Below are 144,179 nucleotides of genomic sequence, written 5' to 3'. Positions count from 1 at the left end.
GATGTGTGTGGTGTCCTTAGGTTAGTTAGGTTTAAGTAGTTCTAAATCTCGGGGCCAGATGACCTCAGATGTTAAGTCCCATAGTGCTTAGAGCCATTTGAATAATTTCAATCCAAACGTTCCCCGTTCTTAACGGTGTACGGCAGATCACCATCAATCTCCATTGCCACGTGCCATTTAACCTAAGAATCAGTGGGTGCCGCACGGTCGTCATAGACGACGGCCAACCCAAGACCTGTTACGGTTGCGGCAAGGAAGGCCACATCAGGTCTGAGTGTCTTCAGCTAAGAATCACTCAACTGTCAGCCGCTACCGTGGCGCTTCCGACTTCGCCGACGGTTTTACCCATAACTTACTCATCGGCGCTCTCTTCTTCTACCACCGGCCGCCGTCCATCGGACCATATACCGGTGACCCTTCCTGCTGCTACGGATACCGCCGGGGTCGACGCGTCGCGCTCACAGCCTGACGCTACTCCAGCGCCTCTACTAACAGCGACGACTTCTGATCCCTACCCGACCGATGATGCGGATGCCCCTTCACTTGTAGTTCCCGCGGCGGCCTTCCTCCCAAACCGCCATGACACCCTGCCGTCTTCCGACACAGAGGGACGAAAAGGCAAACAAGGTTAACCTAAAAGGCGCAAGAAAGAGACAGATCACCTCCCCCTGAGGATCTAGAGGCCGTCCGGCCCGACGAGGCTTCGGAGAACCCGCACGATGACACGAATGACGACAACATGACGCCGGCTGCGGCTGTGCCGTTGCCTAATCTGCTGGCTCGCCCAGTTGCTCCTGAAACAGTGGACTACACCGATGCGACTGCCGCCGAGACGTACTCCACACCTACGAACGAAGTGCAACGTAAGAACAACACAACGACAGGGCCTTCAATGATGTGGATTGACGACGACAACGACGACGGAGGCCCGAAGGACACGCTGCGGACGGCGTTACCCCAGACGGAAGGCTAGTTACGCCGCCGATAACGCCGTCAGATGGCGTACGGCATGCCTCGCCGTTGCCTTACGCCTCTTCACCCTCCGCTGACTGAGTTCTCCTCCACGGCGGGGCTAGACTCCAAACCTACTAAATAGCGAGGTTCAATACTAAAACCGTTAGTGAGAGATGACATGGACATCGGGGGTCGACACAGCACTGGTACAGGAAGTACACTTGGCCACACTTCCAGACGTCGCCGGATGTGGTGACCACTTGAGACGTGGCGTAGCCATCTACGCCCCAAAAGGCATTCCGGTGGCTGATATCACATACCTTCCTTCCGTCAGAGGCATGGCCGTCACTGTCATGGGGACGAGTATTGTCAACATATACGCTCCGTCAGGCTCCACCCGCAAACGCTTCAGGTCACAGTTCTATTCAGAAGAAGTCGTCCCTTTGTTTCTTGGAGCCTGTGACCGTTATTTGGTTGGGGGTGACTTTAACTGTGTCCTGCACCATAAGGATCAAATGCTCCACTACAACACCTGTCAAGAACTGCTCCTCGTCGTCCGTGATGTTGGTCCGCGACACTTCGGAAGTTCAGCACTGCCACACACTTGGACATACACTTCACGAGCAGCCTTGATAGAATTACGTCTGCACTCCAAGTTACAGAACTTTGGCCTTTGGTCTTTTCGGACCACTGTGCCTACATCTGCAACATTCTCCTCCAGCAACAAGTGGTCTGGCGCAGTCGTGCGCCATGGAAGCCTAAACATCTCCCATCTTCATGATCCTGAATGTCTTCAACGTGTTACCGAGACATGGGCCACCTGTGAATGTCGCTTACCAAAGTCCTGCACAACCTTGACTCTCTGGCTGGAATGTGCCAAACCTGCCATTCGACGTACTTTGATACAGTATGACAAGGAAGTAACCGTGTGGCACCGGCACACTACTGACTATTTCTACGCCATTCTGCGGCCTGGACGCCCAGCCACCCACTCCTGAAACCCAAAGGGAACGCATCAAGCCAAAAATTGTAACGCTGGTGCGCCGTAGACTGCAGGGAGCGATGGTGAGGACCCAACGTCAAGGTTCGGCGGAACAAGAACATCCCACCACGCATCACATCACCTCCGATAGGAAACACCGACGACAACGATTCATCGCCGAGATCTACACCTTTTGCACCCAGCAAGTCACTTGCCAGGCCGAAATTTTCAATGCCTTTGTAGACCACAACCGCACATTGTACCAGGAGGAGACTACCAACAACCGCGCTGAGGAGTTTGTGTGTTACCACATGTAACTCGCCCACCCCCCCCCCCCCCCTCCAGCGACGAAGTGGACCAGCTGATGGAGCCAGTAAAGCAACAAAGGTGCTCTGAATAAGTCACCTAGGATCGACGGATTGCCGATAGAATTTTATCGCATTCTCCTCGCGCTAATGGCGTCACGGTTTACGACGATGTTTCATGAACTAATGACGACGGGGAACGCCGTACCACCGTCCTTTGTCACCTGAATTATTATACCCATGCGTAAACCGACGCCGGGAGTGACGACAGCACATTACTGTCCCCTGACTCAGCTTGACGCAGACTACAAAATTTTTACACGACTCCTGGCGACGCGATGCCGCGAGATCCTGCCTAGCATTCTATCCCCGGAACAGACAACTCCGGGTGGCTCAGTTAATATACAAACGGCGACAGTAGAATGTTGTGATTTAATTGCACTGACAGCTGCGTGCAGACTCCGCGTCGCGGTGGTTGCTATTTATTGTGACAGCGCATTCGACAAGGTGCGGCATCGTTTTCTGTTCTCAGTTCATGAGCCGAATGGGTTTTCCACTTGACTTTATCGATGTCATCCGGCACCGCAAAGCACCGCCGAATCCCCGATTCAGGTCAATGACCTTGTGGCGGGACCAGTGCCAATCCGGCGTTCCATAAGGCAAGGTTACCCACTTTGGACCCTACTCTATGCCATAAATCTGGAACCACTCATCGGGAGTCTGATGAGCCACCCTTCTGGTCTCAGTTTGCGGCAGCACAGTTTTGATGTCGTGCGTATGCGGACGACATCCCCCTCCTAGTCCGCTCACGGAATGAAATAGAAACGGTACTTGATTTTATATCAACGTACGGAACTGCAGCGGCCAGTAACACGAATGTGGCTAAATCCACGGCGTTGTCCTGTGGACACGGCCTCTCGCACGACGACTTAGCACCTCTCCCGTGTGTACAGAAACTACGATACCTTGGTATCATTTTCACCTCTACCGTGTTCCGCTCCGCTGCCATCAATTTTCGTTGTGCACTCCACATTATCTGCAAGACGATGCGATAGAATCTCCTCTGCTGACTCGATTCTCTACAACGTGTCTACTATCTCAATCAACATGTGGCGTTCAAAGTGGTCCACAGGTTCTCGCGCTGCTATCATCTATTGGACGCAGCCTCCGAGCTGCTATAAGATACATTCTTACGGCCGTTATTCTCTTTAAGGTCCGTTAGGCAACGTTCAGCCTCCCCCCGCAAGCGGGAGGCCTCCGCCTTGTCAATATGCGACTCTGAGCAGCGCCCTTGTACATATCTACCATGTACAAGCAGTGGAACGGGGGCCCATCCATTACGCGCAACTTGCTGGAAATTCTTATGCCCGCGACCAGTACCCGTCGCACACATCAGTCACCATCTGACGTACATTTCTGATTTCATCGTCGACTTCTGTTATGCCCACTTGCCAAACACGCGTTTTCCTCAACCTATTGACTTTTACACCCCACTGCTTTGTTACATACCCAGCAACAGCATCGAACTTAGACATCCATCGACGCGGTGGCCCACGGTTTGGCGTCATATCCACCAGCTTTTCCTTCCCTCCAACGTCCGGGCAACATGGTACCACGTTGTATGTGGAAAATTCGTCACAAATAAATGTCTTCACGCCATCGGACTATTGGACCCTCCACTCTGTTCAGTTTTCCACCTCGTGGATGACGACGTACAAAATCTGACTTGTGCTGCGACCAGTGACGTATGGAAACTTGGTCGACGGTTCGTTACCTGTTACCTCCGCGCTACCCGGATTCGATTGACCTATGGACTTCTATCCATTCTGGGGATACTTATTTTCCCGCCACCAAAAATTATGCGATTGTATGGGTCTAGGGATGGACCATCAACTACATGTATAACAATAGCGACGAATCACGCCCTGACTTCAGGCAGTACTTACAAACCACCCACAGTGAAGTCAAGCACCGACCGCGCTACCGCGCCTTCTTCGCCAATTATTATCTAAACGCGATATATACGTCATCCCCGCTCAGCTTGATGGTGTCACATGCGGGCGACCCTGCCTCCACGCTTCATCTGCTGGGCTGTTGCCTGCAAATCTTATCATACCTCCGCACTTACCCTGTTCCCGATAAGCAAAAAAAAAAAAAAAAAAAAAAAAAAATAGAGTGGAGTGATTGAGGGATGGGAAGGGGGAGGCATCATCGTCAGGCCTTGGATCTCGACTCCTGCCCACCCTGTCTCCACCAGCTCAGAACTGACTACTCTATGCCTTTTGAAAAAAAATGAAAAGGACACCGCAAATTGAGGGTAAGGTCTTTGATTTGTAATCAAAACGTCCTGGGTTCGAAACCCACCACTGCTCAAATTTTGATTAATAATCAGCATTGGTGGACTAAGACTTACGAAATAAGAAGTCACACACATTCTTCCAACGGCCTTATTAAACAGGGTGGACGAGTGGCCTGAGGTTCAGGACACTCAGTTGTCCTAGGCGTGGGAAACTGTCCCTAACTGTGGAAGAATCAGCAATGATCAACGGCATGAAGATGCAGAAGGCAATGGAAACCACTGCATTAACGACATGTAACTTGTATCCATAGGACATGCGGCCTGTAATAGAAAAAGTGTCACGATGATCTCTCAATTGGCAAAAGATTTCGGAATAGTCCTCCATTCGGATCTCCGGGAGGGGATTGCAAAGGGCAAGGTGACCATGAGAAAAAGATTGAATAATCACCGAAAGGATAATGTTCTACGAGTGGGGCATGGAATATCAGAAACTTGAATATGGTAGTGAAGCTAGAAAATCTGAAAAGGGAAATGCAAAGGCCCAATCTAGATATAGTAGGTGTCAGTGAAATGGAATGGAAAGAAGACAAGGATTTCTGGCCAGATTATAGGATAATATCATCAGCTGCAGAAAGGAGGTGTAACGGGAGTGGGAGTCGTTATGACTAGGAAGGTGGGGCAGAGAGTGTGTTACAGAGAACAGTTCAGAGATAGGCTTGTTCTTATCAGAATCGACAGCAAACCAGCACTGACAGCAATAGTTCAGGTAAACCCGCCTACATCGGAAGCTGAAGATGAAGAGATAGAGAAAGTGTATGAGGATAATGAAAGGGTAATTCAGTAAGTGAACGTAGATGAAAATCTCAAAATCAAGGGAGATGGAATGCAGTAGTAGGGGAAGGAGTAGAAGAAAAGGTTACAGGAGAATATGGGCTTGGGACAAAGAAAGAGAGAGGAGGAAGACAAATTGATTTCTCTAATAAATTACAGCTAGAAATAACGAATACTCTGTTCAATAATCACAAGACAAAGAGATGGAAAATGCCGGGTGATATGCGAAAATTTCCGTTAGCTGATATCATTGTCAGACAGAGATTCCGAAATCAGATACTGGACTGTAAGGCGTACCCAGCAGCAGATATAGACTCAGATCACAATATAGTAGTGATGACGAGTAGGCTGAAATTCAAGAATTCAAGAAAGAATCAATACGCAAAGAAGTGGGATACGAAAGCCCTGAGGAATGACGAGACGTGCTGGAAGTTCGCTATGGCTATAGATACAGAAATAAGGAATAACTCAGTAGGCAGTTCAGTGGAAGAGAAAGGGACATCTCTAAAAAGGTCCATCACAGAAGTTGGATACAAAAACATAAGTACAAAGAAGGTAACTGGGACGTAACCCTGGGTAACAGGAGAAATAATTCAGTTCATTGATGAAAGAAGGAACCACAAAAATGTTCAGGGAAACTCAGGAATACAGAAATACAAGTCGCTGAGGAATGAAATAAAGAGGAAGCGCAGGGAAGCAAAGACGAAAGGGATGCATTGAAAAATGTAAAGCAATCGAAAGAAATATGATTCTCGGAAGAACAGCACCAAAGAAACTCAAAAAAACCTTCGGTGATATTAAAAGCAAGGGTGAGATCTGTCTGATGTGATAGACGAAGAAACAGGAGTCGATTTAGAAGAGACAGGGGATCCAGTATTAGAATCAGAATTTAAAAGAACTTGGGAATAATTAAGATTAAATAAGGTAGAAAGAATGGATAACATTCCATCAGAATTTCTAAAATCATTTCGGAAATGGCAACAAAACGACTACTCACGTTGGTGTGTAGAATGTATGAATCTGGCGACTTACCATCTAACTTTCGGAAAAATATCATCCACACAATTTCGAAGACTGCAAGTGCTGACTGGCACGAGATTCATCGCACAGTCAGATTAGCAGCTCATGCATCCAAGTTGCTTACAAGAATAATAGACAAAAGAATGTAAAAGATAATGGATGATGTGCTAGATAAAGATCAGTTTGGCTGTAGAAAAGATATAGGCTCAAGAGAGGCAATTCTGACGTTGCGATTGATAATGGAAGAAAGGCTAAAGAAAAATCAAGACACATTCATTGAATTTGTCGAGGAGGAGGAGGAGGAGATTAGTGTTTAACGTCCCGTCGACAACGAGGTCATTAGAGACGGAGCGCAAGCTCGGGTGTGGGAAGGATGGGGAAGGAAATCGGCCGTGCCCTTTCAAAGGAACCATCCCGGCATTAGCCTGAAGCGATTTAGGGAAATCACGGAAAACCTAAATCAGGATGGCCGGAGACGGGAGAATTTGTCGACCTGGAAAAAGAGCTCGTTAATGTAAAATCGTGTAAGGCGTTCGAAATTATGAGAAAAATAAGGATAAGCTATAGGGAGAGGATCCAAGAGGAAATAATAAGAGTGGACAACCAAGAACGATGTGCTCGGATTAAAAATGGTGTAAGACAGGGATGTAGTCTTCCGCCCCTACTGTTCAATCTGTACATTGAAGAAACAGTGATGGAAATAAAAGAAAAGTTCAGGAGTGGAATTGAAATTTAGGGTAAAAGGATATCAAAGATACGATTCGCTGAAGATATTGCTGTCCTGAGTGAAAGTGAAGAAGAATTACATGGTCTGCTGAATGGAATAACAGTCTAATGAGTATATAATATAAACTGGGAGTAAATCGAAGGAAGAAGAAAGTAATGAGAAAAAGCAGAAATGAGAACAGCGAGAAACTTATCATCAGGACTGATGGTCACGAAACAAATGAAGTTAAAGAATTCTTCTACCTAGGCAGTTAAACAACCAATGACGGACGGATCAAGATGGACATCAAAAGCGGACTAGCAATGGCAAAAGGGCATTCCTGGCTAAGAGAGGTCCACTAGTATCAAACATGGGCCTTAATTTGAGGATGAAATTTCTGAGAATGCACCTCTGGTAATGAAACATGGGTCGTGAGAAAACTGCAACAGAAGAGAATCGAAGCATTTGAGATGTGGTGCTACAGAGGAATGTTGAAAATTAGGTGGTCTGATAAGGTAAGGGATGAGGAGGTTGTGTGCAGAACTGGAGAAGAAATGGATATGTGGAAAATACTGATAAGGAGAAGGGACAGAGACTGGAATACACACAAATAATTGAGGACATAGGTTGCAAATGCAACTCTGAAATGAAGAGGTTGTTGTTAGGGATTGCCGTTATCGACAGCAATCTGTATTAGTATCACTGGATCCGCGAGTCGCGACCATGGCCGCTAGCGCCGCACAGCGGCTTGCATCGTTTCTAGCGAGCTCTCGTCCACTATTGCTCGGGACGTCAAGTAGTAAAGTAGCATTGCCTTCAGCTGATAGGAAACAACCTGTAACAAGGCGCTTGGTAACGTATGGCCTAAGTGAGGCCTCAATAGCTATCTGTTCATAATTATATGTATGCAGCCAAGAAGAATCCTGTACAACCAGTTAAGTACAATATATATTATTTTTTACCAACGAGTTCTTATTATTTTAGTCGTTCCAGATCCAGACCATGCAGGCATCGCCTTATCGACTTTACTTGCAAACCTGATATGATTTATATGTTTCTATTTAGAATTGACCATCAGTCAACATAGGCGACGACTTGTTCGTCGTCATCATAACAGCTGGCACAGGAGAACAGGAAAGGAATTCGTGGCGCTCCGCATCAAATCAGTCAGAGGACTAATGATTCAAAACAAAAAAAAAACACTGCCCTCAAATTCAAGTAACTCCCAATCATTTGGCTTCTCTGACATAAATACAATGTCATCGGCAAATTCTGTTTTCTTTTTTTTATTTTAAAACAACTCTGATTTATTATTCAGCCTCAGTTGCACATAACAAAACACATGTCACGTTTCGATCTTTCTGAACCATCTTCAGATCTGAGTAGTTACATCAGGGACCGATTGTGTCCGCGTAAGATCCTTACATCAGAGTATTGTCAGTGTGGCACCTACTGCCTGTATGGTGACAGTACTCTAATATGAGATTCTCACACAGAAACGACCGCTTGCTGACGCTACTACACGGATCTGAATATGCTCCAGAGATATCTAAACACGTCATGTATTTACAAAGTATATCAGAGGCTGAAGAATAAGTGAGAGTTGTTTTAAATATCAATGCAATAATACGTCGCCTGCAAGGATTTTTATCTCTTCTGCTTGAACTCTAATTCGCTTTCCAAATTCCTCCTTACTGCTTGCTTAATGTACACACTGAGTGCGATGGTGGATGGGCCATAATTTTTCCTTGCTCCATGGTCAAATGGTTCAAATGGCTCTGACCACTACGGGACGTAACATCTTAGGTCATCAGTTCTCTACAACTTAGAACTACTTAAACCTAACCAACCTAAGGACATCACACACATCCATGCCCGAAGCAGGACTCGAGCCTGCGACCGTAGCGGACGCGCGGCTCCAGATTGAAGCGCCTAGAACCGCTCGGCCACTCTGGCCGGCGCTCCATAGTCAAAGACTCCTTCTATTTCATGTCTTTCGTCTCTTAGACCTACAGTCTCTTTTATGTACAATTTGTTGCCGACCATTGTATTTTAGGTCGGATAACTTATAGATTTGAAAGACTTTATCCCAGTCAGCATTGTTAAATGTTTATACTGGGTGAATTCACTGCGCGCCCGCACTTTGAGCTCGTAAACCAGCGGCCGTGACGGCGCGGCTTTATTGATATAGATCGCATTTCCTGAGTCGGCGCTAACGCAGCCGGTAGCCGAGCGGCGGGTTCATTTTCTGGAGTAGCGAGTGCGGTGTTGCGCCCCCTCTGTGCGTTGGCCGCAGTCTATCGGCAGCGCCTGCGCCTCCCCAGCTCCATCAATCTCGTCGTCGTCGGCCAAGTCGACTGCCGGCCCGTGGCGGTTATTAATACTTCAATTACGGCCGCCCGGCATTTTATTAAAACTGTCACGCCGTGATAAATAAGTTGCTGCGGATATTTATCTTTCTTAATGTGCTGCGCGACAATGCTTTCTGATTCAGAAATGATTCGGTTCTTTGTGCCGTCTGCTGCGAGGAGGCGGGTGCAGCGTTTCTGACGCAAAGAACCACCGGAGAGGAATTGTCGTAGGTCGCGATACAAGCCACTCCGTGAGAGAGCTTCTGGCTGTCTTACGAGATACCAGCGACTGCCGTGAATATTGGTTGTTACGGTGACTACTCTCACGCACTGAGTCCGCCTGTTTTGCTGAGTGGAAGGATCAACAAACGAACTTTAACGGCTGTCATGTGATGTCCGCAAGGATCAGTGGTCAGCGCGGCAGACTGCAGACTGTCAATGCTCAGGTCCCGGGTTCGATTCCCGGCTGACTCGGAGATTTTCTCCACTCAGGCGCTGGGTGTTGTGTTGTCATATAATCATCATTTCTTCCCCATCAACACGCAAGTCGCCGAAGTGCGTCAACTCGAAAGTCTAGCACCCGGCGAACGGCCTATCCGACGGGAATCCCTAGTCACATGACATTTTTTACTTGAAGTAAGAACTGTAACCCGGCAGCCGAACTTCCCTGGAAGGGGCCTTCCGACATTCCATGCCACACGATCATTTCATTTTATTCCATGCACTGAGAGCGATGCAAAAGATACAAAATTGGTACCAGGGACTTATATACAGTTCCCCATGTGACGTAAATCATGCCAGTGAGGGTGATGTTTGTGTATCAGTCAGCTGTACGGAATCGCTGCAGTGCAGTGGATCTATGTGGAGACGTGACAGCTGTCGTGTTAAGACGTGCCCACTACCAAACCCTGAATGAAACTACCTGATTTGTTGGCAACTCGAAGCCACAAAGGCTGATTCACGTTAACATCTAAAAAAAAAACCCGAAGTGTCGTAGATCACACTGAGACAAATGATTTAATATCCCAAAAATAAGAAATGTTGAATAGGTGACGTCACCACATGACGTACCTTGCCACACGTGGGAGTGAAGGGATGATTGAGAGACACAATACTTGCAAAAGGAGCAAATTTCGAACACCTTTTGTAAGTATGATGTGTTGTAAACGTAAAAATTACAAAATTATTGTCCTCGCTGTATCCAAATAAAAGCTGTTCTTGTTTTGTGTTTCTTTCCTTTCGTCCCTTCTTCTTTTTGCTTACAGGCGTTGTTCAGTAAAGAAACCAGTTAAAAAAATCGGTTAAACTTCGATGACACGATAAATCAGTCAACTCTGAAGGCCGTAAATTCAGCTACATGTCTAGGAATTACAGTTACCAACAACTTAAAGTAGAAAGAACACAAAAAATGTTGTGTTGAAGGCGAACCAAAGACTGTATTTTATTGGCAAAACACTTAGAAGATGCAACAGATCTACTAAGGAGACTGCCTACATTACGCTTGTTCGTCCACTTATAGAGTACTGCTGCGCGGTGTGTGACCTTACCAGATACGACTAACCGAGTACATCTAGAAAGTGCAAAGTAAAGCAGCCCGTTTTGTATTATTGAGAAATAGAGGAGAGAGTGTCACTGAAATGATTTGGGGTGGACATCATGAAAACAAAGTCGTTTTTCGTTGCGGCGGAATCTTCTCACGAAATTTCAGTCTCCAATTTTCTCCTCCGAAAACGAAAATATTTAGTTGACGCCGACCTACATAAAGAGAAAAGATCAGCATAATTAAATAAGGGAAATCAGAGCTCTCACGGAAAGATGTACCTGTTCGTTTCCTCCGCTTGCTGTTAGAGATTAGAATAATAGAGAATCATTCTGATGGAGGTTCGATGAACCTTCTGCCAACCACTTACGTGTGATTAGCAGAGTATCCATGTGGATGTTGATGTAGATAATTTACTGCTAAAGACACAATTCGAAAGGTTATACTCATATGCTTGCTTTGCAGTGAACACATATTGCGTAGTGGGACGATCCCTCTGTTGTGGAAATAATTCAAAAGCCAAGATGGCTTAAAAACTGTTTTTCAACACACTAAAGGTGCCATCATCCGATCTGAATGTAGATTAACATTTATAAATATATATCCACGTGGTTTATAAATGTTAGTCTAATTTCAGATCCGATGACGGCACCTTTAGAGTGTTGAAACCGGTTATCCAGTAAACAGTATTTAAGCGATCTTGGCTTTTACGATACTCTGGTACAAAGTAACGGGGACCGTAAGACCGGTAAATACTATAATAAATTGTACCTCAATGTAAAGACCTAATTTTTTATCGCAATGACAAAAATACTGCCTGCCAAATGCAAGACTCACACACTTAGCACTATGTGCTAAAATGGCACATGTGGTCCGAGAGGCACAACGATAGAAGTACTTGGGATGGTCAAGTGCGACACACCGATAGGCTCAACAACTGCACATAGGGTACATTATCCAGGGAGTTCACGTGCTCAGCCTTTGCCATCCACTTTTGGGGTATTTCCTGACATTTGCGACCCCATGTGTCTCATACGAAATTAATTGCTTCTGCGTCATCTGCATCGCTTTGGAGCTTTTAAACGTTAGCAAGGATCACCCTGTGTAACACGGTGCGAGAGCGTTGTACGTAAAAGGACCCTAAGGAGTAGTGACCGGGGGAAACGTGCGTCGCGCCTTGGCGGTATTATCCGTTTCAAATTCGACACGAATTGCTAGCGTCAGTGAAAGCAGGGCCACCTGAACCATTTACCGAGCGACATTGCTAAGGAAACTTTGGAATCACTTCATACAGTTAATGAAATAGCAGGTTTGCATCTGACGCCGACAGTGGTCTTGCGGAACCTGGCGGATCCAATGCTGAGCGTCTGCTAAGCCATGCCTCCAGCGACTAACACCTTCTGCCGCAGCGATGTAGGATAGCTGGAGGCAGTCAAACAGCCATATTCGACTTACAGCCCTTTGCTGACACGCCGTCGTTCGTACTTAGTTCAGAGAGCCACTTCCGTGTTGAAATACTGATAGCTGCACCCTGTTTCTTACAGAGTTATTTATAATAAATGTTCGTACACATGAAAAATGCATGTTAAGCTAATCTTTTGTTTACCGTGTTAACTCATTTGTTAATCATCTCTGCTCCTATGCATCTTTCCTCCTCACCGTTGTGTACGATGGAACTACACACATCAAAAAAAGTTTTGCATCACCCCGGTTCCCAGAACTCCTGAAGATAGTCGTTGACTGTTGATATTGTAACAAAGACAGAGTTCCTTTGGCTTTTCAGAGATGTCACAAAACCCGCCCAAAGATGTAAATAACCGTGCATGAGCAGCGCCTATTAGACGGAGGGGGTCCGACAGCCTATCAGTTCCGGTCGCACCACCAGGAAGTACGAACACGGCCCCTATTTGCTGTAGTTAAACCATGTCTACACGGTAAATACCGTGGTTCCATTGCGTCCGCATTGTTACTTTGTGCCGGCTGCGGTGGCCGAGCGGTTCTAGGCGCTCAGTCCGGAACCGCGCGACTGCTACGGTCGCAGGTTCGAATCCTGCCTCGGGCATGGATGTGTGTGATGTCCTTAGGTTAGTTAGGTTTAAGTAGTTCTAAGTTCTAGGGGACTGATGACCACAGATGTTAAGCCCCATAGTGCTCAGAGCCATTTGAACCATTTTGTTACTTTGTGCCAGGAAGGGCTCTCAACAACGGAAATGTCCAGGAGTCTCGGAATGAACCAAAGCGCCGTTGTTCTGACATGGAGGAGTTGCAGAGAAACAGAAACTGTCAATGACATATGACATACATCGCTCAGACCGTCCAAGGGCTACTACTGCAGTGGATTACGGCTGCCTACGGATTATGGTTCGGAGGAACCCTGACAGCAACGCAACCATGTTGAATAATGCTTTTCGAGCTTCCACAGGACGTCGTGTGACTCAAAGTGTGCGCAGTAGGCTGCATTACGTCCATGTCGAGGCCCATCTTTGCAACCACGACACCGTGCAGCGCGGTACAGATGGGCCCAACAACATGCCGAATTGACCGCTCAGGATTGACATCACGTTCTCTTTACCGATGAGTGTAACATATTCCTTCAACCAGACAATCGTCGAAGACGTGTTTGGAGGCAACCCAGTCAAGCTGAATGCTTTAGACACACTGTCCATCTATGCAGCAAGGTGGAGGTTCCCTGCTATTTTGGGGTGGCATTATGTGGGGCCGACGGATGCCGCTGGTGGTCATGGAAGGCGTCGTAACGGCTGTATGACACGTGAATGCCATCCTCCGACCGACAGTGCAACATATCGGCAGCATATTGGCTAGGCATTCGCCTTCGTCATAATTCACAGCTCCATCGTGTCCATCTTGTCAATCACTTTCTTCAGGAAAACTACATCGCTCGACTAGAGTGACCAGCATGTTCTCCAGACATGAACCCTATCGAACATGCCTAGTATTGATTGAAAAGGGCTGTCAATGGACGACGTGACCCACCGACCACTAGGAGGGATCTACGCCGAATCGCCGTTGAGGAGTGTGACAATCTGGACCAACATGCCTTGATGAACTAGTGGATAGTATGCCAAGACGAATACAGGCATGCATCAATCCAAGAGCACGTGCTACTGAATATGAGAGGTACTGGTGTGTACAACAGACTATCACCTCTGAAGGTCTCGCTGTATGGTGGTACAACATGCAATGTGTTCATGAACAATGAAAAGGGCCGAAATTATGTTTATGTTGATTTCTATTCCGTTTTTCTGTACAGATTCCGGAATTCTCCGAACCGAGGTGATGAAAAACTTTTTTTAATGTGTGTACATGCAATAGTCATTTGTGGTCGTGGACCTCGCCAGTACATACCGCTGTACATCTCGAATGTGTTCAACCAGGGGGTGAGGGTGGTGGTGGGGAAGGGAGGGGGGGTGTTCCGGATTCCTACGCGAAACTCTATCAAGCATGGCAGTCTCCTCTGACGTCATCAGAGAGGCACGGGGGCAAACCGGTCATGGTCCTCAGCTGTATTCGCCAAGCATTATTGGTCTCGTGCTTGGATAGTGCTCTAATTAGCGTTAGATTTTTATCGAGTACTCAATTGCCGCTCAAATAAATAAGAGCAGTTTTAGTTGCCCCACAGCTAACGGGAACAACGTTACCTTTGAATATCTAGTTGTAATGTATCGTTGTTTCCCAGTAATCGTTTTTGTTGATCACACTTGGGTCTGCGACGCAAACAAGTGTGTAAATTAAAATTTCGTTCTGTAAGGATATCCTCAGAACATTTGTCCCTGAAGATTACACTTGGGATTAGAAAAGTTCGGTGTTAGGCCTGCCTCTAAGTAAGATACAGAATTTGATCGCTGTACATCCAAAGAAAACAGAGGTAACAGGGGTAACATTCAGCATGCTCAAATAAACTATGGCAATGTAAGAGGTAAGTGAGGATATAACTTCTTACTTATTTTAAAGTGGCATTAACAAAAACTCTCCTGAGTCAAATCTGTTTTGTCGTTATGTGCGTTTGCTTCGTGAACGTTAAATACGTCACCTTGGCACATGTTGTCATTATGAGAACGGATCAAAAAGTTTCCGTTTGTGGGCGTTGTTTCTGCGTAAATGCAAGGTTGTGCGACTCCGATTCGAGACTAGTGTAGCATTCGTTTCTCTCGTACGTGCGTGAGGTAATCGTTGAAACGTGAACTATGACGACATTATCACTAAATGATTAACACAGGACCAACATATTGTTTTTCTTTCCCTCGCTTCGGAAGGATAAACACCACTAGGCATCCATCGGATAATAAAGTATATGTGGCACCACGTCTGTAGAACACCACCTTTGCGGAACGTGCGTCAAGCTCCACGCTGGTCACAATTCGTCACAAGACGCCAGTCGATCTGGAAGGCCAGCCTCATTCAATACGCGATTATCAGTTCTCGGTCCCTTAAAGAAGGCATTGATGGGCCAAAGTTTTCTGTCGGATGAAAATGTGCAGTAGGCAGTTACGGAGTTGGTCACGCAGTAGGACGCAGTGCTTCACCAAACACGTGTCTTCAACCTGGTGCTTCGGTGGGATGAGTCCCATAGTGTTCACGGCAATTTTTCTCGATTGGCATACCGATTCTGGACTGTACAGCCTTCGTACGGAAATTGTTTGCTTGCCCCTTATACAGCGTGATTAAGAAACAGTCAGAAAAGCTTGTAATTGTGTTGCGCTGAGAAATGTAAGAAAAAAATTCTATATGTTACGCCATTTGCGAGTTAATCAGCCCTGGAGTTAGCCAGTAGGTCGTTTCAAGCGGCCCGCCATTGACGGTGTCGCCAAACGAATTCTTCGTTTTGTTTTCTAAAACCGAACAGGAGAGCAATACAAAAACCGGACATGGGACGCTAGCGAAGATCGCACCCGAGTCAAAGGCTGAGCTGTCTCGTTCACTATGATCTACGCTATGACAACAACTGACACTAACTGTATCTGGCGGGCCGCTTGAATTGGCGTCACAACTGGCTGATTTGCTAACTTCAATGCTAATGAACTTGGAAACGGTGTAACGTATAGAATTCTTTTCTTAACAGCCATTTCTCATCACAACGTACTCTGCAACATCGTCACTAGCTTTTCAGATTGTTTCTGGCCATTCTGTATATTACAGAGATTCAACATGTACGTCCTCACGATTTCGCTTTACTCGTAGACCGTCACGGGAAGAGATCGTCACTTGATGAAAAGAGTTGTGCCAATAAATGTCGTAACGACTTTATATTCCTTAAACTTGACAATAACCGCTTATGGTTGTCTGAAATATATATTCGTAGCAACCGAAATGCCAAGCATTCCTCATTTTAAAGCAAATGTCATAAACGCAAATGATATGTACTCTAAACTGGATTCGGACATCAAATAACCTTTCTGAAATGCTAGAATAGTTTCTCCTATCGCTAAAATCATAGGAAACCAAACTTCGAAAAATATTTTTATAGTACTCTCCCGGTTGCACGGTGCGACGTTAGAGTAGCTGTGTAGCTATTTTCACAATCTGATGTACGCTTCTAGTAATATTCAGACACTTCTCTGGAAAAAGACAAACAGTTCAAAGATCGTTCTTATGGTGATCCCTTAGCTGTTGTAATGTCTTCTTTGTGACCGTCATGGTATTTGGCCAAACAAGTCCTACGACTAGTAAATGGTTTCTTAGCAATTTCAGCAGTCGATATGCTACTGGTTACTCGTACTGTCCTGTTTCCTAGTTCAGTATTTGGGATATGCGTTTTGTTCGTGGATATCCAAACCTATTTCCGTAATGTCTTTCTGTGACAAGCCAAAACTAGAAAGTGTTCCCAGCTCCTTTCGGTTCCATGTGTTACTGTTCCTAAAGCTATCTAGGCCTTGTGAAGTCGATGTCATAATACTGGGTGTTTCAAAATGAAAATCCGAGTTTTGTAGCTTTGTAACGCTTATTAGACTCAGCCTATAATTAGAAATAAAACATCAGCTCATACTGAGTTGCTTACACGTGTGTAGTGTGAATACCGTTCGTCATGCGGCACTCATCGAGTCGATAGGCGCGTTCTTCCCAAATTTTGATCAGTGTGTCTGGGGTAATTGTGGCAACAACTGCTTCAGTCATGTTTCTTAAGTCGGACAACTCATCTGGTGCGGAGTCACATACACGTGATCGTTTATGAACACTCAAACGTAAAAATCCCATGGCATCAGAGCCGGTAAATGTGGAGACCATGCGAAAGATGCTCTGTGATCTGGCCTCTTGTCCCAATCCTGCATGCAGGTACAACGTCATTGAACATATAGCGTATTGAGCTATGCCAGTTACGCAGTGCACCATATTTCTAGTAAGTCATGTTCTGTGGTTCATCTTTTTTCAGTTGAGGATGGAGCCACACTTCCAGCGCATCAATACAAGAACTACCAGTTACAGTTGGTTCATCGAAAAATAAAGGTCCATAAACTTTCACTGGGATAGGCCACAAAAACAAGTTTAATTTAGGAGAGCCTCATTACAACTGTACCATTTCATGACTATATTCGGACCGCCAGATATGCAAATTATGTGTGACTACATTTCCTCTTATATGAAATATCGATTCATCAATGAAGACGACACGAACCAAGGAATCTTCATCGTTATGTTGCAACATATTGTTTACAAACGATAATCGTCCCCCTAAATGTCTCCACGCAGACATCACTGGAACTGATCACTCACATCTAGCTTTCCTAATTAATTTCTTCGGTCATCCGAGAAGACTCTCTTACTAGTTCAACACGCTCTTCTGTCACCCTTGGTAGTTTCATAGTTTCCTTTGCAAACACGGGTATACAGACAAAACTGTTTGAGTTTCTCTTGCATTTCATGTAGTATTTACGAGTGTGAGTTCAGTGTAATAAATGCTACAAAGCCTTAAAACCCCGATATTATTTTCAAACCCCCTATATACCATCTACTTCCATGTGTCAAATAAGCTGACGGCCATCATCACCTGAAATATTACGCCGGCACTCGTAAGTTATTCGACTAACGATATTCATTTTGTGGAGGGTAAGAATAGATTTCTCATCGAAGGGTTGAAACAGCCCCACTACAGCTCCAATTAAGATTTTTACATCTCATACTACTCACATATTGCTTTGTTCTTCGTTGAAGTGTTGAACAAGAGGACGAAGGATAACAGTACGCTTTGGGAGAAACTGCTCTTAACGCAAATAATTGAGCCCCTTCACAGAACTTCGAACGCAGCTTGTGAAAATTTTCTTTCGCATTAGTTATATGTCATATTTGGAGGCACTTTAATAGGTAATAACTGAGAAAATGGAAGAGAGGAGAATTATGCCCTAAATATTTACCTCAACATTCGGCATGTTTCACTCAAGATTACGTACACAGCACGTCGCGTTGTCTGCAAATGCAAGAATATTCTCAAGATAATAGCAAAATAGATCCGTGGTGTAGTGGTTATGATACTACACTGCTGCATGGAGGGTCGTGAGTTAAAAACTCCCTTCCAATGTAGAATTTTAATTTCTACATTCGGTTCGAGTACATTTCAGAAGTATCCACAAATGTCAAGAATCATTGCACTGGAGTGTTCTGTAGCTGTATATATACTGCATGTGTTCTGGCCGGAGACTATACGGTCCGCCCTCTTGTATGTGCAAGTGCTGAATAAACCCTCGTTAAGTGAAGTTAGTTTTCGTCATTCAAGTACTTACACCTTATTCTACGTGACATTATTCCGGTGGAGGCGCCGAGTATTGGAACTTGTGATAGCGCACTTATAGACGACACAGTGGCTCCCATCAGGCCACGACAGAGCCGCCGTTTAGGTGGCGAGAAACCCTAGTTCGAGCTATAGTCAATAGACCACAATCTACCGAAGGCAGAAGAAGAACAGGACGTTACGATGACAGCAACTGTGTGCCACCACATGAGACATCCTTCCGGGTTCTCTGGTGACGATGGGCAAGATCCAAACAAGTGGCTGAAGGTATATGAGCGTATAGCCAAATTTAACAAATGGAAGAATCCGTGTGTTTGGCTAACGTATTTTTCTACTTGGAGGGCACTGGCAAGCAATAGTATGAGAACAACGAGGAGAAGTTCACAAGCTGGGAAGTATTCCACGCGGAACAACGCAAGTATTTCGGCGACACGCAACGACAGAAGTGGAAGGATGAAGATAAAGTGCGGGTCACAGCGTCCAGGAGAAACTACAGCATCCTACATTCAAGACGTCTTGGAGCTGTGTAAAATAGTTAGTCCTAGATGGATCCTAGAATGAAGGAGTAAGATAAGGTTGCACATCTCATGAAGCGTGTTGCTGAGGACATGTATCAAGCCCTACTCCTGAAGGAGGTTTCGACAGCAGACGACTTCATAAAATGTTGCCAGTATATAGAGACAAAGTATCAAAAAATAATTACACGCAAGATGTTTGAACGGCTTCCAAACGTCGTATCGATGGTAGTGATGGAGGAAGCAACTGATTTCACAAGTGTTCTTCGTTAGGTAGTAAGAGAGGAAGTTCAGAAGCACTTGGATTACACAGCGAGCAAAAAACCGAGACGCTTCAAGTGGTCATAAGGTAGGAAGTGGAACAGACATTGAACCCAATCTCTCGTCCTTCATTTCCCTTTAAAACGGTGAAAAGGTCGAGACGCTAGCCGAGCTACGTTCCTTCAATGCCGCATGAGGAACCTTTTGGGACGTCAAGGAAGACTGACATCTGGAGGACCCGGGTTAACCAACCAGTATGTTTCCACTGCAGACGACCGTGACCAATGGTGCGCTATTGTCGAGAAAGGAGGCGGATATTTGATGATGCCAGCGCCAGAAGACACCAGACCGATCTTAGCCGTCGCCAACTCCAGATCGACGTAGATGAACAAGAAAATGTGGGTGCAGGACGACGTAGGTCACCATCGCCGCGATGTAGACGCTGGAGAGGACGCTCCCCAGCTCGCCGATCAAGGTATCCCTCGCCGAAGCTCCAGCCGCTCACCTAGCAGCAGCAACCTGGAAAACTAAAGGGTGCGACCCTCCTTGAAGGTGAAGCTGCCGATGAGATAACTACAAAAATGCTAGGAAACTGCGTCGATATCCTCATGAATGGCCGGCGAAGCCTAGCTTTTGTGGATCCTGGAGCATCATATGCAGTCATTTTGGAGAAGTACCGTCGCCAGTTGAAGGAAACCGTATTCGTCGACAGCAAAATATCTCTGCTGAAGGTCGTTAATGGGAAATATGTAAAAACTACAGGAAGATGTACCATTCGTGTGGGTATAAGTGGCCATACACAGAATTCATCGTCTTACAAGAGTGTAATCATGAAGTCACTCTTGGATGAGACTTTTTGTAAGCTTCTCAGGCAATTACAGATTGTGGTCGCTCAAAGATTATGCTAGACGAGATGGGATACTCTGGACAGGAAGACGCGCATCCGAGTGTGTGGAGACTATGTGTGCTGTATGGAGTGATCATTCCTGCTCTAACGCTAGAAAGGTAACTGTCATGTGTCATGCATCAACTATGGATCTTGTAGTGGGACGTAAGAGAAGCATCCGACTGAAGAATAAATTGGTCATCCCAGCCTCTGTCGTCTCGCTTAAGAACGGATTCGGTGTATTGTGGATAGTTAACTGTCGCCGAGAACCACAGACCCTTCCAAGACGCATGTGTGTAGAAAACGCTCAGCCGTTAATTGCAGAACAGCTGAGTGTCATAGAAACCTCCCATGCCGAGTCTGTGGGCGAAATTAGCGCTACCACTACGAGGCAAGATCTTCTAGCTCTACTATCACCAAATTTCACTAAGGAACAACAGAAGAACCTACTAGCCATTCTTGAAGAGTTCTCTGAGTGCTTCAATCCGACAAATCGATGGTAAAACACCGGATTACCACTGGAGACCATCAACCAATAGGCCAGAGACCATACCGTATGTCAGCAACGGAACGTCGTATAATTCGCGACGAGGTAGAGAAAATGATGAAGAATGACATCATTCAGCCTTCGCAGAGCCGATGGTCGTCACCAGGAATCCTCGTCAGGAAGAAGGATGGCAGTTGGCGCTTTTGTGTTGATTACAGGAAGCTTACTAAGGTAACGAAAAAGGACGTCTACCCTCTTCCACGAATTGACGATACACTAGATTGTCTGAAGGGGGCTAAGTTTTTCTCGACCATAGAGATGCACTCGGGATACTGGCAAATCAAAGTAGATGAAGCTGATCGTGAGAAAACTGCATTAATCACCCCTGAGGGCCTGTATTAGCTTAACGTAAAGCCGTTTGATTTGTGTAATGCACCAGCAACTTTTGAATGGAAGATGGGTAACCTTCTACGTCACCTGAAGTGGGCGATGTGTCTTTGTTATTTAGATGCCATTATAGTGTTCTCAGAGACATTTGATGAACACATAAAAATAAACTGAGGGCCGTTCTTAAGTGTCTTTCCAAAACCCAGGCGATCATTGTAGGCAAAACCACCCCTTCCTTCCGCCTCCCTGATTTCTATCTCACCATCTATGGCCATCCTATCGCCCTCACTCCCACCCTTAAGTATCTTGGCGTCACCCTCGACCGTCGCCTCTCCTGAACCCCCAATCTCCGGACAATCCAAGCCAAGGCACGCTCCCGAATCCGTCTGCTCAAGCTCCTTTTGCGGCTGTACATGGGGTCTGGATCCCTCCACCATCCTCCACACCTATAAATCCCTCATCCGCCCTATCCTTTGTTACGCCCATCTGGCCTGGATCTCCGCCCCCCCTACCTTTTATAAATCTCTACAAATCCTTCAACGCCATGCTCTCCGCCTCGCCTATCGCATCCGTCTCCCCTCCCCCACGCGGATCCTGTATGATCTCATCCCCTTCCCCCACCTCCTCCTTTTCCTTGAAAGGATACGGATCCCGTACACCTCCCGCAAACTCGATCCTCCTCATCTGCTTGTCTCACCCGTCCTCTCCCACCCCCGCCCGCTGCCGCGCCTGTATTCCCACGTCCCACCCTGTCTCCATCTCTCCACCCTCCTTACTCTCTCCCAAGGTGGCTTCCGCCACCTCGCCCTCCCTGATGATGTCCTCCTCCCCTCCATCTACCCCTCCTACCAACTTTGATCCTCCCTCCCACTTCCTTTGGGCACCCTCCGTCCCTCCTCCCCACTCCTCCCCCGGGCCTCACCTCCCCTGTCCCTCTACTCCTCCTCCCATCTCCTCAGCCATTGGCATCTTTGTTCTCCCCTCTCCACCCTCTCCACCCCCACTCACCCTTCTTCCCCTCTTGGCAGGTCCCCGGACTCGCACACGCTACGTTGACTTTCGCGTGCCGGAGATCATCGCCATCAGTGTCTCGTGTGTGTGACGTCATTTTGTGTTTTTAGTGTCCGCCGTCACGCTTCTACGAGGGCCGTTCAGATAGTAACCTCCGGTTGATTTAAAAAAATACACCAAGTTAAATAAAAATATTTTAATATATACATCTTACAACTACATCTTTGCACTATTTTTCTACATAGTCTCCATAGCGATTGAGGCACTTATCGTATCTCTTTACAAGCTTTGAAATTCCTTCTGCATAAAAATCACCCGCTTGCACCTGGAGCCAGCCTGTGACCGCATCTTTGAGTTCTTCGTCGTCATCAAACCGCTGTGACCCGAGCCATTTCTTCAAATGCATGAAGAGGTGATAATCACTTGGCGCCAGGTCTGGGCTGTAAGGTGGATGGTTGATAACGTGCCACTTGAAGGACTCAAGAAGGGCCGCTGTTCTGCGAGCAGAGTGAGGACGGGCGTTATCGTGCAAAAAGCGATACCGGAAGTCAGCATACCACGGCGTTTGTTCTGTATAGCCCGTCGTAACTTTTTTATTGTTTCACAGTACACGTCTTGATTAATGGTCGTACCACGTTCCATAATTCAACCAACAACACCCCTTTGGCATCCCAAAACACCGTTGCCATCAGTTTTCTGGCAGAAAAATCTTGCGAGGCTTTTCTTGGTTTGGTAGGCGAATTTGAATGTGCCCACATCTTTGATTGTTCTTTTGTCTCAGGGTTCACGTACTTAATCCAGGTTTCATCACCGGTCATGATTCTGTTTAACAATGGTTCTCCTTCGTCCTCATAACGTGACAGAAAGTCTAATGCAGAGGCCATTCTTTGAGTTTTGTGGTGGTCGGTAAGAATTTTGGGCACCCATCGTGCACAGAACTTACGGTAACCCAATCTTGCTGTCACTATCTCGTACAAGAGAGTCTTAGAAATCTGTGAAAAACCAGTAGACAACTCCGACATTGAGAAACGTCGATTTTCACGAACTTTTGCATCAACTGTCTGAACGAGTTCGTCAGTCACCAATGATGGTCTACCACTCCTCTCTTCATCATGAACGTTTTCTCGTCCACTTTTAAATAAACGTACCCATTCACGGACAACTCCTTCACTCATAACTCTTGGTCCGTACACGGCACCAAGCTCACGATGAATAGCTGCTGCAGAATATCCTTTGGCTGTAAAAAACCTTATGACAGCACGCACTTCACATTTGGCGGGGTTTTCTATTGCAGCACACATTTCAAACTGCCACAAAAACTAAACTAGCGCAGATACGACGTTCACTCGACCACGGCTTGATGCCGACTGACCTGTTGAGTGCGTGAACGCACAGATGGCGTCGCTACTCCCCCCACAACCCGCACTGTGACCAATCGGAGGTTACTTTCTGAACCGCCCTCGTACGTTCACTTGTGCCGTCGGATTCATCAGTGTTAAGTGCGCCGTGTCGACGTGTTTTCAGTGTCGTTATCGTCGAGTGTGAACGGCTCCGTGTGTTTTGTGTCTCTGTGAACACTATTTTTTGCCTGTCACTATGTTCATTTTAATTCTCCATTATTGTACTGTTATTGTCAACACTATGGCTGAAGAGCGGCGTAGCATGCCGCTGCCAGCCTACCTGATTGTTCCGGTGTTAAAATAACAATAAAGAAAAAAAATAAGTGTCCTTAACAAGGCGGGCTGAAACTTAATCCAACAAAATGTATCTTTGGGGCAAAAGAAATCACAATACTTGGACATCTTGTGTCAAACGTAAGTGTGCTCCCAGACCCAGAAAAGATGAGACCTATAACGAAATTTTCTATTCGTAAAAGTATTAGAGATATGAGAAGTTTCTTCGGATTATGTTCTTATTACCGTCATTTTATCAAAGACTTTTGTATCAATGCCAGTCTACTTCAAGAGGTGTTAAATGCTGATGCTAAATTTATCTGGGGTGGTGCTCAACAAGATTCTTTCGATGTGCTGCGAAAAGCTCTGACGACTGACCCTGTACTTGTCTGTTTGATCAGAAATCACCTACAGAACTACACACAGATGCCAGTGGGTATGGGATCTGTGCTGTTGTGGTGCAAATTTCGGATGGAAAAGAGAAGATTATAGCGTATGTTTCTAGGACACTTACAAAAGCCACTACTCAACTACAGAAAGAGAATGTGTTGCTGTGATCTGGGCCATGCGCAGATTTCGACGGTATCTCTGTGGAAGGCCATTCACAATTGTTACAAACCATCATTCACTTTGTTGGTTGACAGCTCGTAAAGATCTAACAGGACGACTCGACAGGTGGGCACTAAGTCTTCAAAAGTATGACATTAACACAGTGTACAAAAGTGGAAGAAAACACCAAGATGCCGACTGTCTCTCAAGAAACCCTGTGCAAGACCAACAAGACTGTCTTGCTGCACTCCAGGATCTCTCTGGTGAGCAGAAGGACGCCAAAATATCTCAGATTATTCTTGCCTTAAATCCGTCAGAGGATGTGAAAGGACAATTTAAAGTAGTTAATGGATTACTTTGCAGGAAAGAGGTGGCTACAGGTGATTCCTAAATACATGAACTTAGATGTTTTACAGAAATTCCATGACACATATGAGGCCGGACATTTAGAATTTATTAAAACATGCGATAGAATCCGCAAGATAGTTTTATGGCCAGGTTTATTTAGGATTGTCCATCACTATGTGTCGCATGTCGAGAGTGGCAGAGGAGAAAGGCAGGTCGTCGGAAACCACCTGGCCGGCATACCAATTCCACCAGCCGAAACCCCTTTCCAGCGTGTTGGGACTGATCTCCTCGGACGATTTCCAACGTCTGCTAGTGGCAATATATGGATTATTGTTTGCACTGATTATCTGACACGCTACGCCATTACAAAAGCCGTGAAAACAGCAGAAGCATTCGGGTAGCCAAATTCATCGTGGAAGACATTGTATTAAGACACGGTGCCCCGCGGTCGTTAGTTACAGATCGAGGGAAAGTTTTTCAATCGAATCTTGTGACAGAGATAAACCGTCGGTGCAACATTACTCTTCACATGACGACTGCCTACCATTCGCAAACTAACGAGCTTACTGAACGCCTTAATAAGACCTTGGCCAACATGCTATCAATGTTCGTCAATGTTGAGCAGAGCAACTGGATGAAGTGCTACATTTCGTGACGTTTGCCTGCAACACTGCCAAAGAAGACATCACAGGATTTACGCCGTTTTCCCTGTTAGATGGGCGTGAGGCGACTACGACTATAGACACTGTATTTCCGTTACGCCCTGATGACGTGGATGACGACTACATCAGCCAGGTGTTAACCAGAGCTGAGGAGCTCGGCGGTTAGCTCGACTCCGCACGCTGGAGGCTCAAGAAAACGATCGCCGAAGGTATCACTCGAACCACCGCCCTGTTGTCTGCCAGCCTGGTGAACTCGTCTGAATCTTTAATCCTGTTCGGAAGGTTGGTCTCCGTTAGAAGCTTCTCAGGTGCTACTTTGGACCTCATGAGGTTGTAAGACAGTTGTCTTTGTTACTTATGAAGTTGAAGATTTCGACCCCGACACAAGACGACGAAAGATCTGAGATACGGTCCAAGTCCTTCGAATGAATCCCAATAAGGATCCTGCAGCCCAGGGTAAATTCGAAGCTCCAGCGGTAGACAACAAGTGGAAAGGTGACGAAGAGCGTAGCGGCAAAAGAAGTTCTAAGAAAATCACTGCCAGGGAGAGCATCAGTCATCGGGAGTCGGAGTATGCAGGACCGATGACTCGTTCCCGAACTAGGACGACTTAACACCGAGACGTTGTTCCCTTAAGGAGGGAGAAACGTTACCGAATAAGCTGAGTAGAGCCGTGGTGTAGTGGTTATGACACAGAACTGTTACATGGAGTTCCGTGAGTTCAAAACTCAAGTGGGTTGTAGAATTTTAATTCTTATACTCGGTTCGAGTTTATTCTAGAAGTATCCACAAATGTCAAGAATCAATGTACTGGAATTTTCTGTAACGGTCTATATACTTTGTGTGTTCTGCCCGGAGGCAGTTCGCTCCGAGCTCTTGTATGTGCAAGTGCAAAATAAACCTTCGTTAAGCGAAGTTGGTGTTCGTCATATAGCTACTTACACCTTCTTCTACGTGACGTTATTGGCTGTTCACTTAAATTGTCAGCTTACCACTAAAGGAGCAGTGAATCACAACTCGATTATTGCTATTCCTAAAGATATCTCACACATCCATCATCTGAATGTCTATCAACATTTCTGTAGTCAGAGCATGTTTTCTGTAGCCTCTAGAGCTTCGTAACGTGGTGGGGAAGGGGGGGGGGGTGGGGTGAGAAAAAGGATTTCTCCAGTCAGTTTCGCCAAGGAATAAGTGCTATTAGTGGCTGTTTTTCTTTTTACGTAAACATTTGACAGAAATAACAGGAAAAATTTATCTCGATTTTTGTACAACTAAGATACTACATTAAGTGATATCATTATTCACTTGTAGACATAAATTCACTTTAATACCGCCGATAATATAGGATTAAGGGTTTTGTCTTATATTTCTCTGAAGGTATCGCTATAGGCTCTTTAACGACCCAACGGGCGTCCCTTAGAAATGCCAAATAAATTCGTATTATTATTATTGGTATCTCCACACAATTATTATTATTATTATTATTATTATTGGTATCTCCATACACTGGAAGGGCGATGACAAGAATGTAGGAAAGAATGTGACAATGTGACAGTCGTGAAGAGCTTAAAACGCTGTGGGAAAATAGAACTGCAGATCAGTTACTAACTCGATTTATGAGCTCCACCTCACGTGTTAAAGCAAACCTCCTGTCACGAAGAATGTTGTTATTATAAGTTTTGACGTTCGTAGACGACTATTTTCTTTCCACGTTTTATGGTAGAACATACTTGCCCTTTTTTGTTAAAGCATTTTTGCTCAAAATTCCTCTTTTGTTTACTCTTAACTTCGATCCAGTTGGTATCGCACTTCTTGTTTCCTGTAAGTTATAGTAGGAACGCCGGTGGGTTGACAGTATCTTGGTCTCACAGTGTTCCTTGCCTGTAATGTTATGTAACAGCCAGCAAGGCTTTGCATTTCAGTATAACGGGAAGGCGAGTGGTCTCGCGAATTCTGTATCGGCTGGCATCGGTTGTCCCCGAAAAATGCAAAGTAGGTCGTCGAACTATCTCTGCTAAAGGACTGGCTGATGGTTAATGAAAATAAGAAGGCCTGAATCGGCCATTGGCAGTGCTCTTGTATCACAGCTGAAACTATAATGAAGTGGCTTGATTTAATTTTCTGGTGCGTCCGATTACTTAAATCATGTGAAAAAAATAGATCTTGAATCATCTCAAGCTCTTTCAGAACAAACATTGTTCTCGTGAAGCCTCGACATCTTTTTCTGTTTATGTACGTACTTTCGCTTCATAATTACCCCTTTCAACTTTGCTAGCATAATTTTACTCCGTAAGATTATGACATTCTTTCTTAATTTAATCTAGCTCCCAGTTGTTAAATATTCCACTAGTTTACTTTTCATACCTGCCTGATGTATGACTTTGATCATTTCTGGCTATTTATCAGATTTACCCTTGCATCTTACAATCATATACTGAGTTGACATTCTTAAATAATTTTTTACATAATATGAGCGTACGCTTATACGGCCATCGTCATATTTTCTGCGGATGCTATTGCGTCATTACGCTATCTTATAGACAACACTGAATGGCACCTGCATAATTGGCGTAAAAGTTGATGTATTCAACATCATGACGATCTGGCAAAAAACGTAGCACAATATTGCTGCAAATATGTGTAGTCGAAATAGTTCCTACAAACTAATAACCCCGTGTTCTTTTTCTTTTTTAAAAAATCTGTGAATATGCATGAGCTCAATATCAATGCTGCTAGCGTACAACATAATGTATCAGCTCCACACAGAATAATACCCTAGGGGTCAGCGTCCATGTCAAATGGTTGGCGATGCCTCAATAAATTTGTAAGCCTACTCTCGTAATACGTTGCATTGCATTATTGACTCTTAAATTATCTCTATAAAGCCACGGCATCAAGTAACTTATTAAATGAACGGAATTTTCCAGTTTTAACACAGCGGCTATTGATTATCGCATTGTGCGAGTATTCCTGGTGCGCATCGGACAATTTTAATTCACCGCCCAGGGAGCTATAAGCGAAAGCCTGTGATGCACACTGAAACGCCGAAATAGCATAACGTCACAAATGTATCACGCTAAAAAAAAGTGTGGTACGAGTAACAACCTTAAACAAGAGTGGAAGTGAAACAGCTGTTAGCGTGCAATATTTGTAGAGATCCGCAAAAAACATAACGTAAGTGAACATGCGTATCGAAATTTACTCTATAACCCCCGAACAGTCAAAAGTCACGCCGCTAGTAATATACACGTATTTATGAATTATTCTATTCGAGTATGGTGTGAGGGAAAGATACCTGTCTGCATCTCTCGGTACGTGTGGTCTTATCGCCCTTAATTTATTCTTCTGGTTCCTGTGTGCCGTATTCGACGTTAGCAGTGGAATTGTTCTCCTCGAATACCTTCTTTTGCTTGTCCTTGGTCTTCTTCTTCTTCTTCTTCTTCTTCTTCCCCAGCATATAGCGGAGTCCTCTTTTTTGGCTGACTGTCACCACTCTGTACGATCACGTGCTTGGTGAGGTTGGAGACCTGCTATCTTGAGGTATTCATGTAGGGTGTCAAGTCAACGTTTCCACGGTCCCCCATTACGTATCATACCATCGATCTGCGACAGAAACCGCGTTTTGCTGTCGTTTATTGATCTTCTAGAATTACATGTTCATACCACCTTAGAAAGCTTCCCCTATTATTATCAACGATACATGCCACTCCGTTTGCGAACCAACACACTACACCGAATAGGGCAACAGGGCCTATCGACGGGCGGTATATTTTTGACTTGTGTCGGTCCGGGATCTTCTGAAAACAAGGATACACTGAAGCGTAGCTCGCACTGTTAAAGATAGTTTTTACACGCTTGGACTAGTCTTCAATAGCCAGCATAACATTATCCTCATACAGATGTGTCCAGGGCACAGCTTTCTGAAAATCTCTGACAGCGTGTCCCATATTAAGATGACAAGAGAAGAAAGAATAAGGTGGACATCAACAGAAACAGGGAAGTAACCTGATACTCCAGCAGGAGATAGTGTTCGATTGTTGCGACTGTGGCAGAGCACACGGAACCACGCAGGAATTTCATGCTCTTGGAGTGCAAACCATACCATGTGTTACTCCACGAACACTGATTCTCTAAACTCACACAAGACGGTTTCTAAGCATTTGCGCTGCTCTTTCGTAGGATAGTGTCCCTTAAATTTTAGATTTCTGCTGTCATGCTTACTTGATCATCCAAAAGCTGGAGCAGAACTCCAGAGTAGGATTCCTTTTATGCGAGTGTCTGCACTTTCGCAAGTCGCTTTAGCTCTAGCTCTTTCTATTGATTTCCCGTGATGGGCATTTTAAATAGCACTTCATGGAGTAACGTGAACATACTATACGGTGGGATCCACTCAAGAGCCTATCACATATCTTGTAAACGGATAGTGTAGAGTTATCTTTCTGTCTCTTTATTCTAGTGAAGAACTTATAGTATTCAGATCCTAAGAGAGTAGCCTTTCAGTATATCTCGAGGTAACACTGTATAGGTAGTTCTGCATTCCCTCAAGAGGTAGATCCACCATACTTGTCTCTGTACAACAACATCGTCAGCGAAACGAGTACATTTGGTCCTGCATAAAAACTGTGGGGAGCACAAATACTGCTTTCGCATATGTTTAACACTCACTCACCATCTTAATATACTTGACCCCGTTCCACAAAACATATATCGATACAGGATACATCTCTCAGGATAGACCCTATCGTTCTATCTTCGTTATCAATCGAAAATGTGCTACATCGTAGTGTGCCATTCAGAATTGTAAGAGGAACACAATCAACCTGTTAAGCTTCAGATGATGTTGGCGAGGTTTTGTGTCGCATTTGGAAAAACAGAATCGTAGTCATGATCTAGATATTATGGCACAAAAGCCTTCAAAGATGGTTCCCAGTAAACTAGCTTTAAAGTGAACGTTACATGTAGAGACGTCTCTTAGCGTAAGATGTTCTTCTCTTGGATTGTCCTTATCTTTGACTGGACGTCGCATGTCGTCTGGGTAAATTGTGCAAGCGACGTGCTTCCGAGAATTTCCTTGAAACTGAGCTCTCACTTCATGACGGCACTATGCCTCTATAGATGATTAAATGTCGAACAAATTGGTTACAGAGTAAGCCAGTTAGTTGTTCGACGGGTTATGTGCACGATTTACCGCAACGATTTCATTGGCTATTAAATTAATTCATGTTTAAATACACTTATCTAAAGCCCGTATACAGACTAATGATTTAACATTGTTGTTATTGTGGTTGTGGCGACCGAAGTGGTGCACATGGGCCTGTAAGCAACAGTCAACATGACGCAGCAGTGAGTGATGCACACATTCACTTGTCTAATCCTGCAACCGAATGGCATCACAAGCAGCTTGAACCTAAATTATCCTAAGGACAAACACACACACCCATGCCCGAGGGAGGACTCGAACCTCCGCCGGGATCTGCCGCACAGTCCATAACTGCAGCGGCCTATAGCGCTCGGCTAAGCTATATTTCAACACGACTTTCTTTACTGCTTATCCTCTACCGACAGTTCCCTGCAGTTTGCTCCACTTAGCAACGTCACAGGCAATAACACGTAAATATCCGGTTAAAAAAGGTCGTAGCAATGCTTTTTATTATGTACCGAAAAGTATTCGCGTAAAATGTGTGATTTAAATGTTCTTTGCAAAAAGAGTGGAAGGCCGATACCACTTAACTAAAAATTTATTTAAACTCTTGAGTTTAACTAGCCGCTTTTTATAGCAAACATACTTGGATACCACTGTCACCAAAGATTCGTAGAGCTGAAAGCAAAAAATTGTGAAAATTTAAGATTCTCCTCCACTCGTTGCTATTAAACTCCGTATATATCTATTACTTAACCTTTTCTTATTCAAGATTCACGCTAGGCAAGCATGATACCACGTAGGTAGTGCGATGTAGTTCCAGTGAAAACTGAATGTTGACATCCGACTGAGAAAAAGCTTTACTATACGGAGGTGGCCCGCCCGGTCAGTCGAGCGCTCTAACGCACGACTTTCCGGAGCGGCAAGGAGCGCCTTGTCCCCGGCACGAATCCGCCTGGCGGACTTGTGTCGAGGTAAGGTAAGCCGGCCAGTCTGTGGATGGTTTTTAGGCGGTTTTCCATCTGCCTCGACGAATGCGGGCTGGTTCCCCTTATTCCGCCTCGGCTACTCTACCACGCAAACATGGGGGCTACACTGGTCTGGTGTGAGACGTTCCCAGGAGGCTCCACCGGGAGCCGAACCGCACAATAACCCTGGGTTCGGTGTGGGGCGGCGGAGGGGTGAAATGGACTGCGGTAGACGTCGTGGGTTTGTGGACCACTGCGGCTGCGGCGGGGACTTATCTTTTTTGAAGAGTTCTGGAGTGTGTAAGAATCTATAGGTAGATTCTATCCACATAGACATCGGCTCCAATGAAGAGTAATTGCCGGTTCTACGCTGAACACGGTCCACTTTCAAGGGATTAGATCCCTTTTCGACGAAAAAATGGTTCAAATGGCTCTGAGCACTATGGGACTTAACATCTTAGGTCATCAGTCCCCTAGAACTTAGAACTACTTAAACCTAACTAACCTAAGGACATCACAAAACACCCAGCCATCACGAGGCAGAGAAAATCCCTGACCCCGCCGGGAATCGAACCCGGGAACCCGGGCGTGGGAAGCGAGAACGCTACCGCACGACCACGAGATGCGGGCCCTTTTCGACGAAACTGTCTTTAAATACACAGAAATGAAATAAGTCATGGAGTACGTCCTAATATCGTATTTGACTCCTTTTGCCTCAACGTGGCATGGACTCATCAAGTCGTTGGAAGTTCTTTGCAGAAGTAATGAGCCATGCAGTATCCGTTGTCGTCCATAGTTGCCAAAGTGCTGGCACTTCAGGATTTTGTGTGCGAACTGAAATCTCGATTATGCACTAAGCATTTTGTGTTAGTAAAAGTCGCCTTCAAACAGCAAACCTCATGAGCCCCCACACTTCTGCATCCAATGCTTCTACCGTTAAAACGTTCTATCATTTCGTTTCCCGTGTAGTTGCGCTCAAGCTCAATCGTTTTTGCGTTTCAAAGGAGTGCAAATTTATGTCTGTAGTAAAACTGTTCGCCCTTTCCTTTGAAATGATACACTTTGAAGAACTTTTCCGCGACATAAAAATAATAGTTAGACGCAATTTTACTGTACAAGAAATCGACAGGAAAGCGAGCAGTTTAGATTATTTCATATAAATAACAAATAATGAGATTTTCTGCATTTCTGAGGACATATATATGACAGTATTCAACCACCGAGCGAAGCGGTGCAGTGGTTAGCACACTGGACTCGCATTCCGAAGGACGAAAGTTCAAATCCGCGTCCGGTCATCCAGATTTACGTTTCCCGAGAATTTTCCAAGTCACTCCACAAAAATGCAGCGTTGGTTTCTCTGAAAAGGAAACACGGTCAGTTTCATTACTCATTCTTCACTAATCTGAACACATGCGCTGTCTCTAATGACCCCGTTGCCTATTGGTTGTTAAACTCCAATCTTCTTTCCTGCTTTTTCCACCCTCATCACAACGATGAGACAACTGAAAATGATTTATAATTACCAATCATTCATTCAACAAGCTCAAAATACGCTATAACTCAGTCCGAATAGGCCTTGGAAGGTCCAACGGTACCTACCGGCCGCCGTGTCATCCTCAGACCACAGGCGTCACTGGATGCGTATATGGAGGGGCATGTGCTCAGCACATCGCTCTCCCGGCCGTATGTCAGTTTACGAGACCGGAGCCGCTACTTCTCAATCAAGTAACTCTTCAGTTTGCCTCACAAGGGCTAAGTGCACCCCGCTTGCCAACAGCGCTCGGCAGACCGGATGGTCACCCATCCAAGTACTAGTCCAGCCCGACAGCGCTTAAATTCGGTCATCTGACGGGAACCGGTTTTACCACTGCGGCAAGGCCGTTGGCTAAATAAGCTATAGCTTCGAAATAGTAGAGGTAGAAACCTATATACCGCCGTACTACGGATAAACAATTATATGATACCAAAAAAAAGAAATCTGTGTAACGGTAGGACAGTACAAGTTTTTTAAAACTCTGTACATTTGGCGAGTTATGCCAGTGAAACAAATAACGGCAGGAATATGGTGAAGAATAAGATATTAGAATTATTGTAAGCTTATACAACGATTACCAGAGCTACGACTTTCATGTCGAAATGTAGATAAGTAAATTCGGGTGAATGAATGAAATATCTATGAAAATTAAATGTTGTCGGACATATACTGCATCCGAAAAGAAGAACGAAGAAAAAACGATTTACGCTCAATAACGACACCAACATAGATATTTAATGGATTGCCTTCAATTCTTCGTTTGTGTGGTCATATTGTCCGTAGTCGGTTTCATTCCTCAGGGTACTTTCGTTCTGTCGTTGCAACTACAAAAATGTATGTCTTTTTCATCAGACGCATTTCGCTTTATAGAGATAAAGCATCATCAGTGGTCTGTAATTAAGTTGTTTACACTTTGATTTGATTTTAAGACAGAAAAAATGTAAACAAATTAATTACAGCCTAGACCAGATGATGCTTTACCTCAATAAAGTGAACCGTGCCTGGTGGAAAAAACACATTGTTTGTAGTTGCAACGACAGAACGAAAATACCCTCAAGGATTGCCACAATTTCATAATCTGCTAACGCTACACGTCACGGATCATCAGTAAGGAGGAACAGGTAACTGGCGAAAGAAACAAGTACGCTAATGGATCGAAAGATGCAAGTGCATCTGACCAGTGGTGGCAACGGTGATGATAATAAAACTTTTTGGCTTATCTTCCACAATATGATCATGCCATCTAAGTAAGATCGTTCCAGAGACTAATCCCGAAATCAACAACTGTGCCATTTCATTTACTGGGACAATATCGGTTACGGAAATAAGCTACTGCCCATTAAATAGGCTACACCAAGAAGAAATGCAGATGATAAACGGGTATTCAGTGGACAAATATATTTTACTAGAACTGACATGTGATTACATTTTCACGCAATTTGGGTGCATAGATCCTGATAAATCAGTACCCAGAGCAACCACCTCTGGCCGTAATAACGGCCTCGATACGCCTGGGCATTGAGCCAAACACAGTCTGGATGGCTAGTACAGGTACAACTGCCCATGCAGCTTCAACACGATACCACAGTTCATCAAGAGTAGTGATTGGCGTATTGTGACGAGCCAGTTGCTCGGCCAGCATTGACCAGACGTTTTCAATTGGTGAGAGATCTGGAGAATGTGCTGGCCAGGACAGCAGTCGAACATTTTCTGTATCCAGAAAGGCCCGTATAGGACCTGCAACATGCTGTCGTGCATTGTCCTGCTGAAATGTAGGGTTTCGCAGGGATCGAATGAAGGGTAGAGCCACAGGTCGTAACACATCTGAAATGTAACGTCCACTGTTCAAAGTGCTGTCAATGCGAACAATAGGTGACCGAGACGTGTAACCAATAGCACACCATACCATCACGCCGGGTGATCCGCCAGTATGGCGATGACGAATACACGCTTCCAATGTACGTTCACCGCGATGTCGCCAAACACGGATGTGACCGTCATGATGCTGTAAACAGAACCTGGATTCATCGAAAAAATGACGTTTTGCCATTCGTGCCCCCAGATTCGTCGCTGAGTACACCAACGCAGGCGCTCCTGCCTGTGATGCAGCGTCAAGGGTAACCGCAGCCTTGGTCTCCGAGCTGATAGTCCATGTTGCTGCCAACATTGTCCAACTGTTCGTGCAGATGGTTGTTGTCTTGCAAACGTCCCCATCTGTTGACTCAGGGATCGAGACGTGGCTGCACGATCCGTTACAGCCATGCGGATAAGATGCCTGTCGTCTCGACTGCTAGTGAAACGAGGCCTCTGGGATCCAGCACGGCATTCTGTATTACCCTCCTGAACCCACCGATTGTGCTAACAGTCATTGGATATCGACCAACAGGAGCAGCAAGTCGCGATACGATAAACCGCAGTCGCGATAGGCGACCTATATCACAACAACGTTTCACCAGGCAACGCTGTTAGTGTATGAGAAATCGGTTGTAAAGTTTCCTCATGTCAGCATCGGCGCCAGCCTTGTGTGAATGCTCTGAAAAGCTGATAATTTGCATATCACAGCATCTTCTTCCCGTTGGTTAAATTTCGCGTTGTAGTATGTCATCTTCGTGGTAGAAATTTTAATGGCCCGTAGTGTAGAAAATTTTATTCTTATACTGAGACGAAATGAAACACTTAAAAACCGTTCACTGTTGCTGCAGTGATATGATAGCAAGTTATGCCATAGGAGCGTTGAAAAATGCAGGTAGTGAAACATCTCTTTAGGATCGTTGGAAATAACCGTGACTGCTAGTGGCAAGGGTATCTCCGTTAGAAACCTAACTCTCTCATTAACTTTTCAAACACAATTTTGCGCTCCTGAATTCCAAATTGCTCACTCAATTTCCTCCTATAATTACATTATTCCGGTACGGAAGCGCTGGAGGTAAAAAAAGAAAAAAAAGAACAGCATAAAGGCCCGGAAGTGGGTTAAACTTTGCCATTAACTTGGCAGTAGGGTGCAGACGCCGGCGGAAAGTTGTCGGAGGTACTCGAGCCGGCGCCCGCCCTGCGGCGCGACACATATTTCGTGCACTGGTGCATGCACGCGTCCTTCACCTGCCCCCTGGAGTCGGGCGCCGTGCGGCGTGCACCCCCGGGTGGGGGAGGCAGCCGGCTCGCTCTTACAATGCGTCGACCTGCATTGTGTTCGGGAAAATTGTGTTTCACTGTTAGCGGCAGCCGGGCTACGGAGAAGAGGTCGGGGAGCAGAAAAGGCGGCTGGCATGGCGAACACTCTGACGTTTCCTCTTTAGCGTCGCGACTTGATGATTTCCTCACGGGCATGGCGAAGAAATGTGGGAAAAGTTTAAAATCGAGTAATCTAGTAAATCGCTTAAGACATTCATGACTGCTAGTGCAGCGCAGTTAATTGTTCCATCGTTTGGATATCGTGTCAAGTAGTCACGACAATAGATATCGATCTAATTCAGAAATGTGCTGCTGGAGTTGTGTAAGATCGGTTTAGCCTATGCGAAAGTGTAACAGAAATTACGAGGAAACCTAAATGGGAATCGTTTGACGAAAGGCGTCGTAGTTCTCGCGAAATTCGGTTGGTAAAATTAGACAACACGTATTCGAAGAAGAGTGTGAGGTAATTCTGTTGCCACGCATTGTATATATTGAGTAGGGAAATATGAAAGATTAGGGCGTACAAGAAGCACATCGACGCCGGCCGGTGTGGCCGAGGGGTTCTAGGCGCTTCAGTCTGGAACCTAGCGACCACTATGGTCGCAGGCTCGAATCCTGCCTCGGGCATGGATGCGTGTGATGTCCTTAGGTTAATTAGGTTTAAGTAGTTCCAAGTTCTAGGGGACTGATGACCTCAGATGTTAAGTCCCATAGTGCTCAGAGCCATTTGAACCATTTGAAGCATACTGATAACCATTTTTGCCTCGCTAGACGCGCGAATGGACATAAAATCGATCATTGTGGTGCAAAGTAGTCTCCGCTATTGCTCTGTCTTCTATTTCGAGTCTAACCAAGAGTTCACAGCATCAGTCACTGCATCATTATTGTCACTGCAAAAAAAGTTTGGGAAAAAAGTCTGACGGAGCCAAATGTGGAGAATATGGCGGATGACGTAACAATTCGAACCGGCAGTCACGCAGTTTCCAGTGTCCCGAGGGCTTTGTGCGTCGGTGTGTTGTCCTGATGCAAAAGAACTCCGCGTGCCAGTTTTCCGGGCCTCTTTTTGTTGTCTCTTCTCTCAAACGGCGCAGGATGATGCAGTAGTTTGACGCACTGCTTGTTACGCCCTTTTGCAAGTAATTCACCATAGTTGCCCCTTCTGCATCCCAGAAGACCGATACCATCACCTTACCGGCAAATTTTTGCACCCGGAATTTTTTTGGGGCAGGGGACGAAGGATGTTTCCATTGTTGTGACCGCTGTTCCATCTCAGGATCAATGTGGTGAACCCACGTTTCGTCCAGTGTCACATACCTTGCAAGAAAGCAGTCTTCATCTGCTTCAAATTGGCGGGCGATATCCTTACAGCACTGCAGACGCTCCCGTCTATGTTCTGCAATCAAGTCTTCCGGGATCCACCGAGATGAAACTTTCCCCATTCCCAAAATATCTACAAGAGTCATGAGCACGCCCATTGTTGTTTCCAAATGTGGTTTCAATGCGCTGCAACGTTGTTCGACGATCCTGCAAAATCGTGCCGTGAATTGCAGTCACAGTTTCATCAGTCGCAACGGTGACAGGCCTTCCGCTCCTTGGCGCACACGCAGCTTTTCACTGTTGAGTAAGACGGAGCACTGTCCTTAAGTGTATTCCGCATGTTCTCTGCAATTTTCTTGCGCGTCATTCCCTTGAAATGAAGATATCCAATCACAGCACAGTTCTTGATTCTCTCGGTATTCGCCATTTTGCTTACACTACAGTATACAACTCATCCTAGCGGAAAAACTAACAAAGCTGGACATGTGACATTAGATTTGTATACCCACAAAGAATATTGTTTGAGTAAGACATTACGGTAACTATCTCTGGCTAGATACTTTGCGACCGCCGTAGAGAGGACTCAGAAGAGGAGATACAGAAGATGTTGAAGAGAACTGCGAGAATGGGTGACGACTAAGGAATGAAGATCAGTACAGGAAAGCAAAAGCGATGAGCATAAGCAAGAAATAAGCTCCAGCTAATGTATTCTTCTATGAAAAAAAACAGAGAAAAAGTAAAATCTCTGTAGATCTTAAGTTTTGATGACACTGAAGGGAAGCTATACAGAAGAAATAAGAAATATCTCGTATATCTATGCCAAAGAGATCATTTGAAAAGGTGAAGCAGCTGCTAAAATCTAAAAGAATTTCAGTGGAGTCGAGGAAAAGATTTCCTACAAGCAGTAGGGAGTACAGCAATCATTCGCAAATAATGTTCGCGGCAAATCCCGCTTTCGGTCACAGTGTGACCAACTTCAGCGAAGTAAATGTTAGGAGATTGCCACATAGTGACCGAAATCTGGATTTACAATAAACACAATTTGTGCCTGATTGCTCTATCTTTGATTACTTGTAATAAGTACAATCGCTGGCACATCTGTTTCCTCATGGAATCAAACTCCATAAAAGATATACCAAATGTTTTGTCTGAGGTGAAGTGTTGTACAACTGTGAATCATGGACAGTTAACAAAAGAAGAAGAAGGATATTTACAGAGTTCTTAAATGCGGGTGTGGATAGGAGTGCATACGGTAAAGTGGACTTAGATTTAAGAATGAAGGAGTACTGAAGAAAATAGGGGAAGGAATAATAAAGAGGGAAAAATCTTGACTAGGGCAGAAACTGCCTAGAAATTGTCTGCAACTAAGAATTATAGAGTGAAAAATGAAAAATTGGAAGAACTGAGGGGAAGAGGTAGGAAGAGAATTGGTGTGAATAACGGCACTACAGTACTGGCCATTAAAATTGCTACACCAAGAAGAAATGCAGATGATAAACGGGTATTCATTGGACAAATATATTCTACTAGAACTGACATGTGATTAAATTTTCACGCAATTTGGGTGCATAGATCCTGAGAAATCGGTACCCAGAACAACCACCACTGGTCGTAATAACGGTCTTGATACGCCTGGGCATTCAGTCAAACAGAGCTTGGAAAACATGTACAGGTACAGCTGCCCATGCAGCTTCAACACGATATCACACTTCATCAAGAGTAGTGACTGGCTTATTGTGACGAGCCAGTTGCTCGTCCACTATTGGCCAGACGTTTTCAATTGGTGAGAGATCTGGAGAATGCGCTGCCCATGGCAGCAGTCGATCTTTTTCTGTATTCACAAGGGCCCGTACAGGACCTGCAACATACGGTCGTGCATTGTCCTGCAGAAATATAGGGTTTCCCAGGGATCGAATGAAGCTTAGAGCACGGGTCGTAACACATCTGAAATATAACGTCTACAGTTCAAAGTGCTGTCAATGCGATAAAGAGGTGACCGAGACGTGTAACCAATGGCACCCCATACCATCACGCCGGGTGATACGTCAGTTTGGCGATGACGAATACACGCTTCCAATTTGCGTTCACCGCGATGTCGCCAAACGCGGATGCGACCATCATGATGCAGTGAACAGAACCTGGATTTATCCGAAAAAAATGACGTTTTGCAATTCGTGCACCCAGGTTCGTCGTTGAGTACACCATCGCAGGGGCTCCTGTCTGTGATGCAGTGTCAAGGGTAACCGCAGCCATGGTCTCAGAGCTGATAGTCCATGCTGCTGCAAACGTCGTCAGTCATGCGGATAAAATGGCTCTCATCTCGACTGCTAACGATACGAGGCCGTTGGGATCCAGCACGGCGTTCCGTATTACCCTCCTGAACCCACCGATTCCACATTCTGCTAACAGTCATTGGATCTCGACCAACGCGAGCAACAATGTCGCGATACTATAAATCGCAATCGCGATAGGCTACAATCCGACCTTTATCATATTCGAAAACGTAATGGTGCCCATTTCTCCTTCTTACATGAGGCATCACAACAACGTCTCACCAGGCAACGCCGGTCAACTGCTGTTTATGTATCAGAAATCGGTTGGAAACTTTCCTCACATCAGCACGTTGTAGGTGTCGCCACCGGCGCCAAACTTGTGTGAATGCTCTGAAAAGCTAATCATTTGCATATCACAGCATCTCCTTCCTTTCGATTAAATTTCGCGTCTGTAGCACGTCATCTTCGTTGTGTGGCAATTTTAATGGCCAGTAGTGTAGAAGTGGATGAAGTTACAAGTAGATGGAGCTAGACGCTCAAAACAGGACACAATGGATTATCTCCAGTTGAAAGCGGTCATAAGATACATACATTAAAGAAGAAGAAGAAGAACTAGAAGAGTTTGAGATTATAAACATGAATCCACTAAATCAATGCAGCAGTCTGCCCTCTTTCTTCTGCTCTCATGTCAACTTATAAAACACTCCTGTTGCACCACAAGCTGTAAACACCTTGCTAAAGTGCTGTAGAGTAGCAAGAAAATTTATTTTACTTCACCTCGTAGATATTAAGTTTATTCTTTCACAAGTAGCGATATAGACAAAGTAAGGCATGCGAGTGATCCAGGAAGCATTTATTTTAATACAAATCCAGTCGTGAAGCACATATTTTGATGGATGAACATTTGCGATCCTGACTGCATTTGTAATAAAATATATTCCCATCCCTTCATTTCTGTGCGTTCATACGCTTTACTGAATTCACTTTTAATCTACATCATCGTTTTTCAGTTAAGCACGCGTGTGCGGACGACAACATTGCACTGGTTAAGGCCGCGGAAAAAAAGCAGTCTCGGTCAAAGAAGTTCGCGCTCTAATGGTTCTTGTACATAATGTCTTCAGATAAGACTACTAGGCAGCCAGTGTCTACCCACGTGGTTTCACTTTATCTTGGGCAAATGGCACACAAAAGAATCTGAAGGATATTGTGTAGGATGTAGAATAGCTGTCATATATTGACGACTTATTGAGCTATCCATTTTAAACTGGAGACTGTTGGAAGCTAGCGAACTCCAAGAACGGAAACCAGAGACATAACGCAGGCCGAAAGCGTACACGGTGGCGTTTAGGATACATGATGTACACGGTAACAGGAGTAGTTTTAGAATTACCGGCCCTCAGGACAGTTGTACTAGGGTAGCAGTTTCAGTTCATAGAATTAACTTGTAACTTCATACACCGACTAGTCCCTGTTGTTGGGTGTCAGAGTGGACATTAGTCGCAAACAGGCACGTCTTAGCATATGCAACAACCATGACCCTTGCTTCTGAGAACAGCAACGTCGGTGGATTTAAACAGCTAAAAACTTTCTAAAGCCAAGATAGCATCAACATTTCTTTATTTGATGAGACCGGTTTCGACGGACTTTTCTGTCATATCCAGGTCTTTTAATTATGAAAGGTGTTCATTTTTAATTGGACTCACGGCAAGTTGTCGTGTGGATAGGAAACAGCACACTATAAAGTGTTTGACATAACTAAAATATTTAAAAAGATAAAGCACCTTCTACAAATGGCCCTGTCCTTATATATACCGCTAACAGATGATTATTACGCCACTAAAACACAATACACAGTAGAACATCTGTTTACATAAGCTGGACATAAGATGATAGCAAAGTCTGTCGAAACCGGTTGTTTTAAACAAGTAAATATTGATTATTGATGTGGTATTGGCTTTTAGAAAGTTTTTAGCAAGTAAAACAGATCGCTCCTTCTGTCTTCACAGAATGAGAAAATTCCGTCGGATTTACACAGGTTAGAGTGAGATGAGAAATGAGTATCAGTGCTCGAACAACGTCCTCCACTCCTGAGGAAGAAGTCTGCACCCATAATGGGAGGGGGGGGGAGTAGCAAAGTGACTTAGCACATAGAACTGCGCTAGGAAGGGCGGCGACGTTTAGTTTTCAGCTGATAACTGTTGATACCAAAAAAGGGCAGGAACGTTCCTACTTACAGAGTAGGAGAAGGGAAAGGACTTAAACGTGGTTGTACAGAGTTTCGAGGGAGGTGCAGAGCCACACGTCAGATTGGCTGATGCCTGTGATGTGCCGGTGGATTGGCGGGCCCATTAAAGGTACGGAGAAATACTGCGCAGCGACAATCCACAGAAATCTTACGATTTCTTTTAAAAGTGTTCTCAGTCAGAGTGTTTAGATGCCGACTCCGTTCAAAAATGGTTCAAATGGCTCTGAGCACTATGGGACTCAGTCCCCTAGAACTTAGAACTACCTAAACCTAACTAACATCACACACATCCATGCCCGAGGCAGGATTCGAACCTGCGACCGTAGCGGTCGCTCGGCTCCAGACTGTAGCGCCTAGAACCGCACGGCCACTTCGGCCGGCGCCGACTCCTTGTCGCTCGACGCTATCCCCTGGTAAGTTCCGATTTAATTCTGTTTTCTCACCTGGAGGCTTGCTCAAATGTTTGTACCTCTTTGACACAATCAGTGATTGCTGCGTCTGTTGGCTCCCATATCTTGGAATCAAAAACTGACTTCCGTTTGTGCCAATAATCAAATGCTTTGCTTTTGCTAGTTCCTAGAAGTAGCCTTCAGCATTGTAGTTTAGTACGAATTTAACAAGTGTTATTCATACCCCTGAATTGCTTGAGTCTTCTACAAGTAAATTTATCGAGTCACAAAATCCGCACCTCACGCAGGTGTCCTGTGGCAGTGTTTGGCGCTAATTGGAGCCGTCACCTGCCATCAGTGGAAGTTTCTCTTTCTGCAGTTTCTCCTAACAGCACGAATATTGCAGTTTGTCCTGAACCCCCCACAAGTTCTCATAAACTTCCTCTGTCAGGCCACGACTCAGTGCAGCGGTTATGAAGATGGGCTGTTGCATACAGTATGTATTCGTTACTGAGTAACGAATATTCCGAGAGATTCTAAGCACTTTTCCGTCACTGCCGGAGAAGCTTCGTTACTGACATGTTTCTTTCCCCGTGTGCAGTTCATGGACATGTTATCTGCCGTATTCTTCCAACTCGTTATCCTCAGCGGGATAATGCAAAGGCAACGTTTCGTTACTCGCACCTTTTTTCTTGCCAACATACTTCGTGCCCCATCCGTCCCGGTGGCTGCACGGTCAGCGCGGAGGATTGCTAACCGAAGTGACGCGAATTCGACTTCCGGCCGGGTCGGAGATTTTCTCAGCCCGGGGGTGGGTTTTGCGTTCGTCATAATTGACATTCCACTGTTGAGATGACTGTATGCGCGAATCACGATAGTTAATTGTAAATATATATATATATATATATATATATATATATATATATATATATATATAAAAACTGCTTCGTGCCATCTCGGTAGTTTCTTATTTCTTCATTTTCTATCAGCGGAGCAAGTAGTTACTGATATGGAGTTCAGAGTACATTGTCAGGTGCCATGCTTTCTTTCACACGTGCAGTAGGAGTCGCAGTCAGGGAGAGACAGTAGGATTTGTCAATCTTAGACGTGTTTGGCGCATGTGAGACAGTAAATGACGTGAGTGGCGCTTGAGAGAACTGTATGTCTCTAACACTATTTTGTTCGACCTACCTACGTGTATTAAGTTTTCAGTTCGGTTATAAATTAAACTGTGAATTGACATGAGTGAAGAAGTTAGTACTGTTTCAGAAATACTAGATGTACAGTTTGTATGAGTTCAGATTTTCTCCTCGTACGCTTGAAACGTAATGTACAAAGGGTGTTCAAAAATTTTGCACAGTCGTCACCACTTTTTTTTTTTTTTTTGCAGAAGGAGAATGAAATTTTTTGTGAACATACTTAAAACATTTAGCTATAAGTTGATATATAAAATTATTTTCTTATATTTACAAGTGATCCATAATGGACCGTGAAGCAGATGTCAAGCTGCAACAACGGTTAGTGTGGAGTTCCTCTTCAAGACCGGCAACGTCTCTGCCGCACCGATTCACAGGAAGTTGCTCCCTGTTTATGGGGAGGACACAGTGGATCGCAGCAGTATCCAGCGGTGGTTGTAGAGGTTTGGGTAGGAAAATTGTTCCTCATCCTCCCTACAGTGTGGACTTGGCTCCCGCTGATTTTTACCTCTGATCTTCTGAAGGCCCACCTGCGCGGTAAAACATTTGATAGTGAGAAAGAACTTATTTCCTGTCAAGCGATGGTGTAAAAGTCAATCCCCAGAATTTTAACAAAGCTCATTCACATTATGGAAAGAGCGTAGGGCCAGATGCGTCACAGCTGATGGAGGCTACATTGAATAGTCTCAATGTATAGCTAAATGTTCCGAGTGCGTTCACAAAAAATTTCATTCTCCTCCTGAAAAGAATTTAAAAAATTAGAGACGACTGTGCAAAACTTTCTGAAAGCCTTTTGCAACAGAAAAGAAGAAAACAGTGAGGTTTTATCGGAGAAGAGCCCGGAAACAAAGCAGGGTGCTATTTATGCTAACAATCATACTCGGTCTTAGCAAGGCCCATAACACATTAAAACATTTGTAATCGATCTACGTATAATAAGTTACGTCCATGAAAGCTGCAAAAACTACCACAGGTTCCTACAATTCTCGTGTCTTCAAGTCAACGATGTAAAGGTGTTCAGAAAAGTAATATCATTTCGTGTGACATCTGGCAACCATTCTGTGGAAAATTTGAGGTAGTCAACTCTCTCTTTGCAGAAGTACACAAGAGTATGGTACGAAAAACTACTTTGTCCTAACTGACTGTCAAAAATCTCCACTTTTTTCTGTTGTAGAAGACTCAAGGTAATACTGAACTTCTACATTACCGGGAATCCAATTACGCATTTCCACTGACATATTTGCTTTGTGCAAGTATCTCGACATACCACTCTTCACCACCTTATTTGAATAAATCGTAACAAAACGACGAAATTTTTATGGAAATTCACTACTCCTGCAGCTATAAACACAATTTTTTTCTTTATAACTAAGCTATCTTTAAAGAATCACCCCATACGGCACTTTACCTTCAGAATTATGAAATCAAATCTCATGTCGAAAAACAGCTCTAAAACGAACTCTAATACCATAAAATAACGATGCAATAAGGGGTACATATGATACTAATCATTACTTTTCTAGCTTTAACAGTGAACGAAGCGAACACGTCGTTTTATGCTAACGGACGCGAATTTTCTAAAGTTCCGCAAAAGTTATGCATTCATAACGAGTAGGTGAAGTAGACAGATTTGATAAGAATGATTTACAAGGCGCTATAACAGGTAATCATTCTAATCAAGAATACCGGATTGCAAAAAATTTAGTTTTGCACATTGGAGAAGCTGTGATTTAAGGATATATGGTAAATGGGCGAAATAGCCAATATTGAATCACAAGGGTTTCAGGCATGACCAAAGACCGCATGTTCATCAAACAGCATTACTTGCGAATAAAGTACTTGAAAGTTATTGCCTTGAGGAACATGCAGATTGTGGTTTTCCTTTATCATCATGATATCATGATGATCATGGGTGATCACTGCTTTAAGATCTTTCTGCACCTCTGTGAACCAGGCCCATTTATTTTCTTCTCCTGTAAATAGGTGATCATACGATTGGTGAGTTTCCTAGGGTTCAATATTGTCATATGTCCATTATTAGTATTTTATGGCCTTCGTTGGACCACTTTAGTCAATTGTACAAACATTTATACAGGTTGTCGTTATTCAGTAGTACAATAATGTTCGACAATCATTCAACAGGACAGTTCAATTGGTTATACAACGATGATTATAATTTACTATTATATGAAGAGTTTTTGCTCTTCTCTCTACCCAATGCTTCCTCATTCCTTCAGATATTTTCTTCCTTCCTTTGTGTGAGATCACATTTCCTGTAGCCACTGATCTTCGTTTGTAGCCTGGTCTGTGGGTTATGTAGTATTCTGCTCTTCTCTGTTTTGTTTTTTAGGTCGTCTACTTTCCTGAACCATGGACCTTGCCGTCGGTAGGGAGGCTTGCGTGTCTCAGCGATACAGATGGCCGTACCATAGGTGCAACCACAACGGAGGGGTACCTGTTGAGAGGCCAGACAAACGTGTGGTTCCTGAAGAGGGGCAGCAGCCTTTTCAGTAGTTGCAGGGGCAACAGTCTGGGTGATTGACTGATCTGGCATTGCAACACTAACCAAAATGGCCTTGCTGTGCAGCTGCTGCGAACGGCTGAAAGCAAGGGGAAACTACAGCCGTAATTTTTACCGAGGGCATGCAGCTTTACTGTATGGTTAAATGATGATGGCGTCCTCTTGGGTAAAATATTCCGGAGGTAAAATAGTCGTCCATTCGGATCTCCGGGCGGGGAATACTCAGGAGGACGTCGTTATCTGGAGAAAGAAAACTGGCGTTCTACGGGTCGGACGGTAGAATGTCAGATCCCTTAATTGGGCAGGTAGGTTAGAAAATATAAAAATGGAAATGGATAGGTTGAAGTTAGATATAGTGGGAATTAGTGAAGTTCGGTGGCAGGAGGAACAAGACTTTTGGTCAGGTGAATACAGGGTTATAAATACACAATGAAACAGGGGTAGTGCAGGAGTAGGTTTAATAATGAATAAAAAATTGGAGTGCGGGTGAGCTTCTACCAACAGCATAGTGAACGCATTATTGTGGCCAAGATAGACACGAAGCCCATGCCTACTACAGTAGTACAAGTCTATATGCCAACTAGCTCTGCAGATGATGAAGAAATTGATGAATTGTATGATGAGATAAAAGAAATTATTTAGGTAGTCAAGGGAGGCGAAAATTTAATAGTCATGGGTGACTGGAATTCGAGAGTAGGAAAAGGGAGAGAAGGAAACATAGTGGGTGAATATGGATTGGGGGAGAGAAATGAAAGAGGAAGCACCTGGTAGAATTTTGCACAGAGCATAACTTAATCATAGCTAACACTTGGTTCAAGAATCATAAAAGAAGGTTGTATACGTGGAAGAGTCATGGAGATACTAGAAGGTATCAGATAGATTATATAACGGTAAGACAGAGATTTAGGAACCAGATTTTAAATTGTAAGACATTTCCAAGGGCAGATGTGGACTCTGACCACTATCTATTGGTTATGAACTGTAGATCAAAACTGAAGAAACTGCAAAAAGGTGGGAATTTAAGGAGATGGGACCTGGATAAACTGACTAAACCAGAGGTTGTAGAGAGTTTCAGGGAGAGCATAAGGGAACAATTGACAGGAATGGGGGAAAGAAATACAGTAGAAGAAGAACGGGTAGCTCTGAGGGATGAAGTAGTGAAGGCAGCAGAGGATCAAGTGGGTAAAAAGACGAGGGCTAGTAGACATCCTTGGGCAACAGAAGAAATATTGAATTTAACTGATGAAAGGAGAAAACATAAAAACGCAGTAAATGAAGCAGGCAAAAGGGAATACAAACGTCTCAAAAATGAGATCGAGAGGAAGTGCAAAATGGCTAAGCAGGCATGGCTAGAGGACAAATGTAAGGATGTAGAGGCTTGTCTCACTAGGGGTAAGATAGATACTGCCTACAGGAAAATAAAAGAGACCTTTGCAGAAAAGAGAACCACTTGTATGAATATCAAGATCTCAGATGGAAACCCAGTTCTAAGCAAAGAAGGGAAAGCAGAACGGTGGAAGGAGTATATAGAGGGTCTATACAAGTGCGATGTACTTGAGGACCATATTATGTAAATGGAAGAGGATGTAGAAGAAGATGAAATGGGAGATACGATACTGCGTGAAGAGTTTGACAGAGCACTGAAAGGCCTGAGTCGAAACAAGGCCCCGGGAGTAAACGTTCCATTGGAACTACTGACGGCCTTGGGAGAACCAGTCCTGACAAAACTCTACCATCTGATGAGCGAGATGTATGAGACAGGCGAAATACCCTCAGACTTCAAGAAGAATATAATAATTCCAATCCCAAAGAAAGCAGGTGCTGACAGATGTGAAAATTACCGAACTATCAGTTTAATAAGTCACAGCTGCAAAATACTAACGCATATTCTCTACAGACGAATGGAAAAAGTGGTAGAAGCCGACCTCGGCGAAGATCAGCTTGGATTCCGCAGAAATGTTGGAACACGTGAGGTAATACTGACCCTACGACTTATCTTAGAAAATAGATTAAGGAAAGGCAAACCTACATTTCTAGCATTTGTAGACTTAGAGGAAGCTTTTGACAATGTTGACTGGAATACTCTCTTTCAAATTCTGAAGGTGGCAGGGGTAAAATACAGAGAGCGAAAGGCTATTTACAATTTGTACAGAAACCAGATGGCAGTTATAAGAGTCGAGGGGCATGAAAGGGAAGCAGCGGTTGGGAAGGGAGTGAGACAGGGTTGTAACCTGTCCCCGATGTTATTCAATCTGTATATTGAACAAGCAGTAAAGGAAACAAAAGAAAAATTCGGAGTGGATATTAAAGTCCATGGAGAATAAATAAAAACTTGGAGGTTCGCCGATGACATTATAATTCTGTCAGAGACAGCAAAGGACTTGGAAGAGCAGTTGAACGGAATGGACAGTGTCTTGAATGGAGGATATAAGATGAACATGAACAAAAGCAAAACGAGGATAATGGAATGTAGTCGAATTAAGTCGGGTGATGCTGAGGGAATTAGATTAGGAAATGAGACACTTAAAGTAGTAAAGGAGTTTTGCTATTTGGGAAGCAAAATATCTGATGATGGTCGAAGTAGAGAGGATATAAAATGTAGACTGGCAATGGTAAGGAAAGCATTTCTGAAGAAGAGAAATTTGTTAAAATCGAGTATAGATTTAAGTGTCAGCAAGGCGTTTCCGAAAGTATTTGTATGGAGTGTAGCCATGTATGGAAGTGAAACATGGACGATAAATAGTTTGGGCAAGAAGAGAATAGAAGATTTCGAAATGTAGTGCTACAGGAGAATGCTGAAGATTAGATGGGTAGATCACATAACTAATGAGGAGGTATTGAATAGAATTGGGGAGAAGAATAGTTTGTGGCACAACTTGACAATAAGAAGGGACCGGTTGGTAGGACATGTTCTGAGGCATCAAGGGATCACAAATTTAGCATTGGAGAGCAGCGTGGAGGGTAAAAATCGTAGAGGAAGACCAAGAGATGAATACACTAAGCAGATTCAGAAGGATGTCGGCTGCAGTAGGTACTGGGAGATGAAGAAGCTTGCACAGGATAGAGTAGCATGGAGAGCTGCATCAAACCAGTCTCAGGACTGAAGACAACAACAACAACAACAACTGTAATTTGGAGTCCTCTTATATCTTCATTAAAGTCTTAGATCCATTTAATGTTACTCTTAATATTTCACACTTTTTTATAATGTCTGTGACAGTTTGTCTTCTTTGGTGCAGTGCAGCGCCTCAAGAACATGAATGTGGGGCTGGTTGTAACAACCTAACAGTTCATGTGTTACTTAGAAATAGACGTGTACACGTCAGTAACGCATTACGAATGATCTGTCTGATCATCCCGCGTCTTCTAAAGTTGTCCCCCTCTCGCACAAGATCTCTCATGGTCGTGGTTCCACTGGCGATACGTTTCTATGTATCTGTTATAGGAATGTGCAGCTCTACTTTACAGTAATGAGAACGTAATTTTTGAAGGTGTACTGCCAGGAATTTATCCCACACTGCAGTGTTTCACGCAATATTTATCGCAGTAGAATATACAATCACAATTATAAGTTGCTCCACAGTTCGGAATTAATGATAGCTAACATTTTTACGATTTCATATGCACTACTGCCCAACGTTATACGTTCACAAATATTACTACATCGTTCGACTTCACTGAAATGGAATTAAACTCGAATAAAACTCTACGGAGAGTGTCGTACCTTGTAACACTGTTCATACTTCTGGCTCTAGTCAACCACATCGCTGAAAATTATTTTCTTATCGATTTTGAAACTTTAGCCTTCGCTTTAAATGTGCTGCAGTCATTTTATGAAATTACAAAAATTTCTTCAGAAAAGTAAGTTTTTTTAAAGTGAATAACTGTTCCGTTGTACAAAATGATCATGTTCCTGGAAACAAACATTGTATTCAAATTGAAAAGTGTTTCAGTCTCTTGAATGCTTTATTTAATAGTCAAAGTGCTACATTATTACTTTACTACAAAAGAATAAATAGTATGTGGAACCCAATTAAGAAGAAATATTATGAAAAGCCAATTACAACTTGAAACCATTCTGAAATGAAATCTATTAGCAACTAAAGCAAATTTCCGTTTTCGAGACAGGAAAAATGTTAAGGCATTAAAGGAATTCAATTTATTTGCAAGTAAGAAGCATTCCGTGATAAAAAATCTTCTGAAGAATTAACAGTGCCGGCCTGAGTGGCCGAGCGGTTCTAGACGCTACAGTCTGGAACCGCGCGACCGCTGCGGTCGCAGGTTCGAATCCTGCCTCGGGCATGGATGTGTGTGATGTCCTTAGGTTTAAGTAGTTCTAAGTTCTAGGGGACTGATGACCGCAGCAGTTAAGTCCCATAGTGCTCAGAGCCATTTGAACCATTTGAATTAACAGTGTCTTCAAAATAGGTTTAATATGTTATACGGCAGTTAAGCAGGTAAATTCGTAACATTTACAAACGTTGGATAAAACACAACCCTACGTCTCATAACAACAAAAAAAGAAAAATGCGGGAAATTGCGTACAGTGTACTATAGTGTGTGGTTCTTTAGGCGATTCAAGTATCTACCACTAAATTGATCACCTACCAATAAACGTCATGTCTTCCTAGGTTCACTATTCTCCAGTTACAACACACTACCCTACTAAACATAAAAATCCTGGGCAGTGATGACACTTCTGCTCAGGACACGAACTTACACTCAAAGAATCCCCTCTGTGAATCCTCTCTAAAACTGCTTTCGGCGCCTCCAGTGAACTGTTGTTAAGATGACGTGGAATCCCTGTCTCTTAGCTCTGGTCCACCAGAAGTGAAGAAAGTCAGTGCAACATTCTTTGTAAAATTGACTCGATCGCTGAAATTACATCGCATACCCTCACAACACGTGAATTCCAGTTAAAATTCCTGCTCCCTTTCTGGTTACTAAAGTTTTGTCAGGCGCTTTATAAATCCTACAATAAACGGAAGGGACCAAAAAGCGATCATAAACTCGAAAGTCATAGATTTATCGTATGCAGCCGTTCATCGTCAGTTTCAAGCTCCGTGAACTACTCGCAGAGAGACCTTGCAGGATGACATCGCTATAATTGTCCATTCTACTTTAGGCCTGAGTGGATCCCGTATCTAGACCTTTTCCTTTCGCGTGCAAAGTTATTTAGTTCAATGTTTCATGGATCATTTTTAACGATTCTTTTATCGAAATTATCTGGAACGTGTCAGCCAAACCGACCGAGTAGATAGTGAACTGCTCGTACTAGGAACTGTGTCCTTTGCTGTAGGTAGGCCATGTCAGTGAAAAATCCTTTCTTCGAGGAATTCAAGTCACGCAAGGAATGTAGGAGAACATCTGTCAAATTTGTAAGATAGAAGATAGATATACAGCGGGCCGAGCGGAGACACCTCTGCATAAATTCAGGATAGCTACTGCGACGCCGTGAAGTGTCAACCACGCTAGTGAAACACTCTTGGAGTTTAGTCTTTTATTCCTGATGTTTGGAAGTCGTCGTTGTTCCATACCAGCCTCGGATGTAGCTCATTCAGCTGTGTGTTGGATTCTAGCTGACGTCCGTCGAGTCAGCTCATCGTTTGCACGCCAAGGAGATGATGTCAACAACCCTGGCACTGCGGCGAGCAGGGGCGGCTGCTCCCCAGCGAAAAATGGTTCCACGCTGGCTCCTGGACTGTACTCGTTTCCACTCTGAATTCTGCCGTGACCCTTGATGACGCATCCGCGGTGTACCTCATATCGGTAGTCGTGTGGTCGTCTGGGGTCGTGCAGAGCTTCGATTGGTCACTGAACACAAAGCAATACCATTCAGCAGCAGTCCCCGCTTCCTGATCACACCACCAGTCCAACCGCAGCCGTTTGTTTCAGCTGAGGGAAAGCAGGACAGCTGTGTCACAATCATTACTAATGGCGACTGTTTTCATGACATTATACTCACATCTTCAGATGAAAAACTGTTGGACTTTTAGTACATAACGTTCTTAAAATCTCCGTAATGGAAAATAATGAAAGTACTCTATCCTGCACGAAATGGGTGTCGGCGGAATGATAAGGACCTCTAATATTCACTATTACGGAGATTTTGTGGAAAGTCAACAGTTTGTCAACTGAAGATGTGATTATAAGGTCATGAAGCTAGTCGAGATTAATAATCCATTTCTACGCAGCTGTTGCGGTTTTCGTCAGCTGAAATGTATTATCACAGCTGTGATTGCACCTTTCACCTAGTGATTTGTAGCAGCCGTTTGCGTTGCGGTGTCAGCGGCAGCCCACGCTTGGAACCGTATTTCGCTACTGCTAGTCTCCAATTAATTGTTCGTGATGGCAGAAAATATTTCAGGGAATTCGTCATCAGTCCTCGTATGGCAGTCGCAGATGTTAAAGGGTTACGATACGGTTTGGTGCACAATAGTAAGATAATAGTTTCAGCGATGTATAGACTGAAGAGTAAAGGCGAAAGACAACATAACCTGTCTTACTCCCATCAGTCCGAGCAATTCGTTCTTGGTCTTCCATTCTTATTGTTTAGTCTTATTTCTTGTATAGAGGGTGTCACAAAAAGGTACGGCCAAACTTTCAGGAAACATTCCTCACACACAAATAAAAAAAAGATGTTATGTGGACATGTGTCCGGAAACGCTTGATTTCCATGTTAGAGCCCATTTCAGTTTAGTCAGTATGTACTGCACTTCCTCGATTCACCGCCAGTTGGCCCACTTGAAGGAAGGTAATGTTGACTTCTGTGCTTGTTTTGACATGCGACTCATTGCTCTACATTACTAGCATCAAGCACATCAGTACTTAGCATCAACAGGTTAGTGTTCATCACGAACGTGTTTTGCAGTCAGTGCAATGTTTACAAATGCGGAGTTGGCAGATGCCCATTTGATGTATGGATTAGCACGGGGCAATAGCCGTGGCGCGGTACGTTTGTATCGAGACAGATTTCCAGAACGAAGGTGTCCCGACAGGAAGACGTTCGAAGCAATTGATCGGCGTCTTAGGCAGCACAGAACATTCCACCCTATGACTCGCGACTGGGGAAGACCTAGAACGACGATGACACCTGCAATGGACGAGGCAATTCTTCGTGCAGTTGACGATAACCCTAATGTCAGCGTCAGAGAAGCTGCTGCTGTACAAGGTAACGTTGACCACGTGACTGTGTGGAGAGTGCTACGGGAGAACAAGTTGTTTCCGTACCATGTACAGCGTGTGCAGGCACTATTAGCAGCTGATTGGCCTCCACGGGTACACTTCTGCGAATGGTTCATCCAACAAAGTGTCAATCCTCATTTCAGTGCAAATGATCTCTTTACGGATGAGGCTTCAATCCAACGTGTCAAATTGTAAATTTTCACAATCAACATGTGTGGGCTGACGAGAATCCGCACGCAATTGTGCAAGCACATCATCAACACAGATTTTCTGTGAACGTTTTGGCAGGCATTGTTGGCGATGTCTTGATTGGGCCCCATGTTCTTACACCTACGCTCAATGGAGCACGTTATCATGATTTCATACGGGATACTCTACCTGTGCTGCTAGAACATGTGCCTTTAAAAGTACGACACAACATGTGGTTCATGCGCGATGGAGCTCCTGCACATTTCAGTCGAAGTGTTCGGTGACCGATGGATTGGTAGAGGCGGACCAATTCCATGGCCTCCACGCTCTCCTGACCTGAACCCTCTTGACATTCATTTATGGGGGCATTTGAAAGCTCTTGTCTACACAACCCCGGTACCAAATGTAGAGACTCATCGTGCTCGTGGACGGCTGTGACACAATACGCCATTCTCCATGGCTGCATAAGCGCATCAGGGATTCCATGCGACGGAGGGTGGATGCATGTATCCTCGCTAACGAAGGACATTTTGAACATTTCCTGTAACAAAGTGTTTGAAGTCACGCTGGTACGTTCTGTTGCTGTGTGTTTCCATTCCATGATTAATGTGATCTGAAGAGAAGTAATAAAATGAGCTCTAACATGGAAAGTAAGCGTTTCGGGACACATGTCTGCATAACATATTTTCTTTCTTTGTGTCTTAGGAATGATTCCTGAATGTTGGGCCGTACCTTTTCGTAACACCCTGTATATTGAATATTACACGTCGTACCTTATAGCTTACCTATATTTCACTCAGAGTTTCGAACATCTTACAATATTTGACACTGTCGAACACTTTTCCAGGTCGACAAATCCTATGAATGTGTCTTAATTCTTTTTCAGTCGTGCTTCCATTATCAACCGCATTGTCAGAACTGCCACTCTGGTGCCTCTACCTATCCTAAAGCCAAACATCATCTAACAGATTCTCAAATTTCTTTTCCATTCTTCTGTATATCATTTTTGCCAACAACTTTAATGCAAGAGCTATTAATCTGTTTGTGCGATTACTCTCTCACTTGTAGGCTCTTGCAAACCTCAGAATTTTGCGGATGATGTATCTCCGAAAGACTGTTGGTACATCGCCACTCTAATACGTTCTCCACACCAATGCGAACAGACGTTTTCTTTCCAGTTGAAGTTTTTCGTCACTACTGTAATGTCTATACATTGAAGAAGTAATGAGAAATATAAAAGAAAGGCTTAAGAGTGGAATTGTAACTCAGGGCGAAATGATATCTGTGACAAGAATCACTGATGAAATTGCTACCCTAAGTGAAAATGAAAGAGAACTCAAGGATATGTTGTTGGAACGAGAAGTCCAATGAGTACGGAATGTGGACTGAGAGTAAATCGAAGAATGACGAAAGTAATAGAAGTAGTAGAATAAGAATAGAGAGAAACTCAAAATCAGAATTCATGATCACAAAGTAGATGAAGTTAAGAAATTATGCTACCTAGGCGGCAAAATAAGCAATGACAGATGAAGCAAGGAGGAAATGAAAGGCAGATTAGCACTGGGGAAAAGGGCATTTCTGGCCAAGAGAGATCTACTAGTATCAACAAATGCCTTAAAATGAGGAAAAAATTTTTGACATTGTACGTTTGGAACACAGTATTGTATGCTTGTGAAACATGGACTGTGAGATAAATTTTACATACCATGAAACACTGTAGCTGAAGAATTAACAATGTCTTCAAAATAGCTTTAATATATTATACAGCAGTTAAGCAGGTAAAGTTGTAACATTTACAAACGCTGCACAAAACACAACCCCGCGTCTCATAACAACAAAAATAGTAAAAATGGGGGATTGCTTATAACGAACTACAGTGTGTGGTTCTTTAGGCGACTCCAATATCTACCACTAAACTGTAACACATACCAAGAAACTGCATAACTTCCTAGATTCACTATTCTCCAGTTACAACACACTACCCTACTAAACATAAAAATCCTGAGCAGTGATGACACCTCTGCTCAGGACACGAACTTACACTCAGAGAATCTCCGCAGTGAATCCTCTCTAAAACTGCTATCGCCGCCTCCAGTGTACCGTTGTCAAGATGAAGTGTAATCCCTGTCTCTTAGCTCCGATCCGGGCAACGGCCTTGCCGCAGTGGATACACCGGTTCCCGTAAGATCACCGAAGTTAAGCGCTGTCGGGCGTGGTCGGCACTTGGATGGGTGACCATCCAGCCGCCATGCGCTGTTGCCATTTTTCGGGGTGCACTCAGTCTCGTGATGCCAATTTAGGAGCTACTCGACGGAATAGTAGCGGCTCCGGTCAAAGAAAACCATCATAACGACCGGGAGAGCGGTGTGCTGACCACACGCCCCTCCTATCCGCATCCTCAACTGAGGATGATACGGCGGTCGGACGGTCCCGATGGGCCACTTGTGGCCTGAAGACGGAGTGCTTAGCTCTGGTCCACCAGAAGTGAAGAAAGTCAGCTACCATGTAAGGCCATATTACGACCAACCAGTGAGAGGTGAGAAAACGGTCTTCACGTGAGCTTCTAACCATTAGCTCGTTATAACGACGCTGCAGTTCATAAAATAATAGGAATTAAGCTACACTGGACAAAGTTAAAGTTAGCACAAGGTCAATTAGGAAGTAGGAGACGATATGTCACGTACATTAGATGTTTCCTACCTGATCAAAACTGTGGAGGAGGAGGAGGAGATTAGTGTTTAACGTCCCGTCGACAACGAGGTCATTAGAGACGGAGCGCAAGCTCGGGTGAGGGAAGGATGGGGAAGGAAATCGGCCGTGCCCTTTCAAAGAAACCATCCCGGCATTTGCCTGAAGCGATTTAGGGAAATCACGGAAAACCTAAATCAGGATGGCCGGAGACGGGATTGAACCGTCGTCTTCCCGAATGCGAGTCCAGTGTGTATCCACTGCGCCACCTCGCTCGGTTGATCAAAACTGTGATGCTGCATCTCGGACATCTTGCGTCTTCATGTATTACCTCTAATGCGACAGTATTTTGGTGCCATTTTTCAACAGAACAATGCTATGTGAAATGTCAGCGTATGTTGAGGTAATTCCACGGTCAGAAATGTTTACAGATCTGTCCACGATGGAACGTGCGGGACCAGCTTGCGCGTCAACTCAATCTCTGTGCCAAAATCGTGGTTATCCAGGACCAGCTACTGCAGCTTTGGGCCATCTTGCCTGAGGAGAGGATACAACGATTTTTTGATACCATCTCCAACTGCGTGATTGCACATACACATGCCAGAAGGGATACAATGTCATAATGAAAAGTAGGGTCATATGCAACACTCTTTGTACATTTGACTCGATCGCTGAAATTACATCACATACCCTCACTACACGTGAATTCCTGTTAAAATTCCTGCTCCCTTTCGGGTTACTACAGTTTTGTCAGGCGCTTTGTAAACTCTATAATAAACGGAAGGGACCAAAAAGCGATCAGAAACTCGAAAGTCACAGGTTTATCGTACGCAGCCGTTCATCGTCAGTTTCAAGCGCCGTGAGCTACCCGCAGAGAGACGTTGCAGGATAACATCGATATAATTGACAGTGCTAAGTACTTTAAACCTGATTGGATCCCGTATTTGGACCTTTTTCTTTCGTGGTCAAAGTTATTTAGTTAAATGTTTCATAGATCATTTTAACGATTCTTTTATCTAAATTATTTCTAAGTTATATCGACCGAGTAACAAGTGAACTATTCGCACGAGGAACTGCGTCCTATGCTGTAGGTAGGCCATGGCAGTGAAAAATCCTTTCTTCGGGGAATTCAAGTCCCATAAGGAAAGTAGGAGAACGTCTGTCAAATTTGTAAGATAGGAGATAGATATACAGCGGGCCGAGCGGTGTTCGAAGTCAGGATAGCTACTGTGAAGCCGTGAAGAGTCAGCCACGCTAGTAAAACACTACTGCAGTTCAGTCTTTTGCCGGCCGCGGTGGCCGTGCGGTTCTAGGCGCTGCAGTCCGGAACCGCATGACTGCTACAGTCGCAGGTTCGAATCCTGTCTCGGGCATGGATGTGTGTGATGTCCTTAGGTTAGTTAGGTTTAAGTAGTTCTAAGTTCTAGGGGACTGATGACCTAAGATGTTAAGTCCCATAGTGCTCAGAGCCTTTTGAACCATTCAGTCTTTTATTCTTGATGTTTGGAAGTCGTCGTTGTTCCACACCAGCCTCGGATGTAGCTCATTCAGCTATGTTGGATTCTAGCTGACGTACGTCGATTCAGCTCATCGTTTGCACACCCAGGAGATGATGTCAACAACCCTGGCACTGCGGCGAGCAGGGGCGGCTGCTCCCCAGCGAAAAATGGTTCCACGCTGGCTCCTGGAGTGCACTCGCTTCCATTCCGAATTCCACGGTGACCCTTGAAGACGCATCTGCGGTGTACCTCGTGTCGGTAGCCGTGTGGTCGTCTGAGGTCGTGCAGAGCTTTGATTGGTCACTGAACACAAAGCAGTACCATTCAGCAGTGGTCCCCGCTTCCTGGTCACACCACCAGTCCAAAGGCAGCCGTTTGTTTCAGCTGAAGGAAAGCAGGACAGCTGTGTCACAATCATTACTAATCGCGACTGTATTCATGACATTGTACTCACATCTTCAGATGAAAAACTGTTGGACTTTCAGTACATAACGTTCTTAAAATCTCTGTTAGAAAAAATAATGAAAGTATTCTATCCTGCACGAAATGGGTGTGTTTGGAATGATAAGGACTTCTAATATTTACTCTTATGGAGATTCTATGGACATTATGTACTGGAAAGTCAACAGTTTGTCAACTGAAGATATGATTGTAAGCTCATGAAGCTAGTCGAGATTAATAACCCTTTTCTACGCAGCTGTTGCGGTTTTCATCAGCTGAAATGTATTATCACAGTTGCGGTTGCCCATTACGCCTAGTAATTTGTAGCAGCCGTTTGAGTTGCTGCGTTAACGGCAGCCCACACTTGGAACGGTATTTCGCTAGTTCGTTTGCTACTAGTCTCAAACTAATTGTTCGTGATGACACAAAATATTTCAGCGAATTCGTTATCTGTTCTCGTATGGCAGTCGCAGGTGTTAAAGGGTTACGATATGGTTTGGTGCACGGTACTAGGATAAGAGTTTCTCCGATGAATAGACTGAAGAGTAGGGGCGAAAGACATAACCTGTCTTACTCCCATTCAGTTCGAGCAAGTCGTTTTTGATCCACCATTCTTATTGTTCAGTCTTCGTTCTTGTATACAGTACATATTACACGTCGTACCTTGTAGCTTATCCTTATTTCACTCAAAGTTTCGAACATCTTGCAACATTTGACACTGTCGAACGCTTTTCCAGGCCGACAAATCCTACGAATGTGTCTTAATTCTTCTTCAGTCTTGCTTCCATTATCAACCGCATTGTCAGAACTGCCACTCTGGTGCCTCTATCCTTCCTAAAGCCAAACGTCATGTAACAGATTCTCAATTTTCTTTTCCATTCTTCTATCATTTTTGCCAGCAACTTTGATACAAGAGCTATTAATCTGTTTGTGCGATTATTCTCTCATTTGTCGGCTCTTGCAAACTTCAGAATTTTGTGGATGATGTTTTTTCCGAAAGTCTGATGGTACATCGGCACTCTCATACGTTCTCCACACCAATGGGAACAGTCGTTTTGTTTCCAGTTGAAGTTTTCGTCACTACTGTAATGTCTATACATCGCAGAAATAATGAAAATTATAAAATATAGGTTTAAGAGTGGAATTAAAATCAGGGCGATCTGTGATAAGATTTTCTGATGAAATTGCTACCCTCAGTGAAAATGAAGGACAACTACTGGATATGTTGTTGGAATGAGAAATCTAATGAGTACAGAATGTGGACTGAGAGTAAATCGAAGAAAGACGAAAGTAATGGAAGTATTAGAGTGAGAACAGAGACGAAATAAACATCAGAATTGATGATTACAAAACAGATGAAGTTAAGGAATTCTGCTACCTAGGCAGCAAAATAACAAATGACGGACGGAGCAAGCAGGAAATGAAATGCAGATTAGCACTGGGGGAAAAGGGCATTTCTGGCCAAGAGATGTCTACTAGTGTCAACAATTGCCTTAATTTGAGGAAACAATCTTTGACAATGTACGTTTGGATCACAGTATTGTATGCTAGTGAAACATGGACTGTGAGAAAACCGTGAAAGAAAAGAATCGAATTAATGGAGATGTGCTGCTACAGAAAAGTGTTGAAAATTAGGCTGACCGTTAAGATGATGAGGTTCTCCGAAGACTCGGCGAGGAAGGTTATATATAGAAAACACTGACAAGAAAGAGGGACAGTATGATAGGACATGTGTTAAGACACCAGGGAACAATTTCCATGGTAGCAGAGGGAGCAGCAGAAGGCAAAACTGTAGACAGAGATTTGAATACATCCAGGAAACAGGTGAAGACGTAGGTTACAAGTGCTACTAAAAAAACGGTAGGGATCATACCTTGTGAATCCATGGGGATGGTCAGATGTTGTCGGCCGCTATCACATGCGATTGACACACAAATCTGGATATCGGACGATTCGATCGGCCGGCCAGCCAGATGCCGATAATTGATAACACTCTCCCACAGAAGTTCAAAACGTTTCCAATGGCTCTGAGAACTATAGGACTTAACATCTGAGGTCGTCAGTCCACTAGAACTTAGAACTACTTAAACCTAACTAAATAAGGACATCACACACATCCATGCGCCAGGCAGGATTCGAACCTGAGACCGTAGCAGTCGCGCGTTTCGGGACTGAAGCACCTGGCACAGGAAATTGCAACCATAATCATTAACACGCCCACCGACGGTGTGTGCATCAACGAAGTTACACTGACGTCGGACGTCCGCCCACGTCTTCTGGGTGTTTTACCATTCTTGCCAGTGTAGAATTCGATGTACGTCAACGAACTGCTGGGAGAATATTTTACACTTACACCAAAATCCCAAGGACGAGCACGCTCAAACTAATTTCAGAACTTGCGTACATTAATTTAATATTAGTTCGATAATGTTATATGAATGTGAAGCTTTAAATCTTGCCTCGGGCATGGATGTGTGTGATGTCCTTAGGTTAGTTAGGTTTAAGTAGTTTTAAGTTCTAGGGGACTGATGACCATAGATGTTAAGTCCCATAGTGCTCAGAGCCATTTTTTTGACTTGTAATCGATGAGTTTATCAGATTGTGGCGGTTGAGAGAAACTATTTATCTGTACAAATACAGTAACGTCGTCTCAGTGCTGGAAAAGCAATTGTGAAACTGACCCTGATGACACAGTAAGATTGGAAGAGTATAGATAAAAAGGTTTAGGATTCCTTACAACACTATATCCCATCAGCACACAACGGACATCATGTCGGGTGTCATGCCTACGATGTCAGCGCCAAATGGACAAACAACACATTAGATGCGAATAATGGATGATGCTTGTGGAGCAAGTGAGTGTTTGTAAATGCTGTAGACATTAAATGAAAGAAATAACTACGTTCTTTGCAGGCATTCCTGACGTCTCTGCTAAGTTCAAATGGCTCTGGGCACTATGGAACTTAACTTCTGTGGTCATCAGTCCCCTAGAACTCAGAACTACTTAAACCTAACTAACCTAAGGACATCACACACATCCATGCCCGAGGCAGGATTCGAACCTGCGACCGTAGTAACCCCGCGGTTCCGGACTGCGCGTCTAGAACCACTAGACCACCGCGGTCGGCCACTGCTAAGTGTCTTTGATACTGAATAAGTGCATTTTGTTTCAGAGCATCCCATAGACCTTGTATCGTTATATAATGTAACCTCACATTCTTGTGACGTAATTAATTCTGCAATGAGAATCGAGCACTATACGCTGAGGTGACAGACGTCATGGGACAGCGATATGCACACATACAGATGGCGGTAGTATCGAGTACACAAGGTATAAAATGTTAGTGCACTGGTGGAGCTGTCATTTGTACTCAGGTGATTCGTGTGAAGAGGTTTCGGACGTGAGTATCACCGCACGACGAGAATTAACTGACTCTGAACACGGAATGGTAACTGGAGTTAGACGCATGGGACATTCCATTTCGGAAAACGTCACGGAGGTCAGTATGCCGAGATCGACAATGTCAAGTGTGCGCTGAGAATACCGAATTTCGGGCATTACCTCTCACGACGGACAACACACTGCCGAAAGGCCTCCACACTACAATCGCCGGAGCAAGATGTTGCAGTGGTTAGCACACTGGACACGTATTCGGGAGGTTCAAATGGTTCAAATGGCTCTGAGCAAAATGGGACTTAACATCCGAGGTCATCAGTCCCCCAAAACTTAGAACTACTTAAACCTAACTAACCTAAGGACATGCCCGAGGCAGGATTCGAATCTGCGACCTTAGCGGTCACGCCGTTCTGGACTGAAGCGCCTAGAACCAGATTTAGGTTTTCCTTGATTTCCCTAAATCGTTCCAGGCATTCAAATGCCGGTATGGTTCCTTTCAAATGACACGGCCATTTTATTTCCCCACTGTCAACACAATCCGAGCTTGTGCTATGTCTCTAATAACCTCGATGCCGACGGGACGTTAAATCCAATTTTCCTTTCTTTGTCAACAATCGAGAGGAGCAGTGTATGTGTAGAGTTGTCAGTGCTATCAGATAAGCAACACTATATGAAAGAACCACAGAAATCTATGTGGGACGCATGACTAACTTATCCGTTAGGACAATGCGGTGTAATTTGACATTGCTGGGCTGTGGCAGCAGACGACCGACGCGAGTGTCTTTGCTAACAGCACGACATCGCCGTCAGCCCCTCTCCTGGGCTCGTGACCATATGTTTTGGACCATAGACGATTGAAAAACCGTCACCTTGTCGGATGAGGCCTGATTTGAGGTGGTAATAGCTGATGATGCGATTGGTGTGTCGCACACCCCACGAACCCATTGACCCAAGTTGATAACAAGGCACTGTACTAGCTGCTGGTGGCTCCATAATGCTGTGGGCCGTATTTGCACGGATTGGACTGCGTCCTCTGCTCCAACTGAAGCGATCATTGACTGTAAATGGTTGTGCTCGGCTACTTGGAGACCATCTTCAGCCATTGATGGACTTCCTGTTCCCAAACAACGTTGTAATTTTTATGATGATAATGCACCATGTCACCGGGCTGCAGTTGTTCGCGAATGGTTTGAATAACATACTGGAGAATTCGAGATTACGATTTGGCCACCCAGATCGGGCGAAATGATTCCCATCGAATCGGCAACATTTCACAATTATGGACGGCCATAGAGGCAGCATGGCTGAGTATTTATGCAGAGGACTTCCAAAGACATTGTACAGCTGCCGCCCAGGTGCGGACACTGTCTCAAGTATACTTACGTGTACACACACAATGAATGTGACGAATACAGTGTAAGATCTTACCGCTTAACTTTATCGACATTTACGCCCGGCAAGAGCGTGAATAGAGCACTTATTTGGCGGAGCGGACAGAAGAAAGAATCGTAATAATATGTAGCACCTGAATCTATACTTTCGTAAAATAGTTTTCTGAGCTCCGATTATTTAACAGCGCGCGACTCACCGCCTTTTTAATATGGGTTTGCGTGAGGCGCTTTCCGAATTTGTTGAAGCTGATGTTTATGTGGAGCGTTCATACTGACAAAAAAAAAGACATAAACATAATCCCAGGGATTGTATTTGGTGTTATCACATTAAAATATTGCTGCAGGACATCTTCACTGTAGTGAAATTTAATTAAAAGAAACCTTGTAATGAAAGAAAGTATTTCCCTTTTTTAAAAGTAATACTCTTCGTCTTGTCGAGAAGCGGCCTATATCTGAGCTTAACTGAATGTTCTTAGTTTTTACCTTAATCCCACATAAATTAGAAATTCACTTCATTTTCCTTTATAATTATGTGCTAGACTTATGAAGCGCCGTTGATGACGGAACGTAATGAAATTATAATGAAATTATTCCTACGCAATATATCCGCCAAGAATGGTCGATAGTTCGCCCGTTCTTGTTAAATACCCAGCGTTCTTAAAACCTTACAATTAATATTTTTACTTCTGTATGAAGGTCATTAGGTACATGAAAGAAAAATTACCATATATTATTTAAAAATTTACAACTTACAATGCGAAAGTTCACCGTAGCTTCGAGACTAGAACAGAGAGTGAGCAATAACACTGGATTTTTAGTTTCTTTCGCCAGCGAGTAAAAGAACAATTAATTACCACAAAGATCCTAGACAGTTGTTTTATAGAGTCTGTTTGTACCATCATTTCATTTAATTATAAATTACCGTTATGACAGCTAACTGCACTCGCATTTTCAGAGGTTTTTTTTTACTGTTTTCATTTTACTTTGTTTTGTGTCTGACTTGTCGTCGCACGATTTAATTTTTTGTACCGTGTGTCGGTACACCATGCCACGTCGAGTTGCTGTATTTCTCTGGGCAAAAGGAGGTCCGACATGACATTAGGAGATATCCCGCGACTTTTGTCAGCTTAGTGCAGTCGGCAGCGATGCCGCCTTTCCCCATTGCACTTCAGCAAACACTGAGACTGCATTAAACGAATGATACGAAACGTATGTTGAAGGAATAATTGACATGGAGAAAGTATATTGCAGATGATATAGCTGTGTTACCCAAAGACAATAGGAGGTCAAACAACGTACTTTCAGCAGCTCAAAAATGGTTCAAATACCTCTGAGCAATATGAGACTTAACGTCTGAGGTTATCAGTCCCCTATAACTTAGAACTACTTAAACCTAACTAACTTAAGGACATCACACACATCCACGCCAGAGGCAGGATTCGAACGTGCGACCGTAGCGGTCACGCGGGTCCGGACTGAAGCGCCTAGAACCGCTCGGCCACTCCGGCCGGCCTTTCAGCAGCATTTAGTATAAATAAGAACAGAACCTAAATCCTAGTACAAGTAAAGTTCCGGCAGCAGCACACCTACCTCTGATTGAGATAATCTGCAGCAGCGGCATGTACCTGCGTAGCAGAACAACGGAGGGTGGTAGATGATGTGTTGGCTCAAGAGCCAACACCGTGTAGCTAGAGGAGGCCGAAATGCACGCGTTTAAGCTCACGCAAACTGGCGTGAGGTCTGGAACAGGACAATGTAATTAATATAGCCAATAAGGTACGTTGCTGCTTTGAATATTTAACTTTAATCCATAATTAGCGTACATCGCTCTTGACGGTACATGTTTTACAATCTCAATATTAACTGGTAATGGCGCCTTGCTAGGTCGTAGCAAATGAAGTAGCTGAAGGCTATGCTAACTATCGTCTCGGCAAATGAGAGCGTATTTGTCAGTGTAGCATCGCTAGCAAAGTCGTCCGTACAACTGGGGCGAGTGCTAGGACGTCTCTCTAGACCTGCCGTGTGGCGGCGCTCGGTCTGCAATCACTGACAGTGGCGACACGCGGGTCCGACGTATACTAACGGACCGCGGCCGATTTAAAGGCTACCACCTAGCAAGTGTGGTGTCTGGCGGTGACACCACAGTAGATCATGCTAGTAGATTAATTGTGAAACTGAACAAGCTAAAATAACGTTCAACGAGACCAGAACTAAAATGTAATAACCTTAGTTTAAACAGCAGGAAACTGTATGTAAAAGCTTCTGTTTGGAGCGTTGCCATACATCACTAGGCGGCATGGATGATATAGAAACCAGAAGAGGTTACCGGCTTTTGAGACGTTGTTGGAGAACAACAAGAGATTTGTTCGACAGGGAGAATGACCAATAAAGAAGCGTTCAACATCATATAAGAGAAAAGATCGTTGGGGAGGATTATCATGGTACTGAGGGACCGATACGTTAGACACATATTCAAGTTGAACATGAATAAAACCGATGAACTGCAGGGACGGATTATGTCTGGAAATGGAGGAAAAAATGTCCTATGAACATGTGTCCGGAAATGCATCGTTGCCACGGTAGACGACGCTGACGAATGACAGTTCCTCTGACCACATGCCGCGTGTTCCTTCTGTATTGCAAGCTATGTGATTGACAAAGCGTACTATACGCAACGGAATGGTCCGGTACTCATGTTGCGAGCAAGCCGAAATGGCGTTCGTGTACGGCCAAGTAGATGGAAACGGTCGACAGGCGGCACGGCTGTACTAAAATAGGCACCTTCAAAAATACCAACCACATCGCACAACATTTCAAGTCCTTTATTCGTTTTTGTGTGATCGTGGGTCCTTTCAAACAGACGAACTCGCAGAGAGGCAGCGGATTTGGAGGACCGGGTTCAGCAAAATATTGAGACGGACCCTAGCGCAAGCTCCAGGTAAGCGGCCCTTCAACATGGTGTACACAAAAATACTATTGTGTCTATCCTACATGACCACCACTACTCTCCCTATCACCTGCGATCCCATGGAGGCCTCTTTGAACACCTGTTGTGACGTGGACGCGCTGCAGCTCTGTACTGTGTTTCGGGACGATTTGTTGTCAAAAAAATGGCTCTGAGCACTATGGGACTTAACATCTATGGTCATCAGTCCCCTAGAACTTAGAACTACTTAAACCTAACTAACCTAAGGACATCACACAACACCCAGTCATCACGAGGCAGAGAAAATCCCTGACCCCGCCGGGAATCGAACCCGGGAACCCGGGCGTGGGAAGCGAGAACGCTACCGCACGATCACGAGATGCGGGCACGATTTGATATCGTTGAACGCACATGCAGTTCCGGACAAATGTTCATAGGACCTTTTTTCCTTGAAATCAGGAATCTGTCCCTGCCGTTTGTCGGTTTTATTATGTTCACCCTGTATAGGTACTGCTCATCCACTGTGAGATAAATACAAGGAAAGACACGTGGGAAGAACGCGCAAGAAAGATCCATGACTAAATCATGCAAATAAAACAAGATACGAAACTTATAACATGCTCTGAACTGAAGAGACTTACAAAAGACAAAAAAATGAAGGACAAGAATAGCTGCCGACCAGTCTCCTAACTGAGAACAAAAGAAAATCAAAGAAGGTTCATCAAATGAGGCAAATCTGTAGGCTACTAAACTTTCGAGATTTGTAAGTGAAACCTGTGAACCGGCAATTTCTACGTATTTTTAAGAACTATGCCTGTGGTTTCAAAGTTGACAGTAATATTAGTAATGAGTAACCAAAATAGAAATAAATTTTGAGGTACACAATTCTTGGGGGCATACACTTTAATCATGAAATGCTTATTACTCACACGGGTTTATTACAGGCTTTCTGTTGATATCATGTGACCTACAATTAATGAAGATTTATTACAAAACATTGGTCTGCTTTCTCTGTGAGTGGATCATTTTCTACGTATTTAAATTTTGTGCGACTAATCGTTCATTTCAATCTTAAACATTTAATTGTTGCAGGTAAAGGGCATGCCAAACTTAGTTTTCGTGACTTTTGTAAGTGATTGTTTTCTTCTTGTAATCCTGTAAGACAAATTTTTGCTCTTACGGCCTCCTGCGCTTCGGTTTTGCTGATCCGCATCTTACAGTCTAGCAATACATGGCTCAGATGCAACGGTCTGCAATATCGGCGCTTTTTTCCTTCTAATACAAAATTCAATAGATACCGTATAGATATACTTTCATTAATGTGGGTACCAATACAAAATGCTTCAAACCTTTGATTCTGCTGCATAATTATACTAAACACACGTATCCCACTGACACTGCTAGGTTCAGAAAGCATCCAACTACGACGTGTTATAAACAGAAATTAACCTAAACTGTATTTTCACCTAAGTAAATCCGTATTTACTAAAACTGACGTAAAACAATGTATCTACGATAATAATTCTACTAAGTGCCGAGACGTATTTATTTCGTCCTTGAAAAAAAATCAAGTGCAATGCTTAATACCGCCAACAATGTTCGTTCGTTGCCTAGATACGTCTCCATTCAAATTCCTGTGACCTTTTCGGAAAGCTCCTAAATTACTCATTAAAATGACCGAGTTGGTGGCCACAGCCGAGCCGCACCATTTACCTGGGTGAGTAAACGATTACTAATTATTCATTTTCCTTTGTGTCGAGGTTCGTGTTACTTTAGATTTTAAGTAATACAGCAAAATGTTTTCTTGCCCAGGATACGACATAAACTTGAAGTAAATCTACGGTAAACTCTTATTTATAACGCTTTTTAAAGTATTTTCCTTTAGCACCAGAACTAAACAGTACGGAATAATAATATGATTCTGGGATTTCGGTACTACTCATGTCTTCATTGTACACCCGAGAAAACTACCAAACTGTAAAAGTGAGCACAACATAGTAGTAAGTTCCCCGTCGGCATAGTGTTTCGTCGTAATGGAGAAGTGTGACAGAAGAGCGTAGTGTCCTACTAGTACGAAACACGATATAAATAAAAATATCTATATATCTATACTATTTCAAATGTCTATAAATCGTGATTTACCGTAATGTTTATGATTTATTATAGACTGTAGTTGGCATCATAGTACCTCCGTGACAGTGAGCTGCATTCGGTACCCTTAGTTGGAAAGTAGAAGCACATTTGGTGTGATTTAAGCTGTGATTACACGGAGTGTGAAATTTGACGAATTTAGAAACAGTAAGCATAATTTTCATGTCATTCAAGCTAGTAAACGACGGACGGCACGTGCAAATGGAGCTAGTAGCGTAAACATTGCATTGTGCATTGTCGGGACTCACAAAAACATAGACACCCGTTTGGAATCAGTTCGGACAGTCGATTGGCCACCTCTCATAATTGTCCACCATTCATTACAATAAATTTCCACACTGTTATATAGGAAGGGAAGCGAAGCACACTGTGGAGCATATTACTGTGGCCGTCGGAACTTACGAGGAGATGAAAAAGATTATTACGGCTTGTTTCGTAAGAACGGACCATCTTGGGAATATTTGGTCTACACAGCTTGTGTTTCCAGACGTACTTAACTGCACCGTCATCGACTGTAATTGCTCCATTAAATCTCTGGATGTACTTAACGTGGATGTAAAAGATGACGTCCAAAAGAACTAGTATTGGAAATTGTTAAAACATACCTAGACGGCGTGTGTCATGAATTGGTCAATAATATGAAGGGCGATGACCTTTCAACATTCTTAACCTGTTTTAATTTGTGTGGTGGACCTCGTATCTCACACAATGTCCGCAAAACATCCAGCTCACCAAGTTATTTATACAGGACGTCAATTATTAAACTTCCAGTTTCAAAACGCTGGTAGATGGCGCTGTAAGCGGCAGAACATGAATGCTAAGAAACGTGCGGCACACGGCTGTTCCTTAGTTAGCGCCTCTGACGCCCAACATGTATGTCTTCATGAAGGATCATGTGGCGCATATGAAGCTTTTTACAAGAACGGTGACTATGCGTCAGTAGCTCTGCAGAAGTTTCGAACACTCAGGAGTATGAAAAAGGGCACTGGTCCGATGTCTACGAAGGGTCTGGAGAAAATGATTACTGAATTCGAAAAGACAAGTTCTTTAGAAGTGCAATGTGGCAGAGGGAGGAGAACAGTCCGACGTCTATCGAAGATGTTGCCACAGCACTGCAAGAAGGGTCGAACGGTGGTGTGCAAACATGACGCGAACTGACCGAAAGTTTGACATTCCTGCGAGCACGGTGCAAAAAAGCGTATGAAACACCCTTCACTGCTATCCATAAGAAATCACCCGTGTTCAGGAGTTGCTTCCTGCTGAGATGTAATTTCTTGCTTCCGTGTTAGTGGACAATGAAAGGCCATGGAACAATCTGCGGACAGACGAAGCCCATTTCCGTCTCCAAGGATATGTCAGTACGCCGAATTGCAGATGATGGGCAACGGAAAATCCGCTCGCTTGTCATCTGGTACCACCCCATTCCCTAAAGGTGACTGTGTGGTGCGAGTCGACGGCATCTTTTATAGTAGGACCATATTTTTACGGGGAGGTGAGCATTTTTAAGCAAGAGTGAGCTTCTCTGCACATTGCACAGCCAGTGAAGCAGCTGCTTCAGAGCTATTTCGGGAATTCCAGAATTATCAGCCGCCATTTCCTTTCAGCCTGATCATGCAGACCACCTGATCTTAATCTGTGTGACTTCTGGCCGCAGGGTTATCTGAAAGATGTGTTCAGTGCTCCATTTACGACCGTAGCTGAATTAAAGGTACACATTATGCAACGAGTTCTGAACGTGACCCGCGAGACACTATGATCTGTTGTGGAAAACTCTATTTCTTGATTTCAGCTGGTGACATAGAACGGTGGACAGAGTATAGAACATGTCTTGTGCTAGTCTTAACAACAACAAAACACCGATGTCATTTTGTTTTTTCGGTTCTTGGCCACAGATACAATTAATAACCAATGTCATTTTGGTTTTTATGCAATTTTTGGCCAAGGGGCAATTAAAAACCGACGTCATTTTGCTTCCTATGTGGTTTGTGGCCTCAGAACAATTAAAAACTGCCCTTTTACCACCCGCTGTGGTAAGATATTGCCGAAATGAATGGGCTTACGAACGTTACAGTGCCACAACCGTAGACAGCTAATCTTGTGCAGCCGAGCACAATGAACATTACTAATGGTGTAATGTGCAACTCAAACCATTGCCATCGTATTGCGATTCATCTGTCATATGTAGCTGCCTCCCTGACCCGTTTATGCTAAGATGGTTACATCGCCGTTTTTTGGTAAAATTTTCGTTTAATTCTTTCTTTTACTGTTTTCCTTTTTTTTCCTTTTCATGACGTCTACCCCTACGGCAATAATACGCTGCTCCACTTTTACATCATTCTGAGCAGTGGTACACTTTTACAGGGTTTTGGAACTGGAATTTTAATTATGGACACCCATTATATCCACATCGAAACTACGACAGACAGTGTGAGGTGCTGTTAGAGTGATCTCTCCATAGTGCCAGTATTAGGGTTTCTTCTATTTCCAGTCGCTTCATGTGTTTTACGAGAGAAGCATTTACTAATTTGAATACTGAATAATTACAGCCTATAGCCGGCCGAGTGGCCGAGCGGTTAAAGGCGCTGGCATCTGGAATCGCAAGACCGCTACGGTCGCAGGTTCGAATCCTGCCTCGGGCATGGATGTTTGTGATGTCCTTAGGTTAGTTAGGTTTAAGTAGTTCTAAATTCTAGGGGACTAATGACCTCAGAAGTTGAGTCCCATAGTGCTCAGAGCCATTTCAACCATTTGAACCAATTACAGCGTATAAGGGCTAATATGAACACAGTTCTCACATTCCATCCTCTTGTAAGACTCTTGTTTTCTACACAACTAGATCCACTCGACAGTGCTTGGTTGTAACCAAGTCTTGTTATCTTTCTGCTATTTTTTCCACTTACACTTCCCTCTACTGCCAGTTTAGCTACTCCTTGATACCTAAAAATGTTTCCAGATTTATTTGTCTCAAAAGTCTTTCTTCATAAGTTATCTGGTCTACCTATATTTTCATCAGCGTTTTTCAGAGGCACCACTTTCCCCTATCATACGGACTCTTCGTGTACAAGTCATCTCTTAACAGAAGGGGCTATGCAAGTAATACCGTTTAGCGTCTGTTCTTGGTTATATTAGCTGGGCTCATGACTGAAAAAGAGTTACAGACAACACTGATCGGAAAAGACAGGCTGTAGACGGTTAATCGTTCTTTAAGCGCAAACAGCGGACACAGTGCAGCCAGAAATGAGAAGAACGGAAATACACTGTGCACAATGGATATAAAGTCACAACGTATGACGGGAATACTCAAGAGGCCTTGAAGAATCGCATGAACGCTGCTTCTCCTAGTCGAAGAGAAGTACCTGTGCCTAGATTATAGCCCCTACAGCCTGCAAATACGTCCCTCCTTGGACCTAATGGCTGAGCCACGTGTCACAGTAGGTACTGGATAGCGGAAGCCTTGAAACATTTCCATCAAGGTTATCAACAGAGGACTTCAGATTGCTAACTACTGATTGACTTGAAACGGCTCTTTGTACGCTAGGGTTGTAAACTAGTCTTTCATGCCGGCAGAGTTAGGATTAACTTAAAGCTCTCTGACAAAGCGTACAAAAATGTTCATTTCTTTTCATTTTACACTCATGCTAATAAATTAAGGATAATTGCAGAATGTGGTGCCGCACAGCGTGGCACTACACAAAACTGGCCCTAATAGCATAAGCACATAGGGAACACACACGACACAGATCCGTAAGTCCACGGTATTGGTGATAAGTTGAGAAAACCGTCCCGAAACACATGTGCTACAAAACGCCACTGTTTCCTGCGCATATACCCCGACATCAATATGGGATATGATCACCATGCACACGTACACAGGCTGTAACGTTCCCTGGCAAACTCACGTTATTAAAAAAAAAAAAAAAAAAAAAGGAGTTTATTTGTACCATATACGCCGCTCTGGGCAAGTTGTATATATCGTAATTATTGAACAAAAATATTACTGAATGTGGTGTAAAAGACATTTGTTATTCCCCTTATATTTTTTGTTGTAATATTTGTCTGTATTTAGGATAGGAATTTTTTCTGTATTTATTATGTGATTGTAAAATGTGTCAGTATTTGCGATAGCAGAGATATGTTGCCAGAAGAGAATAATATCGTCAATTTGCAAAGAAATGTTAATAGTCAGCAATACTATTTAAGCACAATGCATTATGTATTCTTTGGTCTTCTCTGTTCAGAAGTCATTGCGGTAGGACACTGTGAAAGAGTTTTTTACGAATGGGTAGACTTCTTTTGTCTCTGTCTGGACTTAGCCGCCATTAGACGATGCGTTACGAATTAATGTGAGTTGTATTGTTGTTTGATCTAAATATATTAGAGTTTATCAAAAGTGTGAATTATTTATGTAAATTAGCTTGCCCACGTCATCTATAAAATTTCTTTAAGAATTTTTCAGCATTTTTTAGCGGTGTTGCTGGGCTGTGCCGCGACCAACAATAGCAAACCCGTAAATCGGGAACAGATGCATAAAAATCAATGGTGAATTAAGAAATTGTTCTTCTTTTTCAGTGATCCTGTGGCTGATAAAATTTGAATTAATTATACGTTTGTGCATTCGTAGGCGGATAGCTAATGTTAGTTAACATTGAAATTTAAACAGTTTGGTTCTTTCAAAATATCTTAAATGTGTAATGAAGTAGGTTTGAGCAGTGATAAATGTCGGCTTGGCAATAATTAAAACATTTTCTGCTAATAGAGGTAATCTTGTGTTCTATGGCTAGTGCCGGGATAAAATTCAGTAAAAATATTTAACAAAAAATCCACTGCATCAGGAAAGTGTATGCCAAGGCCGAATGATTTAAAGGACCCAATTCTCAACCTAATATTCTTAACCAGTTCATATGAGTTCACGTAAATATTATTTTTTCTTTAAATGTACGTAATAATTAAGTAAGTAAAAATTTTTTATTACCACACGAAAATAAGAGAGTGGTTCTACAACAAAGTTCGCACGAAAGAAAATTAACTTAAAAACAACAGATAAATTTTATTATTCTTCTTTAACGAAATTTCAAATCAATCCCATTCATTACGACCGATTTCGTTAAAAGGCCGCACAACGGGTTGGCATACTCTGGATCAGGTGGTCGAGCAGCTGCTGGGGAATAGCCTCCCATTCTTGCACCAGAGCCTGTCGGTGCTCCTGAAGTGTCGCAGGGGTTTGAAGACGTGCAGCGATACGTCGACCGGGAGCATCCCAGACGTGCTCGATGGGGTTTAGGTCTGGAGGACAGGCAGGCCAGCCGGCCGAAGTGGCCGTGCGGTTAAAGGCGCTGCAGTCTGGAACAGCAAGACCGCTACGGTCGCAGGTTCGAATCCTGCATCGGGCATGGATGTTTGTGATGTCCTTACGTTCGTTATGTTTAACTAGTTCTAAGTTCTAGGGGACTAATGACCTCAGCAGTTGAGTCCCATAGTGCTCAGAGCCATTTGAACCATTTGAACAGGCAGGCCACTCCATTCGCCTGATATCTTCTGCTTCAAAGTACTCCTCCACGATGGCAGCTCGGTGTGGCCGTACGTTATCATCCATCAGGAGGAAGGTGGGACCCACTTAACCCCTGAAAAGGCGAACATACTGGTTCCAAATGACGTCCCGATACAAATGACCTGTTACAGTTCCTCCGTCACAGACATGCAGGGATGTACGTGCACCAATCATAATCTCACCCCACACCATCAAACCACGATATCCATACAGGTCCCATTCAAGGACATTAAGGGGTTGGTATCTGGTTCACGCCAGATGAAAACCCGGTGAGAATCGCTGTTCAGACTATACCTGGGCTCGTCCGTGAACATGACCTGGGACCACTGTTCCAATGACCATATCTGTGTTCCTGACACCAGGCTTTACGGGCTCTCCTGTGACCAGGGGTCAGTGGAATGCACCTTGCAGGTCTCCCGGCGAATAAACCATGTCTGTTCAGCCGTCTGTAGACTGTGTGTCTGGAGACAACTTTTCCAGTGGCTGCGTTAAGGTCCAGAGCAAGGCTGGCTGCAGTACTCCGTGGCCGTCTGCGGGCACTGATGGTGAGATATTGGTCGTCTTGTGGTGCTGTACACTGTGTACGTCCCGTACTATCGCGGTTGGACACGTTTCCTGTCTGCTGGAATCGTTGCCATAATCTTGAGATCTCACTTTGCGGCACACGGAGGGCCCGTGCTACGACCTGCTGTGTTTGACCAGCCTCCAGTCACCCTAGTATTCTACCCCTCATAACGTCATCAATATGCGTTCATGGAGGTATTTTCAACACAGTCACCATTGGCACGTCTGAAAACGTCTGCACACTTACTCGCTGCACCGTACTCTGACATGCACCAACACACCTCTGCGTATGTGGACTGCTGCCAGCGTCACCGTGCGACGACCGCAGGTCAAATGCACCGCATGGTCATACCCCTAGGTGATTTAAAGCCGCAAACCACCGACCAGAGCGTTGTTTCACCATGTATCAGCATTATTCTTAATTTATGAGCATGAGTGTATATTATTAACAGACATGGAGGACTGTCCGTGAATGTAACTTCTCGGTTAGCAACTTTATAATAAGCTCTTCCAGTGACTGAAATACAGGAAAATTTTATGGTTTTGGTATTGTCGGTAACAAGTGTTTTGTTACCTTTCCACTTTCTTCCTTTGTCATGTGATTAAAGAGGTGATAAATTTTATTGTGAATGATGAGTAGCAAGTACTAGTGGCTATTTGTTTGTTTAATGCAATTTCATAACCAAGATCATACTGTGCCATTGGTATACTCACTGCCCTATTAATCATCTATATGCTTCTATTTTGTGAGTAGCTAGAAGGAAGGAACTGCTGTGAACAGTTTGTATCTGTAGCTATTTTCTTTCTCCATGTGGTGAAGACGTGTCTGTTGTTTTTTATGCAAACAGTTAAGTATAAGAAATTTAATGTGCTGTGTACCTCACGTTGGATAGTGAATTTTGTGTTGGGGTGGAACTGATGAATAGCTTACACAGCTATCCTACTTCAGTTTTGTTGCACTGGACAGTTGTGATTAACCCACCAACATATCCGTAACAGTTAATTATTTTACTAACTATTGCTGACTAGACAAAGAACCTGGTTACCTAAATTATCAATACTGATGTCAGCTAACAAGCCAGTGAGACCTGATCCCGTGACGAGTCCACCTGGCTGTTGGTAAAATTAGTTGTTGAACTGAAAGTAATTATTGTTCACTACAAGTTCAAGGAACTCCATGAGAACTTATGTTGTTGCAATTAGCTTATTTAAATTTTTCTTAACGATGTCTAATGTTGGTTTGATTGCGACACTAGTGCACAAATTTACAATTCACTGTGTACCTGCAAGTCCTTGACCGCCTGCGTGAATTCTCTATTGTCCTTGATAGAAGTGTTGCTTTCAGTGGTGCTTGTCTACTTTAGAATGTTGAACAGTTTCTTCTTTAGCTGTAATGCTGGGCTTTTTCTAGAGTTAGCTACAGCCGTGACGGGGCACCTTCGTTGAGGACTTGGGTTGGGCTTGTGGTTTCAGCATTGTTTTATTTTTAGTTTCTTGAATTTTGAAACACACTATGGGGTCTCTCCTAATTTCTTTGGTGGTATTTCTGACAAAGATCTTCACTGTTGTTTGTACAGTTATCTACCTTCTTTATGACAGTGTCATTTTCTTTAACAAATTTGATAGTTATGTCTATATTTTCTTTCAGTTTTTGACTAATATTGCTGATATTTTTTTCTATCTTTAACTGTGACATCCTACAGTTTTAATTCCGGATTGGCCTTATGAGTCAATATTATGTCTATATTTTCTTTCAGTTTTTGACTAATATTGCTGCAATTTTTTTCTCTCTTTAACTGTGACATCCTACAGTTTTAATTCCGAAGTGGCCTTATGAGTCAATATTACTCTTTCTGAGAAGTATTTTATTCTGAATTTTGCAGTTTTTGTAACCGCACTTACAGTATGATCCATTGCTTGTTGCGATAACTTGTGCCTAATGTTTTGACTGAGACCATTCTGCTACAGACAGATTTAGTCCTTCTCAGAGTGGATACCTGTTGTGTTTATGATTCGAGGCTGGCATTTCTGCATATGATCGTGAAATGTTGACGGATATCGTCGTGTTTCAAGCTTCAGCAGATTTCTGGAAAGTATTTCTTCTACTTTTCCGTTGTTTCTGCCACTTTATCATAAATAATGTTATTATATTTTCGTGTTCGTTCCTGTGTGTAACCGTACCAAGTTGCAGTTGTAATGTGTATATTACTCTATTAATATATTTCTTTTTTATATAAGGGGAGTGCATTTCGTATAGAATCCATAGTTTTTCGGCACGTGCAATCATGTTTGTAGCATTTCTACCGTTAAGTTTCATAACAATCCGTGCATAGGTGAGTACTAGTCCGTTTCTAAATCGTGGTCTGTTGAATGTTGTATCGCTGTCGCTAATCGAGCCGACTAATTCTTTAACACATACATACCTCTTTCTGACTGACAAGACACCTTTACGTCATTAATAAACATTAGGCTTTGGGCTGTTCGTGACTGTAACTTCTAGACTAGGCATTATTAATTAATTATATTCCGTCATATAACCAATTAAGCGAGTTCCACCCCAATATCATATTCACCTACGTATTGTTTTATTTCCTCTTTAATTTCGTCTGTTGTTTAAATGGAAATAGTAGTAAATGCAATAGTGCATTACATCTGTGTAACGTAGGTGAAATATGCGCCATTTAAGTTACGTGGTGCTTTCAAGTTCATGTTAAATAGTTTCAGAATGTAAGTGCAAATATGGAATTTTTTCACCGGTGCAGAAGAGGAATGTTATGCGGTCCATTGAAGGTAATACGTTATGAGACTTTATTTCTCTCACTTCTCTAGTTTTCTCTCATTAATCCTGCGTGTGGTATACTTTATCTCGTTAAATCTACTAACTGTGTCGTTCTGTTACTGATAGGCGCAAAATCGAAAAGAGACGTAACACCAGTTATGTTCTTACAGTCCTTGAAAACGGAACTGCATCTCTGGAATTATAAAAATTATATAAAATTATAAAATAAATAAATTTAGACTGATGACGGTATATTATTAGTTGATAATCGCTGACCTTTTCATTTTACTTTAAGGTCTCACATGATACTCAGCTCACGGCTCAGAATCACTGGCTAAAGAACGTATAGTTCACCTATCTGAAAGTAAGTGGCATGGCCACAGTTTCGCCTATATAAGGATCCATCCTAAGTAGGATTCTATCCGGGCCGTGGGGGAAAGGGGGGTGGAAAGGGGGGAGGATATTAAGTAGCTGAAAATATAAGCTGTTATCAGATGATGAATATCGAGTCCTAAGCAGCTAAACAGTCTAACACTCTTTGACGAATTTCAGACCTCCTAATGCGTGTAAATACAGTTGAAGAATAACGGTAAGTCTTCCAAGAAAACAAGATACTGTTTCGTTAAGAAAAGACACAGCGCAGGACGTTGAGGGTCCATTGGATGAAACACTTCACATCAACGACACCTGATACTGCTGTAAATCATAAATCTATAGAGATAGCATCCGATCTCAGACTTAAGATTCTTCCACTCGAGAGATCACAATACTCAATGCATCATCGATTCCGTGCATGAAACCTGGAGCTACTTCGAATTTAACTAAATGTCACTGTGCAAATGCTGCTTTTCTTAGTGCGGTTAGGGAGATGGTTCAAAATGGCTCAAATGGTTCTTAGTACTATGGGACTTACCTGCTGTGGTCATCAGTCCCCTAGACTTAGAACTACTTAAACCTAACTAACCGAAGGACATCACACACATCCATGCCCGAGGCAGGATTCGAACCTGCGACCGTAGCGTCGCTCGGCTCCAGACTGTAGCGCCTAGAACCGCACGGCCACGGTTAGGGAGATGACCTCCGTGCGATCACTTTGACGTATAAGAAATAATGTTGTTCGTTTGAGTCATCAGTTACCAATTTCAAAGAGCCTAGACCACTGCCAACGTTTGTCCAGTATTTCTATAATTATAAGACAACAGAAAAATTGGCTATTGTATGAATACGTGGTCTTGCACCTATGTGACTGAATAAAAAAATCTTCTCGAGCGCCCAACCAAGTTATGTGGGTCAGTCGTTAGCTCACTGGACTCACGTTCGGGAGGACGGAAGTTCATATCCCCGTCTCACCATAAAAATTTAGATTTTACATGATTTCCCCAAATCATCTGAGACAAGTGCCGGGAGGGTTCCTCCTATTTCTACTTCCCTCCATCCATCGTGACCCCATCTGGGTCAAATTGTTGTACATACAAAAGATGCCACCCGAGTACTCCTCGGTCACTGTGGAGTGATAACTGACAGCAGTGAGGTTACAGGTCAAGTCCGTATAAGGTCGTGGTACAGCTGAGGCGTACCCACTAGTCAGTAGATATACAACGTCGAGTCACATTAATGAGACGACTTATCAGAAGCCTGAATAACCACCTACTGCAGGGCGGAGCACTGCGAGTCGTGCAAGAAGGATTCAGTTAGGTTGTGCAAGGTACCGACATGCATGTGGAGCATGCCAAGTCCAGTGCTATCGCCAGCTGCGCTAGGTTTCGCGGTCATGGATCCATGACGCAAACATCTCGAGCGACGGGGTCCCACACATTCTCGATTGGATTTAAATCCGGGAGTCTGGTGGCGAGTGGAGTACGGTAAACCCAACCTGGTGCTCCTGGACCCACGCACATACACTGCCGGCTGTGTGACGCCGTGCAGGATAGGCTTATATAGGCTCCACTGCCGGTGCTGCCACCTGCAGTCTGAGTGGTTACTGCAATCTGACGTCGAATATAGGCCGTGGTCATGATAATGTGACTTGACTGTGTTTCTGCAACACAGTCTTTGGCTTCTAATATGACGCGCCCGCTTTTGCCTGAAGATGATCAGATTGCACATTGTGCTGTGCTACAAAAATCGTATTTGTTAGTGACTTGACTAGCGCTTTTGACTTCTGTAGATATTTTAATTGCGCTATAGTAAAAGTCATTAGCTTTCATGATGATAGGGGTCTCGCTGAGTGCAGTTTTATGTCCCTTTTTTTTCCAAAGAATGCCGTTGGTACATCTCAGTGGCATCCATGACGACATCAAGTTCATGACGGATGTTTGAAACGACGGTACCTTTCCATTCCTTGCCGCCCTTATCCATCGAAACTCACTGGGTCCATCTGTGTTCCTTTCCCAGACTATGAATTCATTCGTTAAATACAATCACGAAAAAAAATCGCAGCGCCAGAAAACAACATAGGGACAAATTCCGGGAGTACATTCATCTAGATAACATGTACACGTGATTAACACTGGGAGGTAACAGGTTAAGATCAACGCTAGATAAGTCATTGCCAATGTGAAATGTTGGTACATTAGTAACTAGTGTAACCTCCAGAATCTTGAATGCAAGAATGCAAACATGCATACACTGTTTGTACAGGAGCCGGATGTTAGTCTGTGGGATGCAGTTTCATGCATGTAGCACTTCGGCGGTGTATGCGGGGACAGTTAGTGCTGTTCGTGGATGATGTCGTCCGATGATGTCCCTTATGTGGTCGTTTGGAGACAAGTCTGGCGATCGAGCTGTCGACACTGTGTAGACCATTTTGCGTCACGACAGCTGTGTATCTACCTGAGCGTTAGCCGGCTGGGTAACACCTGGTAGAATGCTGTTCATGATGACGATGATGACGTTTCGTTTGTGGGGCTCTCAGCTGCGAGGTCATCAGCGCCCGTACAAAGTCCCAAACTTTGCTCAGTCCAATCTTGCCACGAGAGAATCCCTGACCCCGCCGGGAATCGAACCCGGGAGACCGTGCTCGGAAAGCGAGAACGCGACCGCGAGACCACGAGCTGCGGACAGCTGTTCATGAATGGCAGCACAACAGGTCCAGACTGTGGTCCAGTTTTACCGTCAGGGTGCATTGGATAACCACGAGAGTGCTCCTGTTGTCATACGAAATCGCATCCCAGAACGTAACTCCAGATATAGGTCCAGTGTGTCTAGCACAGAGACAGCTTGGTTGCAAGTCCTCACCTGGCCTCCTGGCACTCACTGGCACCGAGACAGAACCAGATTACATCATAAAACACAACAGAGCTCTATCCTGCCCTTCAATTATCTCTCGCTTGACAGCAATGAAGTTGCAAATGGGGGTGATTTGGGATCAGTGGAATGCACGGTAGAAATCGTCTGGCTCGGAGCTGTCCTTAAAGTGACCGATTTGCAACATTTCGTTGTGTCACTGTGGTGCCAACTACTCTCCAGACTGCTGCTACAGATGCAGTACGATGTTTTAGAGCCATACGCCAAACACGATGGTCTTTCCCGTCGGTAGCGCCACGTGACCACCCGGAACCCGACCTTATTGCGACCTAACGTTATCCTGACAACCGCTGCCAGCAAACATGTGCAGTGGCTACATTACTGTCAAGTTTTTCTGCAGTATCGGAAGAGGAACGTCCAGTTTCTCGTAGTCCTATTACACGATCTCATTCGTAGTCAGTAAGGTGTTCATAACGGTGTCTTTCTCGCCTTAAAGGCAATCTTGACTAACATCAACTCCCCACGTCCAATCTCAAAGGTAACTAACTCTCAGTACCATTACAGCGTGTATTTAAATCATACCTGATTTGTATCCTACCAGCGGCGACACTAGCTCCACTCTTATCCGACTGGCGCGAAATCTGAATAGACACCATCTTTCAGATGTAGAAACACGCATACCAACTGCAACTGTCTTTACGTTGCACAACACCTTCCTGGTGCTGAGACTTTTTTCCGTGAGCGTATATCATCCTCTCCCTTACTCCTTACTCGTAATCAACCCTACCATATCCTGAATGAAACCTCCAACACATCCTTTCTTTGCCCTGATGTCATACCACTCATCTCCTGCACCTATGCTACTTACGTGTGACCCCTTCAAACCATCCCTATAATGAAGAGAATGAACACTAATCACCATCATAGTTTCTAAATATCATTTACTTCACCTTCTTAAATTTCTTATATTAAAATTGTGAATCATGCAGTTCAGTGGTTGAGAAGCGGTATTTTGTCCACAGGCAGCCTGCTGTCGCTTGAAGTAAGGTAAATAGATCAGAAATGAAAACACAAAAAACACAAACAAAGCGACCCACCATCTATCCATGCATGCATGCACACACACACACACACACACACACACACACACACACACACACAAACAAACAAAGGTACTTGCAAACAGAATGTCATCAGCATGTTATGCCCTTAGAATCCTATCATCAGTGTGTAACATGCAGTGTTTTTTAGTTACAGACTATTCATATGTACATTAAGTTCTTAGCTATGGCATTCTTTTTTGGGGAACAAAGGCACAAAATATGGAAACCATTTTCAAACTCCAAAAAAGTGGCATAAGAATCATAACCAAAAATGGTAGTCGAGCTAATTGTAGAGATCTGTTCACAACACTGGGGATTTTAACTGCTCCGTGTGAATACATTTACCAATCACTTGTACACATCAAAAATAACATTGATAATTACTGCACAAACAGTTCTGTACATAACCATGGAACAAGAGCTAGACTCAACTTACATTTACCAAGAAAAAATAAACATAAAACTCGACACAGCATTTCCTACCAAGGTATAAAACTGTACAATAAATTATCGAAATAGATAAAACAAACGGCATAAATACATTAAAAAGGCAGCTAAAAGTACCTGCTATGCCATAGATTTTATACAGTGAAGGATTACTTAGATAAAACGGAGTAGGGGTTTGGTAAAAAAAATGTTATACAAATAAATAACAATAAAGATTATAAAACATCCAACATTCCACATAATACCTTCACAATTTGTTTTTTCCTTCTTTTTTCCTTTTCTGGAGAAACTTACCCCCAAGCTATGCACCTCTTCCTCTTTTTGAGCTCAACATGTCACTCATTATAGAGGGATGCTAGCTCAGTTTTTCAGGATAGCAAATGGGAAGTTGTGGTACAGAAAACGGCGCAGAGATCACCAGTGTGTGTGTGTTGGTGTGTGTAGTGAGTGAAGTGTTATGAAACAATGTGTGTATAGTGTGTGCAGTGGCTGATAGTGAGATATGAGTCAACAGTGTGGCATTACATTATTAATAGTTATTTGTAAAAAAAGTAATCCATACATTATAAATTGGTCTATACATGTAAATACTTTCACATGTACTATATCCTTGTAAAAAGAGGTCTACGTATGAATAAAGCTACTACTACTACTACGCGCCCACACACGCGACTGTCAATTACCGCATGACAATGGCCGAGAAACACTCTGCTCCGTGCTCGTGAATGTACAACCACTGGACCCGATTTACAAGTCCTATAATGTTTCGTGTATTACTGAGTAGCACTTAAACCTCCGACTACTTTTTTCGTGTTTAAAATACGAACGAATATGTACGAAACTGAGATACGATACTTACTTACACTGCGGTATTACTCATGGTAGGTCAGATACCTCTGCAGAACGGAGGTCGAACTCACAAAAATCATTTTACATTTTTTACAAACGTGCAATAGAGTTACGACTGTAATAAAAGTAACATAGTGACAACTGTCAACGTAAAAACGTTTTTTCAGCTCAGAGCTGTTTCGGAGCGTAGCTTTTATTTTAACAGTTACTGATTATGTTAACAAAATATTGATGCTATCGCTTAGGACAACATACGCAGTGATTGAGAAGAAATATAAATGTTTTCATCAAGACGCAATAAGCATGCATACCAAAACTTCGCAATGAACACCAATGCGTGCGCGAACAAGATACGCCTCATGGAATCCTTCTTCCTCCGCAGACCACCGTTTAGGTAGTAATGCCCGTTCTAAGCTCACAGTCGTACTTGTTCCCATATTTCCCTACGTCTTCCAGAATCTCTCCTTCGTTGTGACTTATAAAGGCTTACCTATTTTGGCAGTTATCTTCATTTATTCTGTTCATATGTTTGTTCGTTTTCTTCGTAATTGTTCACTCTTTCTCCAAAAGTGAACATTAAATTTTGTTCTTATGTCTCCGGTGCGTATTCATTTATGCTCTATGTATCCTACTCATTTCTGTCTGTGTACGTGCCCAAGTATCACACTAATATATTAATTCTAGCATTGTTATTCAATCTTCAGTTTGCAGTACCTCATATGTTTCAAAACAGTGAGTTTTAGTTTCTCTATCACTATTTTTATTGTATCTTATATCTGCTCCTAGAAAACAGAAGTGAGAATATAGCTCTACGGGTTTTCTTTTGGTTTTGAACGGATTGGGTATTTCGCCCAAAATGCCATTACTCTAGTCTTGGGTATGGGACAGTGAAGCGAACGCAGTTTAATGTACTTAAGAACACTTAATGTTTCCTAGTCTGTATTTTAATCTAGTGACTGTTTCTAGAATCACAAGAAAGAACGTATATAAACAATTTCCGCTGTTTTCTACAGTTTTTATTGTTGTAGTGTATGAGGTTGTTTTTTGTGGAGCGTTTGTAAACATTACAGGTTTCACATATTTAGGTGCTGTATAATATATTAAATATGTTTGGAGGATACTGTTAATTATTCATTAACAGAGATTTAGGGTGAGTAAAATTCTGTATTTTTTGAAAACTAGTAAAATAACATGAGGACATTTAAGCTATACTTGGTCAGTCATGCACCACCCTCTATCTTGAAATTTATGGTCTCCTACCATGGAACATTTGGTACTTGCAAATTGAGTTCCTTGGATGTCTCACCAACTGTCCCCACCTTTGAAATAGAAACAGTAGCTTCTATTACAAAAAGCTTGCACTTTTTAACTGCTACTGTATAATATTTAATCTCAGATTGGTTTCCTTCACTGATTATTGGCATACAGAAGGTAAATGATGTAACATAGACAACCAAATACAGTACTGACAAGATTTTTCTCAATTGTAAGCCTTTTAAACGTAAATAAAATGCTAGTTGCCGGCCGCGGTGGTCTAGCGGTTCTAGGCGCTCAGTCCGGAGCCGCGCGACTGCTACGGTCGCAGGTTCGAATCCTGCCTCGGGCATGGATGTGTGTGATGTCTTTAGGTTAGTTAGGTTTAAGTAGTTCTAAGTTCTAGGGGACTGACGACCTCAGATGTTAAGTCCCATAGTGCTCAGAGCCAAAATGCTAGTTCCTAGGTACAAGTCCATGTTGCACCTTGAAACAGTTTTTCACACGGGGAAAAAACTTCCTTCTCCTGACAACTTACTCTAATTTTGGAGAAAGAAGGCAATATCGCCGGCCGAGGTGGCTGAGCGGTTCTAGGCGCTTCAGTCTGGAACCACTCGACCGCTACGGTTGCAGGTCCGAATTACGAATTCTGCTACGGGCTTGGATGTGTGTGACGTCCTTAGGTTAGCTAGGTTTAAGTAGTTCTAAGTTCTAGGGGACTGATGACCTCAGCAGTTAAGTTCCACAGTGCTCAGAGCCATTTGAACCATTTTTTGAACGGCAGTATCTATAAAGAAAGCCATAATTTGAAAGTGGAATAGGAAAAGTTCTATTACAGGGAACACTTTCCTCTGCCGAAATTTTGTGTTATATTCTTTGGTAATTTAATCAGCTCAGTATACATATCTTTAAAGATCATCCTCTCATTCCTGTATGAATGTAGGATTATCCACAAGCAACTAAACAACTACTGCTGTACCATGATTTATATTTATCCCAGACCTCTGTTTTCCATCCTTTAACGATATGGTAATTGTATATGTTAAATAATGTGGACGACATATGACATACGTCTCGTCATTTCCACAGTCTCCTCTCCCTTTTGCTAATGTTAATTCTGTCTCCATCCAACTCTCTTTTCCTTTTATTTCCCCTGTCTCTCACTGATCATCAATATCTCCTCTGTATCTTGTCTGCCACTGCTGTTGTCTTACCAACGCTCTAAGTCTTTTTCTGCCGATTTCACTTTCCCTCCATCACTTTCTCCTCTCCCTTGCTTTCCCTCTGGCGCTGTCTCGTTTCACTTTCACCGTCCCTCTCTGTTTGCTACTCTCTTTCAGAAAATGAATATTACAGCCTGCCCAAATATTTGTGAGGAAGGGGGAATGAGGATTGTGGGAACTGGTTCCCAGCATTTTGGCAGAGTCTTGCAAACAGGAACATATCTGCCTTTTTCGTGCTCCGAAAAGAGCATTTTCCCGCTGATTCCCTTGTTTATCCTGTTGCTGCAGGGTGTGCTACCTATATAAAACAAATTCTACAGATCAGTGAAGTTTTCACAGTTTATTTATATACTCCGAAACACTTGTACATTGTTACAGATATAAACGACAAATAATACTCATAATATAAGGTTAACACAAAATTGTTTGTTTACAATTTTTCTGTATACTTTGCTTATCGATCGCAGTTCGTCGAAAATACCCGGCCTATGATTTGTATCTAAAAAGAGTAAAAAGTTATTTGAAATATTTTTTTGAATTTTCTCTCTTTCCAGTTTTACATAAGTTTGGCAGCCATTTTAAGTCCTTTTGAGGCGTGTTAAGACCGTTTTCACCCCACTTTTTGTCATTGCAGTTCCACTATGTAGTGCACATTATACAGGGACAGCGCGTCATGAGGTACTATTGGTGAAAATATGCTGACTGAAAACGTAGTTTGGCGGTCTCGTAACCCTTGCGATGAACCTTGTACCTTTGCCACCTGTTCAGTATGTCAGTTAAAACTGCATTTACGCCTCACACCGGATAATACGTGCATATTTTATGTGCATAAGTACGGTAACTTTGAACCTCTGCATCTCGGTAATGAATAATGAATCGAGAAAAGTTTCAAGATTCTCCTAGAACATGAGCTTAAGAATATGTGGTAATAGCTTCGACGATTTGCCATGAGTAGAAATTATGGAAATGGCCGTCCCCACAACTGGTACTTTTGGAATGCAAACACAATGTTTTTTTGGGTATATCTCGATAACGGATACAGATTGTTTGAAAATATGGCTTTTCTAAATGAATGCCTAAAGAATGTACGGTCAAACTTTGAACTATTTGCTATTGTTAGTTCCCTAAACAATGCTGCCCACTGTGCAAAACTGGCTAAGAATTGGCTTTTGCGCTTCTATTTTTTTGCATAAGTACGGTACATTTGAACTTCTGGATTTCGGTAACGGATAAATCGAAGAAAGTTTCGAATTTCACCGTGAATGTAATCGTAAGAATATATTGTAAATATTTCGACGATTATCCCTGAATAGAAATTATAGAAGTGGTCCTCCCCATAATCGGTACTTTTCGTGCCCAAAAATCATGTTTTATCGGGGTTTTCTCAGGAATCGCCCATAAACAAATGGTGCTTTCATAAACAGCCTAAGGCCGACCATAGACCATACCCATTTTCTTAGTTTTCTTGGGCGTAGGAAGTGTTTAATGTCTAAATTCTGACCCTGTACTGTAAGATAGCTACAATATGAATGTTTTTCCGATAGGTACACAAGTGGTCGCTAGGCCAAGCGCTGTCCAAAACACTTGACCTATCTCTGTGAACAACAGAACGCGAGATATGACCTCCTGTAAAATTGCATTTTAGTTCGCCGTTTTGTGGAACACAATGGCTACGTCCACTGTCGTACACGGGCAGATAAATGGAGTTAAGCAGGCTAATCGTGTTGTTGTGTTGCGCAATTTTTTCTTTCATCTTTTTTAAATGAAGATATTAATCAATTCGTATGTCATGCATATGGTGTGCTGCACTTCTTCCAGTGGTCGTTTATTAAGTCTAAGAACCGTGGTTAAGAAAACATTCCCCTATATTTTAGCAGTTCGTGGTCTAGACCACAAGCTCTTCTATTTTTCGTGTCTTTTGATGTTGTTCTTAATTCTGATGGTGTTATTGGGACTGCTGTACTTAAATCTCTATAAATGTTATCGTCTACATCTTTGATCTCCAAACACCACAAACTTCCCTAGTTTATTTTTATCCACATTTTTATCATCAGATCATTGGGTGTAGAAACTCCATTATAAATGAAAGTGGTGACTAAAACGTGGATCCGGTGCGCAGGTACACTGGTCACACGCCGGGCCTCAAGTACGTTCTGGGCCGCACGAAGGGACACGCGACTCACCTGCTTCTCGTGGGGAAGGCGCTCACCGTACTGGCGCCCATCAAGGGACCGCCCTATCAGGTCAGTACAGCGTCCATGCCACCCCCAGTCTGAGAACAAGTAGTTCTCTCATTATATCAGATGTACTTTTAGTTCCATAGATCCATATTGTGGAGATACTTAGGCCCGCAGAAAACGTTTTAAAACAACAATACATAATACATACACTTGGGCTGAGACGTTACGACTGTTGTCTACCGGAAGATGCAGTACCTCTTGGTGCCGTTGCAAGCACGCGACTCTTCAAGGAAAGTACGATGGGGGTTAAATAAGTACACCAACACATTTTTCAACACATTTTTCTCTCTTCCATTTCCAGCTGGAAAAGATGCTGAATTTGTTGGGGGACACCGTTGAATATTCCCGCTTCAGCCCCTAAAGTTCAATGAAGTTCTGATAGGTGGAGGCGCTATACGTAGCTATCACAAAGGGACCTGTAACGGAGGTGCGTTCCAAGCACAGAACAGCCACTGGATTTCTTTTAGCGGAAACCAGAGCAGCGCGGATATTCATACGCACTTGCAGAATGTCTACGAAGACCTAGCAGTGAACAAAAGCACGGCGAGTCGTTGAGCAATGCGTATACCATCATCACAACAAGGTCGCGCGAACCTCTCCGATCTCGTGCGGGCCGCCCTGCCGCACGCAGCCGTCAATACTGCAGTTTTGGAACGTGCGGACACTCTCATTCAAGGTGATCGACGGATCATAACCAAACGCTTCGCTGCGTTGCCCTACTCAGAGGCGCATGCTCGCTCGGTTCCTCACCCCTTAACCAAAGATCATAAGGAGCAACGGAGTACCATCTGCGTGGAGTTGCTTGCGCGTTATGAGGCTTTGTCAAGCATTGTCACACGCGATGAAACATCACTTCGAACCGAAAAACAAACCGGCAATCCATGGAGTGGTGTCACACCAGCTCAACTATGAAGAAAACTTTCAACACCGCACCCTCAGTCGGTGATGCCATGGCGACGGCCTTCCGGGTCTCTGAAGGGATTATTCTGTTTGATATAGTCCCTCAAGGTGCAACGACCATCCGAGAAGTGTACTGTGCCACCCTCAGGAAACTGAAGAAACGACTTCAGCGTGTTCGTCGCCACAAAAATACAAACGAACTTCTCCTTCCGCATGATAACGCAAGGCCTCACGCAAATCTCCGCAACCTAAAGAAACTCACAAAACGTCATTGGACTGTTCATTCTCATCCACCATACAGCGCAGATCTCGCACTTTCCGACTTTCATCTATTTGGGCCTGTGAAGGATGCACTCCGTGAGAATCAGTACGTGGATGATGGGGAGGTTACTTGATGGAGCAAGACGTTGTCTCTGACGTCGACCAGTAGGGCGGTACCATGTGGACACACAGGCCGTCCCAGTAAGGTGACATAAGGTCGTCGCACTAATCGGAGATCATGTTGAATAATAGTGTTTTGTAGCCGAAGAGTGGAGAATGATATGGTGTATTGGAATCATGAATGAAAGCAACCTGCTTTCAGGAAAAAAAAGTATGTTGCTTTACTTATTCAAGTCCTCTCGAACTTAAGGGTAGCAGAGACGAACGGGTACTCATTCCAGTGACGATGTGTAACGCAAATGGGGAAATCCACAGACATAAGCAGCTTTGAGATAAGGTAAACTGATATGGCCTGGAGTCAGGAAACGTGCACCTTGGAGACGTCGAAGCTGGTCGGCAAATTGTCTCCCCCCGTCGTTATCATCTACATCTGCATTTGCATGGATACTCTGCAAATCACATTTAAGTGCCTGGCTATTCCAACCTCGTATAGCGCTCCGAAAGATCGAACTCCTATATCTTTCCGTACGAGCTCTGATTTCCCTTATTTTATCGTGGTGATCGTTGCTCCCTATGTAAGTCCATGTCAAGAAATTATTTTCGCATTCGGAGGAGAAAGTTGGTGATTGGAATTTCGTGAGAGGGTTCCGTCGCAACAAAAAACGCCTTTCTATTAATGACGTCCAGCCCAAATACTGTATCATTTCTGTGACACTCTATCCCATGTTACGTGATAATACAAAACGTGTTACCCTTCTTTGAACTTTCCTGATGTACTCCGCCAGTCCTATCTGGTAAGGATCCCACAAATCGCAGAAGTATTCTAAAAGAGGACGGACAAGCGTAGTATAGACAGTCTCCATAGTAGGTCTGTTACATTTTCTAAGTGTCCTGCCAATAAAACGCAGTCTTTGGTTAGCCTTCCCCGCAACATTTTCTACGTGTTCCTTCCAGTTTAAGTTGTTCGTAATTGTAATACCTAGGTATTTGGTTGAATTTACAGCTTTTGAATTAGACTGGAGTATCGTGTAACCGAAGTTTAACGAATTCCTTTCAACACTCATGTGGATGACCTGGCACTTTTTGTTATTTAGGGTCAACTGCCACTTTTCGCACCATTCAGATATCTTTTCTAAATCGTTTTGAAATTTGTTTTGACCTTCTGATGACTTTATTAGTCGATAAACGACAGCGTCACCTGCAAACAACCGAAGACGGCTGCTCAGATTGTCTCCCAAATCGTTTATATAGATAAGGAACAGCAAAGCGCCTATAACACTACCCTGGGGAACGCCAGGAATCACTTGTATTTTACTCAATGACTTTCCGTCAATTACTACGAACTTAGACCTCTCTGGCAGGAAATCACAAATCCAGTCACATAACTGAGACGATATTCCATAAGCACGCAATTTAAATACAAGCCGCTGTGTGGTACTGTGCCTAAAGACTTCCGGAAATCCAGAAATACGGAATCGATCTGAAATCCCTTGTCAATAGCACTCAGCACTTCATGCGAGTAAAGAACTAGTTGTGTTTCACAGGAACGATGTTTTCTAAACCCAAGTTGAATGTGTGTCAATATACAGTTTTCTTCGAGGTAATTCATAATGTTTAAACACAATATATGTTCCAAAATCCTGCTGCATATCGAGCTAACGATGTGGGCCTGTAATTTAGTGGGTTACCTGTAATTTAATGGATTACTACTATGGAAAGCCGTAGAAGCGTGGTAAAACCACGAGTGGGCGACAAGGTGTAGCACGTCAGCGGCTCATCAGAGAACGTGGATCTCGGGGACGCTCCCACTCTTTAAAGCAGGACAGGCGGCAAGCTGCGGCAGATCTGACGACAGAGGACAATGCTGGAGCAGGCTGCAGTGTTTCAGAGCTCATCGTTCAGCACACATCGATAAAGAAGGGGTTTTGCAGCCGACTACTCCCACGTGTTTCGATGTTGATCCAACTGCACCGTCAGTAACGATTGCAGTCGGCACTGACTCACAGAGAATGGACTGTAGATCAATCGATCCGTTTCACCTGGCCAGCTGATTCGCTGTTTTTTTCGTACACTAGTACGATGGTCGGCTGAGCACACGCAGTCGTCCTGGCAGACGTCTAGTCCAAACGTGTACCATGCTACAGTCACAGCCTGGAGGCGGCAGTATTATAGAATGGAGAACATTCACCTAGGAATTCACGGAAAGCGTGTTGTAATCGAAAGCACTACGACACATGAGTGTAACATAAACCTTATTTGGACAGCCTGCATCTCTTCATGCACGATATGTTTCCCCGACTGTGATGCCATCTTCCATCAGAATATCCGTCCATGTCACAAGACCAAAATCATGCTGCAGTGGCTTGAAGAGATGATAGTGAACTGTCGTTGATGTGTTGGCCATAAAATTCGCCTGATCTCAACCCGACGGAACCTGAACATTGCGTGGACATCAGGAGCCACATAGCTCCGGAAACCTATCAAGAACTAGTCGGAACAATGCCACGCAGAATCTTTACCGTATTCCGCTCCAAAGGTTAAAGAGACGGTCACAATATCTTGGCTTATCAGTGTACTTCTACATCTACATTTATTCTCCGCAAGCCACCCAACGGTGTGAGGCGGAGGGTGATGTGTTGGCAAATGTGCCAACACCTTGTAGATAGAGGAGGCCGAAATGCACGCTATCTAACGCAGACGGGCGTGAATTCTGGAACAGGATAAGTAGTGAATTCTAATAAGAAAAGTATGCAGCTCCTCGAATACTTAACTTTATTCCATCCTTGTGGTACATCGCTCTTGATAATACAAATAAGACTATCTTCAGATACGGTTAATGGCGCCTTGCTAGGTCATAGCCATGGACTTAGCTGGAGGCTATTCTAACTGGCTCTCGGCAAAATGAGAGAAAGGCTTCGTCAGTGTAGTCGCTAGCAATGTCGTCGTACAACTGGGCGAGTGCTCTTCCGTATCTCGAGACCTGGCTTGTGGTGGCGCTCGGTCTGCGATCACACAGTGGCGACACGCGGGTCCGACATGTACTAAATGGACCGCGGCCGATTTAAGCTACCACCTAGCAAGTGTGGTGTCTGGCGGTGACACCACAGAGGGCACTTTACGTGCCACTGTCATTACCTCCCTTTCCTGTTCCAGTCGCGTATGGTTCGCGGGAAGAACGACTGTCTGAAAGCCTCCGTGCGCGCTCGAATCTCTCTAATATTACATTCGTGATCTCCTCGGGAGGTATAAGTAGGGGGAAGCAATATATTCGATACCTCATGCAGAAACGCACCCTCTCGAAACCCGGCGAGCAAGCTACACCGCGATGCAGAGCGCCTCTCTTGCAGAGTCTGCCAATTGAGTTTGTTAAACATCTCCGTAACGCTATTACGGTTACCAAATAACCCTGTGACGAAACGTGCAGCTCTTCTTTGGATCTTCTCTATCTCCTCCGTCAACCCGATCTGGTACGGATCCCACACTGATGAGCAATACTCAAGTATAGGTCGAACGAGTGTTTTGTTAGCCACCTCCTTTGTTGATGGACTACATTTTCTAAGGACTCTCCCAATGAATCTCAACCTGGTACCCGCCTTACCAACAATTAATTTTATATGATCATTCCACTTCAAATCGTTCCGCACGCATACTCCCAGATATTTTACAGAAGTTACTGCTACCAGTGTTTGTTCCGCTATCATATACTCGTACAATAAAGGATCCTTCTTTCTATGTATTCGCATTTGTCTATGTTAAGGGTCAGTTGCCACTCCCTGCACCAAGTGCCTATCCGCTGCAGATCTTCCTGCATTTCGCTACAATTTTCTAATGCTGCAACTTCTCTGTATACTACAGCATCATCCGTGAAAAGCCGCATGAGACTTCCAACACTATCTACTAGGTCATTTATATATATTGTGAAAAGCAATGGTCCCATAACACTCCCCTGTGGCACGCCAGAGGTTACTTTAACGTCTGTAGACGTCTCTCCATTGACAACAACATGCTGTGTTCTGTTCGCTAAAAACTCTTCAATCCAGCCACACAGCTGGTCTGATATTCCGTAGGCTCTTACTTTGTTTATCAGGCGACAGTGCGGAACTGTATCGAACGCCTTCCGGAAGTCTGGTGCCTGTATCTAATATTTTCTGGGTCTCATGAACAAATAAAGCGAGTTGTGTCTCACACGATCGCTGTTTCCGGAATCCATGTTGATTCCTACATAGTAGATTCTGGGTTTCCAAAAACGACATGATACTCGAGCAAAAACATGTTCTAAAATTCTACAACAGATCGACGTCAGAGATATAGGTCTATAGTTTTGCGCATCTGCTCGACGACCCTTCTTGAAGACTGGGACTACCTGTGCTCTTTTCCAATCATTTGGAACCTTCCGTTCCTCTAGAGACTTGCGGTACACGGCTGTTAGAAGGGGGGCAAGTTCTTTCGCGTACTCTGTGTAGAATCGAATTGGTATCCCGTCAGGTCCAGCGGACTTTCCTCTGTTGAGTGATTCCAGTTGCTTTTCTATTCCTTGGACACTTATTTCGATGTGAGCCATTTTTTCGTTTGTGCGAGGATTTAGAGAAGGAACTGCAGTGCGGTCTTCCTTTGTGAAACAGCTTTGGAAAAAGGTGTTTAGTATTTCAGCTTTACGCGTGTCATCCTCTGTTTCAATGCCATCATCATCCCGGAGTGTCTGGATATGCTGTTTCGAGCCACTTACTGATTTAACGTAAGACCAGAACTTCCTAGGATTTTCTGTCAAGTCGGTACATAGAATTTTACTTTCGAATTCACTGAACGCTTCACGCATAGCCCTCCTTACGCTAACTTTGACATCGTTTAGCTTCTGTTTGTCTGAGAGGTTTTGGCTGCGTTTAAACTTGGAGTGACGCTCTCTTTGCTTTCGCAGTAGTTTCCTAACTTTGTTGTTGTACCACGGTGGGTTTTTCCCGTCCCTCACAGTTTTACTCGGCACGTACCTGTCTAAAACGCATTTTACGATTGCCTTGAACTTTTTCCTTAAACACTCAACATTGTCAGTTTCGGAACAGAAATTTTCGTTTTGATCTGTTAGGTAGTCCGAAATCAGCCTTCTATTGCTCTTGGTAAACAGATAAACCTTCCACCCTTTTTTATATTCCTACTAACTTCCATATTCAGGGATGCTGCAACGGCCTGTTTGTTATCAGTAGGTCCAAGATGTTATCTCCACGAGTCGGTTCTCTGTTTAATTGCTCGAGGTAATTTTCGGATAGTGCACTCAGTATAATGTCACTCGATGCTCTGTCCCTACCACCCGTCCTAAACATCTGAGTGTCCCAGTCTATATCTGGTAAATTGAAATCTCCACCTAAGACTATAACATGCTGAGAAAATTTACGTGAAATGTATTCCAAATTTTCTCTCAGTTGTTCTGCCACTAATGCTGCTGAGTCGGGAGGTCGGTAAAAGGAGCCAATTACCAACCTAGCTCGGTTGTTGAGTGTAACCTCCACCCATAATAATTCACAGGAACTATCCACTTCTACTTCACTACAGGATAAACTACTACTAACAGCGACGAACACTCCACCACCGGTTGCATGCAGTCTATCCTTTCTAAACACCGTCTGTACCTTTGTAAAAATTTCGGCAGAATTTATCTCTGGCTTCAGCCAGCTTTCTGTACCTATAACGATTTCAGCTTCGGTGCTTTCTATCAGCGCTTGAAGTTCCGGTACTTTACCAACGCAGCTTCGACAGTTGACAATTACAATACCGATTGCTGCTTGGTCCCCGCATGTCTTGACATTGCCCCGCACCCGTTGAGGCTGTTGCCCTTTCTGTACTTTCCCAAGGCCATCTAACCTAAAAAACCGCCCAGCCCACGCCACACAACCCCTGCTACCCGTGTAGCCGCTTGTTGCGTGTAGTGGACTCCTGACCTATCCAGCGGAACCCGAAACCCCACCACCCCACGGCGCAAGTCGAGGAATCTGCAGCCCACACGGTCGCAGACAAAAAATATGTTAATATTCCTCCCATAGTACTAAGTGAAATGGTCCTCACTGATGTGGAATAAGTCAAAGAACCTAAGAGGTATGACCACTACAGTGGTGTAAAAAAGGCAGTTCCTTGACAGTTTCTTTTGGTCGGAACGAAGACGAGAGAGAAGTAATACCGGGGGTATTATTGAGCATCTACATAAGTATATAACAAAAAGGTTTTGCCACAGAATAATAAAAAAAGGTGACATTGCTGCACCTCTGCCAAGGCGTGTGGCGATCAGCTGCATGTACTATAACCGGCGCCAGTTTGAGTCTAGAAAAAAGAAAAACATCAATATAAACTATAAGGGGCATTCAAATGAAACCCGATCATTAGCGTACAGTAACGGTAACGATTTTATTACCTCCAAAATGCAGTCATGCTCAGTACACATAGTCAAAAACAGTCGCAAAAACTATTGGCCCATTTATCCCATTACGACACTAGCCGGGCTCTTCTATCCTAGAAGAAGCTAGCAAGGTGCTGTCGGATCCAAGCCTGGATCCAGTCGCACGCTTCGTCGTCCGTTGCGAATCGATGGTCATGAATAACTGGTTTTAGAGGTCCAAAAACATGAAATTCACAATGTGAAACGTCGGGACTGTACGGTGGATGTTCCAGCGTTTATCACTGAAACTGCAGAAATGTCGTCTTCACCGCATTGGCTGTTTGTGGGCGGGCATTATCATGCAGGTGGATAACGCCATTGGACAACATGCCTCGGCGTTTCGACTTGATGGCTTGTCTAAACTTCTGTAAAGGGGCTTGATAACGCTGGCGATTGATGGTGTTTCCCCGTTCCAGGAACTGGAAAAGCAGTGAGCACTTGTGGTCAAAAATGGACGTCATGAAATTACCATAACTGGTGTTCACGGCCTTTGATTTCTTTGGAGGTCGTGAAGTCGCATGTTTCCACTGCTTGCTCTGACGCTTACTTTCCGGTTCGAAATGGTAACATCATGTTTCGTCACCTGTGACAATACGCGACAAAAAGTCGTACTCCTCCTCACGATAGCGTTGCAGATGACTCAGAGACAGCGCCACTCGAGTATAGCGCTGTTCGGCGGTCATTTGGTGGTGAGACCACTACGCACAGATTTTCCGAAAGTTCAAGTGTTGATGCATTGTGGTTCGGCGGTGCCCACGCTAATACCCAGTAACCGATGGATCTTGTCCAAGGTGATTCTGCTGTTGTCAAAGACTAAAAGCATTCACTTCCGCAACCATTTCCGGTGTGATGGCACGGTGAGCCTGTTCAGGACGAGCATCGTCTTCCAGTGGCTCGCGCCCCTCAAGGAATCGTCTGTGCCATTCCACAACACTTGAGCGACTCAGGCTGTACTCACCGTACACAGCCCTCATCCGTCGATACATTTCATGGCGTCCAACTCCCTCTGCCGCCAAAATATCTAATCACTCCTCGTTGCTCCTGCTTATTCTCGTACATGTTCAGTAGTGGACGATAACTTGTGTGACCACCTTCTCTTCGGCGTCAAGCCACACTGGCGCTATGCAACCTCAAACGATGCGCACGCGTCAGTCTCTCTGCCAATAGATGACGCCACCACACCCGCAGTTACGTGGCGCCACCTCACGTGTAAGGCAAAGGTAGAATCACTGACCAGGTTTCATTTGAATGAATCTCGTACACAAGCGTAGCTACTGAACCACGTATGGAATTTAGTGCAACAGGCGACTGTTTGAATAAAATCGTACGATTTTCACCAAAATTTGCTAATAAATATTGGTGGCTGACTTTGAAGTACTGTTTTAAAGTTGAGGTTAAACTTTCAAACATAAAGATTAATGAAACTTCCTGGCAGATTAAAACTGTGTGCCCGACGGAGACTCCAACTCGGGACCTTTGCCTTCCGCGGGCAAGTGCTCTACCATCTGAGCTACCGAAGCACGACTCACGCCCGGTACTCACAGCTTTACTTCTGTGAGTACCGGGCGTGATTCGTGCTTCGGTAGCTCAGATGGTAGAGCACTTGCCCGCGAAAGGCAAAGGTCCCGAGTTCGAGTCTCGGTCGGGCACACAGTTTTAATCTGCCAGGAAGTTTCATATCAGCGCACACTCCGCTGCGGAGTGAAAATCTCATTCTGATAAAGATTAATAATTGTTGGAGTTACGCTGCGTGCCGTTTAGAAAAACCATATACCGGGAAAAACGCATTTGAAGTTTTGAAATGTGTTATAGACATGAACAAATTAAAAAATCCTACTTTTAGAAAACTCTTACCAGTAATGTGGTACTCCATGACTGGCCTGTTCAGTCTGCCTTCGGCAGTGACACAGTGCGGTCCGTGTTGCCTGCCGGCCGCGCTGTGGTGCGCGCGCCTGTTTGTTTACGCCGGAGCAGCTTCGCGTGTGCGGTGTTGTGAGTCTAGAACGAGATGGCACACTCGTACAGAAAAACGACTTTGAAGTTCAGTTTTGCGAACGACTATACACGACCAAAGGCACACGAGATTGAACGTTTCTTCAGAGAAGAGGTAAAAATCGATCCACAGGAAATCGTGGGAATCAATTTATCGCTCGTTTCAAGCGTCGTCTATGTCAAGCTTGTTGACGAGACTGCTTGCGAAAGACTTCTACAACGATCACCGAACGGGTATCGTTTCTGTCATGCCGACGGGAATGTTGGTGCGGTTACAGTCGATCACGCGGGAATGGGGATCCGCACTATACGAGTCTTCGAACTTCCGTTTGAGGTCCCGTCTGAACTTGTTACCGACGCCTTTCGACCATACGGTACAGTTCTATCCCATGTGGCCGAAAAATGGACGCGTTTTACCACGTACCCCGTTTTAAATGGGGTGAGACAAATACGGATAGAACTGCGCAAGCACGTCCCCTCTTATTTGTACATAGGAGGTTGTCGAGCGATTATAATCTATGATGGGCAACCTCGCACTTGCTCGGGGTGCGGGAAAGAAGGTCACGTCCGCTCGGAATGCCTCCAGCGACGTTTAGTGCAGACTCCACGGGAAGACGTTCAGCCGCCACAACCGACGACTGTCTTACCGTTGACCTTTGTGGAAGCCCTGAGAGGCGACGTGAGGGAGACTTCCGTTGGGCACCAGCAGCTGCCCCCTATAGAGAACATGAACACCAACGGACTGGAACTCCGACCACCGGTTCCACCACAGCAGACACAGGACACCGCACAAGAGATGCAGCTGACGACCGCTCCAGGCTCATCCGTGGTGGCTGCCAGTGCTTCCACCGAGAGCGTGATAGGCCAGGCCCAAGACGGAGGATACGCAACCCCAACAGCCGATGCGAAAGCAAGGCAACGGAAACAGCTTTCGCCGAAGAGAAGAAAGAAGCGTCGACTGACTTCTGCTGACGATAGCCATAGTCCCGAGGAGACAGTGGACGACAACGACAGTATCGACCTGAGACCAGTGGATTCAACAGGTACCGAGATGACGATGCAGGAACTACACAGCGACAAAAACTTGAACTCTCCTTCTGTAGACCGGATGGCGGAAGTGGAGATGACAACTGTCCAACATCAGAATGATGACAACGTTACCTCCCATCCTTCGACCAGTTCCGGAAATATGCTGGGGGACTGGGTGCAAGAAATGGACCAACAGGAACAGGATGAAAATACGAACGCGACGATTGAGGACAGTCCTGCCCAGAGGCCGGGAGGGGTCGGGAAATGTTGACCAACTTAGTGTGTTGAGGAGCGCCGGGGGTGCAGAAGGACGCTTAATGACACCGCCCTACAACTGATGAACACAAGCCAGACGTACCGCATTGCCACGATAAACATTAATGGCATACGGACACCGCTTAAAATTCAAATGCTGAAAGATATGTTACGCGCTGCCGACGTGGATATTGTACTCCTACAAGAAGTGCGATTCACATCGCCGCCAGAGTTCTTCGGTTACGAGGCACATTATTCAGTGCACGATGAAAGTGGATGCGGTGTGGCGATTCTCACCAGGGAAGGAATAGGAGTGGAGGACGTCAGGTCTCTCCCTTCGGCACGCGGCATAGCGATCACTGTCGACGGCGTTCGTTTCATCAATTTATACGCACCATCTGGCTCCACAAAACGAGGAGAAAGGGCGGCTTTTTACACCGAAGAGATAGCACCGTTGTTCGCTGGACGCTTTGATAACTATATAGTGGGCGGCGACTTTAATTGTGTCGTCGACAAAAAGGACCAAGTACCTCATTATGTGCCATGCATAGAACTGCGTGCGTTGATTACCGAAATGGCGCTTCTGGACACCTGGGAACTGCAGCATGGTGACAGACCGGGTTATACGTTTGTCACGGGACACTCGGCGAGTAGACTTGATAGAGTGTACGTGACACGAGCTCTACGGACGACGATACTGGATGCCGAAATCTGGCCAGCGGCTTTTACGGATCATATGGCGTACGTCTGTACGATTTCACTAACGCGTCAGAAGATATGGCGGAGTAAAGGTCACTGGAAAATGAATTGTGCACTTTTACGTGACACTGAATGTCACCGGTCGATAGAGTCGGCCTGGGAGACCTGCGTTCGCCGCCAACGAGCATACACCTCGGTTCTCCAGTGGTGGGTTAAATGCGCAAAGCCAACGTTACGGCGAACGTTGATACGATACGGGCAGGACAAATCGCAGTGGAACCGCACAACGGCTGATTTTTATTTTACAGCCCTGAGGGAGCTGATGACCCAACAACCATCGCCGGAAAGGCACACGGCCATGCGCAGGATAAAAGCCAAGTTATTACAGCTGACGAGACTAAGAATGGAAGGTATAATGGTCCGGGCGAGATTGGCGGACACAGTTGCTGCCGAAACCCCCTCCATGCACCACGTGGTACGTGAACGCCAACGACGACGCAGGACATTGATCAGGGAACTAGTCTCTGAAACTGGCCAGCAAGTTGTGCACGAGCGTGATATTGCGCATGTGTTTACCGACTATTTCCGCCAGTTATATCGACCTGTACATGTGGACCACGAGACACTACATGATGTCATCTCGGAAATGCCAGACAGAGGACCACCACTGGATGCGGAGACTTTCATCACAGCGATAACAGAGGACGAGCTGACAGACGCAATTGCCAGGGGGGCTCCGAACAAGTCCCCAGGACAGGACGGCTTCCCAATTGAATTTTACCGCGTCTTTGCATACCTCATGGGACGGACCTGGATTCAGATGTACAACGAACTCCTGTTACCGCAGACTGAGATACCTGCCGAATTCACGGAGGGTATCATCATCCCAATACCCAAACCACGCGGTGGCAGAAATCCAGGAGATTATAGACCACTCACTCTCTTGAACTGCGACTATAAGATTTTCGCGCGCATCCTTGGGGCTCGCCTGCGGTCTTCACTTTCTGATAGACTCCTCATAGATCAAACTTGCCTCGGCGATAAGAGCACCGTACATACGGCGCTCAGTGACTACCGAGATATCATCGCATTAGCAGCGGCATGCCGAGTGCGTGGGGCACTCGTCGCTATTGACTTCGATCATGCGTTCGACAGAGTGGATCATACCTTTTTGCATGCGGTGATGGGCAGATTGGGAATCCCACAGGCCTTCATCTTAGTGATCATGCGACTGTTACACGGCGTACGATCAAAGGTCTCGGTGAATGGGCGGGGCACTGACTACATTGTTATTTCAAGGTCAGTTCGCCAAGGTTGCCCCCTTTCGATATTTTTGTATGCAATGGCTTTGGAACCCTGTCTATATGGTCTCCGAAGACGGTTGGAGGGAGTGCCGTTGCCACAACTGACCTTTCATTGCCGCGCTTATGCTGACGATGTGATGCTGGTGGCACGGACCGGCGAAGAAGTACGTACGGCGTTGGCATGGATACAGCGATACGGGATGGCGGCAGGAAGCGTGCTTAATCTACAAAAATCACGTTGCATGAATGTCGGTCGAGGATCACAACCGGGGGAGGAAGGCCCGCTCATCTTAGTTGAGGCCATAAAATGCCTAGGTATTACGTTCCACACGGATGTGCAGCGGACGGCAGCGGATAACTACCGACGCATATTGAAGCTGATGCGGACAATGGTGCTGTTACAGAAATTACGAGCGTTGGATATGATTCAGAAGGTGACCTATGTTAACGTATACCTAGCACCGAGACTCACTCACGTAGCGCATGTCCTGCCTGTAACGCGCAAAATGGCATCACGGATACAAGCAACTTTCGGAACCTACGTGAGTGTGGGACACCTGTTTAAGATCCGATACACAACGCTTACGCTACCACCTGGAGAGGGTGGACTTGGTCTAGTTAACGTATATGAAAAGGCACGGGCGTTATTCGTCAGTACGATGTTCCGACAGTGGCGCGGTCAATTTCGCAATATCTCGGGTGCGTTGGCCGATGTACTAGCGCCCACTTCAATGCTGCCCCTAGTCGATGTGGGCCATATTTCACCGAAGCTGTCACATTTCAAGTCTTTTTTTTTTTGGAGCTTAGCTATGTCAGAGATTCCTTCCCAACAACACGACTACCGACGACGCGAGACGTATACCAACTCTTACTGCGCCGGTGCCCCAGCAATACCCTGGAAAAGAAGTACCCAGACAAGAACTGGCGACAGATATGGCGCGTTATACGGAACGTTTACCTCCCAACGTCGGTACGCTCAACATGGTATGTGGTGATAAATAGGAAGTTCGCAACGAATCAACGGCGGCACGCGATTCATTTGGCAGACACTCCACTATGTTTAGGCTGCGCAACAGTGGACACTGATGAACATCGTTTAGCATGTAGTGGGACGGCTCCAGTGTGGCACTTGGCACAACAGATATTGGCGTTCCTGTTACGCTCCGCCCCTCACACAATTTCATCAGACACACTTTTTTTCCCCCAAGAATCTTATTTCCCGGTCCAAAAAACCAATGCAGTGACATGGGTGCGGGGAATGGTGGTGGGCTACGTGTATAACGAATCGGAAAAGGACAAAATTGATTTTTGGCATTTGCTCCTAGATGGACACACGAAGCTGCAACAGCATAAGAAATATAGGCAAGACTTCGCTAATTACTTGCGACTTACATTTACCGACCCGCCGGCCAGATGGGGTGTGACGGGTGAGAGATGAGATAGACGAAGAAGCCGAGATAGACATCGATCACACTTACGGACCCTTAGTTAATTTCGAGAAGACGACCCAGTCTTACACCAACGTCTGGAGAACGAGTCGATAGATGGCTCTCTTGCTCTATCGAACGTCGGGTCGTGAGCAGGTGTCGCCCCCGACACGAATTTCATTTCATTGCTACAGGAGAATGTTTCTTTTGTATTTGTACTATCCGCAATGTCTTCATGTCTTTCATTTGGGCATTTTCAGTTTTATTCATTTCCTTAATTAATTCATTTTCTAATTAGCCACTATTTGTCAACATATGGACTTTGTAGACACTCTTTATGCGATAGTACAACAACATGTATGTCAGCAAAGGTGGTAAGCCTGACATTGGATACAAACCAAAAAAAAAAAGGAAAAAACAAACAAAAAAAAACAAAAAAAATGGTAGAGCACTTGCCCGCGAAAGGCAAAGGTCCCGAGTTCGAGTCTCGGTCGGGTACACAGTTTTAATCTGCCAGGAAGTTTCATATCAGCGCACACTCCGCTGCGGAGTGAAAATCTCATTCTGATAAAGACTAATAATTGTTGGAGTTATGCTGCATGCCGTTTAGAAAACCCATATACCGGGAAAAACGCATTTGAAGTTTTGAAATGTGTTATAGACATGAACAAATTAAAAAATCCTACTTTTAGAAAACTCTTACCAGTAATGTGGTACTCCATGACTGGCCTGTCGTACTATTGCCTTTGCGCTCGGGATCATACCCACTAATATATCATAGAACGACTGAAATATCATTCGTGGCAATTACATGAAAGCACAAAGCTTTACAGTTCCGATTATCCCAACCCCAAGCCGGCACACTGCTAGGACGATTTGACGGTTGATTTCAAATGCGTTCCATATAAACTTTCTCCTTTGTACAGCAACTTCTGGGCAGTTTCTACTAACAATTATTGTGTTTTGTAAACCTCGAGGACTGCGTTCTTGCAGCGTGATGTCTGCACTTCACGTTTTACATTTCAATGTGCTGAGAAATAACAGAGAAAACGGCAAGAAAATTTATAATCCTGTAGTTCAATCCGTAATTCATATCAAAGTCTTGGTCACTGTCTTTCAATTTCTTAGCAGAAGAACCCACTCCTTCCGAACAGCTCTCAACCTCGTATCCATTCTTTGGACGCTTCGAAGACATACTGCTTCGACGGCGCGTTGGATTCAGTGTTTTCGTAGCGTCTTTGCCCGAGTACACTTTCTTACCACTCATTCTTACTTGAAAGACAAAACTGTATACTATAAGATAACAAATAAATCATCAAAAGTTAATCCTGCACACAAAAATCAAGATTCCGAGCAAACGAATTGTCTTTTTTGTGCATGTACTGACGCTTTTTGACGCCAAGCGAACGTATTATTGTTCTGAAATGCTTCTGACTGCACCCAGACACTACCGGATGTATTGTGTTGGCGCAGGTAGGCCGTTTCGGATCATTCGAGGTGCTAGAGGAAGACTCAGAATTCCACACAATAATTTTCTTCAGGGATTACACATTTTACCTCATATTTTGGAAGGTTCAACGCATTTTCAAGCGAGTAAAAATGTTTCTTTTTAATTGTACAGTGGTGTTACCTCTTAGCTGAAGAAGTGAAACAAAATTTCCGTGATACATGTAAATGCTTAATACATGGGAATTGTTATGATAATCTGCATCTACATCTACATCTACATCTACATCTACATTTATACTCCGCAAGCCACCCAACGGTGTGTGGCGGAGGGCACTTTACGTGTCACTGTCATTACCTCCGTTTCCTGTTCCTGTCGCGTATGGTTCGCGGGAAGAACGACTGTCTGAAAGCCTCCGTGCGCGCTCTAATCTCTCTAATTTTACATTCGTGATCTCCTCGGGAAGTATAAGTAGGGGGAAGCAATATATTCGATACCTCATCCAGAAACGCACCCTCTCGAAACCTGGCGAGCAAGCTACACCGCGATGCAGAGCGCCTCTCTTGCAGAGTCTGCCACTTGAGTTTTTTTAAAATCTCCGTAACGCTATCACGGTTACCAAATAACCCTGTGACGAAACGCGCCGCTCTTCTTTGGATCTTCTCTATCTCCTCCGTCAACCCGATCTGGTACGGATCCCACACTGATGAGCGATACTCAAGTATAGGTCGAACGAGTGTTTTGTAAGCCACCTCCTTTGTTGATGGACTACATTTTCTAAGGATTCTCCCAATGAATCTCAACCTGGTACCCGCCTTACCAACAATTAATTTTATGTGATCGTTCCACTTCAAATCGTTCCGACGCATACTCCCAGATATTTTACAGAAGTAACTGCTACCAGTGTTTGTTCCGCTATCATATAATCATACAATATAGGATCCTTCTTTCTATGTATTCGCAATACATTACATTTGTCTATGTTAAGGGTCAGTTGCCACTCCCTGCACCAAGTGCCTATCCGCTGCAGATCTTCCTGCATTTCGCTACAATTTTCTAACGCTGCAACTTCTCTGTATACTACAGCATCATCCGCGAAAAGCCACATGGGACTTCCGACACTATCTACTAGGTCATTTATATATATTGTGAAAAGCAATGGTCCCATAACACTCCCCTGTGGCACACCAGAGGTTACTTTAACGTCTGTAGACGTCTCTCCATTGATAACAACATGCTGTGTTCTGTTTGCTAAAAACTCTTCAATCCAGCCACACAGGTCTGATATTCCGTAGGCTCTTACTTTGTTTATCAGGCGACAGTGCGGAACTGTATCGAACGCCTTCCGGAAGTCAAGAAAAATAGCATCTACCTGGGAACCTGTATCTAATATTTTCTGGGTCTCATGAACAAATAAAGCGAGTTGGGTCTCACGCGGTCGCTGTTTCCGGAATCCATGTTGATTCCTACATAGTAGATTCTGGGTTTCCAAAAACGACGTGATACTCGAGCAAAAAACATGTTCTAAAATTCTACAACAGATCGACGTCAGAGATATAGGTCTATAGTTTTGCGCATCTGGAAAAGTGGATGATTAACACAGTGCTGTCTTGTTAATCACTTCTTCATAACCGGTTTAGGTCATAAACTATCTCTAAAGTGGAAAAAATGTCTTTTACAAAGGCAACATCGCGTGGCATTCATGCTTTTAACCATGAAATGAAGAACACTGACTACCTGAGCGACGTAAGAAAACCCGTGTACTCAGCAGTGTAACACTGGCTCAAACAACCACAGGTAGATGGAGTAATCTACTTGTGCTGGTTTGAGTCAGTGTTACGCTGCTGAGTACACGGGTTTTCTTACGTCGCTCAGGTAGTCAGTGTTCTTCATTTCATGGTTAAAAGCATGAATGCCACGCGATGTTGCCTTTGTAAAAGACATTTTTTCCACTTTAGAGATAGTTTATGACCTAAACCGGTTGTCATTTACTAATTTACAAAACAGCACTGTTTTCGTAATGCAATTTTCCCAAAATATTGTTGTTGTCAATAGCTGCCTGGAGAAAGTATTGTAGCAATTCTTATCCACGTATCATCAAACAAAGAATCAGTCTGCAACACGTAGTAACATTGATATTATTTCAGTGCTGAATATGTGCAGAAATGAGGTTTTGCGTAACACTAGGGTACTCCGATACTATTAATAATGTCTACATCAACTGCTTCTACTACGAAATCCTTAAGCGTGGAAGAAGGGGTTGACCGCCAACAGTTCCTACACTCCCTTCGCAAACTTTATCAGGAGCTATGTTTTATATGCTAAATGGAAGATCACTAAAATGTGTGTTCATTAACAATGGGCACCTTTCTCCACCAAAGAAAGTGATTTTAAATCTTTATGCGTGTAATTCTTATTTCTAGTAGTGATTCCATTAATTTTAGTTTGGTTTATATTACATATTACACATTACATTAAATTGTTGCTCTTCTTGTCAACTCCATGGACACTATTTGCAGCGAACTTACATTGGTCTAGTATCGGAATGTGGCGCAGATAATTTACTTGTTCCCATGTAGCTTAGATACATTACTCCTATTACACTGTCTTCGTAGCAGAATCATCTATTTTCACTACATGTGGTGGTATATTTTCGTTATTGAGCTACAAAAGATTATCAAGCCACTCTGATGTCGCATTTATTCTTACGTAACTTTTCTACCATTTACTTCTTTCATTCACCTTCCAGATAACAGTCCAACTTTTTGATGTGCAATCGAATATTTCTAGTGTGTCATAAACTGGTAGAACGTTTACCTGGTAAGTATGTTGCTATGATCTGTATCTTTGAGAGATATAATTCTCTGAAATCTATTAGTTCATTTGAATCCTGGTTCTTATTCGTAACTTACTAGCAATTTGACTTGATGTTTTGCATCGATTACACCATATGTTTTCAGGAGGGTCAATGGATTGTTTTCATATTGGGAATACCTTTCCCGTCTCTTACTGTCACACTTCCAACAGACTTCATGTAAGATTGTCGCTTTTTGTGGAGAGCAAGAAACGTTTTTACTGCAACGAGAATTTCCGTCGCTCCTATTATTAATTACTTTCACGTATCCTCCGTATGTTGTTTTTATTTCATCGTGCAAAGAAACGCAATCATTTCTCTTATGGCTGAGTCACTTTTCTTACCGCTGAAAATCTGATCTGTTCCCTAAACCAATCACCAATCCTTTATATGTGGAACATCAGTGTAACCGTTTGTCACATAATTCAGTCACAGCTCAAGCTTTTGGGTCTGTCTGCTTAACATACCTCATTGGCCATAAACTGTAGTACTTAGAGACCTGCTTTGTATGCTGCGAGGGTTCAGTTACTTCATAAATTACCTCGTCGCTGGTCTTCAGCTCCGAGAAGTGTGCGAACCCCCGACTCGATGAAAATTCTTTTTTTGTCTCCAGAAGATCTCTTCTTCTACCAAAACCAGAACTCATCAACTCTGCTTTATAGGAAAGCTTTTCTTACGCCTTTACTTACAAAACGTGGTCTGAGGTTATTCAACTGGATACATGTTGTTTTTTAACAAACTCCAAACTTCCGAAGAGAAACGAGAGCATCAGTACATCAGTAATTACTTTATCACTATGATCTCCTAGTCGTTTTAATTCATTGACCCCATGGTTCGTTCAGATGATTCTTTGCCGCCTCCGATTACTTTGCACGTCATGATGCCAACTACTGCTTTGATAAACCCAGTACAATATACGAAACGAGAGCTTAATAAATCCTATTACATAATAATCAAACTTTTAAGTTTTGGACAATTTTTGCAGATAAACAAAATAACAGATCTTCTGCTCATAAGGGTTGTCCATTTACACTCAAAAATGGTACGTGATTTCACTGTCAATCAACGAAATGATCTATTTCCAAAAACTTTGACTACTAAACATCTGGGAAATCTATTACCTTCACAATGTTCATAGGAACCTTTACTGCTCAGATCCACCACAATTGGGTGGAATCATGAGTCCATGTTCGTCTTCCTGTTGCCATATTCGAACAAAACAAGATTCACCTACAGGATCGCTATCCATTTTATACTCCCACATCTTAAACCTAATTCTGTACATGATATGCATTACTGCACATCTCTCAAAGAAATGACCGGTGATAATTTTCTGCTTTTTTCCAGTCTATAACCATTACATTTTTATACTAACACACACAATCTGAATACAGTTTATGTTTTGTGGAATAATTCGCAACCAGGATTCGTCGCACGTATGTACATCTTGCTTCGATAGAGACACCATGTGCAGATATGGTCACCGAGAGAATCTAATGAAAGGGTAAGGGTTAGAAATGGACTGTTGTACTGCTGTCTCCTTTCAGATACGAAGAGTTTCCCGCAAATTTTAGAATATACATGCTGTAAGACCACCAACCTTTCTTTTATGGAATTTCCAGAAAGTTTCTCAGTCGTATACGCCAAGGCGGCCCTGCATAAATGAGAGAATTTTCTCAGTTGTAATGTTTCTAATTTGAGAAAGACTTATTTTTTTCCCATATTCCAGGAGAAGCGCCCGACTCAACGTGACATAGACGTTGTGCAGCACCGCACCTGTGGCATCATCAAGTATAGCCATCCGATGATTCCTGGATATGCAGGTACGTACAAACCTACAGTATTCGCCACAGAGAAATCTCGATTAAAATAAATGTGGGTGTAAAACATAATTTACGTTGCGGAATCCAGTATTTCCACGAGCACGTCGAATGGATAGTGAAACGACCGCTTAATACAGATAAGCTGCGATTCTTTCAAAATGTTGAATATGAACTTCTTTTGCAGCAGTCGTCCCCCTATTTTTCGTCACAATCCTCTTCAAAGACCGTCTGCTACAATCACTCAACACGTTGTGATTTAGGGGCTAGATTTTTTCCCTCTTTGTCTCTTTGTGGGACAAATCTTCAGCACAGTGCCTCTTGAAACACCAAATATTTCGGCTACCTTGCTTAAGGCAGAAGCCACCATACTAACAACAATTTCACACATTCGAATTCACTTAGATCCGAGATAATGCAAACAAAATTACACATAACACTATTACGACCACGAGTGACACCTGCAACGTATTGAGTACATTGCGTAGGTGCCGTTCACGATCAAATGTTACAGCTAAACCGCCAGGCTTTGCTAGCATCGGCATTTAGGGCTCTAGCATTCATTTCTAGCGGTGTTTCCGTATTTTTGTCCAAAATGGCTGTCCACATACGAGAACTCTCTCTTAACGTTCGTTATTCCATTATAGAGGAAATTTGGTTCCTCCTGTGCAAAGCAAGATTTTGTATTCTGTGGCCAAAACGGAGGTAAACGGAGGGCCACTCGCGAGATTAAACCTGTGTTTGATTCACCGCCGCTACGGAGTGGTAAGGTTTATATCTCACTGTTTCCTCTTTCCTGCCGGCTTATAACTGTCTGTAAATTCTCGTCTTCCATTGTATAACTAATATACACGTATGCACTTCACGCCCATAGAAGTGATCATTACTAAAATTACCATTTGTCTGCGGCAGTTGATGCACACTGAAAAATCCTTGCAGAATACTGAAGCGCTTTATTAATTATTAGCGCTCTAATCTTCACTGAGATAATAAATATAAAATCAAGAAATTACATTTCATTAAAACCGAAACCTATGATCAGAGATGTCAGAAAAACAATTATACTCATGGATATCTAATAATTTTATGATTTAATATAGTAACATAATAATTACATAGGCATCGGTGCCGAAAGGCGATTCGTGACCAAATAAATGTAATTTTGTAGAACATTAGGAAGTGTTTCTTATCTAATATTGCAGCAGCAAATGGGTACAGACAGAATGTACTGAACTCCATAATAGGATGTTTCTCAGACAAACTTGCTACGCTAAACGTGTATTGTACATGGGCTAGTTTTAATCACGGCAACGGCTTTACCGCAGTGGATACACCAGTTGGCGTCAGATCATCGAAGTTAAGCACCGTCAGACGTGGCCGGCACTTGGATGGGTGACCATTCGGCCACCATGCACTGTTGCCATTTTTCGGAGTACACTCAGCCCCATGATTCCAATTGAGGAGCTGCTCGACCGAATAGTAGCGGCTCCGGTCAAAGAAAACCATTATAACGGCCGGGAGAGTGGTGTGCTGACCACATGCCCCTCCTATCCGCATTCTCATCTGAGGATGACACGGCGGTCGGATGGTCCCGGTGAGCCACTTGTGGCCTAAAGACTGAGTGCTAGTGAGTGATACTTTTGTACATATACTGAAAGGCTTCTCGGCTAGCGTTACCTTGTGTTGGGGCATATGGTTTTTGAGTGTTAGTCATAACTTCTTCTGCCTAACGTTTCGACTCCTGTGTTTGTAAGTGCTGACGGTAAACTGCCTATCGTTTTGGTTAATGCTATGCACTTTATTCTTTTTTCTAATCTACATCTATATCTACACACATACTTCGCAAGCCGTCATACGGAAAATGGTGGAGGGTACCTTGTACCACAACTTGTCATTTCCGTTTTCACTCGCAAGTGGAAACAGGGAAGAACGACTGTCTGTATGCTACCGTACGACTGATAATCTCTCTTAGCCTAACTTCATTCTACTTACTCGCTATGTACGTCTGCGGCAGCAGAATCGTTCTAAAGTCAGACGCACCTGCCATTTCTCTGGATTTTCTCAACAGTACTTCGCGAAAAGAACGTAGTCTTCCTTCCAGGATTTCCGATTTGAGTTCACGAAACATCTCCGTAATATTCACATGCTAATCGAACCTACCGGTAACGTATCTAGCAGCACGACTACGAATCGATTCGAAGTCTTCCTTTAATCCGATCTAGTTGGGATCCCAAACACTCGAGCAGTACTCAAGAATGGGTTACTCTGCTATTCTATACGTGGACTCCTATATACATGAAGAACACTCTCTTACAATTCTCCTACCAAACCGAAGTCATCCACTGACCTAGCGTGCATCCTTCTATAACCACTCAACAACTTTAGTTTCCCGTTCACGACAGCGTCATAGCAAACAGTCGCAAACTGCTGCTCGCCCGGTCTGTGAGAGCTTAGCTTTCAAGTGTACAGAAAACAAGAGCGGTCCCATCAGATGTCCCCTGACGTGCTACTGACGATACCCTCGTCTCTGATGAACACTCTCCGCCCAGAACAACGTACCGGATTCTATTACTTAAAACTTTATCTCAGCTACCCACGCACCTGGAAATCTACTCAGTATGCTCGGACTTCCGTTGACAGTACAAAAGTCTATAGTGGAGCACAATGTCAAACGCATTCCACAAGTCTAGGAATATGGAAGCTGCCTGTTGCACTTCATCCATAATTCGCAGGACGTCAAATGAGAACAGGGCAAGCTGAGTTGTGCTCGAGCTTCCTTACTTTCTTTGTGACTCTGAGCATTATGGAACTTAACATCTGGGGTCATCTGTCCCCTAGAACTTAGAACTACTTAAACCTAACTAGCCTAAGGACAACACACACATACATGTCCGAGGCAGGATTCAAGCCTGCGACCGTAGCGATCGCGCGGTTCCAGACTTACTTACTTTCTCCTTGGCGGTACAGACCCTGTAGGACCTTGAACTCTCTGACAATCGCAGCCCAGTCTTGACAAATTTCTGCACGCTTCGTCCATCTTCTTTTTACTCTCTTTCTCACTTCTTCCTTCACATCATCCAATAATTCTTTCCATGCTCCTTCTTTGGACCTTCTGCTACCTGGATTTCCTCTGTAGTCCTTGTTGTCAGATCTACCCTCCGACGTTCGCGCTACATGGCCCAACCTCCGTAATCTGTTCCTTCTGATTTCCGAAACTAGGTTAGCATAACGGTATAGTTATATCAATTCCTTATTTTTCCGTATTCATCATTACCCTAACTCGCCCACTTGCGCAAAAATCTGTCTGAATATTTTTCTCTCCCATCTTCTCAGGAACTCCTCTTCTGCAACAGTCATTGTCCGCGTTTTTGAGCCATTCACTATCACCGGACCTATAACCGTATGACAGACAGTAACCTTCAATTTCTGCTCTGGAGACGGGGCAGTATTCTTAATCATGGCGCAGTAAGCTCCATTTCTCGCGGCAATCCTGCGTTTTATTTCTTCATCTACACTGTTATCATCGGATACTAGCGCTACTATCTGTTATAATTTCTCACATCCCTCTTAGATGACTCTATTCAGCTTGAAGTATTTCTCTTTAACAGCAGCATTTCTCCTGGAAGCGAAGAGATATTGTGTTTTCGTAGTATCGCACGAGTGATACTTTCTAAGTCCAACTGTTCTGCTGACAGAAGATTTTATCTCTCAAGATTTTTTTTTATGTCCAGACTTAGAACATGCTCAAGATTTCTATAGCAATCTGGCATTAAGAAAATAGGCCTACAATTTTACAGATCCATTCTCTTACCCTTCTGATATATAGGAACCAGCTGCGCTTTATTCCAGTGGCTTGGGACTTGGTGCTCGGCGAGAAATTCGTGGTAAATAAAAGCTAAGTAAGGGGCCGATTCCGACTTCTGTATATAAGAAGGGTAAAAAATGAATCCGAAAAATTTCACATCAGTATACTTAACGTTGGTCTGCGTGGAATTCTTGAACATATTCTAAGTTGAAATGTAACAAATTTCCTTGAGATCCGAAAGCTTCTGTCCACATGGTTTTAGAAAGCGTCGCTCGTGCGAAACTCGACTTACCATTTTCCCACATGAAATATTGGGAACTGTGGATGATGGCACAGGCACGTTTCACATTTCTAGATTCCCGAACAGCATTTGACACGGTGCTCGAAGGAAGTGTGATATTCTCTATATACACTACTGGCCGTTAAAATTGCTACACCAAGAAGAAATGCACATGATAAACGGGTATTCATTGGACAAATATATTATACTACAACTGACATGTGATTACATTTTCACGCAATTTGGGAGCATAGGTCCTGAGAAATCAGTACCCAGAACAACCCCTTCTGGCCGTAATAACAGCCTTGATACGCCTGTACATTAACAGAGCTTGGATGGCGTGTTCAGGTACAGCTTCAACACGATACCACAGTTCATCAAGAGTAGTGACTGGCGTGTTGTGACGAGCCAATTGCTCGGCCACCATTGACCAGACGTTTTCAGTTGGTGAGGGATCGGGAGAATGTGCTGGCCAGGGTAGCAGTCGAACATTTTTTCTGCATCCAGAAAGGCCCGCACAGGACCTGCAACATGCGATCGTGCATTATCCTGCTGAAATGTAGGGTTCCGCGGGGATCGAATGAAGGGTAGAGCCATGGGTCGTAACACATCTAAAAGTAACGTCCACTGTTTAAAGTCCCGTCAGTGCTAACAAGAGGTGACCGAGACATGTAACCAATGGCAACCCATACCATCATGCCGGGTGATACGCCAGTATGGTGATGACGAATACACGCTTTCAATATGTGCCGGCCGAAGTGGCCGTGCGGTTAAAGGCGCTGCAGTCTGGAACCGCAAGACCGCTACTGTCGCAGGTTCGAATCCTGCCTCGGGCATGGATATTTGTGATGTCCTTAGGGTAGTTAGGTTTAACTAGTTCTAAGTTCTAGGGGACTAATGACCTCAGCAGTTGAGTCCCATAGTGCTCAGAGCACTCGCTTTCAATGTGCGTTCACTGCGATGTCGCCAAACACGGATGCGACCATCATGATGCTGTAAACAGAACCTGGATTCATCCGAAAAAATGACGTTTTGCCATTCGTGCACCCAGGTTCGTCTTCGACTACACCATCGCAGGCGCTCCTGTCTGTGATGCAGCGTCAGGGGTAACCGCAGCCATGGTCTCCGAGCTGATAGTCCATGCTGCTGCAAACGTCGTCGAACTGTTCGTGCAGATGGTTGTTGTCTTGCAAACGTCCCCATCTGTTGACTCAGGGATCGAGACGTGGCTGCACGATCCGTTACAGCCATGTGGATAAGATGCCTGTCATCTTGACTGCTAGTGATACGAGGCCGTTAGAATCCAGCACGGCGTTCCGTATTACCCTCCTGAACCCACCGATTCCCTATTCTGCTCACAGTCATTGGATCTCGACCAACGCGAGCAGCAAGTCGCGATACGATAAACCGCAATAGCGATACGCTACAATACTACCTTTATCAGAGTCGGAAACGTGGTGGTACGCATTTCTCCTCCTTACACGAGGCATCACAACAACGTTTCACCAGGCAGCGCTGGCCAACGGCTGTTTGTGTATGAGAAATCGGTTGGAAACTTATCTCATGTCAGCACGTTGTAGGTGTCGCCGCCGGCGCCAACATTGCGTGAAGCTCTGAAAAGCTAATCATTTGCATATCACAGCATCTTCTTCCTGACGGTTAAATTTCGCGTCTGTAGCACGTCATCTTGGTGGTGTAGCAACTTTAAATGCTAGCAGTGTACATAAATGATCTGGCGGACAGGGTGGGTAGCTATCTGCGGTTGTTTGCTGATGATGCTGTCGTGTACGCGAAAGTGTTGGAGGTGCATGACTGTAGGAGGATACCAGATGACTTAGACAAAATGTATAGTTCGTGTCATGGTTGGCGCTAGCTCCAAATGTAGAAAAATCTAAGTAAATGCGGCTGTGTAGGAGAGACAAACGCATAATGATCGAGTACAGCATTAGTAGTGTACTGCTTGACACAGTTACTTCATTTAAACAACTAGGAATAACGCTGCAAAGCGCTATGAAATGGAACGAGCGTGTCAGGATTCTAGTAGGGAAAGCGAATGGTCAACTTCGGTTTAGTGGTCAGTTTTTGGGAAACTGTTGTTTGTTCATAAAGGAGGCCTTATATAGGCTGCCGGCTACTGCCACTATTCTAGCGTACTGCTCGAGTGTTTGGGATATGAGCCAGGGCTGATTGAGGGAAGACATCGAAGCAATTCAGAGGGGGGCTGCTAGATTTGTTACCGTTAGGTTAGAAGAAAACGCTGATATTACAGAGACGCTTCGGGAAATCAAATGGGAATCCTTGGAGGGAAGGCGACGTTCTTTTGGAGGAACACAGCTGAGAAAATTTAGATAACCAGCATTTGTAACTGACTACAGGACAATTCTACTGCCGCCTGTTTATATTCTGCACAGGGACCGCGAGGAAATTAGGGCTCATACGGAGGTATAGACACTGAAGCGCAAAAGAAACTGGTGTAGGCATACGTATTCAAATACAGTGGTATGCAAAGAGGCAGAACACGGGGCTGCGGTCGGCAACGCCTCAACAATTGTCTGTCGCAGTTGTTAGATAGGCTGCTGCTGCTACAGTAGTAGGTTATCAAGATATTAGAGAGTTTGAACGTAGTGTTACAGCCGACACACGAGCAATGGTACACACCATCTCCGAGGTAGCGATGAGGTGGGGATTTTCCCGTATGACCATTTCACGAGTGTACCGTAAAATTAGGAATCCGGTAAACATCAAATCTCCGACTTCGCTGAGGCTGGAAAAATATCTTGCAAGAACGGGACCAACGACGAGTGAAGAGAAGCGTTCAGCGTGACAGAACTGCAAACCCTTCCGCAAACTGCTGCAGATTTCAATGCTGGGCCATCAACAAGTGTCAGCGTGCGAAGCACCCGACGGAACGTTATCGATATGGGCTTTCGGAGCCGAAGACTCACTCGTGTACCCTTGACGACTGCAGGACACAAAGGTTTACACCCCGCATGGGCGCTTCTACATTGACATTGGTCTGTTGATGACGGGAAACATGACGGATTTCGTTTCAAATTTTATCGAGCGACTGGATGTGTACGGGTATGGGGACGACCTCATGAATCCATGGACCCTGCATGTCAGCAGAGGACTGTTAAAGCTGGTGGAGGCTCTGTAATAGTGTGGGACGTGTGCAGTTGGAGTGCTATGGGACCCTTCATACGTCTAGATACCTCTCTGACAGATGAGATGTACGTTAGCATCATGTCTGATCACCTGCATCCATTTATGTTCATTGTGCATTCCGACGGACTTGGGCAATGCGACACCCCACAGGACCAGAATTGCTACAGAATGGCTCCAGGAACTCCTTCCTCTGTTTAAACACTTCCGTTGACCACCAAACTCCCTAGATATGAACATTATTGAACTTATCTGGGATGCCTTGCAACGTGCTGTTCAAAAGACATCTCCACACTCACTTACTCTTACGGATTTATGTAGAGCCCTGCAGGATTCACGGTGTCAGATCCCTCCAGTACTACGTCAGATATCAGTCAAGTCCATGTCACGTCGTGCTGCGGCACTTCTGCGTGCTCGCGGGCCCCTACACGATATTAGGTGGGTGTACCAGTTTCTTTGGCTCTTCAGTGTAGATAGTCATTTTTTTCGTCGCTTTATTTGCGACAACGACAGGTGACGTAGTGACTACTAGTGGTACAGAGTTCCCTCCACCAAGGATCGTACAGTGGCTTGTGGCGCACGTACATAGATATTGATGTAGAAGATAATACTTTGCGCAGAGGTAGGCGAGATGTTAGACACAATATTTTGCCAACGGAACCAGACTGTCTCAGAGACAACGTCACTGTCAGTTTCCTTGTCGATTGGCTGTGTAAAGCCACAATGTGAGTGCTGCTGACAGTGGTCTCGGAGTATTACCTGCACAGTGATGACTGCGCGCCTTTAACTGTGCAGGCCACGTTCCCGGAGAGGCGACCAGCGCGCAGCCCGGCCTGCGCTTCTCTGTCGCGGCCACGGAATCTCTCTCCGAGATGTACGAACGCCGGAAGCGGCGGCAGCAGCAGGACACTGAGAAGGACTGTCAGGTGAGACTGCAACCACTGCTCAGCCAACACACTTTTCCTCCAGTAAAACTGCTTTACTATATACACACCTATAGTTTTAGGAGAGAACTTTTTATTTATCGCTGTGGATGCGACAACGTGCGCTACCTTATTTGTTCCCAAACGCCACGCATTAAAACGCGATTCTTTCGGGGCTCATTTCTCGGGTTTTAAGGAGGGTAACGTTCTGGGTAGCTCTTGGACTCGGAATCATTTGTATACCTAGCAGAAGAATCGTCTTTGTGTCAGTATCCTCCATCACAGGGTCAAAGTATGAATACTACACACTTCCTCCTGCTTAGACAAATGGAGAAAATCTGTTGGACCTTTTTGCGTCTGCTGTCATTCGTGGTTGGCCTTAAGGAGCTTTTGGACGCACCATTATTTCATGGGCGGCTCCTTAGAAAATCCAAATAAGAGGTTTTTAACTTATTTTCGTTCCAAGTCCGAGCCGGCTATGCACAGGAAATGAGTGTAATTTTTTTGATGTATTCGTAAGACCACAATCTCGAAATAGCTTGAAAACTTTCTTGATATTTTTGTCAGTTTTTGATATACAGGTTCAAAGTTACCCTACCTGTACGTATAAAACATGGTGCCAGACGAAAACGTACTTTTAAAGTGAAGGATCACGGAGAAATATACTGTAAAGAGTCTCCAATATCAACAGAAGAGTTCTCTGAACCCCACGTTATAGTACTGTAGCGCATGGAAAATTTTTGTGCACTTGCAGTCTGGTATGTTGTGTAAAATTAATTCTGCCCTCTCTCATTTTCACGTAAGTAAACTATTAAAATTTTACTGACCCAAAAGTTCTTTCCATATTAGCGATAAGGCCTGCTGCAGCAGGGAAAAGAAGGCAACCAGGAGAAAAATCGTCCTTTTCGAACACAAAACATACTTCTGATAAAAGAGTGAGTGAGTAATTGGTTTCCAGCTGCCACGTTCTACCTTGCTCAGCACCTTTAAAAATTTTCCAAAGAATTCTGGCAGCGAACACATTCGCGCTTTTTTATCATCAGAGAAAAGGAAACATTGATAGTGGGAAAGAGACGGAAGATTGATAAATAGTGAAAGATAGTAGACAGTGGTTGTGGTACAGAAACGGCAAAGGAGAAAATGGCAGTGTGACAGAAACAGTAGGACACACGGGCATTGGACCATAGTTAACTGTGATAGAACAATGCTAGGGAAAAAGTGAAGGAGACAATGTCATTGGGAGAGGAATAAAGAAAGAGACGTTGAAACCTAGAAGTAGGTGGGAGCCATTGATAGTGAGAGACAGAGTGTATGACAATGACAACGAGCAATAGAGAGATAGTGACAGTGAGAAGAAACAGCAGCCATGGGAAGGAATGAATGAGATAGTAGCTGTAACAGGTAGCAAGAGGTATACGGTGACGGTCAGAGGAGGCAGTACTAGAAGGACAGAGCACAGGAGGCTGTGGGTGTGAGACAGGAGACAGTGACAGCTAGAGAAACACAAACAGGTAATGAAAATACACTCCTGGAAATTGAAATAAGAACACCGTGAATTCATTGTCCCAGGAAGGGGAAACTTTATTGACACATTCCTGGGGTCAGATACATCACATGATCACACTGACAGAACCACAGGCACATAGACACAGGCAACAGAGCATGCACAATGTCGGCACTAGTACAGTGTATATCCACCTTTCGCAGCAATGCAGGCTGCTATTCTCCCATGGAGACGATCGTAGAGATGCTGGATGTAGTCCTGTGGAACGGCTTGCCATGCCATTTCCACCTGGCGCCTCAGTTGGACCAGCGTTCGTGCTGGACGTGCAGACCGCGTGAGACGACGCTTCATCCAGTCCCAAACATGCTCAATGGGGGACAGATCCGGAGATCTTGCTGGCCAGGGTAGTTGACTTACACCTTCTAGAGCACGTTGGGTGGCACGGGATACATGCGGACGTGCATTGTCCTGTTGGAACAGCAAGTTCCCTTGCCGGTCTAGGAATGGTATAACGATGGGTTCGATGACGGTTTGGATGTACCGTGCACTATTCAGTGTCCCCTCGACGATCACCAGTGGTGTACGGCCAGTGTAGGAGATCGCTCCCAACACCATGATGCCGGGTGTTGGCCCTGTGTGCCTCGGTCGTATGCAGTCCTGGTTGTGGCGCTCACCTGCATGGCGCCAAACACGCATACGACCATCATTGGCACCAAGGCAGAAGCGACTGTCATCGCTGAAGACGACACGTCTCCATTCGTCCCTCCATTCACGCCTGTCGCGACACCACTGGAGGCGGGCTGCACGATGTTGGGGCGTGAGCGGAAGACGGCCTAACGGTGTGCGGGACCGTAGCCCAGCTTCATGGAGACGGTTGCGAATGGTCCTCGCCGATACCCCAGGAGCAACAGTGTCCCTAATTTGCTGGGAAGTGGCGGTGCGGTCCCCTACGGCACTGCGTAGGATCCTACGGTCTTGGCGTGCATCCGTGTGTCGCTGCGGTCCGGTCCCAGGTCGACGGGCACGTGCACCGTCCGCCGACCACTGGCGACAACATCGATGTACTGTGGAGACCTCACGCCCCACGTGTTGAGCAATTCGGCGGTACGTCCACCCGGCCTCCCGCATGCCCACTATACGCCCTCGCTCAAAGTCCGTCAACTGCACATACGGTTCACGTCCACGCTGTCGCGGCATGCTACCAGTGTTAAAGACTGCGATGGAGCTCCGTATGCCACGGCAAACTGGCTGACACTGACGGCGGCGGTGCACAAATGCTGCGCAGCTAGCGCCATTCGACGGCCAACACCGCGGTTCCTGGTGTGTCCGCTGTGCCGTGCGTGTGATCATTGCTTGTACAGCCCTCTCGCAGTGTCCGGAGCAAGTATGGTGGGTCTGACACACCGGTGTCAATGTGTTCTTTTTTCCATTTCCAGGAGTGTAAGTTGAGATGAATGAGTGAGTGAGAATGGGAAAGTGGGAGTGGCTGTGAATGGGGACTTACAGCGATGCACTGATGGGTGTGAACGACATACAGTTAGAAGATTTGGGGAGTGAGAGATGAGTTGCGTGTTATAAAGAGAGTGAAATCTCCGCATGCCAAACTTTCAAGGGAAATTTTTTAAAGGTGCTTAGAAAAACAGAATAAGGCAGCAGGTTCCCGCATCTCAGATTGTTGGGGGGCAGGACGTCAAACGGGCCGACTTGTAGCAGGAGAGGCACCACAGGACATTTCAATTTCCACTGTCTATACTTTTACAAATAAATTTTGTATGGTTTGTATGCTGTGCAAAATTCATCGAAGAATCTCTCTAACTTATGAAGAAAAGTGTACCTATAGCAACAAATACAGCCATTAGTAAGTGAAAAAATAATGAATTTTCACACGCAAAAAACTTTTATTTTGTCATGTTTTCGAACTTCCACTGCAATGAGTGTGAATCCTGAATCCTTCCTGGTGATGCTGACAAAGTTTTATGAATTTATTGGTAAATGTACAGACACTGGAAATTAAAATGTCCAGTGATGCCTCTCCTGCTCCAAGTCGGCCCGTTTGACGTCCTACCCCCCTTAAAAAGGAACATATTCGCCTTTTTTCCCTAATTTATTCATTCCTAGGAGGATAGGCAACCCAATATATATTATCGGCAGAGGGGACCAATTTTCTTTCGCCCGCCTTGTAGTTATTACGGCTATTGATCACTACAGTAATGGTTGCCTGCTGAGGCAGCGGTCTGGTTAGAGAAGTGGCTTTTCCTAGCCAACAGGTGTTATTTAATTTCAGGAAATACGGAACGGAGTCGAAAACACACTCAAAAATCCACAGTTTTGGCAGCTAGTAGAACTGCTTGGCCTAATTTTGCCAAAAACGTTCATACGTCACTCGTATTCTGGATCCACCAGACCAGAGTACCTGTCAAATATCACCGGTAAATTCTGCGCTCAAGAAGAGTTGGCTCATAGATACATCTGATGGGAATGGGACATCAGAGCAGTTTTTAGCGAGGTGTACCACGAAGTTGAGCGTTAAAAGTGAGGTACTAGGAACGTAACGACAACTGTCCCGAGCTCCGCAGGATTTGCGATTCATGATTGAACTTTCGTTCAGTGAAATTTTCCGCTATGTAGCAGTTAGCAGTTAGCAGTTAGCAGTTCATAAGAAAGACGAAAGCTGTGACTACATGTAATCTTGTTAGAAAGAGGTGCGCGAACCAAATTGGCGGCAGCTGCCATTAACAGACGAAATCAACCTGCGGAAGATGCACACTAAACTCAGTAACACCTTTGACGACCATCCCAGTCGTCCATTTCATGGCCCGTACCTAATTCCATTCAGCAAATGTGTTATAAGCATACCTCACGGGTTCAATCCAGACACTGGGAAACTTTTGAAAAAATTAAGCAGCAATAGCAGCTCAAGAGTTCCAGTAGAAGGAGTCATTCTGCCAGCGGCCCTGTGGAAGAGGACGAGAGATAGTGACCGGAAGTTTGCGGCTCCATATTCCCCTTAATGTGAGAAACTTTCCTAAAAACAGTATAATTAGTAATTATCAACAAAATAAGACCAAGAAGGCAACTTGAAACCACTGTATATAAATACGCACAAAGGTGTTGACGTTTCTCCATTGGCCAAAAAAAAAAAAATTAAAAAAAATATAAAAAATTAAAAAAAAATTTGGATTGGTCACCATTCAGATCTCCAGGAGAGGTGATTGGCGGAAAAGGTTGATAAATCGACGAAGAGTAACATTCTAAGAGTCGTGAAGTAGAGAGTCGAGGAGAGGTACAGAAACTAGAAAATCTTTAAAATGAAAGTAGATGCTCAGTACAGATGTCGCAGGAATTAGTGAAGAGAAACTGAAAGAAGAAACCTTGCCTAACAGAAGAAATGCTGAACTTCTATTGATCGACGAAGGAAGGAAATTCATATATGTTCAAGAAAAGAATGGTACACAGCACATAAGTCACTTAAGAATGAAATTAAAAGGAAGTGCAGAGACGATAAAGAGAAAATGCTGTATGAAGTACTGGAAAAAACTGAATAGAATGGAAAGCTAAGAATCGTAGATTCAGCATACAGAAAAGTAAAAATAGCTTTCGCTGAATTTAAATGCAAGGCATTAAGACAGTTATATGTTCAGGAGAGAGCAGGAATAAGTAGAAAGGGTACATCGAGTTACTATACAAGGGGAGCAACTGCCTGATGATGAGATAGAAAAAGAAATCGAGGTCACCTTTGAGGAAGAGGTAAAGGGAATACTTAACATACCTGTGGAATTTCGGCCGGCCGCAGTGGCCGTGCGGTTCTGGGCGCTACAGTCTTGAACCATGCGACCGCTACGGTCGCAGGTTCGAATCCTGCCTCGGGCATGGATGTGTGTGACGTCCTTCGGTTAGTTAGGTTTAATTAGTTCTGAGTTCTAGGCGACTGATGACCTCAGAAGTTAAGTCGCATAGTGCTCAGAGCCATTTGAACCATTTGTTTTGTGGAATTTCTGAAATTATAGGAAGAAGTGACACTTAGTGCGCAGAATCAGTTAGACTAGAGTCATACAATCTAAATTTCGGACGAATACCATCCTCACAATCCGCAAGATGTCAAAATGCAGTCAAATTTAATGTATTGTGGAGTCAACAACCCATGGAGCCAAAGAGCTGACGAGATAAACATACAGTAGAAAGGAAGTGAAAACTGAGAATCTGTTAGACTGCGGCCAGTATGGTGCTAGGTAAGTATAAGTACCAGACAGGCAGTTCTGGAATTGTGCAAGAGGCAAAATTTAAGAAAAATCAAGAATCCTGCATAGATTTTATCACAGTAGAAAAAGAATCTGCCAACGTGAATATGTTTGCAACTCTCAGAAATAGTAGGTATAAACTATGAGGAAAGACCGGTAATTTAAGCTCACTGAACTAAATATTTGTTACCCTGTTAAACGAGGCCGGCCGGAGTGGCCGATCAGTTGTTAACCGAGTACCCAGGTCACTTCAGAGCGCAGTATACGGTGTAGAACTGGTGCCGATTCCTCACGTGGTCCCTCCACGTGTCGTGGTAGTCAAGTGCTGTGTACGTGAGCCCCGTGGCTGCGCGGTAAACTCGACCGAATTGGCTCAAATGGCTCTGAGCACTATGGGACTTAACTTCTAAGGTCATCAGTTCCCTAGAATTTAGAACAACTTAAACCTAACTAACCTAAGGACATCACACACACCCATGCCCGAGGCAGGATTCGAACCTGCGACCGTAGCCACCGCGCGGTTCCAGACTGTAGTGCCTAGAACCGCTCGGCCACCCCGGCCGGCTCAGAGAGACAGTAGCCAGGAGTCCCGTGAGCTCGGTTCGCCGCCGTTCTCAAAAGTTAGCCATTCCCAGAAGGATTTTGCATTCAAGTTTAAAGATCTGCGATTGCATTCTTGTACGATCCAACTAACACAAGAGCTGAAACCGATGGACCATTTGAAGCGTCGAACATTTGCCGATTGGGTATTCGCAATACCAGAATTTGCTAGTGATTTTCATAACAAAATAATGTTCACTGATGAGGCACACTTACAGATTATTGGTTATGTAAATGAACACCATACTGTATTTGAGCACAGAGAATTCTCCCACGATCCGTGAGACGTTTCTTAATCGGTCTGTTGCGAGTTATGGGCAGGCTAACTAAAATAGGCCACACTTTTTTGAAGACAAGGCTGGAAAAGCAGTGACAATGACTGGTTATCGTTATCGCCACATGATTTCATGGTTTTTGTTGTCGTCATTGTAAGAATTGAATATGGAACGTATATGGTTCCAACGGAATTGGCAACCTGCCACAATGATGTGGAAACAACAATGTCGCTGAGAGAAAGATTCCGTGCTCGTCTCATCTCTCGCAATGGTGAAATCGCGTGATTCGACACCATGTGAATTTTCTGGGGGAGTATGTAAAATTTTATATTTATCTGAACAATCCACGAACCACCCGAAAAGACAGAAATAAGACGTGTCATGGGTCAAATGCAAGCGGAACTTTTCCCTAGAATCTCCAAAAATTTTGTACACAAAATCGTTCAAATGGCTCTGAGCACTATGGGACTTAACATCTGAGGTTATCTGTCCCCTAGAACTTAGAACTACTTAAACCTAACTAACCTAAGGACATCACACACATCCATGCCCGAGGCAGGATTCGAACCTGCGACCGTAGCGGTCGCGCGGTTCCAGACTGAAGCGCCTAGAACCGCTCGGCCACACCGGCTGGGTTTTGTACACAGAGTGGACGTGTGCAGACGAAGCCGTGGAGGAAATTTGCCTGATACTTTGTTCTATGTTTAATCGTAGTCTTTATGTTACAAACTGACGCAATAATACTATCAATTTTTAAATCAATTATGTATTCTATTATAAAATTAAAAATGACATTCGTTATTGGACAGCATTTATAAGGTTTTAGGATCCAACCGCCAGTGTCGGTATGAATAAAATCGCTTTCGCTATTGGGCCTCGTCAGTATGAAATACGGTACTGGCGTTTCGACCGTATTTGAAGCAATTCTTCCCAGGGCGACTAAATGCCGGATTCTGATATTGTCTTCCCCTTCATACTGCCTTAATTCGGTTGTCAGATAATTACCGATCTCATATTCTGGGATGCCGTTTGACAAATTGAAGTAAAGATTTCTATAGAAGGATTGTAGCTTCGTGGTCAGCCTTCCTGACTACTATGCGGAGGATCAGGTTTCGATTATCCATGTTACCAGAGATTTTTCCTTGATCGGAGGACTGGACTGGGCTCCACCTGAGTCTCGTGAGACCAATTAAGGAGCCACTTGATGGATTAGCAGTGGCTCCAAAGTCAAGAAAGCCAATGACGACCGAGGGAGCGATGTATGCACAATGTGCCATTCCATACGGCACCAAAGTGAAGCCATTGACAGAGAATGACACGGCTGACGGTCAGTCTTTATTGATTCATCTGGGCCAGAATGCGAAGTTTTTATGTGGACGGATGGCTGTACAGTAGGCTATTTGTCTTCATTACAACGGCAAGTGACCGGCAGGCAATGCCGAATCGGCAGCTTGTACTCAGTGTCAACGTTTTCCTGCAGAGATACGCTGATACCGACCGGCAGCTCTCTTGCGGCCATTTCCGTATAGCGCTGAAATGGAAACGAGCGTACGGAATTGCGGGCCAGGAGTCCCACATTCGGGTATGTTCGGCCGCCGAGGGCAAGTACTTAGTGCATTCGATGCCACGTTGGGTGACTTGCGCGTCGGAGATGGGTATGAAATGATGATGAGGACAACACAACACCCAGTCACTGAGCGGAGAAAATCTCCTGCCCCAGCCGGGAATCGAACCCCAGGCCCTTTGGCGTGGCATTCCGCCGCGCTGACCACTCAGCTAACGGGGGCGGACCCGTATAGCACTAAACCAGGGTCATATGTAGCTGCTCGCTGGCTGGTCGGGAATCGTTGGTATCCAGGATGTCGATTACTTGTCGTCGTTCTACCTGCACAGGCTGCTGGGGCGTTTAATTATTTCTATTGTCTCTCTTATTTCTGACTGCTGCATCCACGGCTGCATAGCAAGCACACGACGTTCATGAAAATTGTTAGGTCGACCACAGTCCTGGTGGTGTCCAGCTGTACCTAATTTATCGTGTTGCTTCAGTCGCCTGTAGCGTTCGTGCTCTGGCACGTGCTTGTTAATCAATCTCCCGGTTTCACCGATGTTGACTTTGCTGCATCACATCGAGTTCGAAGGCACCAATAGTGTGGAGTGACTCTAGGAATCCTTAGCGGGCGTTAATTCCCAAGAGGCGCAGCGGCTTGGCTACATTGTCGAAGACGCTTCTCACGTAAGATAAGCAAGCAACAGCAAAAGGTTCTTCTGTTTATTTGTCTTTTTAATCCTCACTGCGCCTCATAGCTCTTTGTATGTTGAAACGACGCTCCGCGAAGGAAGCATCCGAATGGGACTGAAATCGGTAGATATGATGTACATGTAGAGACAAATAAATGGTTACAGTTTCAAAGAAATTGGATGATTTATGCAGGAGAAAGAGCTTCACAAATTGAGCAAGTCAGTAAAGCGTTGGTCCACTTCTAGCCCATTTGAAAGCAGTTGGCCAGCCGGTGTGGTCGAGCGGTTCTAGGCGCTTCACTCTGGAACCACGCGACCGCTACGGTCGCAGGTTTCGAATGCTGCCTCGGGAATGGATGTATGTGATGTCCTTAGGTTAGTTACGCTTAAGTAGTTCTAAGTTCTCGGGGGCTGAGGACCTCAGATGTTAAGTCCCATAGTGCTCAGAGCCATCTGAACCATTTTGAAAGCAATTATTCAGGTTGGCACTGATTGATAGAGTTATTGAATGCCCGCCTAAGGAATTTCACGCCAACTTTTGTCCAGCTGGCGCGATAGATCGTCAAAGTCGCGAGCTGGTTGGAGGACCCTGCCCATAATGCTCCAAACATTCTCAATTGGAGAAAGATCCGGTGACCTTGTTGGATACGACTGGGTTAAACAAGCAACAGAGATAAGTTGTAGAAACTCTCGCCGTGTACAGGAGGGCGTTATCTTGCTAAAAAGTAAGCGATGAATGACTTGCCATGAAAGGTAACCAAACGTTGCGTAGAATGTATTCTTCGACGTACGTCTTTGCCGTAAGGGTACCACTGATGACAACCATGGGGGCTCTGCTGCGAAAAGAAGTGGCATCCCTAGCCATTGGTCCTAGTTGTCTGGCCGTGTGGCGAGCGACAATCTGGTGGGTATACAACCACTGCCCGTGGCGTCTCCAGAGGCGTCTTTGCTGGTCATCGAAGCTCAGTTCGCAGCGGGACCCATCAGTGAAGGCAATTCTACTCCATCCAATGAAGTTCCAGGCCGAAGACGTGTCGGAAAAGGCCCCGGACAGCAATGCGATAACGAGTAGACTGTCGCCATCCACACAGCGCGTTAACCAAGAGTGACGGTCTGCGGTGCATTTCTTTTCATAGCAAGACCCCTTGGGTTGTAATCCGTGTCACCCTTGCAGCACAGTGGTAGGTCGACGATATTCTATGCCGCGTTTTGTTGCCCTTCATGGAAAGCCATCTTGGGCTTACATTTTAGCAATATAATGCTAGTCCGCACATGGCGAGGGTTTCTACTGCTTGACATCGTGCTTGGTAAACACTGCGCTCGCCCGGCTAGCCGCGTGGTTAATGCGCTGCTTCCCGACCAGAAAGGCGCACCGGTACCCGGCACGAATCCGCCCAGCAGAAAACACCGTTTCCACGTTCGCTTACACCATAATTTACCACGCAAACGTTTGGGGCTACACAAGTCTGGTATGAGACGTTCCTGGGGGGGGAAGGGGGGGGGGGGGTCCACTGGGGGTCGAACCGACAATAACCCTGGGTTCGGTGTGGGGCGGCGGTGGGGTGGGTGGACTGCTGTGGCCTGTTGTGCGGTTGTGAACCACTGAGGGCTACGGCTGGACGAAGCCTCTCCATCGTTTCTAGGTCCCCAGTGTAATGCAATGCAATACAATTGAATACAATTGGCAGGCAAACACTACCTTGCCCAGCAAGGTCGCCGAATCTCTCCGCAGTTAACGATGTCTGGAGCATTATCGACAGCCCCCTCTAGCCACCTAGGGCTTCAGACGATCTGACTCGCCAGTTCCACAGAATTTGGTACAATATCCCTCGGGAGGACATTCAACAACTCTGTCAATCAATGCCAACCCGAGTACCTGCCTGAGGTGAATCAACACGTTACTGACTTACTCAATTGGCGAAACTCTTTGTCTTCAATAAATCATCCAATTTCGCCGATATTGTAATCATTTGTTTTCCTGCGCTAGTACGTCACAATTACCGATTTCGTGCCATTCGAATACTTACAATTCCTTCTCACTGGTCGCTTTTTCTTATTGTTATCTTAGAGTGTACGTTGGTGTATCTCGGTTTCCTGTATACTTTATGTCCCAGCTGGCCGCTTAATTATCGTATACTTCTACATGTAGGAAAGGAATCACTCCATCGAAACGAAGTTATTTTAAATTTCTTAAGTATTTCATAATGAAGCGGCCTAAACACAAAGTGATCTTTTTCAAATGCATCCTACGTGTTTTGCAAACACTGAATTTCGGAAGTTACTCTAATTAGTAGTCTACTTAACACAGTCAACATTTCGTTTCTAAAGTAATAAGACGTATTTTTCGCTTTCTGCTACGCCTATTTGTGTTTGGAGGCATATGATGGTTTCTATTAAGATCTAACAATATTGCCTCATTCTTGCAGTATAACATTACTCACTTCTTTCGTATTTTTACTTGTAAAGGGAAGGTAAATGCGCATGGAGATACCTGCAGAAGTACGCTCAACATGCACTCATGACATATTGGGACGGTTTAAAGAAATTGCTTTTTTCGCGTTTTCAGCCTGAGGTCAGCCTGCCGCTGACACCACTGCCGCCAGAACAGCAAAAGCTTCCGTGGCATTAGAGGCAACACCCGACGAGGTGAGATTTTATAAATGTAGGATATCACATATTCAGCTGTATAAGTTGTATACTATCATTAGCCCCACAGCAATTAACATCTAAATTAACGTAATGGTAGCCGTAAACTTCAGTGCAAACTTCCATCTTATGGTGGACCACATTTCCCAATCATTCCATACTGTTTCAGTGCCTAACGCCAAATATGTATTGTATATTACTGTTTGCCGATATGGTATTTATCTTGGGCATAGGATATCCACAACTATTGATCTCAGTTTTATTACATTATATCTCAGCTGGATGGAAAAGCATTTACGTACCTGTCTGGGTTCTCCCACCAGGACGATCATAATATGGGCGATAATTTATACCGATGTAAAAAGCGAAACATGTTTCTTAAAATCAGACAGCAGCTCCTACACACATAATACTATAGTTATGAATAATGTTGCATAAAAAATGGTCATAACAAACATTTGTAGGCGTTCAGTAAGTAATGAAACACAATTTTCTCTCTCGGCCAGTATCTGTTGAAAAAATGCGGAATTTGTTCCGCTTCAGCCCCTACAGTGTCATGGATTTCGGATAGAGGTGGCTCTATACGCAACCGTCTGAATGGAATATGTAACGCGGGTGCTTTCCAAGCAGAGAGCTACACTATGTGATCAGAAGTATCACGACACCTGGCTGAAAGTGACCTACAAGTTCGTGGCACCCTCCATCGGTAATGCTGGAATTCAACATCTTGTTGGCCCACCCTTAGCCTAGATGACAACTTCCACGCTCGCAGGCCTAAGTTCAATCAAGTTCTGGAAGATTTATTGGGGAATGGCAGCCCGTTCTTCACGGAGTGCTGCACTGAGGAGAGGTATCGATGTCGGTTGGTGAGGCCTGGCACGAAGTCGGCGTTCCAAAAGATCCCAAAGGTGTTGTACAGATTCAGATTAAGACTCTGTGCAGTCTAGTCCATTACAGGGATGTTATTGTCGTGTAGCCATTCCACCACAGGCCGAGCATTATGAAGAGGTGCTCGATCATGCTGAAAGATGCAATCGCCATAACCAAATTGCTCTTGAACAGTGGGAAGCAAGAATGTGCTTAAAACATCAATGTAGGCCTGTGGTGCGATACAGCCACGGGAAACAACAAGGGGTGCCAGACCACTCCACGAAAAACACGACCACAACATAACACCAGCGCCTCCGAATTGTACTGTTGGCGCTACACACATTGGCAGATGACGTTCACCGGGCATTCGACATATCCACACCCTGCCATCGGATCGCCACATTGTATACCGTTATTCGTCATTCCACACAACGTTTTGCACTGTTCAATTGTCCAATGTTTACGCTCCTTACACCAAGCGAGACGTAGTGTGGCATTTACCGGCGTGATGTGTGGCTTATGAGCAGCTGCTCGGCCATGAAATCCAAGTTTTCTCACCCCCCGCCTAACTCTCATACTACTTGCAGTGGATCCTGATGCAGTTTGGAATTCGAACATGGTCTGGATAGATGTCTGCCTGTTACACATTACGACCCTCTTCAACTATCGGCGGCCTCTGTCAGTCAATTGACGAGGTCGGCCAGTACACTTTTGTGATGTACGTATCCCTTCACGTTTCCACTTCACTATCACATCGGGAACCGTGAACCTATGGATATTTAGGAGTGTGGAAATATCGCGTACAGACGTATGACACAAGTGACACCCAATCACCTCACCAGGTCCGAAGTCCGTGAGTTCCACGGAGCGCCCCATTCTGCTCACTCACTATGTCTAACGAGTACTGAGGTCGCTTATATAGGGACCTGGCAGTAACTGGCAGCAAAATGAAAAACATGTTTTTGTCGGTGTCCGGATACTTTTGATCACATAGTGTATCACTCTGTCCCATCTCCCGCTGGTGACCTGCCGCACACAGCTATGACTCCTGCAGCGTTGGAACTTGCTGAAATTCTCCTTCGATCATAGTCAACCAGTTCTCTCCCCTGGTGAACGTCTCTTTTGGTAATGCTGACACACTCGTCCGCCAATTGGCGTAGTGACAGATTGGTGCCCACAGGGTTCTCGCCGAATAACATAAAGTGCAACGAAGTACCATCTGCGCCAAATTTCTCGGAAATTGCGAGGCTGATTGTGACAGTTTTTATCGAATATCGTCACGGGCGTGAAACATGAGGTCATCATTTCGATCCGGAAACAAGATGGTATTCCCTGGAGTGGTACCACACCACTTCTGCTCCAAAGGGAAAGTCCACAACCTCACTCTCAGCCAGCATACTCATGGCACAGGTCTTCTGGAACAGTGAAGCGTTTATTCTGTTTAGTGTCTTCCATCGTGGTGCAACAATCAACCACGAAGTGCATTGTGGTACTCTTAGAAAATTGAAGAAACGACTTCAGCGTGTTCATCGTCACAAAAATGCAAACGAGCGGCTCCTCCTCCATGACAAAGCAATGCCTCACATAAGTCTGCGCACCCCAGAAGAGATCACAAAACTTCAAAGGACTGTTCTTCCTCATTCACCCAACCGCCCGGATCTCGCACTTCCTAAGTTCCATCTTCTCGGGCCAATGAAGGATGTACTCCGGGAAGCAGTACTTGGATGGTCCAGCAAGACTTCTAGAATGGTACCATGCAGGCATACAGGCCCTCCCAGGAAGGCAGCGTAAGACCGTCGCAATTAACGGAAATTATGTTAAAAAATATGGATTTGTAGGTAAAAGATTGGGGAATAAAATGGCGTATTGGAATACTACATAAAACCGACCTGCTTTCTGAAAAAAAAGTGTTGCATTACTTATTGAACGACCCTCGTACATAGCTGCATGCAATTTGTAAAGATAACGCTTGAATGAAATCATTACACTTCAAAATAGTACATGAGCAATAATACAGGTCCCGTCCAACGCACAAAACTCAAGGTAAGTGAGCCAGACAGAAAGGTGAAGATATGCAGGGTGTCAATAAAGTCTAGGTATTCTAATAAATAATAATAAAGCACATTTTAGTCACTTCAGTGTTGATAAATAATAATTTGAACATGATCTCCACGCTTTTTAATGCTAAATTTGATGTACTTCGCAAAATTAAGGTGAACTCGATGGAACAAGTCTGAATTGAGGTCGATTTTAGGACTGTGGCCGGTAATGCCTTGTGTCAGGTTCATCGACTAAACGTCCTCTTTCAGCATACACCAGAGAAATAAATCAACGGGAGAAAGATCTGGTGAACGAGGGGACCACTCCATATGACCTCTTCTCCCAATACAGTGAGGAAAATTGTCATTCAACCAATCTCTAATATCTGCAGCAAAATTGGCAGGGACTCCGTGCTGCTGAAACCAGTCTGAAAGTCCCTCATCCAGACTCTCAATTGGGGGCAACAATTTGTCTCTCAGCTTGTTCAGATAAGTCTCACTCGTTATATTTTCACCAAAGAAGAGAGGTCCGAACACATGAGTATTTCACAAGCTACACCACAGCATCACCTTTTGGCAGGCCTCTTATTTATTTTTATTTACGTGTGTAGTTCCTTAGGACCAAATTAAGGAGCATATCTCCAAAGTCATAGAACGTGTCAGCACATGACATTACAACATAAAATTAATGACTGACAAAAAGGAAATGTTTATGAACCCCAAATAATCAAGCCATAAGTTTAAGTAAACGCAATCAACAGTATAACATAAGAATCAGCTTAATTTTTCAAGGAACTTATCAACAGAATAGAAGAAGTAACCCATGAGGATACTCTTCGATTTCAATTTGAATGCGCGTTGATTACTACTAATATTTTTGAATTCTTGTGGTAGCTTATTGAAAATGGATGCGGCAGTATACAGCACACCTTTCTGCACAAGAGTTAAGGAAGTGCAATACAAATACAGATTGGATTTGTGCCGAGTATTAACTGAGTGAAAGCTGCTGCTTCTTGGGAATAAGGTCATATTGTTAAGAAGAAAGGACAGTAAACTATATACATACTGAGAGGCCAATATCAAAATACCCAGACTAGTGAACAGGGAACGACAAGGGGTTCGTAAATTTACACCACTTATTGCCCGAACTTCCAGTTTCAGAGCCGAAATTATCCTTTTAGAATCGGAAGATTTACCCCAAAATTTAATAGCATACGACATAAACGAATGAAAATAAGCAAAATAAACTAATTTTCGTGTTGAACGATCACTTATTTGAGGTACCGTTCGTTAAGTCTTTGAACAAGATCCTGAACGTGGGCTTCCCACGACAAAATGGTTCAAATGGCTCTGAGCACTATGGGACTTAACATCTTGGGTCATCAGTCTCCTAGAACTCAGAACTACTTAAACCTAACTGACCTAAGGACATCACACACATCCATGCCCGAGGCAGGATTCGAACCTGCGACCGTAGCAGTCCCGCGTTCCCACGACAGTTTACTATCCAATTTGAAGTGTTCAATTTCACTAATCATATGCCCAGTTTGTGAAATTAAAACATCGGGTGATGTTGATTGTGTATTCTAAACTGTGAAAACTGAGTCTTACAGTGATTAAGCTTTAGTTTATTTTCTACAAGCCATGAACTTAAATCATGATGTGCTCCATTTGAAACCAAGCCAATGATGCGGACAACATTCTTTATTACTAAACTGGTACCAAGCAAGGTGGTACAGTGGTTAGCACACTGAACTCGCATTCTGGAGGACGACGGTTCAAACCTGTGTCCTGCAATCCCGGCCATCCTGATTTAGGTTTTCCGTGATTTCCCTAAATCGCTTAAGGCAATGCTGGGATGGTTCCTTTGAGAGGGCACGGCCAACGTCCTTCCCTGTCCTTCCCTAATCCGATGGGACTGATGACCTCGCTGTTTGGTCTCTTCCGCCAAATCAATCAACCAACCAAGCTAGTGTCATCAGCAAACAGATATACTTTAGATATACTTTAGAATTACCCCTAATACTAGAGGGCATATCATTTTATTGGACTCATCCAATGTGGATCGCTTTGAGACCAGATCGAAGTTTTTGTATGTTCACTTCAGCATTGACAGAAAACACAGCTTCATCACTGAACAACACACTGTCTTTATTAAAATTGATATTTTCATCCAATTTATCTGTAAACCATTCACACATCTGGATGCTTCTGTTATGGGTAACTTTATTAAAGTGATGCAATACCTGTAACTTGTACGGATGAAAGAGCTGCTCTGCCAGGATTTTTTGGATGGTTGACCTTGGAACACTCAACTCCATGGATGTCGGAAGAGCCTATTTCTTTGGGCTAACTTAAACGTCTGCCAAGACAGCCGCTTTTGTTTCGTCGTCGGGAACGGGGTTTGTCCAACAGAATGCCTGTTTCTTTAAACTTGATGAGAAGTTTTCTGACGGTGGAGAAAGAAATAGTTTGACGATGAGGTTGTCGAAGGTTAAACTCTTCGGCAATTTTGCGATACGACTATTCCTTTCGTCCACTTAAGAGTACCAACTCCGCTCCTTCCTCTTTAGACCGAACCATCATTCAATCTGGAAAAAACAAACTTTATTAGAATTTATTTTATTATTATTTATTTCTTACTATTTATAGAATATGGAATATTTATTAGAATTCGTATATAGAAGAAATAGCGACACTTGACCACCGAGAAAGTTCAAATATACATTCTGGTTGACGTTCACGGTAATTTAAATTTGTGTGCCCGAGTTACATTACGAAAAACATTCCCGGAAGTGAAAGAAACATCTGAGGCCTGAATGTATTCCTCCACGCATTGAAGATCACACGCACCAATTGGTAGTCGTTACACTCTACGCCTAGAATTACGTGGAAAGAGGCAAACTCAAGCTTCAACGGAGCACATTAAGCGCCCCCACTCAGATATTGGCCAGGTACTGTGCTGTTTAGCTAGGTGACGACTCTTCGTTCGAATACGAGTTTAGATTAAGCTGTGTACAACAGGGTTTTTTGGATTTTAGATCTGTTGTCACTGACAAGGCATGATACCCTTCTCCAATCCGCGTCGGATCTTCTTACGACCACTATTTTTAGGCTTCGTCTCCTGGCAGTGAGAGGTACACCATTCTGTGTAGGCATGCTTTACTGTCCCCGTTAATACACCAACAAACCGGGCAAAGGTGTTGACATGGGCATGTTTAGTCATGATAACTCCTTTCTGCCGTTCTGTCATGTCTACATGTCGGTGCAATGACTCAGTATGATCAACTGGCGCCGCGCAGCATTAGCCGAGCGGCCTAGGGCGCTGCAGTCACAGACTGTGCGGCTGGTCATGGCAGAGGTTCGAGTTCTCCCTCAGGCATGGGTGTGTGTGTTTGTCCTTAGGATAATTTAGGTTAAGTAGTGTGTAAGCGTAGGGACTGATGACCTTAGCAGTTAAGTCCCATAAGATTTCACACACATTTGAACATTTGATCATCTGGCACACAGACATCACTTCACTGGGGCGTGTTTGAACACGACTCGAACTGCTCGAACAATTTACGTCATAGTTCGGGAAAACTCTGGTTATGTTCGATCTTTTGAACGGCTTGCGATCTAGTGACTTTTGTTGGTACTATCACAACGTCCTATCTTAGCGTTTTGATTACACTGTGCATTTTAACAACAAAAATGACTCTGCAGCACCAACTGAAATATCTTCTACAGCGCAGGTCACACATGACAACGGCAGCTGATAAATAAATAAAAGATGAAATCATGATTTTGAAGACGGGTCATTCCGTTGTAATTTACTCTCCCTATAAAAATTGCTGTCGCTTTCATAGATACATTTCGTTTTTGCGTCATTTAATCCTTGATTAGTTGTCTTAGGTGTTTCATTTCAATGTTGCCATCTTGTTTTCAAACTGATTAAAACCTGATATAGTTTTTTCTGGTATTCTAATATGTGAACAGGAATTTAACTGCTGTTTTGCAACCTATTTAGTTAATCATTGGTGCCTCTCATAATGAGATAAAGTGCTACGCTGGGTTCACTCAAGTAGTATTTTCTTGGAGAACAACGTTTTCGACTTTATCTGTTACCTTTACTTAAAAATCGGAATAAATATTTACATATACGTACATACTACATTAGACCTCTTGTCTTAAATTTGTTTGAATATAATAGGAGCCGTGCAGTGGTAGCATTTAATACTATTGCCTCCACTTAGTTTATTGTTGTAGAAAATTTGTAGTTCCATGTGTTATCCTTTGCACTCGCGCCGTCCGAATTCAGTACCACGTGGTAGTTCGAACAAGCTCGATACTGTATAGGACGCTGCGGTGTATCTGGAAATGTCAATCCCGTTCGAACGCGAATATCGCTTGCCCAGTCCTACACTTCACTATCATTTCTTAGGTCAGTGGTGTTGAGTCACGTGCTTACCTGTTAGCAATTCCACACCATTTACGGCGCCCTGTATTGATCCGTGTGCTTTTTAAAGCGGCTGACTATTATTTCATTCCGTCTGCTTACGTCAACGAAGAAATAACAAAATAACAGCACGATAAGTTGGCGATGGCATCGACGATGGCATCTGAGTGGATGTTCGGCAATATTATTCGTGATCGCGTTTCCTTAACAGTGTCTGCTACTGTCTTCTTTCCAGGTACTTGCAGTTATTTTCTGTATTCAGAATAAATAATCTCACGTTCAGAAAAAAATAGAAGAGTTTCAACGACTAGAGATAGGACGTTCACATTCACACGACATGTACATTAGTATTCACTCTATCTTCAGGCCACAAGTGGCCCATCGAGGCCATCCGACCGCGGTGTCATCCTGATGATGCGGATAGGAGGCACTTGTGGTCAGCACACTGCTGTCCCGGTCGTTATGACGGTTTTCTGTGACCGGAGCCGCTAGTATTCGGTCGAGTAGCTGCTCAATTGGCATCACGAGGCTGAGTGTACCCCGAAGAATGGCAACAGCGCATGGCGGGCCGGATGGTCGCCCATCCAAGTGCCGCCCACGCCCGACAGCGCTTAACTTCCGTGATCCAACGGGAACCGGTGTATTCACTGCGGCAAGACCGCTGCTGTACATTAGTATGTTATGCAGAAATTATTAGCATTTGAACCATCTCAATCGGCGGGTTCAAAGTCAAGATCGATATCGCGGCGCAACACCGCCACCGGCTGCGGCTTTCGTTCTCGCTATAAACTGAAGCTAATGGATCGGTGCTACTTGAGAATCGAACAGGATGCAATGCAGACGTATGCGCAAACCGTACCATCAAATCAGTGAGTTTGAGAGAGAGCACATTTTAGCATGACAGAATGTGACGTATTAATCCGGGAAATTGCTGCTCGTGTGGGACGAAGCGTTTCGGCAGTGCAGTGGATGTGCGCAGAGAGTTTCACCAAAGGCCGTAGAATACGATCAGATGGGTAAGGACGCACCACCCAGACAACCCCCCGAGAAGATCGAAATCTCATCTAAATGGCCTTGCAGGACAGATCTGCATCCTCCTCGGCTCTCGAGCAACAGTGGATCAGCGAAACACATCGCACGCTATCAGGGATGACAGTCCGACGCCGTTTATTATCGCGTGTGTTACGCGTGCGTCGTCCACTACTCCGCCTACCACTGACGAATGGGCGCAAACATGCTAGACGGCAATTGTGTAAGACAGGGGATCGGCATTACAGTGACTGCATTCGCACAAGACGTACAGCACGAACTGAAGGCCCTATGGTGTGGGGTATGTTGAGTACAACCAAAGATCACATTTGGTGCGTGTTCCTTGGCTCTGTGACCAGTGTGGCCTATGTGAATGACGTCCTGTGACCCGTAGCCATACGATTTTTGCACAACACTCCAGATCCCGTTTTCCAGCAAGACAATGCACTATCACACGTTGCTGCACGAACATATGCCTTCTTGGTGTCACAGGACGTCAGCCTTTTGCTCTGGCCCTCCATATCACCAGACTTTCCACCAGTAGAAAATGTGTGGGTGGTATGGTGAGAACACAGGTGCTGCTCTGTGACCAAATGCCAACCACTACAGATGAATTTTGGAACCAGGTGAACGCAGCGTGGATGGCTATACCACAGGACGCCATTCGCGCCCGATGTGCGCCAATGTCATCACGCATGGAAAAAGTCATCAGGACCCATGGCGGATCATGAACTTACTAGGAAACAGGACACACACTGTTTCGAGATGACCGAAATGCTAATCATTTCTGCAGAATATACTAATGTACATGTACAGTGAGTATGAAGGTCCTATCTCTAGCTGTTCAAGGTGTTCTGCTTTTTCTGAACATGACTGTAATTTACCAAGTGACAATGACGTAGAGTCCCAAACAAAAAAAAACAAAAAAAAAACAAAAAAAAGGCAGGAACCATTCCGGTTACCGTAAAAGGATGGTATTTGAGATCAAAATCAACGCAATGCAGCATCTCAACGTTTAAGATAACGTTTTCAACATGTTGAAAGTAAGTGAACTACATGAAGGATCACAAACAATAAATATTGACACAGCCGATGTGTATGTAGTTCTCAGATCTGCCTGACTAACGCTGGCCTTTGCACTAATAGGGCTTTAAACAGTAGTAAAAATCGCCACACCAAAGAAGACAAAGTGTGAATACTGTCTAACCAACATTTTAATATGTCATGGTTGTTAAAAAGTAGAACGAAATATCTCCAGAAGGCTGGAACGACTTCTATTAGCCGACACTTGTGACGAGCAATTTAGGTTCAGAGTAATTATAAATTATTGCAAATCAATACTGAAAGTATAACTTACCGTAGGAGAGAGATGTAAGAAGGGCAAACCTACACATATAACTTTTATGTATTTATGAAAAGCTTATAGTAATGTTTGTAATACATTTTTTCCATTCTGGACTATCGTTGAAAAAAATATAAGTGATAGATTATCTTCAACTTCTACTAAATTTAGACTGTTTGTATAAGGGTTGAAGGACATGAAAGAGGAAAGAAGTTGAGAAGTGAGTGAGAGTTGTAGCCTACACCCATTTTATTAAATTTCTTAAACAGATCAAGGAGTTCAGCGAACCAACAACAAATTTCGAAAAGTAGTGGAAATTCAAGGAGGGAAAATAAAGCTTTAACGCTTGACGATGACATATTAACTTCGCCAAAGCCTCGAAATGACTTGAGAGATCAATTGAACGGAATGGATACCGTCTTGAAACAAGGTTATAAAATGTAAAATAGCAAAAAAATTTTGATGTTGCGTACTCGAATAAATTAACTAAATGTCAGGGAATCTGATTAACAAGAGTAGCAGACAAGCTCTGTTGTTTGGGCAGGAACTGACGATGACAGAAGTAGAGAGGGTATAAAATACAGACAGGCAATAAAAAGGAAACCTTTCAGAAAAAGAGGAGTATGTTAACATAAATTTAAGCGGTATGAAGTGTTTTGAAACAGTATTTCCCTCAAATGTACCATTGCGCAATATTTAAACACTGATGATAAACAGTACGAAGAAGAACAAAGTAGCTGCTTTTGAAATGTGATATTACAGGAGAATGGTGAAGTTTAGATGAGTGGATAGAGTAGCTAATGATGGGCATACTGAACGTAATTTGCCGGTAAAGTGTTTATGGCCCAATTTTGTAAAAGGAGGCATATATTGTTGGACACACACTGAGACTTGGAAGAACCGTTAATTTGTAGTGGAGAGAAGTGTGTGGGGGGTAAAATGGTTTGAGAAGGCACAGTTTTGAACACAGCAATCAGGTTCTAATAGATGTAGGCTGCAGTAGTTATGCAGAGATGACGGGAACTGCACAGAATGGACTAGCGTAAAAGCGGCGTCAAACCAACGACAGTAAACACTAGCTGTGTAGCCACCTTTCTGTGGTCACCCTAACACTTGTATCAGATCGAACAGAAATCTGAAATAACAAGTTGCTACAGCTCACCTGGCAGTCCACCGCCCATCTCCCAGCACCCTGTTGATTTACTTGAAAAAATTATCATACTCTTGGAAGCTTACTATTCTGGTCACAGAGTGACATGTCTCCATGTTTTTACTCAAGCTACAAGGGAGTCGTACAAGGGACAATCTGGCTGTAAAGCGTGCTGATTTTACTTCGAGATGATGTCTGGTTTTTTAGAATGAAACTTGTCCCACTTGTGGCACATCTCCTGGAGCCCTTCCTTGTTAAACATTGTAACACTCCACCCATCACTTATCTGGTTTTGGCGTGTGTTCACCCCAGCTAATTGACTAACAGACCAACAGAGAGTGCAAAACTGCCGCAATATCGGATAACGCAAAGAAAGTAATAAGGCCCTGTGACTCCTGATTGAACTGCGGTGGCAGTGTTGACATTAATTGATTCAGAATTGATCACTTTTAATTAAAAAGGGGTGCACATTGATGTTATATGCAGCTATTGAACACCAGATACAAATGTTGAACATAAAATTAATTAAGAACGTGACTTGGGATTTCCACTACTTGATTGAAAACAGATGCAGTCGATTATCACAAATTTATTTTAACTCACGACCTTCAATCATCACATTACATGACTCTCCTACCAGGCAGTGGTAATAAATTGCGTTTGCATGGAGTAAAGCTTGACAACTCAAAAGTAATTCCTATCGACTGACCCAGGCGTAATGCGAAGTGTGAGAAGAATTCTACAGTACATGGCCCATGAAACCCTCGGGGAACGGAAGACCTCTACTGAGACTTCTGCCAGTCTGCTCTTCGCCTCAGTTTCCCCTCCAGCAAAATCACTTGCGCCAATAGCAGCGGAAGTTGCGTTAATTATGCGTCGCTTCCCAGCGCCGACCAATGCCTGCTCTGGGAAGTGAACAAAATCCCATAAAATTTCCCTTCCTCTCAACTTCTTCTATTTAGCTCCCCCCAGGCCACTCATAAAGGTTAGCGTCTGCATAAACACCACGTTTTCCGGAATTCTGACTCCCAGGAGAGTACTTCAAATTCCTTGGCCCTTCATTCCCATCTGAGGCCGGCGTATTTCATGCTGTCGCTCTTCACCTGATTTACTTCAGGCTCTGCAGACCGTGAATTCAGCGTGAAGTTGCTATAGTCACGAACACACATATTTTGACCTCTGTTGACTGCTTCACCGTAGCTATGCGCAGCTTTCTCACATGTTTCACAGAAAATGGGACGACAGACAGTTATCAACAGGCATACAAGTTCTCCGTCTGTTTCCCGGTACATCAGCATGGAGTCAGGGTCAACAACCCACTCACTGTCACTCAACCTAAGGCGGCTGGAGGCCACGCCGTGTTACCACTTTCTCAGAGCTTGAGCCACCCTAAGCTGCCTATTGTCACTTCCCTTAGCCACTCCCCCGGCCGGTCATGCTCAACTCTAAATACTTCCCTGGGGTAAACTAGCGTCCAATAAATGGACTCGTTTCCAAAAAGTTTTCATGTCGTGTGAATTACTTTAAAACCATCACGGGACGTTAATTATTCCACTACATCCATACTATACCCTCTACAAGATGCATTGTGCCTTGTCAGTCATTTTGTTCAGCCCTACTGTTCGCTCAACATGAGTTAGGTGATCTTTAATGACTTCATGTAAGGGGCATAGTTCTTGCCATCTTGCAACATGAAGAGATTGTTTTTCTAGCCCTTGAAATGTAACACAGCTGATTAACCACCTGCAACACATGTGATGCAGTGTTGTCGTCAACTCGAAAGAACATTAAGTAGAAGAAGCATATTTTTTCATGAACTCCAATAAGGCTTGGTATATTGACAATTTAAAATGGGTTATTGTGTAGGTATTGCGCACACCCACTCGCATAACATGGAAGAAAGGAGGAAATTGCCCACAGCTGTATTCTGGGATACAGACGTCTTAATCACTGCTGAATTTTGACACATTTCTAGAAATCGTATAATTATCATGTCACAAAATAAGAGATTTATCGTTGTCGAATGCGACGGGAAATACTATGTCTTTAGCCAATAGTAATTAACTTAGATTTGTTTGGTAGACCCCCATGTTCAAACCCCATGTTCACGGAAAATGAGGCCTTTTCCTTGGAGAGGAAATTACTACGCTGTCTTGCAATCACGATCGACTTCAATTAATACAAAGAAGCGCAGAGCTAACAGTCTACCGATATTTCCACATCACTTGCTCGAATCGTCTCTTATTGAGCAGTACAGAAACTATCAACCAAACAGTTAGGCATATGGACACTATGACCTGGACACTCCTTTCCACCACCATGTTCAGGGCTATGGAACAAGTGAGCAACATCCATGTCACATTCCCACAAAGACCCCCTCATCCTGTTGCTCAGCTGGTTAAGCAACGCAGAAAGGTTGAAATGGACAATTTGTTATCAGCTGTTCATTCATTGTATTTGACTGGGACTCAGTTTGTTTGGTAACTTTTTGTTTTTACATTTTGTGAGATTACAATAGGGCAAGCTTCGTTTGTTACTTGCTTTCCTGTTATCGCCGTCGGTATCTATTGGACCTATAACTTAACTCTAATCATTCCACCTGCTTCCGATGACGCGAACTTTCCCGTCTAGTCCAATCGGAGGCTCACAATGAATCTTCAGTTAGGCTGGTATTGGCTACTGTGTAATTCTAAGAGTCCACATACTCGTTAGTGCACTCAAGATAAAGTAAAGTGTCTGTTACTTTAGTTACCGCTGTTAACGGTAGGAGAGAAGCGCAGTTAAATATTTTGTTCATTAATCGGAGAATCCACCTTCAAAACGCAACGCAACTCTTAAGAACTGCTGACCATATAATCTGCCAACTGTTCCACTGGTGCTTCTCCTAGCGCACACGCATTCTCTAGCTTACCTCATATCCTTTTCTCTTATTTCGTTATGGACTGATGTTTCATATAAATCACATAACTTTGTAGTTTATCGATTCCTAGGGACTACAATTACCAACACCTTAAATTAGAAGTATCAAACAGAAAACATTGTGAGGAAGACGAACCAAATACTTCACTTTATTGGCGAAACACTTAGAAGATGCAAAAAATCTACTAGAGAGCCTGCCTGCACTACACTTGCCAGTCCTTTGCTGGAATATAGCTGACCTGTGTAAAATACCAGGTACGATTGACAGAGGACATTGTAAAAGTTGAAAGCCCAGTCTGTTTTGTATTATTGCGAAGTAGAGAAAAGAATATCACGAATATGACAAGCGAATAAGAGTGGCAATCATTAAAACAAAAGCGTTCTTCGTTACAATGAGATCTGCTCACGAAATTTCAGCCATGACCATGGTGATGAAACAAGAGAAATGAGAGGCATCAACGGAAAGATAAGGACGTTCATTTTTGGCACGTCGCATTCTATAGCGGAACGGTTGAGAAATAGTATGAAAGTGGTTGTGTGAACCACGTGCTGAACACTTCAGTGTGAACTCCAGAGCAGTCATTTATATGTAGATGTAGGTGTAGATGCACCTCCTCCCTACCTGGAAATAAACTTCCCTTCTTCTACCACATCTTAAACGTTTCTTTTTATTCTTCTTTATATTATTTTAGTTAGCAGTGTAAAAGGGTAAGTTGTCATACTAATTTCTGCGCACTGGCGCAGATCTCCTTAGGTACTGTGGTGGCAAGTCACAGATTTGACTCCATTTCATATATGCTTTTCACAGAGTTCAGTAGCTCCGAACGTGTACATCGACGCCTACTGATTCGTTTTATCTGAAGACATTCGTCGCTCTGGCAAGTACAGACCGCATATCTGCACTGTATACACTCCTGGAAATGGAAAAAAGAACACATTGACACCGGTGTGTCAGACCCACCATACTTGCTCCGGACACTGCGAGAGGGCTGTACAAGCAATGATCACACGCACGACACAGCGGACACACCAGGAACCGCGGTGTTGGCCTTCGAATGGCGCTAGCTGCGCAGCATTTGTGCACCGCCGCCGTCAGTGTCAGCAAGTTTGCCGTGGCATACGGAGCTCCATCGCAGTCTTTAACACTGGCAGCATGCCGCGACAGCGTGGACGTGAACTGTATGTGCAGTTGACGGACTTTGAGCGAGGGCGTATAGTGGGCATGCGGGAGGCCGGGTGGACGTACCGCCGAATTGCTCAACCCGTGGGGCGTGAGGTCTCCACAGTACATCGATGTTGTCGCCAGTGGTCGGCGGAAGGTGCACGTGCCCGTCGACCTGGGACCGGACCGCAGCGACGCACGGATGCACGCCAAGACCGTAGGATCCTACGCAGTGCCGTAGGGGACCGCACCGCCACTTCCCAGCAAATTAGGGACACTGTTGCTCCTGGGGTATCGGCGAGGACCATTCGCAACCGTCTCCATGAAGCTGGGCTACGGTCCCGCACACCGTTAGGCCGTCTTCCGCTCACGCCCCAACATCGTGCAGCCCGCCTCCAGTGGTGTCGCGACAGGCGTGAATGGAGGGACGAATGGAGACGTGTCGTCTTCAGCGATGAGAGTCGCTTCTGCCTTGGTGCCAATGATGGTCGTATGCGTGTTTGGCGCCGTGCAGGTGAGCGCCACAATCAGGACTGCATACGACCGAGGCACACAGGGCCAACACCCGGCATCATGGTGTGGGGAGCGATCTCCTACACTGGCCGTACACCACTGGTGATCGTCGAGGGGACACTGAATAGTGCACGGTACATCCAAAGCGTCATCGAACCCATCGTTCTACCATTCCTAGACCGGCAAGGGAACGTGCTGTTCCAACAGGACAATGCACGTCCGCATATATCCCGTGCCACCCAACGTGCTCTAGAAGGTGTAAGTCAACTACCCTGGCCAGCAAGATCTCCGGATCTGTCCCCCATTGAGCATGTTTGGGACTGGATGAAGCGTCGTCTCACGCGGTCTGCACGTCCAGCACGAACGCTGGTCCAACTGAGGCGCCAGGTGGAAATGGCATGGCAAGCCGTTCCACAGGACTACATCCAGCATCTCTACGATCGTCTCCATGGGAGAATAGCAGCCTGCATTGCTGCGAAAGGTGGATATACACTGTACTAGTGCCGACATTGTGCATGCTCTGTTGCCTGTGGTTCTGTCAGTGTGATCATGTGATGTATCTGACCCCAGGAATGTGTCAATAAAGTTTCCCCTTCCTGGGACAATGAATTCACGGTGTTCCTATTTCAATTTCCAGGAGTGTATTACTTCCAGTTCAACTTCCTCCTCGTCTTGTGTCATACTTCGAGGGCAGCTCTCCTTTACAGAGGCCTTCGATTCATTCCTGCCATCTATCAAAGTTTTTCGGTACATGTAATATAGCGGTTAGATCTGCATCTATCAGGTTAATTAGTTCACATATTACTTACTGGAAGTTACTTATAATCTACCTGTAAGCAGGTTCATGTAACTTACAAGCCTATTGTGCTCAATATCTTTACATGGTTGTCTCATTTATTCTGATTTGTCCAATTTGCACTCACTGTTAATTTTATTCCTAAGCAACTGTAGTGCTGCCTTCTTAACTCAGACTTAGGGTTATGTTTTCTTCTTTCTTTCTGTAACTTAAACTATTTTCTGTATCATCAGTGGATTCCTCGCCTCTCCTCACAGTGTACCTGCTACGTGACTTCCATTAATAATGATACACACCTTTAGTATACTACACTCTTTTGTTGCTGGACTGCTATCAACG

At 44.2% G+C, this 144,179-nt stretch overlaps 1 protein-coding gene and 2 pseudogenes across 1 annotated transcript; 2 read left to right on the top strand and 1 right to left on the bottom strand.

The window, feature by feature from the left end:
- Window positions 1-33,384: 33,384 nt before the first annotated feature.
- Window positions 33,385-33,502, bottom strand: LOC124799543 (annotated as a pseudogene).
- A 22,279-nt stretch (window positions 33,503-55,781) lies between these two features.
- Window positions 55,782-55,898, top strand: LOC124799641 (annotated as a pseudogene).
- Window positions 55,899-67,651: 11,753 nt separating this feature from the next.
- Window positions 67,652-127,565, top strand: LOC124798806 (UPF0605 protein CG18335). Its single transcript, XM_047262336.1, has 5 exons — window positions 67,652-67,695; window positions 87,262-87,385; window positions 107,821-107,914; window positions 115,954-116,084; window positions 127,503-127,565. Exons 1-5 carry the CDS (start codon window positions 67,652-67,654, stop codon window positions 127,563-127,565), a joined length of 456 nt encoding a protein of 151 aa, XP_047118292.1.
- The last annotated feature ends 16,614 nt before the right edge of the window (window positions 127,566-144,179 follow it).

The sequence above is a fragment of the Schistocerca piceifrons genome, chromosome 5 (genome assembly GCF_021461385.2).
Source record: "Schistocerca piceifrons isolate TAMUIC-IGC-003096 chromosome 5, iqSchPice1.1, whole genome shotgun sequence".
In the NCBI taxonomy this organism is placed as follows: domain Eukaryota; kingdom Metazoa; phylum Arthropoda; class Insecta; order Orthoptera; family Acrididae; genus Schistocerca; species Schistocerca piceifrons.
This window is presented reverse-complemented; position numbering and strand designations above follow the sequence as displayed.

Bases quoted from the DNA above. Each gene is read 5' to 3' on its own strand.
- LOC124798806 (XM_047262336.1), top strand. From the start codon at position 67,652: ATGACCGAGTTGGTGGCCACAGCCGAGCCGCACCATTTACCTGG. The intron at 107,915-115,953 runs GTACGTACAAAC...TTAACTGTGCAG, and splicing joins GATGATTCCTGGATATGCAG to GCCACGTTCCCGGAGAGGCG. The intron at 116,085-127,502 runs GTGAGACTGCAA...TCGCGTTTTCAG, and splicing joins ACACTGAGAAGGACTGTCAG to CCTGAGGTCAGCCTGCCGCT.